At 40.9% G+C, this 144,179-nt stretch overlaps 1 protein-coding gene across 3 annotated transcripts; it reads left to right on the top strand.

Moving 5' to 3' along the window:
• The first annotated feature begins 25,000 nt into the window (after positions 1–25,000).
• efna5b (ephrin-A5b) lies at positions 25,001–110,989 on the top strand. 3 transcript variants are annotated; one of them, XM_034118071.1, is made up of 6 exons: positions 25,001–25,754; positions 25,882–26,137; positions 94,494–94,786; positions 106,935–107,000; positions 107,383–107,463; positions 108,968–110,989. In XM_034118071.1, the coding sequence occupies exons 2-6, from the start codon at positions 26,013–26,015 to the stop codon at positions 109,093–109,095; spliced, it is 693 nt and encodes a 230-aa protein (XP_033973962.1). In that variant the 5' UTR covers positions 25,001–25,754; positions 25,882–26,012; the 3' UTR covers positions 109,096–110,989. The 3 variants fall into 3 exon arrangements, with proteins under 3 accessions (XP_033973962.1, XP_033973961.1, XP_033973963.1); XM_034118070.1 differs by having other exon boundaries at positions 25,001–26,137; XM_034118072.1 differs by lacking the exon at positions 107,383–107,463 and having other exon boundaries at positions 25,001–26,137.
• The last annotated feature ends 33,190 nt before the right edge of the window (positions 110,990–144,179 follow it).

Here is a 144,179-nt window from a genome sequence, read left to right as displayed (position 1 = left end):
TTACACTAAATAACTACTGAACTGGGAATAGATAACACATGTGATTGACAAGAAGATGAAACGGCTCATTCTCAGGCGTCAAAATGACAATATTTCAATGTAACACTCTTCTAAAGGAGATCATCATTGAAGAACAGAACTAACAGCTATCACTTTAAAGGACCTGTGTCAAATAAAATCTTACACTTATAATGTATTGTCACCCGCCCACAGGGAGGAGAGGAAGAGGACATTTGTGTGACCATTCTCATGTTTCTGATTGGCAAGTGTTATCCCTCAGGCTTAGTTTGGAATTGTGAGGGTGTTACAACCGTCAAGATACCTAAGTGGGTTTCATACAGTTGATTTTGAGACAGCTCTATTACTAACGTGTCATATTTTTTTGAACCTGTCTGAGTCTGTGAGAGGATGGCGGTGACAGAGATGAATTTGGGTCCCAAATGGTTGGCTAACTTTTTATAGGGCTTCTACAAACACATCCCATTGATTTCAGTCTCTTACTTCTTTAATCAAATGTTTCACCCCTTAAATGAAAACTCAATTGTTGATTATTCACTCCCAATGTCAGTCTAAAATCCCAATAAGGTCACACATAACCAAACACAGAGCAAATAGCCCCTGTAGTGAAGTCTAATTGCATTGTTCTAAAAGCTGCTTCCCACAATGTTAGGATGAAATACTGTGTATACCCCCAAACACATATGTACTGAACACTGTCAGGAGGTTACCTGCAGGGTGGCTGAGCAATTTAAATGCACTGCATGAGCTTTTGGAATTATTTATTTTATTTTAAATATATAATATTTTCCATGGTTGTTAGGGTCACATAATACATCTAAATGTTGTGACCATGTACACTTATAGGCTGCATAAATGGGCTGTATATAAAGTATTGATGATATGGACTGAATGCAAGGTTTATAATAGAGAACATTACACTAATCAAACATGGAGGCTACAATTCCTTCTTCTTTTGGAGAAGTACTATTAATATTCTTTTATTTTTAGTTTATTTTTGTAGTGTACCTTTTTCCTTGTTTGGACAGAGTACAGTTTAGAAATGTGGGAAGAAGAGAGAGGTATGAAATACAATACAAAGGCTGTAATCCAACCCTGGACACTTTGGTTAAATGGCATCAGCTGCTACCATACCGCGCCGTGAACTCTTCCTCTCAACGTCTTCCGGTCCTATAGCCAAACGTAAGTACTTCTGAGGCCTCCTAAGGTCAGCGAGTAAAAGGTTCTGGCAGATAGGGTATGTCAGTGTCATCATGCTAATAAGTAAATACACAATCTGTTTGATCTCAAATCAGGGTCAGAGGTTTCAGCTGAGGTTAAGTTTAAGAGGTCAGTAGGTTACAATCGTTATTTTTTTGCTTCAGCTCACAGACATTCATCCATTCATTGGATTGGGCTCACAAGGGGGTCAGGTCATGCATGTTATTTTACAAAAAAAGTAGCTGGGGGAGATAAAACAGCACAACCAGACAACCTAGAGTTTTCAGGATGTCTTATAGGTCTAAAGAAAACTGCACAATGGATCCATCTCTCTTTAACACAGCATGTGTCCACATCTAACATGACAGGACAGGAAGCAATGGTATTTATGCCAATCAATGATATTTTTATCGACCAGGGAGAATAGCCTTGTCAATGCACTCCCTCTGATTAACTAACCTCCTCATTAATAGTATGGGCTATTGACTAAGAGCATCAGAGTGCTTGTCATAAGGGCCATAAATGGGGAGAGGGGACTGTAGAACATTGATCCTTGTCTCTTGGACACTTGGGTGCAGTTAACAATACGATAATAAAATCCTTAATGAATACTACTGAACACAAGGCAGGGATAGCCAGCTTTAAACTCTTTGTATCATAGGAAAACACATTTGCAGGCTGACTTGTATTTACTTTAGAGGCCTGTGTAATAAGCAGACAGATGTGTTGTATCAGAGCGTAGACTGGAGGTATTGCGCACTAATGTCACTCTACAGCTGATCACCCTCTCTGATTTTTTAAAACTCTTTAGCACCAGCTGCTTTTTGACAAGAAGGTTTTGTGCAGTTAAATAATTTGTCGAAATCCCAGCTACTCAAACCATTTAAATCTGTTTTCAATTAAATAAGCAATGGTATCCAACAGTTTTAGCTTGTGGTCAGACTTAAGGCAGAGAGCACAGATGTGTTGTTTTTGTTACGAGACAGAAGAACTCCTCAATCATGTATTTATCCTTTAACATATACATGTTTCACTCCTGTCTGTATGTGTCTGACATCAGAATAAGACAATTATTTAAAAAAACAAAACACACATTGAACCACACTACTACTACTTATGTGCAACAAGCTCTACATTCTTATCTGGCATTACTAAAAACCTTTTCAAGACAGAGGATTAGAAAATCTGAGACCTATCAATTAACGGCTTGCCTCATTAAGTATGACTTTATATTCCGGATAAGATTAGTTCCACTAAAATAACTTGTAATTTCTTGGATCTGTGCAGTCAGATGATAAATGCAGGAATGCACAACTGAACATTGTCAAAGGCAGAAAATACACGCAAAGAACAAGCGCTGATAATGCCATTTTGTGAGGATAGTAAGCATTTAATGACCAAAAAAATACAATAATGTGTATCTTCAAAGCCAGGAATGTGGCCTGGCAGTCCTCGTATAACCACATCAGGCTGTACATTTGGCCTACAAGTGGCACTGTATTTGCTTAAATGGATACTTTAATGCTAGAAAGAATCTAGGAAATGAAATGGGCTAAGACTTCAATCAAGTTTGGCTGAAATAATAAATTACCACACGCTACTAATCTAACTGCCGAATTTCCGAGTTTGACAAGCTTGATGCATGAACTCTCACCTTGTGTTCACTTCACAGATAAACCACCTTCCTTGTGACTGACTTTTTGCTGTTCGGTATATTTCACTGGCATGTAAAAACGTGCTTTTAATCCAATAGAATATCTGGATAAAGTTGGCTCAGCTCATAGCACTTAGCAGCCAAATTGCTACATCAGCTTAGTTTAATTTAAAAAATATTTATTGTTGTTGAGTTCACATCTGAATACATGCTTATGATATTTACTGTAAGGCTGTGATATTTCTTCTGCCGTGGCGTGAAATCAATATCTTCTAAATAAACCTGAGTGGCGTCTCAGCCCAGGCGACTATTTGTTACGACGTCGTTCAGTCGGGCCTGCGAGTGTTTAAAAGGTCTGATGGATAGTCATTCATCCAGACATTTTAGACAGCCACCAACTTGCTGATATGAAATAGCGTCTGAATAGCTTGTTATCGACTGTTATGGTGTTTTATCATTTATTTTGATAAGTGAAATCAAATTTTGGACGCTGGCCAGGCTGCCATTACCCATTGAGCTATAGTGGAGTGGGCCATGTACGTAGGATTGTGTGGGTATGTCTGTGTGTATGAATGTGAAAGAGAGAAAAAAGGTGGCATTAATGTCCATTTGTTTTCTTTCTGCTTTGGTGGATAAATACTGGGAGCCTGGGACAAGGCACAGAGGACAAGGAGGGCCAGCCTGGATCCCTTAAAGATGTTATTAATGGCCATCTGCACACACACACAACACACACACACACACACACACACACACACACACACACACACACACACACACACACACACACACACACACACACACACACACACACACACACACACACACACACACACACACACACACACACACACCCTGTTTGCAATGCATAACTCAGTAGTAAGCCTCTTTCTGTGTTCTGTCACAAGAGATGGTGAGCAGAAAGCAGAACAGGGTGACTTTATAATCCCTGCTGTATTTATACTCCACCCTGCTGACTTCTGCTCTTCCCACTCATCTTTGTTCCTTTTTCCCCCTTTCCATTCCTTCATAATTTCTCCTCACCCATCTCCTATATCCGCATATCTGATCGTATCTGGCTTTAAATATTCAACCCTCTTCCCATCCCGTCTTTCACAATCTGTTTTGTTTTTGTAATTATTCGATCCACGTTCCTACAACTTTCCCCATCTCCTCTTGTTTTCATCCGGTTTTCACAGGGGCTCTCGTTCTTGTTTTTCATTCCATCTCCTCTTAATTCTTCATCTCTTAAAAGTTATAGGGGAAGCAAGAGCAGAGAGCTAATATGCTTGACCTCTTTCCTGTGCTCTGTCTGGTAGGTTTCTCAATAAACCAAATACTTCTGCTCGGTTTTTTTTATATCTTTTTTCTAGTCAGTGTTTTTTTCACTTCTCCTTTGTGGCTTTTTACACTTAAAGGTCCCCTATTATGCTATTTGTAGGCATATATTATGGGTCTCAGATATATAAATATATATAAAAAACATTTCTATGATGTGTTTTGCTCAAAATACCAAACAGATCATGAATTTCAGACATCCCTCAAATACCTCTATTTCAGCCCTGTTATGGCGCATTTCCACTACAGCGCGGAGCTCGCTTTAAGCGTGCCGTGTCGTGCCGTGCCCGTTTTTGGTTGTGCTTCCACTAGGTCTAGTTACGGCCCGGCCCGGCCCGGGGCCACTTTTTCACCGCCGACCGTGTAGTGGAAATGCACCATTAGAGAACTGCTGATTCGGGGTCCTGAGCTTGAAAAAAAAAAAAAGAGGAGGCAGAGCTTGTGCCTGCTCAGAATTCTAAGGAGATACAGCTAAATGCTGCCGTGATTAAATGCCATATCATGTTCCAAACCACATCAAGGATTATTTCTGAAACAGTATGGAACTCAAATGCTTTTTCTCTCACGGGTTTACCACAAGGTGAGTTCCTTTTTTTATTTCCTGCTTTTTTACACACACTCTTTCTATTACAGGTTAGCTCTGAGTGTTAGTGATGCTTGCTAATGTAAACAAAGACCATATTACGTCCAAAACATGTCGGGCATTGTTTCTGATAGCAACGTTTCTGATAGTGCCGTGGGTCCAAATTTCCGATATTACGTCATATCGGACGCAAATCTGGATCAGCTCCATTGTTCCCCCGTTTTTAGAGATTTGGGTACGGAGGAAAAGAAAGAGGGTTTTGTTGTCTGACACTTTGTGAGTTCCCTGACACACCAGGGACACATATTTATACAAGACATCAAAAAGTGCATTTTGCATGATAGGTCCCCTTTAAGACATCCATGCAATACTGTATGTTTGTGTGTAAGCAGTGATCACACAAACACAAACATACACACACACACACACACACACACACACACACACACACACACACACACTTCAAGAGTGAAAGACAATAAAAGAGGACACCTACAGAGCGAGCAGTCCCAGCAGGAGCGTCTGTGAAGGTGGAGAGAGGTCTCTTAGACTGTTCTGTGCCATTTTCCAACTGCAGAGGTCTTCCAAAGTTTTAGGGATAAGGAAGAAGAAACCGAGGGCAACCAGATATCAATGTAAAGAACACCATTAAAGGAAAACAGTCCAACACATTGCTACTCATACAGTTTGTGTCTCCTTTAAAAACACATTTCTTTACTTTTAAAGGTATGCAGGCCTCACCATCTCCCATGTCACTGCCTCTTTAGTGTTTTTTCACACCATGCTTAGTGTTGCTCCACTCTGGACCAATCACAGCAGACAACAGTGTAAATCAATGCTTCTGAACTGACGTGCTGAGGCACAGCAGTTTCTCCAGGCTAGGATAAGGTGTACCCTAAAAATCAATGGCTAAGAAAAGTGTTGGAAGATACATTTATACCTTTTCTGAGGGCAATATTATATATACACTTTTCTCTACCTTTGAATGTTGCTCTTTATAAATATGTATTTGTTGCATCAGTCCCTTTGGAAATGAGTTACATACTGCAAATATTATTGCACAAACATTTCAAAAAACATTAAAGCAGTCAAAGACGAACTTTTGCTCAGAATCAACAAGAATATGTCAGGATGTCTATTTGGTCTTTCCCCCTCTCTCTTGTGAACGCGCCTAATTTATTTATTTTGGCTTCATATATCAGTACTTGTGATAAACCACTGTTGATATATATATATAGTGTTTTAGTTTAGAATCTGGGCCCAAGTCTTAATCTCCAAAGTGTGACTGGACTAAAAGATGGCCTTCGTGATTTTACGCTTGCATGAATGTAACACAATCTGTTTTTATAGCTACCACCATTGTAGCCTGTTAATAAAAAAAAGCAAGTTTAACAAATGTAACTAATTCCTTCTGTTAGTGCTTAATGATATGCTTTAAAAGTTGGTAAACAGCAAAGGGCTTTTGTTACATTCAGAACATTTGAGGATATGATCACAATGTTAAACTGATGTGCTGGATCTGACACCACAGCCTTTTTGGTTACAGCCATAATACTTTAGGTTTGAGTGCACATTAGTATTTAACATAAACCCTGCTTTAGTCAACTGGCTCAGTCTTTTTAATGTACCCACTGCTGTGTGTCATAATTCATCAACAAGTTGATATGCTGGTATTGGTGTGAAAGAGCAATATGCAATATGCACCACTGGCAAGAGACACATTACTCTTTGTCCTTTATCATTTTTTATGATCTCATTTTCTGCCTTATTGATTTCTCATCTTGCTCCCTCTCTTACAGTCTCTCACAGTCTTCCTCCCTCTCTAATGCCACACAGAGGCACAGACAACTTAGACAACTTGTAAAACCAGATAAGGAGGTTGAAAGCACATCTCACTTTGACATATATAGGGTCATTTTTACAACCAGTATATACAATCTTTGCCCTTTAACTTTTTTTCTTTCTTTCATCTCCTCACACGCTCGCAAATTGGATGGCAACTTTTACATGTGGAGCTTGACATCAAGAGGTCACGGGGGTCAATCATAGCAATTGGCATATGTGTGTGTGAATGTGAAGTCTAAGGTATTTAAAGCTAGACATGCTGCTGTCATAAATATATCAGAAGACACGAATGCCCTGTGAATCCTAGAACAACCCTCTAAACACAGTCAGAGATTTTATTGGACACTCCTCTGTCCTGCACTTTCTCACATCTAAGTGTGTCCGAGGGAGAGGAGGGAGGGAGGGAGGGAGGGAGGTTTAGACTTTTGCAGAGTAATGGGGGAACAGGCACTTAAGCTTGGGCATAGGCATTGTAAGGGGCGCGGCTTTCTCTCGTTAACTTGAATAAAACACTCCCCCAGTCAATGCCTGAGGCTGTAAAACTGCATCTAACACTCTCCAGCTCCACTCCAGCTGTATAGGTCCAAACGTTGTCTCTAAAAACACACACACCCTGATTATTTATTCTCATACTGCAGTTATTTCCAAAGTGTGGTCCAAGCATGACCCTTTTGCAGGTTAAGCCCATTTCAAATAGTGCTTTATTGTACCATGTTGAATCATGACAGCAATTTTAATTGGGAATGATGTATGTGTACAGATATGTGAGAAAATAAACAAGCCCTGTGATATCATCGAGCCAGATCAGCCTTTAGCCATGAGGAGGGAAGGAGAGGAAATGATTGGGGAAGGTGGATTAGGAGGACAAATAAAAGAGGTATGTAAATAAATAAGGGTATGGAGAGAAAAAAGAGGGTGTAGAGAAGGAATGGAGGAGACGTGGGGTTGTTTCACACCGTACTCTAAAATAAATCCCTTTATAAAAGTAAAGAAGGGTCTGTACTCAACCAGGTTTTCCTAAATCATTTATTTATTATCTTGACAATCGTAAGCCTGACATTCCTCAAACACTCCCATTAAAGACCTACGCGCCAATATCCTCTATCATGTTACAGTCCAGCTGATTCATTAGAATATATGACAGCTCCACCCTCTCCCAGATGTTGAAGTATATCATCAACATGTTCAAGCGCCTCCTCCTCCTCCTCCTCCTCCTCAGCTTAATTGAAACTGAATAAATATATTTTCCTCCAAGTTAATCCAATGAGATTTAAGAGATTAATCTTGTAAATCAGGAGGATACTGTGCTACTAAATCTTAATCATGCTGCCAACACAAACACAACTGGTGAGGACATCTGCAGCATCTAGCTAATCATGGCTGAGGATGGTGGTTACTGAAGACTGCACTCATCACATCTTTACTACTGATTTAAGGAGATATAGAACCAAAACACTTTCGAGTTGTCAATGTTGATGTGAAGAGGGTCTAACTGATGTGTGGCTGAAACGTTGTTACTTAAAATGTTGCTAAATAAATAATTAGAAGGGAAAATTAAGGGGGAAGATTGGAGGAAAGGAAAAACACTGTATTCTCAGCATGCCCATATTAATGAATGTGAACCACCTAAGGCTACTTAATGCTTAAACAGATGTTAATCACTTAATCAGATAAGAATATGAGCTTTATGAAGTCTAATATATGGAGACTCACAAGTTCACATGCAGACGTGCTGAGTGATGCAGCGGGGATGGCTGATTAATAAGTTGGGATGCGATGCAATCTCCATCTTTATTAAGATGTTGAAAGACACAAGACATTAAGCCACACACACCTGCACACACACACACACACACACACACACACACACACACACACACACACACACACACACACACACACACACACACACACACCCACACACAGTAGGGCCTGACACAGGGAATTTGCTTTATGAATGACCACACACTAATAGCAAAATGAGGTTGTAGGATTTAAGAGCTGTGACAACATAATGAGACACAAGGACAAAACAATCGTGAATAAATATTCAGACACATACCTTTAAATAGCACTGAGTGAATTTCAAAAGGTGGTGTGTGAGGTATTGTGGAGCATGATGGAATAAGATGAAGGGAAGGATTGTTTTTGGACCAAGAATATTGAACAAAATGAGCGCAGATGGAGGAGGCAGATGGTTTCATTTGTGATGGGCAGCCCAGGGCTGCCATGGTGCTTGATGGGTAATGGATATTACTCCATGGAGCCCAAGGCCCTTCCGGAGGATTGTGGCACGATGTCAGTTACCTGCTGATAGAGGACCAGTTTAGCATGTGATCCTTTAATTGTCCAGGTTAGGATTCAGTGAGAGTAATTTGATCCTTCTTCTGTGAATGAAGAAGCGGGGGGGGGGGGGGGGGGGGGGGACTGCCAACCTGCATTGGACAACTTAGGTCTGCTTGAATAATGTGTACAAAACATCAAATTTATATTTTCTTTTATTTAACTATATACTCAATTGTGGATACCTTCATTCATGGGACTGAGTATCTAACTATCTTTATGTCTTGCAATGTTTCATTTATTTCTAGCCATTGACTAAATGTGGAAAACATGTGGGTCACACTGGGTAAACGTCTCATTTTCCAGTCATGTATAAATGCTATCAGAATGTTCTGCGAGTTAAATATGGGTAAAAGAGATGGGAAAACTTAAGCAGTAACAGGAAACATAAGGAAATAACTGCACACAGCAGCACTGGCCAAGAAAAACAAGCTACATCAGAACACTACAATACTTGGATAAATGGGAAAAATGAGCCGACAGATGTGGACAAGATAAGGTCAGGCAGATTACATTTTCACTGCCTCTTGAAACTGCAATTAAGTAGGTATGGAGAAATTGTATTAGTATCTTATTTTAAAAGTCCAAGTGGCACCAGGCTACTTGAATTCTTTAATCGAAAGTGCAAATAATCTCTTGGATGCAAGAAGTATCTAAAACCATACATCTCTTCTACAAATGCCACAACGGGACAGAAAAAGCATACCCGTAGATACACTCAAAAGGAGGTGATTGTGTATTCAAGGCGAGGTTGGAATTATCTTCATCCTAAAATACCCAGGATTACCATGCCACATCTGTTGGCCATTCACTGGCTGCATATGTTCTAATCATGATGTGAAGAGTAATTACCATTATGGAGCTTTGTGAACGTGTGAAGCAAAGACAGCAGGGGTACAATTTTTTTTAATAATGCTTCACATTCCAGAGGGGCAGTTGAAAGACTTAAGAGTGACAGATCTTTGGAAATGTCATCCACAAAATGTCTCAGGATGCCTAGATAATAGGAAACAGAAGGAATGTGAGTGAGTTTCTGTATTTGACTTTTTGTGTGAGAAAGATCACTTGTGTCTGCATGGGGATTGTTTAGAATATACACATTTTTTATTATTCATGTGCATGTAGGCTTGTTTGTGGTATCTGTGTGGGTGCAGGTGTATGCGCTGTACATGAGGATGTGCAGGTGTTAGGGTGAAAGGTTAATGGGCGGCAGGAGCTCAGTCTAGTTGGACCTTTGGCTGGAGAGGAGCCAGTTTATCACCTGGTACAAGGTATCCTTGAGTAAGGCAGCGGAACCCCCTGGCGCCGGAAAATCAAGCTCCTTTCCATAAAAAAGTGCATGTGTATATATGTCCTTAGAAAGTGTGTCAGAGTGTGTGTGTGTGTGTGTGTGTGTGTGTGTGTGTGTGTGTGTGTGTGTGTGTGTGTGTGTGTGTGTGTGTGTATTAACGCACCAACAAAGTGTGTGTTTTTTGCTGTATTATTACATGTTTGTTTGTCCACTTTTATGGTATCACATACCAAATTAAAGCACTAAATACTCTATATGTCCTGCTCTGAAGTACTCTCAAACTACCTCCTCTTTCCTCTCCTCTTCTCTCCTCTCCTCTTCTGTCCTCTCCACCTTTCTCCTCCCATAGACAGCCAGGCAATTTGCCTTAATCCATATTGACTGCTCTTCCATGACCTCACTCCATAAGGTCCAGGACGGAGGATTTACTCTGAGACAGGCAATCTAAACAACCAGATTTAACTTATTTCCCTCAGTATGAATGTGTATGTGTGTGCTTACAAAAGGGAGACAGAGGTAGATGTAGGTAGGTATATGTAGAAAATATGGCAGAGCAGCCTATGTGTATGTGAGTAAAGCTTTTCACTATCAGTGTCTGACATGATGAATGGGACAAAGATGTAAAGTCAGAGATAAAGCGAAGCCCCAGTGGCTCCCTGGGAGCCCCACAGCCAAGCCATAAAAGTCTTCTCTCTTTTCACAAGCAATCGTTAGCGCCATATACGCAGGCCTGTCTATACAACCACGCACATATATTTTAACAGCAGGTTTAATTGTGCAACAGAGTTGGGAGGAGCTGTTATAATGTTGGCTACATGCAGCAACACATCCACCCAAAAAAACCTAAACACAGTTAGAGGATGACTGGAAATCGTTAGGTGAAAGTGTTTTCTTGCTCAATGACTAATTGTCTTGCCTACAGACAGACTCTCATCAGTGTAGATTTTGTCTTTGTTCATGCAGATGTGTGTATGTGCATGCATTTGGCATTTGCTCATGTTCACGTTTGGGCATTTTTAGGGGGGGTTGGCTGAGTGTATGTAAATACGTGTGTGTACGTGCAGATTGTGAGTGGGTTTGCGCTCGGAGTATTTCATGTGTATAAGTTGTACCGCCAGCTGGGTCAATTTCTATCTCTTTGCTTAATGAACGGTTTGCCTCTGGCTCCACTGTGCAGAGAGCTCCGATCTGTCTGCTCCTGCAGCTTCTGCACTAGCTGCACAGTGCACACAAAAACAATATATTTCTCTGACGTGCATACATATCCCAACAGGTTCACAGAAACAAGGAAGATAAAAAGAAAACAACAGAAATAGCAACGCATCTCTATAGAATTGCATGCACACAACAACATAAAAACAATAAAAATAAGACACTTGACTGTAACCTAAACCCTTGCATTTTTGGCATGTATTTTAGGGAAGGTGTTTCGTGTTCGTCTGTTTCATGGTTGCCCAAACCTTAGTAACTCAAGCAAAAACATGGTGGCATTGCAAAATAAGTTATGAAAAACTGACATTTAATGGCATTTCTAAGGACTTAGATCACATCCTTCCCCAAGACTATGTTTTTCCATTTAATGACCCTCCTTCATTGTCTAACTTTTTGCCACTATTTGTTCGCCTGCCAAAGCATTGACTGGGTCCCCCCTCCACTCCCCCATCGCCATCCATCTCTCCTCAATCTGTCCTCTCCTATTCATCCATAGCCCTGAGATGCGGATGCAGCCCTTGTTGGTGTGTTGGTGTATTCTGCACTTGTAGGCAGGCATCTGATTCACCATGACTGCAGAAAGCACCGGAGATCCAATTCAGAGTGGTGTTCTTTTTCCCATGCAGTGTTATTAAGATGCATATGTTTAATTTATGATCAGAGACTTTCAAAGGGGATCTCTTGTCTCAGAATCAACCTTATATATTGCCTCATTCTCTGTCTCTCTCCATTTTCTTATCCCCTTTATCTATCTAGGGCTGTCATACCTACATGGTAGACCTTCAAAGAGAGTATACCCACATGCACGCTAACACACACACACACACACACACACACACACACACACACACACACACACACACACACACACACACACACACACACACACACACACACACACACACACACACACATTCCTGTACAGCAAGCACTTGTGAACTGAACAGTCACACAAGAATTGCAGGACCCTCAGAGCACCAGGAGGAAAATCCCCAGCTGAATCCAGTTAATACCAGAAAAAACAACATTAGACGTTGCGTGTCTGATGTGCTATTGTTTTGCAGACAGAGAGAGCCTATCTGAAATATATCCTGTGTCAAGTCTGTAATAGAACAGGCGATAAATCTCCCGGAGGTTTGTCAGACTAAGATCGGTCTAAATGGGCCATGGAATTGCAAAAGAAGGGCTGACAATGTGTAAAACAACCAATAACCCTTTGGAATAGATAGTGTTAATATTGGAGCTGGGGGTTAGTGCTAAGCAATAATGAAAAAGTATGTTCTTTAATAAAAATGTGTCATGAAAAACATAGTGAAACTAAAATGCAATTATAAAACAGGTTGTTTCTTTGCCTTCCCAAATGTGATGTTTTTCTATATTGACAGGATGTCACAATTATTTGTTCTGTTCTTTTGAAATAAATAAATAAATAATACATAATCATTTAGTTAATAACTTAATGTGAAGCACCTGAAGAAAATCTTTAAGCTGATAGGGACAAAGAGGATTGGGTCACAAAATGCAGTAAAGCTGAACACTAAAAACATTTCTTAGTGTAGTCACAGCCAGATGTTGACTTTTGTAAATGAAAATGTTTTTTTTTAAACATTCTCTATGGTTTCTGGCAATAAAACCAGTCCATGTACATGGCAAAGTGACGGAACTAAAGTGAATAGTGACCCCATTACTGGATCATATATGTTCCGGTAAATAACCAATTACTCAGCATGTGTACCTTCGCCACGAAAGTTAAAAATTCATTGTGTGATTTGCATAATTAATTGGCTCGTTCCCTGGGTAAGGCAGTTAAAAGTCTCTCTCTTTCTCTCTTACTTATTTTCCATTGCCCTCCCACTCTACATCCCTCGCTCTCTTTCCTACCTCACTCCTTCACCACAGGGCCTCCAGGCCAGCAACAGTGTACAAATCCATAGGAGAGCTGTCATTGCTGCCCATGTTCCTGCCTCACCAGTGGCAGGTGGTCCCTTGTCCTGCCTGGGGCAAGGAAGTGAAAGAGAGAGGCAGAAAGAAAGAACAAGAGAGAGAGAGAGAGAGAGAGGCCAGTGAGACATTGCTACAGGTGAGAAAGTGAACATACTTCATGGGTGGCAGACAGTGAGCAAATCAAGACAGGCCTGTTCTCATTTATCTCTGAAAATGCTTCATCCGTCTCCTTTCATCTCCGCATTTCCTTAAGATGTGAGAGTGATTGACATGAGGGGCCGTCTGTTTTGTTTCAGTGAGGCTGACACATGCCAGAGGATCGAGTGATGTGGGACATTTTTACTTACCATATAGTTAGTGTATTCCAAGTTACATATCTGCCTTGAGGCAAACACTGAGTGATACAAAAATGTTTGCTATTCGGTCCTGCATGAACATGTAAACTACATGAAAAACTTGTGTTAGGAAATGTTCCGTCTGAACTGTGACAATGTAATGTTTCACGGACCTCAACATTATTATTGTAATTTTTCTTGTTGATCATAAGAGACAAGTGTAATAAAAGTAATTTAATGTGTCCCTGTCCCTGTCCAAGACATTACCTTTTCATCTGGATTCTTTGATGGAGATTTAAAATATCCTGTGTCCAATTGACCTATAAAGAGTTTCTGATGGACACCAGATGTGTTTCAGGATGTGTTTATGGACGCATGTTATCCTTCATATGCATGCAGAATTTGGCAGTGCAAACTGTTAGTGTCATTTTAGATTTTCTTGAATTTTGTTTCATAAGTCTTTGCTCTCATTCCTTTCTGTTTCTGGTAGAATGATTAGGTCCCATGCAAAGAAAAACAAGTTTAAAAACAAAAAGACGCTGATCTGTGCATTATCAGTCAGACACCACTGAGTTTCTCTTACACAGTGCTCTCACACTGGTCCACCCGTGGAGATGGTGTTGTTTGAGTAGGCAGAGAGAAATGTAAAGATTAAAAAAAGAGAGGGACTCCACTGGAGGTTGACAATTAACATAAACTGTTGATAACTGTTTCTGTAGTAACACTTGTAAATGCCGTTAACTGTTAAAGGAGTCATTAGGGCAAAAAAGGGAAAGATTATTTTTTGTTTTTGGTGGTATAGGATTTAACTAAATAATCAACTTGGATTCTCACTCTTAAACAGTTGGAAGTAAGACGAGTGCTGTATGCTTGGTGGCTCATCAGTGGGCTTTTTCTAAAATGTCTAAAACCCTTTAATCATAACTTGAATATCTGATTTTTTTATTATTTTTGTTACAATCTCTTTACACTTTTTCTCATTCCAAGGATTAACTGAACAACAAATTAATTCACAGCACACTTTGAGCAACTGTTTATGATGCAAATGGTTTGGTTAGAAAGTTGCTGATTGGCACAATGGCCCCTTAGGCAAGAGCATCCATCGGAGAGGCGGGTGAAAGACCCTTCTCTATCTGATAGATCTCTCTCCCCCTTCGCTATGCTAAAACATCTCAGTGGAGGCCCGGCCTGCTTGGCCTCTCTGTCAGCAAATGTCACTGCTAATTATGACAGTCTCCTTGTTCTCTAACAAGTCAGCGTTGCCTCTGTTAGGTCTGTTTGACTGGGTCCTGCAGATGAATTGGGCTCCAACGACCCCTGTGCTCTAAGGGGGTGCTGTACGAAGGTAATTGCTCCAATATCCTGAGCTGCAGGGAAACATAGTGCTGACAAGTTGGTATTAGTCAAACATGTCGGTTCAGAGGGCGGCTCTGTGTTCCAGTGGCCCGCTGGCCAGCAGGTGTGAGGGTCGGGTTGTAATACTGATACTTATCACACAGGGATGGTTGGGTGTTGTAATGGGAATTATGTTTTATGTGCCTTACTCCCCTCTGGGAGTGAATGTTGCGCAAAGTTCTAAAACTGTCAGCAATCCCAAATCAAAAATACTCCTTAAAGTCAATGTTCACCAACAAATAATCCTAATATCTCCCTTTCCGTATGATTTGCCTTAACATGCAGGGACTTCAGATGTCTTGATCCCACTGAGACTTCTGCAAATGCAGTGGAGGTGAATACAGATGAATACTGTATCAAAGATTTACAAAAAATATCAATAATAATGTGTTTTTGGTATCTTTACTCAAAAACCTGTTAGATAATGCCAATGATAATTTATTTGGTAGACTGACACTTTGCAAGATGCTCTGCTTGAGTATAACAATCTGTATGTTCCACTGGAACTTCTAATATGAGAAGTAACATGAGGCCAAATCTATTATTACATCAAAATGGAATTTACATAATTTTCCATGTGTTTGGGAGGTGCTGATCCAAACTGAACCCATCCCTGTCTTGGATTGCACTCAGATTTTCTGGAAGTAATTGTTGTGATTGAAGTTACATCAGGGGAAACTGGAGTGACCTCACATTTCCCTGGATCCATTCATCGGACAGGGCGCTGAATGATGACCTCATATTTCATTAAGAACTGAGGAGAAAATGTATGACATCACAACACAGGTGTGTTGGGCGTCACACCTGATAAAGAAAGTCGTATGACACTGTGTTAAAATATGTGAGCGCAATTGTCATATTTGCTCATAATGCTGTATCTTCATTATTCTAAACAGCGTGCCACACCAAATAATGTGATTTCTCACTTTCTTATCAGATGTGATCGCGCCAAACATTTTCCCTGAGGAAAAACACATACTGAACGTTTCCACCCCATAATTTCCAGAGGCTGTATTTTCATGTCTCTGTGTCTATCATTATGAGTGTGAGAATGTGAGCCCTTCTTCTTCTGCATGTGTTTAAGTGTGCAGAAGAATTCAAACACAAATCTGTGAGGAGCATCCTCATAATGACTTTGCATGAGCAAGTGTGGAAATCAGATGCCAGTGTTCCCTCAGCTCTTATGTGTCCTTCAATACTTCCATTAAAGAGAAGACAAATTAAAAACATGAGGGGGAAATGGTCTATCTCAGTGACAGTGATATTTGGTGAGGCAGGATTACTGTGGCATCATTCTTACATTCATACAGAATGTATGACTGACACAATACTGCCAAGATTCACTAAGAAATATAAATTCAATTTAATGAATTTGCTTTAGTGTGAAGTTTGTAATAAAACCTCTGGAAAAGGCACCATATATAAAAATGGAGCGCTAGACACATTCCTGCAAATGCAATGTGCATAACAAATACTCATAAATACAGCAGGGTAAATCTCTTTGTCAACAGCATGTCAGTGGTACTCTCTGTGTCAATTTTATTTCTCATTATCAGGTATTCCTGTTGGAAGAAGATTATCTTAATTTGATCAGCGTCATAAGCGCTATTGCAAGCTCAGATCTTAGCTTATCCTTTTATGTGCGGAATTACAAATGGCCCGATTAGAAAACTTTTCATAATGGCGATGAGAATTAGCAGGCTAAGCATACACTAATGCTATTGTACCCTCATCAATGATGTATAGCTGAGCTCTTCAACGGTGGCCTTTTCCACAGAGCAAGAGAGAGAAGGGAAGACAGAAGCCGAGAAAGTACAGTTTGAAAAGAAAATCAACTGGTATTAATAAGAGATTAATATTCTTTGGCTTGAAGTGACACACGGCACTATTATTCTGCTCCTTTGCTTTGAACAAGTCTGGCTATTAGCTTTGTCCAGGGCCTATGAATCTATATTTCCTTTCGTCAGAAGAGTCATAAAGGGACAGTGGAACATCAATTTCTTCCTGAGACTTCAAAGAGAGACGTGAGGCCCTGTACAACCGAATGACTGCTGTACTGCACACTAGCCAGGGATATCAAAGGCTTTTTTACATTCATTGCTATAATGAAAGAGCAGTGAGAGTACAAAAGAGGACTCAATAGTTGCCCACCCTCTCTCCTCCCAGCTTTTTGGTCCTGATTGTATGTAAGTATTACTCTGAGTTGAGCATAGCCTCTCCAAATTGAGGCTCTTATTGCAGAAGCCTGCTGAAGCACCATTCACATTAGGGAAGGGACAATGTGCTCCTAATATCTATATCAGCGGTGTCCTGTCTTAATTCACTTTTATTACATCCATTCATAATGCTCTCATAATGATGAGATGGATCCCAGCCAAGAGATTTCCACAGTGTCACCTTTATTATCGCACACTGTGATTTGTCATTTGCTCCTCTACAGGTCCCTGTAATGAGGATAAGTTAGACTTCTCTGAATTAGATCTAAGGATAAAATACCACCATGCAATTTACTCTTTACCATTAACCCGGCTTTTGCCCAGTCGAAGTAATGCACTTACTGTAAGGGTAATAAATGGAAAGAGGTGGTTTTTGGTTTCAAACAACAACAACAACAAGTAACCCAATACAGTTGTTGGTAATATAACCTTGAAATTGTGAGCACACACACACACACACACACACACACACACACACACACACACACACACACACACACACACACACACACACACACACACACACACACACACACACACACACACACACACACACACACACACACACACACACACACACACACACACACACACACACACACACAGAGGAGTGTACACAGCCATAAATACATAGTGTGTATGTTGATTGCATGTGCGCAGGCCCGGTAAGGTGAAGTTGGGACACACACAGCCCACAGCTGATATCGTTGTGATAAAATGTCATAATATATCAAGCATAGATATTAAGAAACAAACTGTTTTGTTGCAGGCTAAATAAACATTTCAACGGGGGCAGGCTGCTGTTTGTGGTTTTTGTGAGTGTGAGTGTTCATTTAACTGTGGACAGAAAGGGTGAAAAAAAAAAACAGCTTTAGAGAAGGCTGCTGAAAAACTGGGTGTAGGTCAGAACATAAAACAACTGTTTTCACACTAGCTAGGCTGATAACATCCAGCTGAAGAAGGAAGAATGTTCTTATTAATTCTTTATCAGCTGATGGTATGTCCCTAACCCCTGGAGAAACACGCCTGTGTGGACATTCTCATTCATCCAGGGAAGTAAAACTGCTTTTTGGAATATTTACTTTGTGATGCAAGATAAGACTGAAGATTTTAAAAGCAAAAACTCTCTGAGACATCTATGATTGATCTTAAATACACAAGTATGTGGTATGTATGTCCATAGAGGCTCCCACATACATTACACACATGCGCTCTTGCTCTCTATACTTGAGAGGATTTATAGTGGTAATTCCCATAGTGGGCGCGAAGAAATTCTGTATAATTTAAGAAGGGAAATTATTTACAGAAATAGACATTTTACGAAACATCACTTAACCTTTTGCAGAGCATTTGATGAGAAATGTATACTATGTTAAAATGTATTACTGCTACTACTAAATATTTGTAACAGCGATGGGGGAAATGTAGATGCAGCAGCCTGATACTCCAATGAACTTCATTACATTTTAGTTTAATGTTTGTCTTTCTGTCCTCATTACTGGAGCATATTGAATAAAGAAGAGATCACTCGTTAACATCAGAGAAAGAAGAGTAGGGATTGGATAAAGTGCTACCCTGGAGACAATCACCTCCTAGACATATTCTGTCCAGCAAACAAGACCTACTGGATCATCGGGGGAACAGTTTGGGTTGATATTATTGAAAGAAATATGCTTCTCCAATGTAAACTACCCTGGCTTTAAGTCCTTTAAGAATGAATAAAATGGTCTTTATCGTTCTGTCCCTGTGAGGTATAGCATATAGTATAACCACACAAGAACAAATGCACACATACAAACACTCTCTTCATGTTTCTCTCTATTTATCTCAGGGATGCCATCACCACTGTAGGCTCTTTCTATCACATGAATACAAGGACCTTGGCTGTCCCTATTGAAAATCTGATTCTCCATTGAATAGGAAGCCCTTGTCCTTACATCGCTCTGTCTACGGCACTGATAGTGTACTAATGGCAACATCAGTCCCCATCTGGTGTCCATCATTTGGATTCAGGGCAGGGCCCGTCCCAGCAGATACATCCGATTAGTCCCTCTCATCGATTTGTGCTGGCTCGTCATGACTTAGTCAACCCAAGGTGTCTCTTCTATGACATGATGTCTCCCTGTGATTTAGTTTGCCAACGCTCTAAGTGCATTGAGTGTGACAATAAAATCTTTAATCTAATATGCATCCTAAAGAGGGAGGCGGTGGAGAATTAAGAGCGAGTGAAGGAGCGAGACGGAGAAGCAAAGTAATGTTTTCGATGAGCTGTGATGTAATGAGAAAGGTTTGTGTCAAGTTTATGAGTACACAGGATGCAGGAAATCTGGAATGCTTTTTGATCCTGACTAATGAATGTGTGATTTCAGGTGTAAAATGTGCCATTTAATGGTTTGCCAAACTCGTCTTCTTCAAATTATGAATATCAACAGGTAACAGTGCTTATTTATAACTCGATAAATTGGAGCCTATCTAAAGGAGAAGTATGATTATTATCCTCTCAAATGACCATGGAAATTTCAAATTTGTGCTCTGAAGAGGTAAAATCCTATTCTCTCTTTATATGTAACCCAGCTAAATCTGCGCTCAAAGTCTGAAGCATACGATAGAGTAAATTAGGTTATATCTCTCACAGGCTCCGCCCTCTACTGAACTCTATGGGTACTACCTTATCATGCAAGCATTCACCTACTGAGATTTCTATAGACGAAGCCGGCCCCGGGGCAGGCCTACCTGAATGCGTGCACAAGCCCACCGTATATAAGGCGGCCACGCCTCCCGTTCCCGTCATCCTTTTCTCTTCAGCGAGCGAGCAACAACTGAAGCAGAGAAAGTAAGACGTTTGAAGAAGAAAGAGTCTCTAATCGCCACTTCTAGAGACCCGGGCCTGTCCTTCGTGCCCTGGCTTAAATGGCGGGCGCCGTTCCCCACCACCTCTGCTTCGAGTGTTTGGGGGACCAGGATATGGCCGAGGCGGTGCCATTCATGTATGGAAAGCCCAAAGTGCCATAATACACGCGTATATTTCGCCCGTTTTTTTTTGTAAAAACGGTCGTATATACGCGCGAATCTCCGCGAAAATACTGGCGAATATACGCACGTATTATGGCACTTTTGGCTTTCCATATTCACGTTCGCCATCCCAGCGGGACGGATGGCTCCGTTTGCCGTTGTCGGGCCCTTCCGCCTTATATATGGTGGGCTTGTGCACGCATTCAGGTAGGCCCGCCACGGGGCCGGCTACGTCTATAGAAATCTCAGTAGGTGAATGCTTGCATGATAAGGTAGTACCCATAGAGTCCAGTAGAGGGCGGAGCCTGTGTTTATATAACAAGGGTTACCATACGTAACCCCTTGTTACGGGGCACAATGCATAGACAGTGCTCTAAGTAATTCTAACTGACAACTATCCCATTGCCTGGGCTTATGACAGAGCATCATATGTATGGATATGTGAGCTGTATATCAATGAGATTTGGTGCTACACTGTATGAATAGATCATTACATGGATCTCCAGTACACTGTTCAATCTGCTGTATCCCAATGCTGCTTTGAGTCTCAGTAAACACACATACCATTGGGGAAATGCTATACTACGCAGCAGGCACTTGCACACATAGACATCAAAGTGGGCTTGAGCCCCTGCCCTTTTTCTTCCTCCAGAGAAAGTGCCCTTTTTCCCCCTTTTTTTATTTTTTATAAATGAATATATATCTACTGCTGTTTGCGCACAGTTTCCCTTTCCAAAAATATATTGATTGAATACAAAATATCAGGTTGGGAGATTAGACTGTGAAGTTCCGTAGCTCTCCCTCCCTCCCTCCCTCCACGTCTCCTGCACAGCGGTGCGGACATCGGCAGTCCCTTCAGACAGACAGGTAGCAGCACCTCCCACTTTACTCTCCCATGTTATGCCGGCTTTTCTTGGCTTATTTTGAAGGTGACTGGTGATGATGAACAAATTACTAAACTGCCAGTGCCTCAAGTTTACAGCTAATTAGCTAAAAGACAATAACAAATATAGTTAACTAAGGTAGGCTACTAGCTAATGGATAAGTTAGCTCAAGGTTTAGCTAAGACAATTTATCATGGGCATACAGGCTAATGTACTGTACTTAAGGGGAGACACTTAAAGTGAATACGGTTAAATCGTGTATCTAATAACGTCATCACAATCGCCACATTGATATGCAAATTAGGCTTTAACTAGGCCTAATTAAAATGCGCTAATTTGCATGCAGTTACCAAGGCATTGCAGGGGAAAAGGATAAAACTAAAAAACATATCACCTCACAACTTTCCCAGATAGTTACTTACGTCAAGTCAGTATTTTCCCCGGAAATGTTATGTTTAAAGATAGGGTATGTAAGTTTGAGAAACCGGCTCGAGATACACTTTTTGTTATATTCCATGGAATGCTCTTAACATCCCGATAGCAATGAATATCTTAAGTGCTTTGACAAAAAATCCATTAAAAAAATTCGACCAATCATTTTAGCCGGCCCGGCTAAAATAACTGGATGGCCTACCTGCCTGTCAGCCTTTCATCTGTGCACAAACTTATCTCGTGCCCTCATTGGTCATGTGCGCGTTCGTGTGTGTTGGAGGAGGGGCTCTGTAAGGAAGTGGCAGATTTTCTCCGGTCGTGTATTTTCTAATTCTAGCGATCTCGAGCCGGTTTCTCAAATTTACATTCCCCACCTTTAAATGCAGATTATCTTTAAATCTATAGATGAATTCAGACATGGTAGTAAAACGAACACCATTTATATGGGTTTTTTGGAAGTGCATACAGTGGTAATGTACTGTAAAACCGGAGGATTACTTTATAGAAACTTGATGATGAGGGAGGTTGATTTTAAAGGTGTCTTGAGAGCTGACTTAATGTTTCCGTTTATGGTATTAAAGCAAGCCATTACACCTGTGTGGTGACACTTTATCGACACTCAGTGATTAAAGTTTGCATGTCTTTTGATGTAAGGACATCTCATTAACAAATTAGTGACAATTGCGACTAATGGATACAATATAATTATCTCAATTTAAAAATAATTGATGAGATTTATTTTAATGAATGCTTTGCCCAACAGTATGACATGTTTTGGCCGCTGATATTTTCAAGATGATTTGTTGAAAGGATATTTTTTGCTTTTCATATCCGTAATTGCCTGTTGGCATGCCTGACCTGCCGTGTTGACACCAGTCATACCTAGCTGCATTTTCACATCTTTTTAATGAGACTGTGCAATTATGTGGACTATAATTGTGCTGTTGGCAAAATAACCTTAACATAAAAAAAAAGTATGAACCACCCAGCAGGTCTGTCAGAAACCAGCTTTCCCATCTCACCCTGCTGTGACCCTGGCTGTGTGAGCGCACAGATTACAGTGTGTGAGAGGAGTAAAATCTCAGGTTTACAGCCAGACACTTGTCATTTTGGCCAGAATAACTTCTATATATCAAATTGAAGCTCTTGATAAAACCAGTTATCCTGTATCAAAACGTAATATCCAGAATCACGACCAAAATGTAATTGGACAATAAAAAGTTGAAGAGGATTTTTGAGATGGAAAGATGAGGCTCTGTTGTACAATTCAAAAGTACTATGTGTGCCTTAAATGTGAATGTACAAAAAGAGCTGAGGAGATATAAGAGACAGACAAACAGAGAGGAGAAATAAGTGTGTGTCAATGCAAGAAAAGTTTATTTAGAAAAACACATCACCTGATCACTGATAGCCCATGATAGTATTGTTTGCCTCTTTCCTATATCAATACAAAAAAAAGAAGCTTTTTGGAAATAGAGTGTCAAGCCATCTTCTGGCCCATGTGGAAGGGGAGAGTGAGAAAACAGGCCTGCATGAGAAGTAATCAACGCAACCCACTATGATAGTGACAGCGGGTTAAGAGAAGGGAATGGGAAAGAAAGCTCTGTTTCTATGCCAGAGAAAATGAAAGCAGCTGGGGGTATGTGCTGTGCGCTCTAGCCAGCCATATATGCTTGTTATCAAGTGTGTTTTTTATGTGTGAGTGTGTGTGTGTGTGAAAGAGTAGGAGATGGGACACAGCAGGAGAGGAATGCGGTCATGGCTGTAAAGTGGGTGTGAAAACAGCCATGTTCACTGACCTCCAAACTGACCTCCCCACCCCTCCTCCCCTGGCAGTTGATAGTGTCCTGTGTGTGTGAGTGTGTGTATGTGTGCGCATTGCATAAAATGTTCGAGAAAATGTGTGCGTACGTGGTAATACTTGCCGGAGTTTGTGTGGTGGTCATGCTGTTTGTGTGTGTGTGGTTGTAGCATGAGTATATGTTGTGATAGCTGTAAGTGAATGACCCTGAGTTTACTATAGTCCAAGGGAGGAGGTCAAGAGGATTATCTTAAAATCTGCCCTTTTACCCCTTCCTCACTCCTTCTGTGTAACCTCTGCTTTTCCTCTCGTCCTGTATCCTTAATGGCAAACAGCACCTGTTGCCACACACACACACACACACACACACACACACACACACACACACACACACACACACACACACACACACACACACACACACACACACTCACACACAATAAATACCTGGACAGATACAGAACATTTTTTAACTTGCCATTAGGGCAGGTCCGTATAAATGTGCCCAAAACGTCCTTCACATTGTATCGTATTAATTCAAGTCACAGTTATTTCCGCTAGGGATTTCCCAGGCCTACTTCTCATTTTCTCAACTTTAATAAATCCTGCTTGTGAGCACTTGTCCGATTTTAGGCGACGACAGACACGGTTCCCCTGGTGCACCCGAACTTGGATTTGTCCCCGGCTGGAGTCAGCTATCCCGCCTGCTCGCCACTGCGGGGCGTCGGGGTGGTGCCTTGAACCCTTTCAGCTCCCCGCAACAGGCTGTCACATCTACCGGAGCGAAGCCTGCATAACCGTCATCTCCCAGCATTACGCCATCACACAGAAGGCTGTGAGGCACCAGCACCCTCCGCCTCTCGGTCTCTTATAAACTATAAACATGTGGGATATAAATATGACCTTTGGGGATTTTAATTCCTCACCATTTATCATGGATAAAACATTTTCTTTTTTGAAAAAAATCTTTGAAAATCTTGGAAAAAATCCTTTTGAATTATTAATATTGTGTGTGGGATGCTTTATCGTTGAGGAATTGACAATCAATATCGTTGGAACGACGAAGAGCCATTTTCAATGTCTGTACAATATATATATACGTATGTATATACAATATGTATATTATTAACGTCCAGTTTCTAATAATCTCATGCCTCTTCCTAGTAATTAAAAAAGCACACTTGAACTGAGTTCAATTGAACAGAGAGCGTAACTGGAGTCCACGGTCTTCTGTGCTCCGCTGCGTCCGTTTGCATGTAATTAAATAGCGCCCTGCGCACTTATCGGTCGCATCTGACAGTGGAGTTTCCAAAAGCTGTCCCTGTCCAGTGCACCTCTTCCCCCGTCCCCTTCCAGCTCTACCTCTCCGTAATTGAATTAGCTCGGTTTTAGGCGGGGGCTGGGCTTTGTTCAAGTGACGCCCATTCAAATAATTTCAAACCAATGGGACTATCCCCCGCTCCGCCGTAACCAAACCCACTCTCAGTCGGCGTCTGGAGCTGCCTGCCTTTGCCCTCACCTTCCTGCTTGTCCCGGCGTCTTAAACCCAAACGCAAAAAGAGGAAGACTACACAGCACGCACATGGGAAAAAGCTATATTTGTTTTTCACCTGCACGTCGCACGATGGCTTATATATGAGGAGGACACTTTGGGATGCGGACATAAACACGCGTCTCCACGGAGAGAAGCGCATGAGAAAATACAACGCTGTCCGTCCTCTCTCCGACACCGAGAAGGACTCCTCCCCACCTCGGTAGTGACACCTCCGGTAAATCGCCGAAAAAAAGACAAGTGACTTTTTTTAGGACCGAGCCTAACATTACCATTGATCTGCCAGTGATTGACTGTATGGCTTTTAAAAGTTGCATGGAGAACATGGACATATGACGTGCGCCACACGGCGTCATTGGACACACATAGGAGCCTCTCTCTCTTTTCTTCATCACATCTTGGAGTGACTAATCCCCTGCGCTTTGGGTTGGGAGTAAGCAGAAGTGTGCAGCAGTTGTCATTTGCCCTGACACAGGCTACATCCAGTAGCTCCCTGCAAAAGGGGAACGTCACCACACCACTGAAGACACAGCCTGTTGTGCTGCGCATTTGTGTGTGCTGATCTCACTGTTTGTGCATTATTGGGAGATTTATTTTGATAGCCCACCACGGACTTGTCAGAGCTGACATCCTGTTTGACATAAAGACTGTCATTCACCCGGACCCTCGACCCGCATCAGAGATACGGCACAGTGACACGTAGGTTTTGTAACTTTACATTTCAAAAAGCCTGAAAAAGTGTCATCTCAAGTGCCCCCTTGAATGATCACATTCTCGATTTTCCCTTTGCCTTTTCTACGTGGTGCGCATTTGTACTTTGTTTTAGCATTCACCAACAGCGCCAGCAACACATGTGAATGAGACTCATCACCTGTCCCGGTTGAAGCGCCCCGTACAACTCGACTGACTGACCGACCGACACTGAAGAGGAATACGTGCCGAAGTTCCGCTGTAGTGATGCTGCAAATGGAACTGGTCATCTTCTTCTGCCTGGTGCTGTTGACGTGTGTATTAAGCCAGGAGCCCAGTTCCAAAGTGGTGGCGGACCGCTATGCCGTCTTCTGGAACCGGACCAACGCCAAGTAAGTGCCCTCACCCGGCAGGTTTTCCGCGGAGAGTCGGCGATGTTCCGTCTCCTCGCATCTGCATGAACCACGGGGTTCTCATGTTTGCTAGACCTCATCTGTGTTTATTCTCCGCAGTGGGGGCATACTGCCAGTAGCTGTATAGGTACATGCTATAGCTAAGGATAGGAGAAAAATAGTGTAAAAGTATACTGTTCCTTATTCTAGTACGTGGCGGCTCGTTATCAGCGCGTCCCTCAGGGTAATATAGAATACACTCGTTCGTATAAGGCCTGGAAATAACATTCATCGCCTGGTGTTGCACCCGCTGTCAATATTTACAAAAGTATATTCACCGAATTAATTTGAGTTATTAGCTTTAGCGTCGTGTTCAGAGCTGTACAATTACCCTGGAGCTTTATCTTGTGTTGTTTCTCTGTCCGGCGGACCCAGGCCGGGCACTTTTTTACACATCGGAGTCATTAGAAACTGAATTTAACTCGTTTTAAAACAAGGCTAAACAACACATAATCAGCACAAAGTTAATTAAATATGGCAATTCATTAACTCATTTCAGACTATTTAGGTATACTGCTTGTTTCAGAAAACTTAAAATCTGTAGGCCAAACGTCTCAGACCCGTGTAGAGGACAGCTTCTGTAATTCTGTGTTTTCTTAGTTCATGTGGCTTCATCAAACTACTGATAGTAAATGTAGTCAGAATATAATGTCAATATTGAAAAACTACTTCACGAAATTCAGTAAAATTGCAATAATGACATTGTTTTTATAAAGCAGTCCCAGAACAACTAATGGTTCTTAAAGGAGTGTTTTATGAATATTATAAAAGCACCATGGCCTACAAATTACACGAAATTACAAACTCGTCTTTGGGTAGGCTGAAGGCACAGTGGAATATTATGAGGATTTTCTTTTTACTAACTATTAGTCATATAAATAGTTCTTGAATCACTTTTTATGGGACCATTTTTTTCTTTGAGCAACATTTTATTCATTTTAGTAAAGTTCAGAAGAGAATATAATCGTTTTGGTGCAGCATTTTTATGGTTGATCAAGGACATTTTGAAGACACTATTATAAAGTAAAAAATTAAAATGGAATATAATTCTGGATCATAAAACCCACTGAAGCTTAAGTTAAACTGTGAGAGGGTTTTATTCCACTAAGTGTAGTCTTGAAACCATATAGACTTTACAATTATAAGCTTTCACTCTGTGTACAAGTGGGCAGCTTCATGAATCTGAAATTAAAGTTTTCCTAAATTAAGCTTCACACATTCATATTTCATTTAGCATTTTGTTACTAATTCATTTCCAGAGACACACACAAGTCATATCCTGACCTATTGTGTCAAAAAACACCAAAATACCAATCATTTAAATATTCTTACTTTTTACAGAAATAAAAGTGCATCCCTTTTACTTTTTATTTGTATGAATAAAAAGTGTGCGCTGAACTTTTTTAGTACAATCTCAGCACTGTTCGTAGTGAAGTGGGGATTTGACATGCTGTGGACTTAGACGGGCCACTCAAGAGGACGTTAAGAGTTGAAATAAAAGTTCCTCAGTTCCTCTGCTAGGACAGGCTGGAGTCCGCCTCAGTGTTTAGTGAACATGTTTGTCGCAGCGGCATTACCTTCTCAAAGTCCCTGATAGAGTCAGACTGTTCAGCCTTGTCCCCGGTTTATTAAGTCTAAACACTGCTGCTGGAGGTTACAAAGATCTTTCACTCAACTGCCAACAGCACTTAGTATTTGTTGAATAAAATCCTCAGCTTAGCCTCCAAGTGTGCACAAAGCCATTAATAGCACATGCTGAATTTGTTGCACAACTATTTATATTCAGTTGGAAGTTTCGGAAAACATGATTTATTGCTTGAAGCAATTAGTGGTCAGAGGTACAAACGGAGGGCTGACTGTAAGCCCTCTCCTGAAGTTGGGGCCAGTGTAGCGGGGTGCGTAGATTCTCGGCCTGATATACCGTACACCATGACTGCTGTGGTTCAGGTCTTTATTCTGGCTTACCCCGGCTGTTTATTTATAGACCACTTTCTTCAATAGAGGCAAACACAATTTTGCGTTTAATTTAGATTCCGGCTGTTGATAGACACACTTTCATTAGACACTACATTTTTCTTTAAACAAAAAAGTTTTGACTCGACCGGCTGCTCACTTGATATCTTCCAGATGTGCTGACAAGTTTTCTCAGCTTCAATGAAGGAAAAAAGGGTAGTAAGAAAAAAAAGGGAAATGTTAGTAAATCTGTTAATCTCAGATATGACAAACTAACACTAGAAGAGAGAGTAGAGCAAACATCAACTTTGTGATTCACTTGGCTGCATGCACGTTGTGTCTCTTACTCTCTTTGCGTCCCAAGTCAAATCTGAGAAACAGATCGTTTCCTGAGCCTCATCCATTTCTGAAGCCCTGACTGCCCGAGGAAAGGAAACAGGTTTTCACAGAGGCTGTAGTGCTGCTAACACCAGTCACTCCGTTCTACTTACTCTAAATAGACTTTGTTTGACTCTCACCCCTGCAGTCCTGAGGCAGGAAGCCAGGAAAGTAACACAACAGCAGGGAGGAGACGGAGAGAGTGAGAGATAGCAAACTTGTCTTATTGATGACTCAGTTAATACATATTGAGTCCCTTTCCTCATGCATTACTGTAAGGAGCTGGTGTGGCACTGCAACGTAACTTGCCCACGTCTGCCTTTGTTCTTAGGCTTCACAGTCACTCCGAAAGTTGGGCTGCTCCAAGTATTTACTGTGTTAACGCCCCAATGCACGCACACAGGCACATTGTCATAGTTTGTCATTCATTATTTATAAATACTAATGGCATAGCGTTTTATTTCTAGTTTGACTGGCTCATTACATTCTTTCTCGTTGGTATCTAAACACAGTTCGGAGATCATTTTACTACTGCCAGCAAAAGCCATTTGTCGCCCTTCAATTTTCTGCATCTTTCACAACTGCAGCTTCGGCAGGCTTTACAATTGCTTTAGCTAGAATATCCATCAAGCTAAAGCTGTTGTTTTAGTTTAGGTTTTGTCACAAAAATCAGTTTTCTTTGAAACCATTATGCTAAGTCGGATATTTTACATCAGTGCTTGCAATACGTTATGCACTGCTTACTAACTTAATCACCTGAAATTCAGAGAGAGAAATTAAAACCTAATTATGAAAATAGTTACTAATGCAGCTTTACTCACAAACTTTGTTTTCCTATATTTAATTTAAATAAAAAAATCATTTTTAATTATAGAATTTAAATTGCAAAATGATTGAAGAAAGTAAGCTTAACCAGACAAAAGTAGTTGATTGAGTCAATGGTAGACAGAACCCACTGGTGAAGCCACTTTTACAGCTTTAGATCATCAGTAGCATTGAACGGGGAAGTCTGCCTTTAAACCTTTTGTAGCAACATTGTTTTTGCAGGTAAGACCTTCTTTTATTGGTTTTTCCAGTGGTCAGAATTACAAGCAAACTGGTAGATTAGTGTTGAATATTTTGTTTACTCAGTGTATCGTAATTTGCGTTAGCGGTGCAACGCTTCTGTTGCTGGGTCATTTGGGTCCGGGGCTGAGGGGATTTCCATTTTGTCCTATTGGCTTCAGTCCACTGTTTTGTCACAACTTTAGCATGAGACCAGAAACTATATTCATTTTAGGTTTTGCCCATCAAAAAAAGTTATTTTGAGGGAAACTTTAGAGAAGTCCTGGACTTCTAGAAGTTTTTATCAGTCCTTATTCCTACAGCTTGAAACTATTTAAAGTGCATGGACATTTCTCCGTGGATCCTGCCCTCTGCTTTCTCAATGACTCTTCGCCTTTGAGTATGTATTCTACTATGTGGGGGCAGCTAGTTTCTCTAATGATGTCTCAGCTGTAATGCCAAGAGATGGTCCTTCCTTTTCTCCTCTTCTGCCCTTACTTTTTCCCATATCCCGCGTTGCCTCTTCTTCCATGTGGCCTCTCAGCGCTCAGCCTCTCCCGGTCTCTTTCTCCCTCCCTCCCTCTTTCTTTCTGTCTGTCTCTCTTTGCCGGGCGCAGAAAATGAATGAATACAATTAAATACTTCGGGAGTCCCTCCACGGTTGATGGTGGAGAAAGACGCGCAGAGGTCAGGCAGACTCAGAGAGGATCTCAGGGAGGGGTCACACACATATACCGAATAACGACACGGAATAACGACACGGAATAACGACACGGAAAGTTGGTTCTTTGAATGACAAACTAGTAACTAGAACTCTCCTTGAAGTGCAGAGTGTTATTAACATTTACAGTCCAGTGCGGTTGTGGTCATGCTAATCGCTCAATGTAATTTGTATTTTAGTGCATCATTTGTAGCTCATCAAACAGCCTGGAAAACATTTTTCTAACGTGCTGCCTTTCGTTGTATTTTTTACGTTTTTATTCTTACAATGTACTGTAACTGGAGGCCTACGTACTCTATTTGTATCGCTGGTATCAATGGCAACTTTCCTTTGTTGCAGTTATGTCTGGCTCAGCTTTGTCTGTGCATGTGAATGTTTTTTTGATTTAGTGTGTGTGTGTGTGTGGGTGTGTGGATGCGTGCATGTGCATGCAACGTACTAAATGAGCCATGAGGTCATATAGGGCTTGTTTCCTCTCCTTCAGACTTCAGATACCAGAATAATTACATCTTTCTCCCTTGGTCTTCTCATTACCTGTCACACACCATTGGGACATGAATAGCGTCAATCTGTGCTTGCCTGTGTCTGTACGCGGGAGCGAATGCTGACTCTAACAAAGGCTTGTATGCGTGGTGGTGGAAAGGTAGTCAATATACCCATCTGTCTCTAACAGATATGGAAATGATATATTAAATGAACACTTTTTGATAATTACATTTCTGAAACCTGGGATTTTTAAGATCAAGTTTAAGTTGCCTTTGTGGGTCGTTTTGGACCGCATGCTAGGTTTTCCTGTCCCCCTTTGCCTCGCTCGGAGCTGTGTCTTACTCATTCCTCTCTTCTGCTCTAACTCTCCTTCTCTCTCTCCGTCTCTCTGTCTGAGGGCTGATTAGTTCTTGTTAATGACCCCTTGCTCTGTCATTCTTTCATGCCCGTGGCATTGGCAAGCACCGGCACCAACTGAGCTGCGGGGACAGCGAGTGTAGGGGACACAAAGAGAGCGAGGCAGAGGATGCAGAAATTAAACACAGGTCCTAACGGAAAACCAGCAAACTGTAATGATGGTGTTGTGCAATGTAATACTTCTATTAGGTCTAAATTGGCACTCTGTGTTTTCTCACCAGACCTGTAAATGCACTTTCCATTTAAATGAGACTTTTTCTACTTACTAGAAAATGAGACCAGCAGGCAGTAGTCAATGCTTAGTAAATGTGCTTGGCAGAGCAGCTGTTCTTTAGGGCGGTGGAAGAGGGGGAGGACTCTTGGTCATGACCCTTGTGGAGGTGCTCTGCGGCGGACAGAAGCAGCCCTGTCGCCGGGGGTGACTGGTGGTCAGGCTGTAGTTGTGGATTCGCTAATAATATCGAAGTAAAGGCAGACTACAACTAAATGGGAAATTACATTACCAATATCTTCTATTTTTCCTGTTTATTTATATATTGTTTATATATATTTCAAATATTGTTTATTTATATACTGTATATATATTGTATTTGTACTTAATATATTTATTATATGTAAAATCATTTTGTTCTTTAAAAGTGTTTTTCCATTAGTTTGTTTTGAAATAAATAAATACAGTCAAAAATCGCATTTTTCTAAAATACGCCTTTTGCTTACTTTAAAACATTTGATAATCTTTTTTGACCTTCATCTTGGTGATTTATTTGGCTTTTCACAACTTCAAAAAACCTGTTTGTTCATAATAAAATAAATATTACTCATAGGCATAGCCCAAGGTTAAGGGTGTTGGAAGTCAGAACGTTTAGTTATCCACTAAAGAGCGGACAGGATCTCTTTTACTGACATAAATGAACAATATTGAATGGCATCTTAACTTCTGTAGCACATGTTTCCCTTCCTTGCCTGGAGAGCCAGATTTTAATGCCCAGGTTTTTGTTTTCAGAGTAATCACTCCAAGGTCAGATAGAGTGCTGAAACACGGCTATCAGCTGAGCGATCTGTCTTTTAGCCCTCATTCAACCCGTAGCTTTCAGGGGAACGCTCTGTGTAACTCTACTTGGAAACAATAAAGTATTAACCAGCTTATGCAACACCCACATGTGCAAAGCTCTATACGAGACTTATATTCTGCCATGAGAGTTGTAAAAATAACGTTTCCAATTTTTGCTCATTGGTGCTACTGTACTAAATGCATGTGTTTGTTTATTCAGCGGCTAATTCTTTTTTTCTTCTGACCTTGCTCTGACTGTCAGTTTCACTCACAATTCTTGAGTTATGGAACGTTTTTACCTCCCTAACTGTTTCTGTATTTTCTTGTATTTTCTTTGTGCAGCTGTGGGAAACATATCTGGCAGTCCAAAGTTGTATGTTTACCACGTACTACGTATATTTGTAGTTGATATGAACAGAGAAAAAGGAAAAAAATGTTTTTTTTAGGTCCGGTTCATAGGATTCAATATCAGTGAAGCTAAAGTTTAATTTGAAGACAAATGAAGGAGCCATTTGCATGAATACAGGATTGCTTCAGGTCCATTAGAGGTTGCAACGCAGGCCAACGAATCTCGCTATCGTGTATTGTAAGTCTTCGCTTTTGGCTGAAAATGGCGCTAGCACATCCTTCTTCAGCCCCTCTTCTCTCCTCTGTAAGATGGAGGCTTGTAAGCAGCTGTTACTGTAGTTACACTTGGTTGATCCATCACCCCTGACCAGAAAGGGGCGCTACTGAGAGAGGTCTGATACCCCTTTGTGCCCTCTGCTCTCAGCCTTAAGTATTTCAAGTGCACAGTTGGGATTGAAAGCTAAATACATATGCTTGATTTAAACCAGCTCTTTCTGCCTTGGCTGATTTGACTTCGTTAAACTGATTTAATGTCAAAGTCATATTATATTTACAGTGACTACATCAGCACGTAAAGGCCAAAACGATGGGTTTCAACATTTTTCCCAAACTGTCACCGTTCACTATTCAACTGGAAAATGTGACAGGAACGATTGAGACTGTTCAGTTTTTTGCCAGACACATTTTCCACAGATAATTCCTTTCATGGTAGGCTGGCTTCGGACCTTACACTGCCGTTTTCCTTATTTAACTTGGGGGGCTGCGGGGGAGTGACTGGATGTTTTTCTAGCTGGGCAGCAGTGTGAAGAATAGATCCCAGAAGAGAACACATCTCCAGCTTGTGAATAAAGACCTAATTGACGGGTTGTAGCCAGTTGTAAATGACTCATGAGGTAATTCTTCTTTACAGACAGACTGAGAAACTCTCAGAGGGACTGTACAATTGAGTGATCGGCTTCCCCTTTGGAATTGAGACAATACTTGGTTTATTTCCAAAATGTTATATCCCCAAATATAATTTTAGAAGTCATAAAGTGCTACTTTGAGCCACAGATGAAGTTAACACCTCCTCACCTGTATGTGGTGAGTACCATTGGATTGCTTGAAAGGCTTCTTGTGTTTTTGTTCGATGTTTCTTTGTTTGCGTTGGCAAAGTCATTAAAAGGTGAATGGAGCAATTAATTTCCTGGCCTTGTTTTTAATATGAACACCTCTTTGTAAAGTTCCCACTGCGGCTACAATTTTCCACTGACATAAATATAAATAAACAAACAATGTTGCTTTCACTTTGTTCAGTCTACCGTTGAGGCGAGACGTGCCAATAATAAGCTAGCTGCTTTAGCCTGTTTGAATTGACAGTAGAGGAAAATACTAGCAGCCAATGCCCCCCCAATGCTGGGCCGTGAGACTGAAAGGCGGCCATTGTTCTGCTCTCTCTGTCCACTCCACATAGCCTGGGCTGAGAGACATGCATGCGCTTTAAACGGAGTAAGAAAAAAAGGGAGGGCAAAGGAGAGGAGTGAGGGAGAATGATGTGAATGGCTCGGGGGAAAGGGAGAGTGCACACAGCTGAAGTTGTACTATGCTTTCGGACAGAAAAAGGGAGGAGAGGAGTAAAATGTGAGCGCCAGACACGAGGGGAGAGGCATGAAGTTGCCAGGAGTGACACATTGTGTGGAAAAGAAAAGGTGGCAGTTTCCCTCATTTCCAACTAGCCTTATCCATCCTCCCTCATCTGCCTGCTCCAAACCATCTAGCTCATCAGCCCCCCCCCCCCTTGTCTGTCCTTGCCAAGGTTTAAAGATGCATGTGGCTTGCTGACTCTCAGTCTGTCTCTCTGTCTCCCTGGTGGGGACCGTGGTTGGTTGGTTGCTGCTGGTCCTCTAGGGGACAGACTCTGGGTCTTTACCCTGAGGAGGTGTCGTCTTTGCGGTCCGGGTTTAGTGACACTGGGGCTATTTTCTACAGAGACAGGATTAAGCCTGCTCAGGTTTAGACCCCTGCTTTGTTTCCTGTGACACTGAAGACTCCCACACACAGGGCTGTGTTTACTTGGGGGTTGGTGCTGTGGCACTAACTTGCATCTTGGTCTTAACTACTGTGACACATGACGCACTGTGCCCTTGAAAGTGCATTTACCACCGAAATGCATGTATCACAGTCGTAATGCCAGGGTGTGTGTAATGTAGCGGCTTAATGGAGGGTTTCATTCCAAAATGCTGTATATCTGCTGTGCAGACAATTGGTGCAATAAGAATGAGCTGTTTTTGTCCTCAGCAGTAGATTTACTTTGCAAGCGAAGGTCATACAATGATTGGTCCTTTTCATTGTGATGAATAATGTGTATAAATATATGCATGATTCAAATTCAAATGGTAAATATCTCATTTTGTTACAAATCTCTTATTTTTTGTCTCGGACTAAGCTCGTCTTTCTAGCCGCATCGGTTTGAAGGCTCAGGGTCTAAAAAGGCTAAGTGGGATTTTGACCAAAAATAAAACGCTAAGATCCCATCATACTTTATATTATGTCCTGGATCTAACAGATGCTTGTATGATCTTGAGCTCTAAGAAAAGTTTGAAATCAAGCAGATAATAAATCATGTTTAAAAATGTATAACACAGAACTGAATCTGACATCTTCAGATGAATCAGGGTTTGATGCTAAGACGAACGAGGGCTTTGTGTTTGTGGGTATTCCTGTGCCTATGTCTTGTGTATTTGCTGGCAACTTGTGCGCATACTTATTGATGCAAAACAGTAAGTGTGCGTGTGCGTGCGCTGTTATCCTGAGTCGACCTCTGCATCGAGGCCTGCTTTAATGAAGCAGCAGAAACGCACACCGTCACTATAGCAGAGCGTAGCACTATTCTTGACCCAGTTCTCTGAGCCGGTTCCTCTGAAAGTGTGCATTTTCGGTCTTTGTTTATGTGTGGTGGATGGTATTCCTGTGTCAAACTGTACCGTGTGTGTATTTTTTCCCTGAAGGGAAAACCATTGATCCCCGGAATGTGTGATAAATCCCATCTTCACCCTCTCCTCTCATCTGAGCCCAGCTTTCACTGGTCTGGCTTACTCCAAACATTATCCCAGAAAACCAAATATGATACCCTAAAGAACATAGACGAACACACATACACACACACACACACACACACACACACACACACACACACACACACACACACACACACACACACACACACACACACACACACACACACGGTAGATACATACACTGTTAAAAAGGGCAGTTCATTATATCTTTAAGGAGGTTCAAGTTGCAGGAGATGTGGTATTTATTCTGCTTGTTTATTTTCTTCCTCTAAATCAGCGAGCAGCAAGCCACGCAGTGCAGCAGCCTTTGAACTGCGGCCTATCCCATGACTGCAGCCCTGGGTATTAACCCAGAGCCACTGAGAGGCTTAAAAAGCCATCAGCTCATTGTCCGGAGACACAAAACCCCCTTCCTCTAAAATCCACCCCCCAAACTTCTCTTCTTTTTCCCTCCTTCCATCCTTTCTTTAGAATGCTTTGAGCTGGCCTCTGCTGGCATTCATATTAATCAGTTTTAAGGGTCTAATGAGATAAGTGAGACTTAAGGGGAGTCCCCAAAGTGGCCTAAGCCCTCCGGATAAACAGAGGTGATGAGCGCTGCCTATGGCCACATCCTCAGTAGTGTTTTTTTTCTCTAGTATAGTCATGCATACAAAAGTTTTTAATGTCCTTAATCTCACTGTTGAGCTTTGAAAACTGAAACTTAACTTAAGCAGATGCATTGAAGAGAAAGTCATCACCATGCTTTGTAAATGGCCATGTGATGATGAAATGCTTTCATGATTTTGGTTTGGTTCTGGGCTTTTTTACATGTTGAGCAGTATTGCATCTGTCAATTTGACCAACATCAGGTCTTTTCCTCAACTCCCCTCTTTGTTATAATTCCCCTCCCTCCCACCCGCTCATGCCCTCTGTTCCTCACCCGCCAAGTATCCCTGGAATATAGGCCAGTTGGGTTCCTCCCGCTCTTTTGCTCTTCTTGCCATATTGTCCTAATTCTTTTTCCCATCCTCCCTCCCTTCCTCCCCCCTGTCTCAGAGATTACAGATCTTTAACTGCACTGTCCATATCCTTGCCCCTGGGGACCTGCTGAGGTGACCCAGCATGCCCACTGTCAGCATTTAGTTCAATGTTGTGGCTGCAGCACTGACTGACAGTCACCAACACTCTCTTTCTCATTCCTTGTTTTTCTTTTAATCTTTTTTTAAAACATGCACCAGCCTAACCCCTCCCTTCTGCTACTTAAGATCTCACCCCCAAGCCAGAAAAACAAGAGCTGCAGTGTCTGGGTCTGATGAAACATGGCAGTCACAAAGGGGTTAATTTACTTGAGAGAAATCATTAAAAAAATGTGTCCCGCACGTTTGGGCTGTTGTGTGACACAGAGTCCGTTTTAACTATATCAGTTGAACTAGTGGAGTAGCTGTGAGGCGGGACCGTCCTCAGAGAGTTCAGTTTCACCTGCTGTTCTGTTGCTCAGGGCTGCGGGACTCCACGACCGGAGACATTCCAGCCAGGATTAGAGCGTGCATGGCAAACGGAAGCACAAATAAGAGGGGAGTGAAGGGGCTTTTCTCAGAAATGACATAGCATTATGTCTGGCTGTTTTAAAGTTAATACATTTTACAACATTGTGTGCGCAATGTCCTTTCATGTTGTAGTTCCTAAAAGTATTTTGCCATTGAAGCACAGTTGAAAAAAATCCGAACACATTAGGGATTTATTACAAACTTTTAAAACATAATTTTCTGATCAAATTAAATTGTTAAATATTTTTTATATAAAACAAAAATTTACAAAATGATTACAAGAAATAGCAGTTGTATGTTATAAATATAAATAAATGTGTTTGGAGAAGTTCTTAAAATTGTGTTACCCTTTTTTAAAATATTTTATTTATATAAAACACTTTACTTAATCAGATCTTACAGGAAAATTGAATTGAATACAAAACAACAACATCTGTACAGTTTTATATTTTACCATACCGTAACACAATTGTTTGTCACTGTGAAAAGTTTTTTGAGATTGAATGATGGCTACGTTCAGATTTATGTTTTTTTTTTGTTTTTTATTCGAATAGATATTAATCAATTCATATTTTTGATGGATTTGTTAATTTCCAAATGTTTTCCACAATTTTGGCTTGATGAAATATGTATTACTGTTTGCGACCTCGAAGAAGAGTAGAACTTGCAAACTATTGTACGGGACCAAAAGTTAGATGTGTATTGATCATTCTTGTCATGGAAGGCTGTCTGCTTGTCTGGTCTGTAAAACCTGAACCTAAATCAATCAACATTGGCTGTTTTGACATTTATTTTACGTGTGTATTCTCTCTTGTCTGGGCTCAGGATTTAGATTTTATATGTATTTGTTTGTTCAAAACCTTTTTTGTCTCTAAAAAGAGGAATAACAAGTATTACAATTAATGTATTCAAACAGGCTCCCTGGATTCCCTGTTTTCTTGTTAACAGATTGACAGGTTCCTGACAGTGTCAGACTTTTCAATCTGAGCGACATCAGGTTCACGTCTGCTTTAATAATTCAGTTCAGCCACATTTTAATGTCCTCTCCGGCTCTCCAGCCTCTCTTCTCTCTGGGATGTAGAGAGCTGTCCTTACATTAAGACCAGGTCAGATTGCGTCTGCCGTTGTACATTAGCAGCACAGCCTTCCTGCCGTATCACTGTTAAGAGGAACATGGCACGAAGATGGCTGAATTATTCACACTCATAATCGGGCTTTATGTCCTGCTGCCAAGCCTGGCCCCACTGTTATTCTAGTGCATAATTGATAGTGCTCAGAAGTGGAAAAGTTAGAATAGCAGAAGTAATGCAAAGCGAAAGTGTAGTTAGGCAGTTCAAGGGAAGAGGGGGATTGGTTGGGTAGTGAGGGGGTTAAAGGGATGGAGGTGGGCCCCTATAGGAGTTTTTACACCATGCTTGTGTTAGCCTTTACGGGGCTTTGGTCCAGCTAGCGTGAGGATCGCGTGTGTAGGCCAGCCAGACTAGTCTGGGGGGGGGGGGGGGGGAGGTTGGGGGATAAGAGCGGGATAAGAGGGGGATGAAAAGAGGTGGGAGGGAGAGGAGATGGGGATCCAGAGTAACAAGGCCTGACGCTGAGCTGGCCCAGAATGTGGTCTGTTTCTCCCCCAAAGTTACTCTCAGGCTCCGCTGTGGGCAAATGTGTATTTTGAAATAGAATTGAATCTGATTTCGGATTTTTTTCGTCTTTTATATTATTGGGGAGGAGTAATCACAACTGCTGTATTCGCACAGTCAATACGTACAGGTTTGGTTTTCCGTTGGACCTAATCCAGCACGTTTTTTCATTAGCTGCTTGCTCAGGCAGGTAAGAGAGGCATAGACATCACATTACAACCATATGATACACTGATCAATAAGAAGCAACCTCCAGAGGAAAGTATAGTGATTGGCTCTGCTACAATAGTAAAGAGAGGCAATCTATTTGGAAATTGACTGAGACGACTGTTTCAATATATTTCAAGACAATACTCCACACGAAGTCTGTCTATTCCATGTTTTATTTTAAAGTAACCTGCCATTGCATACTATTACTAATTATTCAAAGGATTTATTTCCACATTATATCATAGAGTTAGATATTCATATGATTTTTTATTTCTGTCAGAAATTGTTTTTATTTTTACTCCTTAATCCTCCCGTCGAGCCAATTCTGCGAGCTCCCTCAATTGAAAGTTTGAACACCCTTCCAAGGAAGTTTGAATGTCTCAGGTGAAGGTGTTAACACGGCCCCAGGTGTAGTCTATTTAACACCTCTCTGACCCTTCACAAAGCCTTACTAACTGCTGCCTAGCTCTGCCTTTTGTGTTCCATAACAAAGCCCTTTAGCTTCTAATAACACCACAGCACCGCCAGTGTCAAGAGAAACCTGAGATAAGGTCCACATCAGAGACTTGGTGGGAACTGTTTAATCCGCTTCTCGAAACCAAACCAACACACTACAGGCAGGGATCATGTTTGGCAAAGTGGCCTGCTTTGATGGAGGGATCGGATGGTGCGAGTAGGAGGAATGAGGATGACGGAAAATAGAAAGGCGGTAGGCTTTCTACGGAGCTGTGAAGGGAGAACATCTGGAGAATAATACAGGGTGTTGTACACTACACAGTGTGCACTAATTCTAACTCACACCAACACACACATAAGCGGTTATTTTTATGATAATTCCTTGATTCTGCTGATTGATTAATTCGGCAAGTTCTCCTCCAATCACAAAAAAAGGAATTTATTTATTTGATTTCTTACGTTTTTACAGGTAATCAAATGTTTTGTCTGCAGCCAGTAACAAATATATACACAAATAAATAGAGAGTGGCCTTTTCTATTTCACTGAAATTGAAAGGGATATTTCCGTTCCCTATGATTCTCTTTATTTTCTATAACACACTTGCTAGTAGCACAGCTGAACACACCGTTATGATTTAAACGAAGGCTCTACATCTAAGCTATATTTCTTTGATCCAACATCACTTTTGCAATATATTATAAAGTATCTTTCACAGGAGTCTCTACAATGTGGCCGTAAAACCGTCGAGTGGAAACATTAGCAGCGATATGTCTCAGAAACTCATAAAAGCAATTTACGAGTGCACTTAAGGCCCATACACCTACTGGAGCCATTCTATAAAGATGCAGACAGAGATTGCACCAAACTCTCGCCAATTACCCACATTTAAAAGTAATAAATGTGGATCGATAAGTGATAGAGGGCCCGTTAATTGTGGACTTACCCAGTTATTTCCAATTGAGACTCTCCTTATCAAACAAAAAATGCAGCATTTACAAGCTTACCATTGATTTGTTTTATTGTTTTCTTCCTACAGGCTAAATGCTGCATTGAGCTGTTTGTGCAGTAGTCCTCTGAAATGAATGTTTCTATCTTTTGTATTTCTTAAATTCTTTAGAGACTTGCCTTTGTCTTATTAAAAGAGAATTATTCTTTTTTCCCCGACTAAATCTGTTTTCGATATCCCAAATGAGAAAGAATTTTAATTACAAGAAACATAAAAAATGAACACAATATTAAGTAAACAACGTTGCAGCTCTGGTGCATAACAAAATGGTGTCGGCCCTGGGTGAAATACGTTCTTTCTCAACCCGCAGTAGGACCTATGAACAGGCCTTGAGCTGATATTCTTATTTATTTACAGCTTGGCTCTCCATGCCAGTGCTGCAATGCTATCTGCATTTGCAGGTTTGACTTACACCCCTTTGTGTCTCACTGTGAAGTTAATTGAGGGAATGTTCCCACCACAGTACTGGGACTCTCTCTCGTCTACATGCCGACTCACTTTACAAAGAACTACAGTTTCACTTTTAATTTTAGTTGACAATTTCTGACACAAAACTGATGAGACTGTGTCTAATAAATCATTCCTCTGTGACCTTTTGGGTACTCCGTCTGAAACAAGCCCTCCTCATCACACCCCCAGCCCCCCCATCACCATTAATGTAGTGTCATCAATATGATATAATGGCTAATTACCGTGTCAGTAATTAGATTGTACAGCAGTTAGATGTGTCATCATCCTATTCTACCATTAATTGCTTCACTAATGGTTGCTTTTGCATATTTACATGTAACTATGCAATGATTCTACATGGCTTTTTATATATTAACATACAGCAGCAATATAATCAAAATATATTTCTCCCATTGCAATATTGTGATGTTGCAATTTTAGACCTAATTAGTGTATTATAAAAAAAAGGCTAATCAGGAAATGCCACTGCTAATGCCCATGGATGGCATTTTGTTTAAATACCCACATGGCTGATTGGTGGATGAGCTACTGTCCTTTTGATGCATTTGTCTGAACGTGTGTTTCTTATGTGCTGTTTTTTAAAAGCGAGCTAGTTAATTAAATGTCAGAGCGAAGCTCAGATTAGCCATATGTTTATTTGCTCTCGGAGCATGATGTATGATCATTTGAGAAAATGCAATTGATTTCTGATTGATGTGTTATTATTTTCTTGTTATGGCTTATCATATGGATTTATGTATAAACACTTCCATTATTAGAACATGAGTTGTTTATATCTCTGTGGTTATTTTATTTTGTCCATTTGTGTCCTTGTAAGCCACAGAGAAAACATTGCGTTTGTCTGTACTGATCTCTCAGTGGAATTGTACTTTATTGGGTCTGTTGTGCAAATGTTTAACTTCCACATATCTGGACACGGAATAATTCCTCTCCTTCTGGCTTTGTTTTTTCTGTGTCTCTATTGGTCTTTTAATTGTGAATTTTTCCAGTGTTTTACAGCCTAGTAATGATTTTATAGCAGGCTGTTTTATACCGGTGTCCAAACCTGCAGCCTGGGGGAGATTTAGTGTGTTGCCGCTGTTGGGTAGTGAGCTCTAATTGGAAGGTCAGGGGGACGTGTTTCAGAGTAGCAGGAGATCACCCGCATACTGCAGATTTAAAGGTTATCCAAACCCACCCGCAGACATAAAGATGTGATTTTCCTGTTATTATATTAACCATCTGGATAGAGAATACAGCATGACAAACTCATTTAAAAATTGAATAAAAAACGGGTTAAAAGCGTAATTTATATTTCACTGTAAAAAAGATTTGCCCTTTAAAAAAAAGAAGTAAGATGAAAATAATTTAATTGATTACATGATTTGTATTAAATACGATCACACTTGTATCTCATGCTCAAAGGGTATTTATATTTGATAGGTACATACTGTGCTATTTTGATAATATCAGACGCAAGTGGAATAGTCGTCTTGGTCGCTTTGACACCAGGAAGATTTTTTCCATCCAGCCATGGCGTCTCTCTTAGGAACAGCTGCCTCTGGTCCTGCATGGCATGCCAGAAGTTAACCACACTGTAGGCTTGGCTGCAAGGCTGAGACGTCTGTGTGCTTGACTCTCTGTGTGTCTGAGGGGCTCCATTTCTGCATTTCGTGCCACATTTCGTGTCTATCGCCAGCCCTTCTCTCACGCTTGCCTGGTCCTGTGTCGTTGATGGGGTTTGGGTGGAGGGTGGAGTGAGGAAGGCGTGGGGAGGAGGAGGAGGAGGAGGAGGGTGGCGGCTGGAAGATAAGTGGTCGATGTCTGGTTTATGCTGTCGATGTAGGCTGGGATAGGCTGGGTCACGTGATGGGCCCGCAAAAAGATCTCCCTGGGTGATTCTTGGCACGCAATGTTTTGAACTCTACACACAGCTCGTAGACAGGCTAATACAGCACATTCACGCAGTAAATAAAATATGATAATATACGTTAGCTGTGCGTGCATCTTGTGCACCTGTCTGTATCCGTGTCTATTAGTGTGTGTTGCTGTATTTTGCTGTGGGATTTCCACAGTGTATGTACGCGTTTGCTTCCAAAGCTCAGTGCCTTTCCACCCACCCTTAGCAATTATGTTATTGACAACAGAAGGAAAGGTGAAGGTTCTGCAGACAAAGAGGCAGAATGTGCTGACCAGAGCATCCAGCGACAAAAGGAGCCAGGCATGTGGGCTGAGGCGAGGGTGCAGAGAAAGTAGACACACCACCAACAGCCCGGCTCAAATGAACTGGCTTCGGTTTGCTGACCAACACTCCTATTTTATTTCATACCTTTTTCTCCTTTTATTCCTCTATACTCTCTTTCAGTCTGCCATTAAAGCAGGGGAGAATTGATTTTCTCACCCCACCCCCCTTTCTTTTATTTAATACCCCTCTGCCATTGCCTACCCCTCACAGTCCAAATCAATACTGTATCTGCATGTACATTGGGATACAATACATGCCTATTCTTAAGCCTGCCTCCTCTTGTTCTTCACCCTCTTTACCTATTTCTCCTCCTATTGTGCACTCTGTTGCTGTCTTTCCACCACCTTCTCCTCTCATCTATTTGCTCTCTACACCCACCTTGATAATTTCCTCATGTTTACGTGCCTCCTCTCTTTCCTCACTACCTCCCTTTCATCGATGCTAAGATGTAATGCTTGTTTGGAAAATGAAGAGACTGAAAATGCATTTACAGTGACCCTCTTTCCCTCCACCTTCTCCTCAAAAGGGCTTGTAATGACAGTCTGAATGCCTGTATGTGGGTGTGTTGTGTGTGTAAGTAATGAGAGTGATATCGCTTCTTATGGGGTCAGTGCGAGGGAACATGCACAGCAGAGCAGGACACTCACTTTTATAACCCCTTACCCTGCCCTGATATTGTGCGTGGGTGTAAGTGCATGTGCATTTAAGTGTGTGTGTGCCTGTGTGTGTGAGTAGGTTACACTATATATGCAGAGCTGACTGCAGTCTTCCAGCTTTAACCTTCTCTTTGTCCCCAGTCAAGCTACATCCTGAGAGAGAACAGTACCAGGCGAGCTCATGTAAGCCCAAACACACACGGAGTCTTTACAGTAAAGCATTCAGGGAGAAGAACTGACACACAGTCGGAAACACACTGACACTTTTTCTCCAGCCCTGTCTCTCTTCCTCTCCGACTTGACTACTTGACTGTATTCAGCGATTCTGTGGAGCAGCGTTGAGAGCTGTCAGGCCCAGGGTGGAGCTCCCATGCTGGGCTAGCTGTTTTCTCCAGTTCCCCTCTCTGATGACAAATGACCTGTGTCTCTAGATCAGACACTGGGAGCTGCTGTGGAGGCGGGGTGAGGGAGGGTTTAATAGTGTAAAGTGCCCGGTTATATGGACTGAATTTAAAATAGGTACTTGTGGAAGACAGAGAGATAGAATGACCCATATCTGTGAAAAAATGGACACTTTAAAGCGATGAGAACCTGATTCACCTTTCTGTTCATTCAGTCACCTTTGCTTTGTATTACAAAATGCAATGTGCCTATTCGATCCATGAATCATGTAGTTAAAGCATGAGCTTGTCAGGTGAACAGGCATTTAGTTCCAGCATTTAGTGTACCGTACACACAATTAAATAGACACACAGAATGAAGCTCATCGCAGCACAGTACTTAGAGAACATTCCCCGAAGATTGAATCCACTGTTGCAATTTCTACAGAGTCTTTTGGCTAAACAAAGAATACAATAGGTTCCCGTTAGACATTTGGCTCAAGGAAAAATAACTTCAAAATTGTCATGGTGGTTTTGCAGAGTAATTTAGTCCCATTAGAATAGCAGCCGATTGAAGCTGCTATTATTTCTGTGTATTACTGAGTAAATGGCCTCTGATTCACTGCTTGTCACAGGACAGGGCGGCCCAAGGGGGGCCAGTGTGACTAACAGTTCCTCTTTGTTCACACCAAGGTTTTCATCAGGCCTTCAAGACCTCCATTTTTTAAACAAGAATGCCTAATTCATCCCACATGGTTCCTTCTCTCACTTTCTTTCCATTTTTCATTTATTTTCACATTCATGCACACACATTACAGAATACCTGCGCACATCCACAGCCTCAGCAGTCGTGTACATGCACACACACAGACAGACACACAGTTACATGCGTACGCAAGCACACACCTTCACCCTCGACTCCTGCTTGGCTGTACCTTTCTAGTCAGTCAGTCAATGTTGGATCTTGCTGATTCAGACAGCTGTCACAGCAGCATCAGCACTGCGGGCTACGCCAGACAGACACCATGCAAAGCCACGTAGACACTAACGTCCTGTGTGTGTGTGAGAGCCTGTCTGTGTTTGTTTGTATGTGTGTGCATGTGTCTGAGCATGCATCAGAGGTTTAAGTTTAAATATATATATAATATATGATGTAAATGTAATTTTCAATTTATTTCACAAAGTCAGACAGGGTGGCCTTGCAGTAAGAGAGTTGGTGCAGTTGAAGATTTGACAGTCAGTTTTTAGCTTTGAATGCTCTTGATGTTGTGCCCAAAAAATAGTTGTTCATTCAAATTTGGCCAGGATAAAATGTCATCTAAAGGCCTCATTTTGTGATAGAGTAAATATGACATACGTTCTTTTTTTAGTGTTTTTTATTCTGAAGAAATTCCACTTTAGGATTTGACTCTACTAGGATTCAGCCCAAACTATGTCAAATCCAACCCAAATGTTCTAATAAAGAATACAGTTGTAACTAGCCATGCAAATGTTTTCATTTGTAGTCAATTACATATCCTTTGAGACAGTCATTAAGAGAAGGAGAGACACGATAATCTAAAAACAGATTAAAACAAAACAAAATGCCAAAAAATGCCAAAAAATAATTTCAATTTGCATGTCCATAAAATCATACTGTGCATTAATGAGTGAGTGATTTACTGAGTGTTTATCCTCCTGAGACCCAGAAAAAAAAGGTTTCAAATGTCCTTATTTTTTTTGATCAGACAAGTCTTTAGGGTGGTATAAACATAATGACTAACAAAAACTAAAAAAATATATTTTTATTTTTGTTTTATTGTGTGTCCTTTGTAGAGGACATCGGGTGTTAGTTATGCGAAGCATATATACAAACAACATTAACGTACAAGTACATTTAGACAACATTAGAGCACAAAAACTCAATGCAACAAATATTGAGCCCTCATTTGTAGAACTCCATCCTTTTTTGAAATGCAGAGATACATCTGACACTTGAGGCACTTGATGCATGTTTTCCCACTGCATCCGTCTGCCATGAACCCTACAGAAACCCACGTGTTAGTTTTGGCCCACAGTGGACTCCATTTGTGTTGTGTAAAATGGGGGAAATAAAAAGTTAGCAAATCCCCATGTCCTCCTCAGAGGACATTCATAAACATTTAGTTTTAGGTCAAATAATTATTACATTGCTCTGAAACTCACTACACTAACTCCTAAGATGTTCCCTTACTATAATTAATTAAAATATTGAACTCACAACACTGGTAATTACAAAATTACAAACTTACCATTTCTCTTTCTATAAATAGTGCTTGTGTTGATGGACGCCATTTTGAAATACAATGAAATTATCTTTTTCAAAGCCACACCCCCACATATGTCATATGTTTGAAAAGCCCAGGATGTCCTCTGTGGAGTACAATTGGACTTAATGCTGTGGCATGTATAACCTCAAAGTAATGGACCAAAACCCAATGTGCTCCACAGAGGACAAAAATGAATGGGTGGGTCTCTGGAGTTTTCAAATGTTTAAATACACGAGTCATGTATTATTGTGCATGTTGTTAGCAAGACCACTCACTGGTGGTTGATTACTGCTTGAGCACCACTTAGGGTCCTTAGCTCCCGCTGTGCCCTGAGGGGGGGGGGGGTGCCCTCCATAGATTAGACACCATCTGGTAGCTGGCACCTGACAAACGCATAGCCCACACATCTTCTGCACACGCAAACACATAGACAACTCTACACAAATCTGTTGCACAGTTCACTATTTTCCAAATCTTCTTTCTTTTAAACTTTCCTCACTGTCACTTTCCTCCTTTCACTTTTTTGGTATGATGTTTCATGACTCTGTTTAGTAGTTTAGTCTTCCATCTCTAAACTTTACCTTTCCATGTAGCCATACTGTACTTTTAGTTGCCATCATTTTTGTTCCTTACCTCTCCATCCTCATATCATTTATCCTCAACTCTTACATTCCTTGCTTCTTAAATACCCCCCCCCCCCCCCCTCCCTCCTGTCTGCTGGGGGGTTTTGGGTGTGAAAGACTTTCATTAATGAGATGCCCCCTCTCCTGCTGGGAGTAATCATCTATGAAAGAGGACACATTAATGTTGCCAAAGCTAACACTGTGTGCACTGTTCGTGTGTGTGTGTGTCACCGTCTGAGTGGCCCATGATGCCAACATGGCCCACTTTGTTTCCCCCAGCACCCCCTCCTCACACACTCACCAAATTCTTCCTCAAGGTCACAGTCACTCCATACCATACGCTGTGTCTTTGTGTCTGTGTTTGTGTGTGTGTGTGTTAGGGGTGTAACGGTTCACATAATTCACGGTTCGGTACGTACCTCGGTTTGGGGGTCACGGTTCGGTACGGGTTCGGTACAACAAGAAAAAGCAAAAAAAAGTCCCAAATGCATAATTCCAGGTTTGTTGTTATTTATTTTTGAACAGTAGTGCAAGTTTCAGTATAAAAATAAGGAACTCTAACATTTTGAATAATTAACTGTATTACACAGTTAAAAACAAACCACAAACAGTACCACACACACTCAGATGGCCATATTATCTATAATGGCTGATGTCAAACAAAAAAGAATGTCTTGAAAATATTACATCATAAATAATAAGAAAGTGTTTCAAGAGCGCATAGCCGTTGAAATATATATGCCAATAGCTTCCGTTATTTATTTTGGTCTGATCGGCTTTCATGTCTATTGGCTTCTTAAAAACAGCGGGGATAAGCTGTTGAACTGCTGTTGTCTTTTGCCGGGCTCCGGTGATTGGCAAATCTGGGTGATGCCTTCTGATATGATTTAGCATGTTTGGCGTGTGTTACCATTAGCATACCGCACCAACGCCGACACAACGCCGGCACACCGTCCTCGTCCGATCCACCACTCGCACTCCATCGTTGTTGTAGTCCACAGGGAATTCGAAATGTTCCCACACAGCTGATTTAAAAGAAGCAGGTGGGTCTTCTAGCTCCTGTGTGTTATCTGAAATCGCCATACTAACTTTTCTTCTTCTTGTATTTTGTTCGTTTTGTTGTGTTTTCTTCTTGTTCTTCATTTGTTGTTTAAGGGCGGCTGGCAAACAGCTTTTAGGCGCAATACCGCCCCCTGGATTATAGTATAATGGATATTGCCCTGAGTGACAGACTTTTTTCCCACTCGTAAAAAGAAGGCGTATTCGTCGTGTGACTGCATGTGCCGAACCGTGACGTCCGAACCGTGACGTCCGAACCGTGACGGTTCGGGACGAATACGGATACCGTTACACCCCTAGTGTGTGTAGATCTCTGTTGCTGATCCCATGACTCTTGCTTTTGTGTACCTTTATGAGTAGGGCTCATACTCTGCTGAATCACAGGCATATTTCTCAAATCCTATTTTTGAAATTGGCGTATAATCCGCAGACCAATTTCACAGGAATTGATGCTGAACTTTAATATATGTGTGCTAACTTGGGGAAGTATGCTTATGTCAGCAGTGCGTGTAAAAGCTCTATTTTTGTCTCAGTGTTGTTGGGGTTTTGCCTGTGTATGTGTTTGTGGGAATGTGTATGGCATCTCTGTGTTTCATCCTGCCTCCTGGGGTTCAATGCTCTCTGGCTATTCTGAAGGTCATAGATGACACCGTGGGAGAGGGGTCAGTCATCACTGCCATCCCTCCATCTCTTTCTCTCTTTCATGTATTCTCATCTCTCTCTTGTGTGGCTCTTGGTATGTGGACTTTATTAAATTTTCCTCCGGGTGGGTGATGGAGAAGACAGGAGGGGATCAGGGGAGTCATTCCCCTCTTTGCTGCTTTCATCTGTCTTTCCTCTTTCCTTCCTGCAAGGGGACTGTGGCCGTAGGGTCCACGCGGTGAAAAGGTAGCCCAGGAACCTCTGCCCTCTTTGGGCACTGTGTTTCAGGACAGCTCCCTGATTCCATCTGGAGGTCAGCCAGTGGAAAAGAGATAAAAAGAGATATCTCCTTTCACATATTACACGCTGCACTCTCCTTAAGGTCTTGAGTCTGACAGAAAGGTAAAAACTTTGTTCTGCAGTTCTGCTCTTCTCGTCAATCTTCCTCAATCAATAGAAATTAAGAAATGTGCCTTGCAGCAGCAAAATAAGATCCAGCCAGGAATTGCTTTGCAAATTCAGTTAGTTGGATGGTGAGCTCTTCCTTTAATGAAAGGGTCAACAGATCCTGTTCTGCAAATGCACACACATTCTGAAACACAATGAGGTAGGCTGGAGACAGGAGAACGAGAGCATGACGTGTGTGTACATGTATTAATACATACAGTATATACTTGTTTTTCTTGTCTTCTTGATGAGGTGTGGTAGGTTAAGTAATATAATAATTTCAGTACTATGGTCTGTTGAAGAAGTTATTTAATGCACTCATTATCTACTGTGAAATAACATTATAATCCTTGTGGTCAGACCATCAGGTTTCTGTGTGTGTGTGTGTGTGTGTGTGTGTGTGTGTGTGTGTGTGTGTGTGTGTGTGTGTGTGTGTGTGTGTGTGTGTGTGTGTGTGTGTGTGTGTGTGTGTGTGTGTGTGTGTGTGTGTGTGTGTGTGTGTGTGTGTGTGTGTGTGTGTGTGTGTGTGTGTGTGTGTGTGTGTGTGTGTGTGTGTGTGTGTGTGTGTGTGTGTGTGTGTGTGTGTGTGTGTGTGTGTGTGTGTGTGTGTGTTTTTGGTTACACAATTGAGGGAGTCAGAGTCCAAGAGACTTTTAGGGATTAAAGAGGGAAAGCAGTAAGATGAAATGTATTTGAATATTATGCATATACACTGAAATGGAAGCCTGTGAAGCTCGAATAATTTGAATATGAAGATTCATTTAGTTGAAAACTAGTTTCAGTGCAATCTTTTATATGTGTATATACAGTAGTGCATAGCTGTTATGAATCCAAGACATAGGAAGCAGTTTAACGTCTTTTTCATAGTTTTCTTTTTCATTCGTTCAGTTCTTCAGCTGCTCAGTTGTTGTGCTGCTGTGTTGTTTTCATTTGCTGAACCGTTATGAATCATATTATGCTCTGCCCTGGGGCTTCCTGGCTCACACTGTCTTTGTTACAGCAGGGGAATCAAATGAGGTAATTGATTGCTTAAAATGATCCTTTTCCCCTTTTGTTCGCTGCTTACGCTGTCTGTGCACTGTATCTGAAGCTTGTTTATCAGCAGAGATAATTCACCCATATTCTCCATGGGAATAAATATTTAATTTGAGTAAATGTCATAGGCTAATGATTTAAAATAAGGTAAATATGGCTACTATATTACATGCCATTCTGTAGTTTTGATAAACCACGGAGGTATAGTTGTGTGTATAGAAGTTCACTTAGAATTATCACAAATAAAAAACAAACAAGTGCATCCTGTGATGTATTATTCCCATCCTGCTGACCTTAATGATGGCCTGTAGGTCATTTGAAGGGAAATAGAAGATGGATATTCAAACACACAGAGGACACTTCTTCATATGCAAAGTTTCGTCCACTGTTTTGTATAATGTATTTTTTATGCAACTGACTGTGAGTAAAACCCGCATATATTTGCATGATCATGTAAAGATCGTCGTAACAACAACACATATCAATTCTTTAATGTAGAGAAACTGTGTTGGAACAGTCAGTGTGATTGCACCCAGTGGGTAATTTGTTCCCAGTTCAAAAATTCCCAAAGGGGATTGTGATAGGTAAATTATTGCTTTTCCTCTTGTTTTACTCTAAACTCTGCAGCCAACAGAGCGGGATTAATACATTGTGTTAACAAGAGGGATGCCAGCCTCCTTTTATCCATCCTCCATGTGTGCCCCTCTTTGCTTCCACCCCTGTCACCCTGCTGATTATACCTGACAGGTTCTCCTTCTCGTCGTCAGAGATGACTAAGTGTTTCTCCTGGGCTCCCAGAGTCTCATCCCTCATCCACGGTTGGCCCCGATCACAGGAAGAGCAGATATGAGTCCAGGGGGGAGATCAGTCACGACTCTCCTTTCTACCTGGAAGTCATTTTTCAGCCCCTGGATAGTCAAGTGTGCGGCATCTCTTAGTGGTACATGTGATTTATCCACATGTACCACGTTGGTGGTGGTCACTGTGGCAATAGAAGCAGCCAGACTCACAATTTTCACCCATTTTTTCTGCTAGCGCCACTCTTAATCAGCAGGGATGATAATGCAGACACTCGTGGTCGAACACTGGTGGAGTTTTTAGTTTTAAAATCAATGGAGAAGTCCAATTTTGCTTATGTGTTTGTGTGAAAAAGAAAGACATAACGTTGCTATTCTTTTGATTATTTCTAGAATTTGTAGTTTGAAGAAGCGTTATGTGAAATAATAATGAAGCCTCATTTGAGACCGAGGGATGAAAATTAAAACACCAACTTGCCCCTGTTTCTTACCAGCACCTTAAGGCAATGATTGTATAAGAGTATTAAATATAATCATGTTCTATTTGTATCTGCACCACTGCATTCCCCTTCTTTGCACCGTAATACGAGGAAAGGCTCAGTCACATAATTTAACACAACACTAGGCTAATATAAGACATTGTAGTCAGCAAAGACAGACATTTAGCAGTACAGTATTAGACAGGATTAGGATGATTCAGTGTAGAAAGGAGGCGCCGCAGAAGACAGCTTTAGCCACACGTTTCACTCGGTGTCATTTAATACTGCTCCACGGCTGAGCCAAAATTAATTCACTCATGATGACTTCTGCTCCTTTCATTTTCTTTATTTATATATTTACCTTCATTGCATTTGTTCCCCTGTCTCATTTTTGCAATCCTCTCAGTTTTAATGGATTTCTTTAATTCCAGCCTTTTTCTCCAATGTGGCAGCAATCAGAATACCACCAATTTGCAAGAAAATTAGTCCATTTTATCCTTGTAATTATTGACATTAGGGGAGGATGAGGGTGTGTTAGAAACACTCACACATGCCAATTACTGGTTTCTTTGAAGCCTGCTGAAGCTTGCTCTGTCAACAGGTTCTCCGAGATACCATGACAGGATTTATTATCTAGGCAGTTTACTTCATCTCAAATAGTTTGCACGCGCATTGAGTTAAACAGGGACCACATTGCACAACTGATCAGGATTATAAAACAAATTCTCATTATCTAGACCCAAAATGTTGAAACATGCCATAATTCATGATGGAAATGTTCCTCATTCAACACTCCAAAAGTCATATTTGTTGTCAGGGATTTGTGGGAATGAAGCGATGTGAGGCCTGACAGGGGTGAAGGGGTTCATGTTTGAGCCTAATCTACCTCAAATCTAGCATCGTGTGAAGAAATGCTGAGATCAGGCCATGACTGGAGGTTAAGTCAAGTCCCCCGTGTAAACCTACAACATTCTTCAAGCCCTAAGAGTGTATTGCATTTGTTCCTCCGGCAGTCTGTGTGTGTGTGCGTGTGTATGTGTGTCCGTGTGCATTTTCACACTTCTCCCATATCAACTTATATTTCCACTGTGTGGCGTAGCATGGGGAGCAGGGGTCCCTGAGGGCTCTGGGTTTATGCTAAGACCATTATAAAGGATCGTGATGGCCGACGATAGTGTGAGAATGTGTTTATGTATGTCTGCATAAGGCGCCAACAGGCCTCTCCCTCAGGGTGGGATTTAATTCCAAATGGACGTGTGAGGACGGGCACAGTAAAAAAAAAGTGTTTGTATGGGGGGTAGAGGGTCAATAGATGCAGTGTGTAAAATGGTTATTGTAGACTAATCAGTGTGGTGACCTGAGCTGGAGTTTATATTGAGGAGCTTGACCTTTACTGTTGGCGGGAGATGAGGAGTGCCCTCCATCCCTTGGACTGTTGCTTTATGCTAGATTTCTTTCAATGCCATGGTGCTTCACACCCGCGCACACACACACACACACATGAATAGCAAAATGAAAACACTCTGAGTCGTCAGTCCTGCACCACGGTTTGAACCCATTAATGCTACAAAAACATAAAAATAAGTGTATTTGTTTATTTAAAATATCCGATAATAAAACATCCTCTGCTGTAGCTGAAACTAGGAACAGGCTGGACGGCTCTTTAGAATGCAGGAACAAAAATAATAGCTGGGTGTTCTAAGCAAGCCATTGTTCTTTAAAAGAAAGACACATTATTCACTCTCCCTCACCTGTTGTTTAATTTGCATTTGGGAAATCTGCCCAGTCATACCTTCCCATGCCTAGGGGAAATAGCGATGTGCTTTGATCACAGAGACAACCGGTTTTCTAGCAACTGCTTCACTTATCCTTTTCCCCACCTTGCCTTCTTCCTTTTATTTCTGACTCAGTTATTCTCTGACTTCATAACCTCCCATGAGCTCTTCCTTACCCTCACCTCTTAAATCCTCCCAGTAGTATTAAATGTGTGTTTATCCCTCCAGCCTGCCCACCCCCCATGTCTCCAGTTCCCTAAGGAAACATCCAAAGCACAGAGCCCCAGGTAGGGAGCCCTAGGCTGGGCTTGTAGCTGCTGTGGGAGCCCTCACAGGGATTTGCAGGCTCTAGAGACCCTGTACTCTCTGCACAAGGTCTGGTATGGCACCACAGAGAGATTTATGAGGACAGCGAGCAAAGAAAGGTAAGGTAGACGGAGGAAATAAGATTCAGAAAATCCGAATAAGTGCTTTTGTGCACATTTCTGACCATACATATTTGTATTTTGTGGTATTTTCTACTAGACAAGAACATACATTGCCTTAAACTCCTCCTTCACATAAACTTTTGCTACCCATTTGTATAAATGAGAGAGAACAATTGGTCACAGTGGTTTCAGAGGCCTCTGCTTTGTACAGGGATAAGATGAGGTCCCATGCAAAGAACAAAGCTGGATAATTGACCCCCTTCAGTTTCGCTAGCGCGACTCATGTGTCCTGTTGGACACAGGCTGTGTCCTGTGCACACATGTGTCCACATGAATGCACTGACATGCATAATCACACACACACATGCATAATCACACACACACACGCATTCAAACAGGCATTCAAACAGGCAGAAATGCAAACAAAATGTCTGGTACTGTTCCATGCCGGTTTCACTTTGATTGCCCTAAAATAGTGCGTGAGTCAATGTAAGCTATGTGCATTTTCTCACTCGATGCCTTCATGGTGCATTTTCACTGATCTGTCAAGTGCCTTTCAGTAGCTGCACATTTACACCCTGTAATCTCTTCCGCTTTGTTAAACAGCCTTGTAGTAAACTATCAGCTTTGATGGACAACTTTACAATAGGGAGGCTTTTCTCTTTCCTCTCCATGAATGGGGCATTCTTGGGGCATAATGATAGACTGCACCTAACTGTAAGAGAACAATAACAAATATTAAACATTAGAGTTTAAGTATAACTTGAAGCTTCAATTTTTTTTCTTTTGAATCTCCCGTGTTTTCTCATTCTCTCTTTGTATGTACAACATATTAATTGTTATCATCATTCTCTAATATTAGGATTTTTTACTCAAGTCACCATTTCAACCCCTTTACGATGAAAATAACAGACCAGATATTACTGAGGGGAAAAAAATATCAAACAGACATATTTAATATTTAGCACAGTGGAAAAGATTCTCATGAGGGCTTTCAACCTTTTAATCACACATTGAATTGATTTGTTTGTGAGCGAAATAACAAAAAAAAGCATCTAACATAATTGGCTTGAATCCGTGGCCCTGCTTATGAAGCTCTTTCTTTTTGTGCTTGTGTGTGTGTCTCTGTTATTGAGCTTGTGCTTTGTGCGGGTCAGTCACATCAGTCATTCTCAGATGGCCAGAGTAGCAATATACTGTATGCTAATTGTTTGCTGCTTAATATGCTACATCAATCAGGACTAATTACATTGTTTCAGCACTAGGCCTTGTTGCAGCAAATGAGACTGTGTGTGAGAGAGAGGGATACAAACACAGAGACACTTGATAAGTGGAGCACAGATGCAAATGTGCAGTGTATAAAAACGTAGTGTCTATCCCCTCTTTGTGCAGTTCAAGTTTCAGGGGAATTCCCACATTAAGATAATTCAACTTTATATAAATATAACTTTCTATTTTAATGTGATTATACCTGATTGTATGTTTTTAACCTTAAATGCACTACCTTTTAACTGAGCAGGAGCTTTCATAACATGCAGGAAAACAAATGCGCGGCACAAATATTAAAATGTATAGCTCGATTTTCCTTCCTGTTAATCGCCTTTTATGATTGATTACCTTAAGGAATTTATTTGAATGGGTTCCCCTCACACAGTAAAAGCAGCTCTCGTTATGCTGAATTATTGTCAGATATTTTGAGGTGCTAATCTTTGCAAATATTATTCCTCTTGTTAAAGAAACTTTAAATGATACACACATGCACCGCCTTACTCTAACATACACACACACGTTTGAAACTTCTTGACTGTAGTATGTGACCTCCTGGTCGTTGCTAAGTGCCTGGGATGGGGGCCCTCTGGCTTGTGAGGCTTTTTAATGGACTCCTAGACAGTCCATTTCTATTGTGTGTGGAGAACAACTCTGGTGAATGCAGCAAATTAATCACATTTGGACCCAGATTGGCTGCCACTTTTCAGAGTGAGCCCCCTTGCTAAGGTGCAACTAGAAGGAGTTGAGGGGTCAGACAAGCACAAAACGGGGGGCTGAGAGAAGAACAGGGGGAACTCTTTAGTTTAACCCGCAGCTGAAAGACGAACAAGGCTGTCATTTTGTATTCTAGCATGGCCTCTTTCGTGCTCCTGCTGGCATTCCTGTTGCATTTGTAGAAGTGGGTCCACGGGTCTTTGTGAGTGTGTGTGAGTGTGTGTTTGCGTGCGTGTAGGCAGAGACAGAGATCGTTCTAGCTGTTTTGTTGTGGCAAAGGTCAGCTTGTAGTGCCAGCTGGAGAGAGGCCTGTGAGGCCCACTAGATAGGCAGACTTCAGGGGGGGGGGGGGGGGGGGGGGGGGGGGGGGAAGGAGGGCGAGAGAATGAATGAAAGGTGGGGGCGGCGGCAGCAGCGGGTTGGAGTGGGTTTCAGGAAATGATGCAAAGGGCAGCATAGATTTACTATCTGATTGTGTAATGTTTACTTCGTCACGTAAAACATAAAAAGCAGTTTTCAGATAAGAAAAACAACATCGGATAGTTTGTTTCAGATGTTAACAGAGGCCGAATGAGGGAGTCGTGGGAAGGAGGGTGGGCTGGGGAGATGAATCGCAAATAGTTTAATGGGCAAGCGAGGTGAAAGCATGGAGAAGAGAAGAAAAAAAAAGCAGCAAGAAGAACCCCTTGCTCGCCACGGCCCCTGTTCAGTATGCATCCCCACTGTTGGGATGATAGTGGGGGCAGAAGAAGGCCATTGTTCCTCTCGGATCTTCTTATGCATTGCAAAGAGAGATGGATGGAAGAGAGGAAGAGAAGAAGGCAGGACACAGAAAGAGGGTTAGGGTTTGGGGCTGACCTGTGACCCACCTTGACCCGCAGACACCCGCCACAACCGGGGCTTTTGTCTGAGGATTGGGCTTACTGTGACCTCCTCCATGTAAAATCGAACCCTTAGAATCCACCCTTCCCCCTTGGACCCACTCGATTGTGACAAGGTCAGGGTTCAATCACTGTAAGGGGCCCGGGGCAGTGAAATAGAACTGGGAAGCAGAATAGTGCATATGTTTTTGTGTGAATTTGTGTGTGCGTGTGTGCCTGGATATGTGTTTATATGCGTATGTGTGCAGTTGTTAAAAATCTGTGGTCATGTAATGTAATAAGGGGGTGGGTTTAAAAGAATGGCTCTCCCAGGATTTTAGGGTGGTTAAACTAATGCCAGCTTTATGTTCATTTCAACACCCATTCAGTCCGTTTCTACGTGCGTGTGTGTGTAGATTTCTGTAGGGACTCATTATCATTTGTCCTTGGGTATCAGTGTACTGTATGGTGACAGTGAAACTAATTTAAATGTGTTTACCATTATTGAGGTAGAACTTATAAGGCTCATATGAATCTTGAATTAAGAGAAATGACTGAAGTATTGTACTTTAATGACCCTAATGCTTTTACTGGCATCAACTGTTGCTGTATCCAAGCTAATCAGACACACACTTTTACACAATGTGTCCTTTATTTCTTTATCTCTTTATACCCCATATTCTCTGTTTAGTCTTTCATCATTGGTATATCATAGTCTATATTTATTGGAGAGCCCATATACTACTGTGAAATCACAGGAGCCTGACTGTTTCCATGTGTTGGGTTTTATTGCCGTTTTCCTGCCTCAGTAATGTGTATTTTATCAACTCAGCATGTGGATATTGATGTTTGAGCGAAAAGTAACGTTTTCCCTTTTTGAATTCCCTGCCAAACCCTCCATGACACAGTTGGTGCTCGAGATTTAGGAATATGTTCTAGGACACATTTAAGTCCAGTATAATATAAAATCATAAACACTAGTTCTCTCTCTCTCTCTCTCTCACACACACACACGCACGCACGCACGCACGCACGCACACACACCACATTCACACTTCAAATAATAGGCTTTTGGGATCAAATAAATCACCACAAGATCACACACACCCGACTTTTTGGCAAAGCCTCCACCAATTTAAATGAATTTTATAGACCTGGCCAGTAACTAGAAAACATATATTAACATTTTCCTCTATATTTCAAGGTTGTCGAATGAAGGGGGGCATAAGGGACATAGCTGGTCAAACTTTTTGACTGATGCTTTTTGTATGTAATGGAGCATTCAAAGCTATAGCTAGTGGGAGGGAGAGCGGTAAAGAAAGAGTGAGAAGAGCTAAATGTGGAAAACATGGATGCTGGCAGAAAAGCAGGCAGTGGAGCATTGGGAGATCAACAAAGGGATGGCTTGACATGGCTCTGTCAAACCAGTGTAATTACTAAACACCCCAAATTACATACCCTCATTTAGTTGTACCCTATCATTTACCACTATCCACATAGCGCTCTTTTTACTCCTACTCACTGTCCCGCTCATTCATGCTTTCTCTTTTTCCCCTCCTTCTCTGCTTCTCTCTCATTTTTTCTCCATTATGTCTCTCCATTTCTCTACCTGTGGTTCTCCTGAGGTCCTAAGTGTAATATTGCATCCCTTTAAGGGTCTCGGGTCTCATAAATGTCATTTCGAAGAACGTTACAATGTTGTTTTGGGGAAGGGGGAGATACACTCGTTAAGACACACGTTGTTGCTATTTTTCCATGTTGAAAGGATGTATGAACGTGACCTTTGGCATTACCAGAACCTTGTACTCCGTGTTACTAAAGACTATACAGTAGTAACCAAGAGTGATAGGGGCAGAGGCCTCATATAGCAACCAACATCATTTGTCTGTCCAAGATACACTGAGAGGCGATGCATGTTAAATTCAAACTCACTGCGGGTGAGAAGCCTTGTTGTGAGAACATTTATTTACATTAGCCTTCTGACAGTAAGTGAAACATCATTTCCATAAACTCAGCCCTCCCCATTACCACAGGCAAAATGAAGTCGACCATATGTTTAGAAACCAGGAGCGAGACTCAGGGTTAGAGTGCCCACTGTGTACATATGTGGGCTTCTTTGTGTACACCCAATTGTGTGTATGCACATGCTTTTGTATGTACTTGACATATTTTTAAGTGTCTTAATGTGCATATGTGGTAATGGGTGTATGCTAGTTTTAATCTCCATTGAGTATCCTTATTACAGACTTGCTAGTTTGCTTGAATTGGCACTGAAAGTGGCACAGGCCAACACCAGACAAGTAGCAAAGCCCCTGCCACAGACTAAATACCAGGGTTAAAATGCCTGTATCCAGTGTCCCCCTTTGTCTTCCACAATACACTCGGAGGTTTCCTGTTTAGCTTTCAGTGTGTACCTTTGTGATTGAATACAGAGCGCTGCCTTGCTGAAGTGTCTCATTGTGTTTGGGAAAGTATAAAGCACTTATGAACCAGTCGTGTTCCAACATTTTGTGACTGTTTGCTTGACTTGAGACCTTGTGGATCTACCAGGCTGTCGGGGCTCTCTGTGCCATATCTCTGCTCTGGCAGCACACTGATGATGTCATAAACCTACTCCAGCCACTCTACATCATTGCTGACATTTACACGCTTGACAGGACTTGGAATGGGCCGATCACCTCACATCAAGGAAGGGATTCCATTACTGCTCTCGTAACTCATATCTCACACACACACATACACACATTGTCTACCACTTATTCCCAAAAGGTGGACTTGAGCTAGAGGACACCTATTGTGCATGTCTGAGGGAGTGTGTATCATTCCCAATGAGGACATTTGGGGTTTTCAGGGTCGAGGAGTGTGTGCTCAGTTGGTCTCCGTGGTGATAATCTCAAGGCGCGGCCTCTGATTTATTGTCCCATCAATGGCCACGGAAACCATCAGTAGAGCGATGCAGATGAGCGGAGAGGTAACGAGATGAAAAACGACAAGAGCAACGAAGAAGTGAAAGAGAAGGGGCCTTGATCAATAAGAGAGAGTGGTGTCCATTTGGGTAATGGACAGAGGATCATAAGTGGACAGGGTCAGAAGCAGTTTCATTATCCACTCTATCCTGATCGCCGTCTTGTGGCCGTGTGCATCTGTCCGTGCCCTCGCAGGTATATGTATGAGCGTGCAGCTTCGAACGAGTGTGCATGCTGTAAGCGTTTGCGTGGGGGTCTCAGGAACACACTGATGTACGGACAGGTTGCGAATCAGCTCCATTATCTCACCCATCAGCTCTTTTTTCTCCTCTCGGCCGTGTTAAGTGAATTAGAACTGAAAAAGAAGAGGCTGATTAGACAGCCAGTGTGAGAAGCTGACACGACTTTAAAGAGAGCATTAAATGGGTGTTTATCAGACGTCCACAAAATAATAACCATAACACTCTTTATCCACCCGTCAGATTCCATTACCTCACTTGAACCTTCACATTTTCATCATACTCTCCACTTAGAATTCTGAACTTCCTTTCTTTTCTGTGTGCTTGTGGTTTGTTCAGGCGCACAAGAGCATTTGCGTGTGTTTTGATGCAGGTTAAGTTTCGAAGTCACCTCCTAGAACCCCATCTCTCTGCAGCATTCACTATCTGATCCCACCTTTTGCAGCAATGCTTTGATGTGTATTTGCATTGTGAATGTCTGCCAGGTGCTCTTTTTCCTCCCCTCTGTACTTACTATATTCGCTCTCTCCTTTGTTCCCGTATGCAATTTTTCAGAAACCTTCCCCTTGTATATCTGACTATATCTACCTTTTCTTGGTCTTTCTACATGTCTTCCTAGCCTTTTCTTTCTGTTTTCAATTCTTCTATTACCTCCCTCCTTTTCCCCCCTGCCTCTGAGCTGAAAATGGATGGATGAGGTCATAGAGAGCTGTCAACACTGTGATCATATGGCTGCTACCGGCTCTGCTCACAGCTGAGGATGCGCTTTCAATGGCAACTCTGTGTTTCATAATCTCAGGCGAATCACAGGCTCAGGAGAAAATTGGGAGATTTAAATAAGGCTGATATTAGCTGAACAAAAATGTGAGGTCTTACACAAAGAAACACTGGACCGATCGCAGGAACCCCCAGTTTTGCCCCACTCTCAGATAACTGGTGTGTTTGGTCACATTTTGTCTGACTATAGGGTGGCGTACCTTTTCAACACATGCTGAGACATCAGAGGAACAGAGCCTGCGAGAAGGTGTTGATTTGATCCCACATCCACACCCCCCAATACACACACACAGAAATACACATTCTTTATCTGCTGAGGGATTTCCCTTTCAACCCAGGAGGAATGTAGTTAATGATTTTCAGACACAGATAGGATCTAACTTGTCTCATGTACACTATTCAGGTAAGATGTTATTAGTCTTCCCTTTTTGTGTTTGTATTTGTATGCATGTCAGTGTCTTGCTTGCATTTATTCACTTTTTTCTCAAAATAAACGTTTTAGTTTAACATTAATTAATTGTAACAAATATATAATATGTAAACAACTCAGAGACATTCACAAACCTGAGCCCAGACTTATTCTGCCAGGTCAATGGATATTGGCCAGGGTCCAATACCCCACTGGGGCTTTGTTTCTTCCTCAAACATCTTCTCCTGTAGCTTGCCTTTAGTCAATGAAACTTTGTATTGGGAACAAACACTCAAGTCATGCACACCTATCAGCAGAAAAAACAATTGAACTCTGCAGTTTAAGCAGGCGATGTGCTGAATCTGTCAGCTTTACATGTGTCCCTGTGGTTCTAACTTGACATACAGTGCTGTTGTTGCTGATATGCCGAGGACTGTCTCCGCCACACGAGCTTCCTCTAGTCCATTTCCTAATGAAACACTATACTTGCCGTGACAAGGCTTGTCTCTGGAAGTTATGTAATCCATAAGTCAATAATAAGTGTTTGCTGCGTTGTCTTCTATTACCCCCAGGCAGTGAGTTAAATCTTTAGCGTGTTGCTGGATTAATGCATCCAGTACTCTAGACATCTGAGTCTGTATCCTTTAGTATAACTATGTACAATTCTTCTTGACAATACTGTGGATTTAAATAGAAACTGGCACAGAGAGAACATACGTAGGAGCAGTTTCACACCTCTCACTTTTTTAAGTCACAGGTCAACATTTACTTTCACAACCAGTAGCTAACAATCTGACAGTTTGCTGCCAAGTTGTTGGTTTGTTTGTACCTCTGTGTGAGATATGTATGGAGAAAGAACAAGTGATGGAGCCTAATTGCACATAAACATAGCCTTTAGGTGTTCAAACAAACAAGCCTTCGCTAATGATGGTTAATCCTAGTAAGATACTAAAACTCTTTGTGTCACCTTCGGGTTCATGTAGAGCGGCCCCGGGCAACTGTTGTTTAAACAGGGACAGCGTAGGCTAATGGCTAACAGCATGTGGGGGTTGTGGATGAGGTGCATCTGCTTTTTAACGTCCCCCCTTTCTACTAAACTCTCCACACAAACACACAATCTCTATGTCTAGATGGTTATAAATGGCAGGGTGTGTTATGCCTGCAAGCTGTCATTAGGAAGCCATTAGGAGGATGCAGGGGACGAACAAAACGAAACGGAACAGAACGGCGTAGGAAACATGCGACCGAGATCATCTTGTTTTAGCCACACTGTATCCTCCTCTTTTCCTCCTTCATCCTCCCACCCTGTAGCAGACTATACAGTAGGTGCTTGGCTAATGGCTACCACACCTCCCTTCAACTGCCCCCGGCCCCCCTGGCGCTGCTGTCAGACAGAAAAATATACAAGGAGGAGGGCCTGTTGGTGACGGGAGGGGAGTGGAGACAGATGAGTATTGAAATCTGGAGGAGCAAATGGATACTGATATTGGACAGTGGGGAGAGAGGAATCATCAGGTTAAAGAAAAGAGAGTATAGGACATTGGGGAAGAATAATGACAAATCGAGAGTGCTTTACCCCCTCTTCCTGTTCTCTTAATTTTTCTGCAAAAAAACTCTCATAGAGCTGTCCCTTACTGGCTCTGAGTTGATCCGTCTCTCTGACCCCTCTCTTTTTTTAGATTCCAGATAGTGAAGATAAAAAATGTAAGGGCAATAAACAGATACAGTAAGTCAGAGTAAAAAGAGATGAAAAGAGACAGAACCTAAGTAAGAGCGAGAGAATGAGAAAGAGTACAAGAGAGAGCGCATGAGAAAGAGAGGGGGAGAGAAAGAGAGAGTAAGAGAGTACATAAAACCCGTGAATAGCTGCTTGAAGCATGGACACAGGGTCTCCTAGCAACCTGGGACCATTTATGCATTTCTTCTCACTTTGTTTGATTTCCTTTTAAAGACTGAAAGGGGAAATACACTTTGATTTGGAAAAGGGATTTAGTGCTGTTTTTTAGAAGGCTGGGCTATAGGGGGAATTAGATGATCTGCAGAGATAGAGAGGATTAGAAGTGCATAGCATACAGAAAAAAGGGATTTACAGGAAAGAAATGAGAATAAGTGATGAAAAGGGTTGGCCCGAAACCAGGACACAAGGACACACCCGGTTATGAGAGAGGAGTTGGACCTGTCTTGGGATGATGTGAGAGCTGAGGCAGAGCAAAGGAATGTAGGCCAGACTGTAAACCAGAACAGTCATCTTAAAGGAAGGGGCGAGGAGAAAAGGGTGGAGGTAGAATGACAGCGAGAAATGTCAGCTGATGATCTTTGTGCGATTCAATCGAGTTTAAATATCCAGACACTTTCAGGCCACTGGTAGCAGATCACAATGACCAGGGGCGAAAGAGGTGGATGGGTCAGACTCCAATAACGTTGCAAAGAGGTAGAGTGGGAAAAGGCGGATGTGAGGGTAAAGGTGAGAGAGGGTGAGGGGTGAGAGGAAGGCAGGCAGGAATAAGACAAATGGGAATAACTCCCTTTTTTGCATTTCCCCCTATCAACCACACCACTGCTCCAAAACAACCAAGGATAAATCCGTTCGCAGCCAAAACAAATGTGTGTTTGTCTTCCGATTGATTTGCCATGTTGACAAATCCACTGTGTCCAGCAAGGAAAATAGGGATAAAAGCTGTGCGTGCATGTGCATTTGTCCACAGTTTTGTTTTAGTTGCATGCCTCTAGCATTTGCATTTAACGGCATGTGAACATGCAGACGTGTTACATTTTGTCTTTCGTTATAAAAGCAGTTTTTTGTAATACAAACTGTTTGTGAGGGGAAGTCATCTAGGACACCACAAGCCCAGAGATCAGAGGAAAACCATCTGTATATATGAGTAAGCTTATGCCTAATCGCGTTGTGTGTTTAAGTATTCATCTCATTCAGCATGAGGGAATAGTGTAGACAAGTAAAGGACCGTTTCCAGGAGGAACAAAGGATAATAGGATCAGCAATATATAGTAAACAACAGTTATTAAACTTAGAGTGAGTCAAAAATTACAAGGCAAATACTGCTCACTATAAATACCACTTTATATCAATGACACCCCGAGTCATTGCTAAACATTGTCATGTGTTGAGGAAAATGGTGAACACATTTGGCATAGAACAGAAGCACACAGGAAGAGAAGGAAGGGGATCAAAGAAGGAGAGATTAGATCATATCTCAAAATTGACTTGGTGGTGCCAGCCTTGACTTAAGATAATTAACATCCCTACCTACAGATAGATAGAAACACATTTGGGAGATGGATGTGAGGAAGCCAAATGAATGATAGTCACTGGTGTGCGCGTTTGTGTGTGTACGCTTACCTATATATAACTGTTTGATTGAAAGCCACTTGTCAAAGAGGAGGAAATAAATACAAATGACAACGCTACCACTTGTTTGTCATTTGTAGACAGAGACAAGATAAGTCAGTAGGATAATTATAAAAAATAGTCCTATTGATAAAGTTAACGACAATATAGATACCTGCACATGCACAGACATTCCCAGTTGTGGCTCTAGTACTTTGTTCACACCGTCTAAGCGTACACACACGGAATCTGTCTCCAGATCTTCAAATATTGTTTTTAGTAGATAAAGAGATAGTATTACCTAACTTTGCCAACTCTCCTCACCTAATTAAACACTGTATATGCAACATGCTGCCACACACATACTGTTGTGGTCAGCCTTGTCATGGCACCAGGTAGATAATTCACACAAGTCAGAGTGATAATGTGCTGCTGTGTTGGTGTCTCAGGGTTAGATGGAGCCAGCCGGAGACAGAAAAAAACGAAAGATGAGAGCAGGGTGCATTCCTGCGTAATAGCCAGCAAGACTGCCAGCCCTTGTTCTTGTTTACAGTAAACACCCTCATGCCAATCATGCTATCTATCTTTCCCTCTCGGTACTGTGACTCCAGCATGTTGCCCTGGGCAAGTTTCAAAGTTTGCGTAGGAGCTTGCACTTACACGCAGGATCTTTTTTCAAAGCATGCAGGCACTTCTAAGTTGCATTTTTAAAGACAACACAACGTGTATACTCACTCACATAACAACCTGGATTATTTCCATTTTAATTCCATACTTTATACTTTATTTATTGTACTCGCATTGTGGTGCGAGGCTTTTGAAGCCTGAGCAGGAACAAGGAAGGACTTGTGTTTGGAAGATACATGACAGTGATGCATACATGCCGCAATCCTTGCCAGCAGTAAGTCACCTAATCAGAGGCCCTGAGGACATAACCGTCTATCTACCTGTTCTGCCATGTATCAAAGTTTTTACCTGTCTTCCACTTCTATTGTGTGTATTTGGATATGTTCAAGGTGTTAGTGTGCTTGTCCTGGAACTGTGAGACAGTTCCCTGACAGGCAAACCAGGCAAGCTGGAGGGCATGGCATGGAGAGGATGCATTGTTTGACCAGGTGTGTATAGAGGTGTGTTATTGTGAGAGAGAAGAATAAGGAGTGAGAAAGGAACAGACGGGAAAGAACACAATTAAAGATGAGTGTGACAGATTTGTCGGTTAGCAGCTCTTTAGGCACCAGGGTGGTGGTTGATCCTACATGATGATGAACCTTGATGGATCAACACGAGGCCCATTGGCTGCTTGGGGCGCCTCTCACCAGTGCTGACTGAAGGGAGGGGAAACAGCCGCCGGCTACAAGTCGACACAGCCAAGATGGAGAGAGGACACTTGGGGTATTTGTTTATTTATTTCCTCCCATATGCTGTATCCTCTGCAATGCTACAGTGAGTCAGCTCAATGAGGCATAAGGTGAATGCTCCATCAACTCTCTGAGGAAGGGCGGGCATTTCTGCCTCAAGAGCAGCTTACTCAAACTTCCAGCATAGAAAGTGGACCAGTGGAGAGTTTTGGATGGGAACAAAGCTATTTTGGCATTTCACATTAGGCCAGTGGGCTTGTGTTTTCTTTCTTGAACCCACTGTCCAGTGTTCTTCTCTCTCCACAATGCAGAGCTGAGATTGAAAAAAAGCAGAAGCAATAGTGTGTGTGCCTCATTGATCGTATTTCACACTATTCCAACCTAACGGGCAGTACACATGAACCAGAGCTAAATTGTGGTGTGCAGCACAGTTTACTTCTATGTACATGTGCATTTTCTTTGAAGTTGGCTGTGTGACTATTTTTATTTCACCCCAACGCGCTCACACACTCTTTTCTGTCAGGCTGCGTGTGGCCCTGAAAGAGAGAGAGTCCTCTAATGCCTACAACTTGAGAAGCTGTAGCAATGCCATCTCATTAACAAATGCCCTTGTTTGTGTTTGTTTACACCATATGGAGAGTTTGGAGCTAGAAGGGTAAAAGAAGGAGTTGATTCATTTTACATCCCAAATACTTTTGACCTTCTCATTGAAATGTAATTTGAAAACGTAGCTCTTATTAGTGCTGCTAGGTTCACTGGTTCACATTAGTATGTACAGCAAAGGCCAAGGGAAGGGTTGCAAAGGGAGAAGGATCAGACACATACATACACTCACACCTGGAGGCTGGCATTATGGGTATTTACCTAAGCACAGTGCTCAAGGACAAGGACAGGTGGCTTTCAGTACATCTGGGTCCAGATTTGTGTAGTTTAATATTTTAAATGTATTAGTTTATTTACTCAAAAAATGTTTTAGACAAATATACAAATCATGTCAATGCCTAAAATAAAAAAAAACTAAAGCATATAAGACACTTTCTTTGAACCCATGGTCTACATAATATGGGTAGTAGGCAAGGACCGTTTGAAAACTTTCTCTGCTATAAACTGAAAAATACGATTCTATTGCTTAACAGCAATCTTTCCTATTCACAAAAGTGGTCATTATTATGTATTTTTTATACGGAATTGATCTTCTGACAGCGTAGCTCATGAACGTAATGCTTGTTGACAGCTGACTCTTGAATCTTTGATGTTGATGCTTGCTGCAAGCAAAGGCAACACACTAAATTAATCCAATAAGCATTATTCTGTGCTTATCTCAGAAGTTTTCATTTGATAATGAAAAAAACGTGGATGTTTCATCACAACGTTTTTGCTTTTTGAGGATTTTTAAATATTGTACTCCCTTTGTTGACCATCAACTGTGACAGTTATCTTTCACATGTTGCCTGCTGCACTTTATTATTCACACCACTTTTATACCATCCATCATCATCTACTGAATTTAAGACAATAATGCTCATTTTCTTTCCCTCACAAATCTGTAATTTGATTTAGAGATATAATAAATGCTAGCCATGGAAAAAGGCAATCCCTGCTTGTAAAGACAGAACACAAACATACAGTATGTATCGTGGAGGCAACAGAACTCTGAGTTCATGAAGCAGCAAATAGCCTCTTTAGAAACACTTGTAACTTGAGTTGTGACAAGACAAAATGAATTCTCAATGCCTAAATCAAATTAGTCTGTGTCCAATCACAATCTGATACAGAAATAAACACCAATTTGAAGAGAATATATAAATAAGAAATGGACAATGAAGGAGTCATCTTACACAGCCGAGGCACGAGAGTAAGTGCTTTGTTACATGTTTGCATAGCACTTCAGTATTTTTATCTGTAAGTAAAGTGTGTGTGTGTGTGTGTGTGTGTGTGTGTGTGTGTGTGTGTGTGTGTGTGTGTGTGTGTGTGTGTGTGTGTGTGTGTGTGTGTGTGTGTGTGTGTGTGTGTGTGTGTGTGTGTGTGTGTGTGTGTGTGTGTGTGTGTGTGTGTGTGCACCTGAGAGGTAGAGAGTGCTTATGAGCGTGAGCGTTTACATATGTGTATCTAATTAACAGTAATTTCATTTAGCAAGCAGTTAGATGGGCGGTGCAATCAGGCGGCCCATTTCAAAACTCTATCCCCCCTAGGTCACACACACACACACACACACACACACACACACACACACACACACACACACACACACACACACACACACACACACACACACACACACACACACACACACACACACACACAGTGGCTCTGTGACTCCAAACGCATACAGAATAAATGTCTCCTGGCTATTATCTAGCTATCTAATTATTCCTTTTTTCATTAAATGGGTAAATCAGATTCTAATTAGCTAAGCTGTCATTCAGTGGCCGGGGAGCTAGAGATGGTGAACACGTATCGGACCATATTACTGTGTGTGTGTGTGTGTGTGTGTGTGTGTGTGTGTGTGTGTGTGTGTGTGTGTGTGTGTGTGTGTGTGTGTGTGTGTGTGTGTGTGTGTGTGATGTGTGTGTGTGTGTGGTGTGTGTGTGTGTGTGTGTGTGTGTGTGTGTGTGTGTGTGGTGTGTGTGTGTGTGTGTGTGTGTGTGTGTGTGTGTGTGTGGTGTGTGTGTGTGTGTGTGTGTGTGTGTGTGTGTGTGTGTGTGTGTGTGTGTGTGTGTGTGTGTCTGATAGCATATGCTCTCTTCCCTGTCCCTAGGGCAGGAAGTAGAGGTCCTGGTAATTACTTTTGTTGCACCATGCAGTAAAGAGCAGGAAGGAAGCCAGCAAGAACCAATCAGGTGTTGGACCTCTCATTAAAGCTTTGTCAGATGTATCAATATGTACAGATGGGCAGGTAAACATAACTATTCTTACAATACATATTATACTATCTCACAATCTTTATTCAGGAAAAACAATGCTAAATCTAAATCCAGTTTTAACCCTGCATCAAATGCAACACTTTCTAAATGATAGTCTACCCCAATTTGCTCTGCTTTGTAGTAATTGTTTTAATAATGGGGGAAGGAGCCATTAAGATAAATAAAGCATAGGAGAGGAACCTGTAACATTTACCATGGCTCCTTTGACTAATGGCCCTCAGGCGACTGACTGCTGTAGGAGGACACCTTCCTCCCATCCCTGTCCAGCAGGACCGCTGTAACTTCTCTCACTCTGCATCCCACTCACAGTGGGAACACCGTTTACTAGGCTTTGGCCATTACAGGCATGTGTTTGCACGAACGTGAGTGTGATTGTGATGCTGCTGCTTAGCATTTTCATGTGTGACATTGTTCCCTGTCTGATTGGATGCAGCACTGCTGTTTGTCCAAATTCCTTTCAAATTAGTTGAATTGATGACTATCTCCCCCAGATAAGATAAACATCAACTCATCAACAATGAGGCTGCCAAAATGTCCCATCACCAAACATCGTGTAGCATGTCAATGTCCCTCACTACTGATTCTGATTCTAACCCTAACCCAGGCCCCCTCTCTCTGGGGAACCACTAAAGGTTTGTTTGGGAGGCTTTGAAATGTGCAGGACCTTTGCATTTGGCTCCTTGTTTTGTGCCAGTCTGGTGTTTATAAGTTTTAATTGCAATGGGAAAAATAAAGAGAGAGGTCCTTTGCTGTTTCAATGCGTGCGTATGCGTGTGTCCCATGTGTTCAAACGTGGATGTGACCGTATTTGTAAGTACTGGTGGGAATTTGGATTTGGTTTAAAATGGGAACAAAAACATTCCTGCATAATGTTTAGTTCTGAGAATTACCACTCAACGCTCTCTCTCACAAACACACACATACACACTTTAGATCAAATGGGGCAGTAGGTGGCAGGAAGTGTGTGTGGTTTAATGGCCTTTTTAAGTTTAGCCATTTCAGATACATAGATATAATGTGTCTTATCCTTAGCTTAAAAAACAACAAATTCAGTCGTGGTTTCAATCACTCAAAATAAATAATTCATGTTATGAATGTCATGCTTATATATTTCGCAATAAGGTTCATGAGGTTATTCTCTCACACCCTCACAAATGACCCCTTGCAAACTTTACATTTGTACCGCACAGAAAACTGAATCATTCATTGACCGATACACAGATTGTGTTCAGATAGCAACACCTTTACCTTGGACACCACTCTAAATACTGCTGCTGTGTCCATTTGAATACAGGACAATTTAGCAGTGGAATAAAAAAGAGGCTTTTATTCAAAGCCTCTAGGGAAGAGAGGAATTAAAATGAAATACAGGATTTGTTGAAGACCGCAGTGGTGATTGAAAAAAATGCTCTATAGAAAAAATGATTGAATGATGATGTTAACAGTTGGAATTTATATTTTAAGATATTCGTTCACTTGTTCAAAGCAACTAATAACGGAACCCTAATGATATTTTTTCCATTTAAACTAATTGAGAGAACTGATGGGGGATGAATCATTGTCAACCAATCAAAATAAAATGTCCCCAGTCCCTGTTGCTCACTTCTCACACAGATGACATCACCACTCAGAAGGTCATATTTTATGCATAAAAAGATGTGTGCGTGTGTGTTGTATTTATAAATCTGTAGCTCATGAGTCATTAAATGGCAAATACGATATGGAGAATATAACAAGAGTGGTGTAGCTTTATCTTTTACATGTTTTAAAATTCATTATCCTTGATCACTTTCTGAAAAATACCTTCCGACAAAAAAGAAGAAAGTTCACTCTCCCCCCCCCCCCTGCTTATTCCTCTGTCTCTCCCTTCTTTTTATCTCTGTTCTGTGTGGGTGTTCTCACCACATCTGGGCGCCGTTCGAAAGTACACTGTTATTTCAGCAATTAGGCTTAAAAATAAATACAATACATACAGTTTACGCTTTCCAGTTTCCATATACAAATACCCAGGCACACGCGCAAACGCTCGTTATGCAGGTCACACACACACACACGCACACATAATGACAGTGGCTGTTTATGTTTGTCATCCATTTTTCATGGCCAATTAGGTGAAATGTAGAGCATGTCTCACTGAAACCCCAGCTATGGTAGGAAATCTCCGGCTTTAGAGGATGCACACAGAGGCTTAGAGATGAGCTGTGAGTGTAGTAGATCAGGGTGCAGCACAATTATTATGTATGCATGATTCTGTGCATCCCTCAGGAACAGTTATTTGTGTAAGTTGTGTACGTGTGCAGACAAGTGTGTCTTTTTGGGACGTTACACAGACCTTTGCAGGGTACAGTCAAGTTTCGTCAGTTTAGGACTCGCACATCAATCACAGCGGATTGCCTGACACCTTTCCTACCCACACTGCTCTACTCCCTGCCTGCGGTCTCTGACTGATAAGCGGGTGCTAGAAAAACAACACACACTCTTGCCTTTAGCAAACAGAAATACAAGAGTCCTCTCTCTCACACAAAAACACACATTTTCATCCCCTCCTTGGCTTATTTTATTTTTTCTTTGTTTTTCTCTCTCTAACTCAATATTGTTTCTGCCCACTCACTGAATCTGTCTATTTTCATACATACCACCTCTCGTGGCTTGTGTGTGTGTATATGTGTGTGAATCCGTACTTATGTGCTCTGGTCTAGTTGTGTATGTATTTCAGTGATTGTTGTGTCTCTTCGCGGTGGCCCATACCCACTGGGCTCACTATCAGGCTGATCAAATGCTCAGCGTTCTGTCTGCCTGATCACACAGGCAGACAGCGGATCCTCGATGATAGGAGCTCCAGATTACAGTCTGCTCTGGACCAGCGACCACCACAGCCCTGAGGCTCTGCACAGCTGGGACTGACACACTGATGGATTGATGGACATGTGGTGAATAGTAAAGAATGTGGATTGGAAAACAATATAAATGTGCGCCGTGATATACCGTAGATGTTTACCTTGGTTCACTTGATGTTTTTACTGAGATGTTGCCTCAGTATGGATTGCTAAAGGATTAGTCATCATTGTCCTGCACAAGAGATTCATTTTTATTTTTTTAATAAACATGTAGGAGGGCTGGAGAAGGAATGGAAGCTCAACCTTCTGGAAATGATGAAGAGGAATTAGTGATCATAACAAATGATATAGCAGTTATTCTCTTTGCAGTTATACCATATATATCTCTTTGTTGTTACTTCAGGCATTTCAACTCCAGGCCTTTCCTTTGTTTTCTTTCAGATTATTCTCTTCCCCCCTATATGTTCATGAAATGGTATCATAAAGCCTTGGCACATGCGCCATAGGCCTCCTTACCTAATTTATAACACCTAGAGTGGAATGTTATGTCTGTGCCCACAAACGTGTTTGTGTTTTTCCCAAATGGGCTTTGCATTATCAAAAAATGAAAACCATGGCTACTTTTCTTTGTTGTGGATAAGTCCTTATTTAAGTGGACTTATCATGGTTTCCTCCAGATAGAAGCTGGCACATGCATGAGCAAATGCAGTATTCAAGTTGTAATAGGCAAAAAGAGGAGTCATGAGAATGAGAGGTACTGTAAGGAAACCAGCACCATGAACATTGCTGGTCTTCTCATCAACAGTCTGCATTATGCTAATTGGATGTTTATAGCATATGATCAAAAGCCTAATTTCTTTATTAAAGGCTGAAGTGTGAGCTGACTTATCATCTTAGCAGGGACAAAAATGAAAAGAAAATTACAGAACTGCTGAGAGATATCAAATACTACAATAATGTGAACCACCTGCTATGCTCTGCCAGGCCCTGTGTTGGAAACAAGGGCAATCATATCGTAATATCCCTGCACGGCATGTCGTCTACAGTAACTTGAATCATGTTCTTTAAAAAAAATATGGGCTTACACACACACACACACATCCACACCTGTAGACTGTGCATGCTATTGTTTCTGACTGGGCTCAGTAGACCAATAACAGCAGCCCATGGGACCAGCTACATTTGGAAGACCACACAGTGTGGGATATGTGTCAGCATTGTAATTCTCTGTGTCTGTTTGTGAGTTTTTTGTGAGACTGCACCCTGCCTTTTCTTGATTAATGGAGTGTGAAGGGATTATGCTGATTCAGTTCATAACTGGGGCACAGTGACATAGTCATTACACAGGTGAGTGTGAGTGTGTGTGTCCTTGCATGGCAGGTTTTTTCACACACACAGGCAGGTGAATGGAGATGGCGGAGCAGTGAAAACGTCCCAGTCCCTTTGTCCTCTGTGCCAAAGGCAAACATGGCAGAGAGCTCTCTCTAATCCCCTCTTATAGCCTTATCTAAACAACACCTGAGAGCAAAGGAGAAGGGAGGAGAAAGGGTGCGTAGGAGAGGTGTGAACAGAAAGAGAAAGAGAAGAGTAATGCGGAAAGTAAAATGGATAGAAGGAGAATGTGTACCGGAAGATGGAGTACAATGACATGCTCATATGCAAGGATATGATATATTTAAGTTGTGAAGATTTGAAAGGGATAAGATAGTTGGTTAGGGATAAAGTGACCAATAACAGAAGAATACATGGTGTAGGAAGACTAATTGAAAGCTTAGTTATGGTTACACTGTATGGTATCAGGGATGTGAAAGCGTTTCAAATGTCAATTCTGACTGGGGTCTGTCTAAAATCTGAAAAAACATATACTGTGGCAACGTTGGCCTCATAAAAGCATTATATGGTACTCATGATGTTAAAATGAAATGTCGATCCCAACATACCTTTATGATATACTGGGAGCTTGTTATATAAAGCCCATCTTAAGTATTCTGTTAGATTAAATATATACTGTATATCATATTGAAAACAAACACAAAATTGTATGTCATTGACAGTGCTAGCATCTTTATAGATGTCCACTACTTTACAGTCTTATCATATATAGTTTCTGTTTTTACTTACCCACAACTGGGACATAGAAACACTTGCCATCAGTGCTGCCAAGCACAAAGATGGGAACAGAGAACAGAACAGGTTTTCCTCTTGTGAATCAACAGAATACAACAATGTGAGTCAGTGTTTTGAAACAGATGAGCACTGAATACTGGAAAAACATTGCTGGATTTCTTGCCAATTTCTTGAACCAGTTATGTGCAACATTTCCTTTTGTTTGAGAGATGCTATGATGTGGGATTTTCACGGCTGCTCTGAAAAAAGCAGTCATGTTTGCTTAAACAGAGGGTACAGTGTGGAAATCTGTGACAGCATTATTGATGTTTCAAGCCTGATCTAAATGAGTATGTTGGGCTTTACTGTAGTTTTCCCTTTCAATGTGCTATCCTGCTCCCTCCTGTCACAGACACAACAAGCGAATAGATGATCACATTGTAGGCTGCTGGAAGCTAGAGAGGAGCAGAGGATGGATAGAATGGCAAGGAAGGCATAAGATTAGATTGATGACGCAGTTGGTTGTGTTTGTAGAACACAAAGGATATTTGTGTGTGTGTGTGACAGACAGACAGACAGACAGACAGACAGACAGACAGACAGACAGACAGACAGACAGACAGACAGACAGACAGACAGACAGACAGACAGACAGACACCCACCCACTCTCACAACCACTAGGTGTGTTTATGTGGAATCCAATAAAGATTGTCCCAGCTGTTTGTCTGTCCTCTCTCCAAGTCCCCACACCAATATTCACACATATTCTTTATTCCTCCAGAGTCTTAACATTTCTGGTAAAAGGCTTCCAAGAGTTATGTGTGTCTCTTGGGCCTTAAGTCCCATGTGACAACATTCCGCCAGGATTTGTTTTTTAAAATAATATTCCCATCCCTAGCTTCAAGCTGCTAGCAAATGGGCCAATGCTTGATTTATGTGTTTGGTGAGGGAGGAAATGGAGAAAGATCACGCCTCAACCAAGAAAATATATGCTTTTTTAACAAGCATGTGAACCCACAGACTGCATGTTTTTATATGCCAGCATGTGTCTCTGACACCAGAGCAGTAGGCGCACTAGAAGATTAGTTAAAGTGTAGGCAACCAGGTCTTGCCTTCAGATGCAACATGTCACACTAGGTTCTTGGCCAAAGGCATATCTCCATAACTTGTCATTTGCATGTTTATGTGCATTTAGTGTATTTTCTTTGTGTTGGTGCGTGTACATGAACGTGGGTGGGTGTGTGTGTGTGTGTGTGCGCATGATGAAGTGCCAGGCAACGAGTTGATTGGCCATATGTCTGCACAAATGAGCTCTTTATTTAATAAGGCCGGTGAACTAAATTGTCATTACTGTCAACATTTAACTGTGGTCCTCCCTGCCAGATGGCTTTTGGTAATATATCACAGTGATGAGCCTTCTCAGATTACTCATTACATGATGAATCCATCTCAGATTAGAGAACGGTTCAGTTTGCTTACAGTTGGATTACCTTTAAGTACTCTTCAGATGTATCTTCTCTTAGTCTAACATGACTCTTCAATCTGTGATCATACGGTTTCTTAATCATTTTTAAATCAAGCCATTGAACAGTTTAAACAACACTTTACTTTACTTACACATATCAGTTGTTTTTATTCAATGTTAAACCTTAATTACAATCACTAAAATGTATGAAAGGTATTTGTACAATTTGTTCCATCCTGGCTTTAGAAGGTGAAACAAGGGGTGCAATTGTCTTAATCCTGCATTCACTAAGTTGTTTCTGAGGACAACTTCGATCACATTAAGAGGAGTCATTTCTGTCTTGATATTGCAGCTCATTCTAATGCTGGCAATACAGGAGTGCCGATGAAAATGTCAGACATGTTTGTTAATGATAGGGGATGTCCCAGACGGGGTCAGGAGCTTTAGAAGGCAATTACACCGGCTCGTCTGTCCTATAGCAGTGTCTAGCTGCCACTTACACAAGGGGACAGACATTTAGTGGACACTGATGCAAGTGCACTGATTAGTAATACTTATATAGTGTGTTCTCAAACACTGTAAGGATAGAGGCATATACTGGAAGATGCAGGATGTGTGTGTGAATGTATGTATGCTGTATTACTGAATCAGTCTAGACTTTGTTGTTTCTGTTCAAAATGACAAACAAGACCCAGTTTGACTTTTCTCTCTTTTTCTTTTGTACATCTGTGTTCTGTCTTTGCTGCCCTGTGCGATGCATCCAATACTTTGAATACATGGTTATGCCAGGAAAGCCTTTTTTGATGGGACAGAACTGAAAGTAAGAAGATAAAAGACTCAAACTCTGCTTCCTGACTTCCTGTCATGTCAATAGTTACCACTCTGCCAGAAGCATTTATTCTAAGATATTTGTCTTGGATCAATGCAAGGATTTAAAAAATATATATCACAAGAAAATATAGCAAAGGAAGGAAAAGTCACATCTAAGAAAACACGTCAGAGTCATAATAATACTACAGATTAGAAGTCAGTTGTGTCTGAAGTGGAGACGTGCTGTGGGTTTGGCAGTTGTAATACATCGTTTTGAGAAACACTCAAAAAAGAGACACACGTGCTTGCTCGCTGTGGAAGTAGTTTGGGCAATTTAACCATTCAATTCAAGAAATAACGTATTTTCTGATGGTCAGCTCATTTCTATTTATTGGTCTCATGTGAAAAGTATCTTCACAGTTTCAATTCATTTTAAGCATTTGAAAAAATTGGGAACATTTGTCTTTTTTTCAGTTTTTGTCAGATTTTCTTGTCTCTCTCGCTGTCTCTCCATGATGGGGGTTAAGTGTTCAGGTTAATTGCAGCCCTTAGTGGAGCCCCTGCTGCAGCTCAAAAGGACCGTTTTACACCATCCTTAATGCCCTTTATCCTTTCTCTTTCACCATCATCTGTCCTCTATTGTTTCAAAGCAAACCTTTGGGAAATACAGTGGGCCACTTCACATCTCTGTAGGGGCCTGTCTCTCTCTCTCGCAACAGGTCATTTTCACTCTGCTGTGAGGTATATCAGTCTTTTAAATCTGGTAAATATTGGAAACAAAAGAAAAGGTATATTACTGTAGTTCCCCAGGACCTTGAATGTGAGCATGGGAGTAAACTCTTCATAGCTTACTGTAAAATGATGGAGGTGCAACACCAAACAACAGCCCATTCTTTCTCTCCTCGATGTCTCCGTCTCTTGTTTCTTGCCTCTCATCCGTCATCCCTCCCGTCCTGCCAAAAGACAGCCAGGAGGCAGGGAATAGGAGCGTGGTAATAACAGGGAGGGAAGAAAGGAAGGAAGGATGGAAAGAGAGACTGAGAGAGAGGAAAGGGGAAGCAGTGTGTAATGGCGCAATAGAGGGGAGTTGAGGAAAGTACAGAGCGATGTTTTTCTTCACCTGTACAGCGTGGACATTCACAGAGCTCAGGGTAGTTTAGAACCTTTTTAAATATTTAATTTTGGTGTAAAAAGAAAATTATATATAATTCATATCCATTTCTTATATGATATTGATAGAGTTTTGTTTTGATCCACTTTTATGGTGCAACACATTTGGTATACCTGTATTTGTCTCGGTTTAATCGACTGTATAGAGCCAGTCGTCTCTTGGTCATGCTGAACCAACAGCAACAAGTGCTGTGAAAAGGTTTGTTTCCAAATTAAATTGCCTGGGGATTAATGTTTTAATCCAAAATCAAGTCTATTATTTTGACTTTTATCATTTCTTCAGATATAGTTGATTTCTGCAACAGATCCAACGACATATCTGGCTCTGTCTTTAATGCTTTTAGTCTTTTGTTCATATATCTGAAGTGCGCTTCTGAAAAGATGAACTGTAGATTTATTGGCAGACTGCACTGCATACTTTCTCTATCTCTCTCTCTCTCTCTCTCTCCCTCTCTCTCTCTCTCTCTCTCTCCGTCAGTATGTGCTCACTGTCATTCTTCTTCCCTTTCCGTTGGTCTTTATTTGCCTTTGTTTTCTACTCCATCTCCGCACTGAGTTCCTCTCCCCCTTTCTCCTCTCTAATTCTATTCATGAGAGGCGCACACTCCATCATTCTGTCTTCCTATATCTCTGTCTGCCCTTCATTTTCTCCACACCTTTCTGCACCACAGCAAGATGGAGGGAGGGAGGGAGGGAGAAAGAAAGAAAAAGAAGGAGGGGGGGGGGAGATGGTCAGATTAGGTGACAGTGATAAGCGATCGATCTCAAGGCCCCTCCCTCACCTACACTCTATTCTTCTCTTTACACTCTCCTCCTCTTCCCTCTCTTCTTTCTCTCTAACCTTTGTTCCCTTCAAACTGACAAGGGTTTATTAAGGATCCACTTTGTGTGTATAAGTGCATGTGTGTGTGTGTGTGTGTGTGTGTGTGTGTGTGTGTGTGTGTGTGTGTGTGTGTGTGTGTGTGTGTGTGTGTGTGTGTGTGTGTGTGTGTGTGTGTGTGTGTATGTGTGTGTGTGTGTGTGTGTGTGTGTGTGTGTGTGTGTGTGTGTGTGTGTGTGTGTGTGTGTGTGTCTAGGTGTGTATGTGTACACACACTTTTGCCTGTCTGCCTAGTTGATAAGTCATGAAGGATAGCTCCCTAAGGTGCCCCTAAAGAGCTTTTAGTGGCTTTCCATCTCACACACACACACACACACACACACACACACACACACACACACACACACACACACACACATGCGTACACACAAACACACATAGGCCTTATTAGAGTTTTTCACAAGCACAATGCACTTTGTTAGTGATTGTGGGACTGTCCTTCATGCATGTTGGTTCATGTCTGTATGTTTTTTCTGCACTCTGGCCCTTTTCTGCTTTCCAATATCGGAACACCACAGGGACCGTCGTCCATCCACCCCCTCCCCTGTCACACCCACCTCCCATCATCCCCTGTGTCTCAGAATGTGCCCGCCGCAGCATATTGCCCTAACGAGGTTGTCTATTGATCAAGTGATGCTCTTTGTTCTGGATGCCTAAATGGACCTTCAGCCACTCTCACCAAGCCTTTAAGGGAGCGGTTATGGCTTCGGTCTGATTACAATAGAAGCACTTAAAATGCTCAACACCTGATGTTTTATGCAAGAGCACGCTTCGCTTCAGACGCGTATGTCTGACATATAACAGCATTCCCTAAGTGTATGCTTTTCTGCACGCTTTTTGGAACGATGCTCATTGGTGGTTGGCCATCAGTTTGTTTTCAATATGAGAGAGTATTTGTTTAGTGTGTAGACGCTGATGATGAAAATTCGAGCGGCTCAATTGGATGTCGGTATATAAACACAATTTTGGTTGAATCACTCAGTCCATTGACTCTCAGTTCATTTGAAATAATTATTTATACAGTGTATGCATGATATTTTGGTTCTCATTTGCATTTGTGTATATGTGTGCACGCTTAAATGTGCATGCTTTCCAGTGTGCCAGTTTAATTTAGGACCAACTGACTGTGACTGCGGAAATATTACCCACAATCCCTTTCCCCAAATCCCAGTTTACCCTTCCTTTACCACCTCCATCACCTACCAACCGCTGTGGCGTTCTCCCAATAAATAAGCTTTTCCAGCCAATCATTTCCTTTGCTGTTTATTCATGATGCCTCCACTTCAAATATTTCACCTTTCATCAGGAAATATATTGAGTCTGGGCTGATGAATAATGAAAGTATCTTTGACGTTGTGTGTCGGTGTGTATGATTGTGCACGTGTGTGTGTGCGTGCGTGTGTTAAATACGATCTGTACCGTCAGTCGTTGAGTTTTACAGCAAATCTAGACTTTTGTAACATTTTGTGAAACACTGATTGTTTCTGGTATTGCTTTGATCTATTGTCATCTGTCAAATTTGCTTGAATGAGATGTGCTAGAGCTGTCTGTATTGTAACAGATGTCTTTTCTCTCTGCCTCTCTCTCTCTTTCTCTTTCTCATATGTTAGTGTTTTACATAAGCATAATACAAAGGCTGATATTAAACCAACTCCCACGTAAGCCTCAGACTGTTCTGAACTGAGATGGTGAAGTAGATAGCAAATTATGATTTCTATTCTACTTCTCTCATAATCTCTTTCCCATTACTTCTTTCTTCTGTTGCCTTTTGACATTCTTTCATAATAATATTACTTCTGCTCACACCCATGATATTCTTTGAAATATTATTGTTTTCATGACAGAAAGAGTCTTAAAGTCTTAGATCATGTCATTTTTATTTTGCTTATCTTGATCTGTCTTTTGCTCACCAGCCAAATATCTGCCTGATGTTTCATTTTCCTTTAACAGAAACAGAAGTATTTATGGGAATTCACTTTTTTTTTATCTCATTGCTTGAAAAGTCTGTAATTTTTCAGAGAAAAAACAAGGATGAGATACATCTGGATCTGTTAACAGCTGTGTAATGTCAGAAAGTGTAAAACATGCAGGTAGGGATTAGTGTATGACATGATTTGTGTTTGAATTGATCCCTAACACCTGTGGGAGGTTTCAGCCAACCCTACTGAGCCCACACAGCTAACATGATATGGACAATCTCTCCGCACACACACACACACACACACACACACACAGCTGACTAATGCTTCAACTGGGACATCTCACCCAGGCATCTGTGTGAGTGTGTGTGTGTGTCCGTGATGAAGGGGCCCCTGCTGTGCCCTGATGGGGACATCAATACCAGGCGTTTTAGGCTTTCGACACACAGGCATCAGAGTGTGCAGAGAGAGTGCAGCAGGTGGAGTGAGACAGGCACAAAATGGAGGAAAGGCAGAAGGGATAATATTGGACAGACTGGTTATTTTGTGTTAATGTAAACATTGCTGCAATTAACTTGTGCAGAGGTTGAAAAATACATTTGAAATTATATGAAATCATTGCAGCTCTACACTAATAAAGATGTTTGTAATAAAACACCACATGCCGTATAACATATTGTCCTAGTTTTGGTCGTTAAATAATTAGGGCTCTCTTTTATAATACTGAGAAATAGTCATATTATGTTATGAGGTCTTACAGTACCCAGCAGTGGTATGTGTGAACGTGCAGTATGCTGTGTTGAGGCCGGAGGCCCTGACAGCCAGCTCAGGTCAGAGGATGAGATGAAGGAGACAGCTGTGAGGAGTGTATGTTCAGGGATGGATGGACGCAAGGATGGAAGGCATTCTCCAACTGCTCTAACTTTAGACCACACATGTCGGTAAACCTCCCAAAACCTGTCCACAGCGTGTCACCACTTGCTCCCATAAAACCCCCTTTGTGAGTGTGTGTTGGTTTCTGGAAGCGTATATTGGGGAGCCTTTCTCTGTTTGCCCAGACTAACTAGATGGCATAAATAAACCACACAGAGAGGCCAAATGATTTGCTAGTGTAACAAATTCCGTCTCTGCTCCAAATGTCTTCTTTCCAGAAGCGTATTCTTTCAATTTCCTGCTCTGCCAGGCAAGTTCAAAAGTTCATGATCTCACAGTTGGACGTGTGAACAGAGTGTAGCTTGTGCCCACCAAGACCTGACCTACAGACCTTGTTTCAGTGCCAAAAGCTTCTGTGTCTATACACACGGGAAACTTAACTAGGCCAATTAGCTAGAATGCACAACTAGTTTTGCTTCAACAAGAATCAATCAGAATCTCTATTATCAGAGGGAAGGCTTTGTGTGTGTGTGAATATATTTGCTTAAGTGGAAAGATGAGGTTTTAAATTGTGTGCGCATGAAGGTAATACATGTTACGTATATCTTTCTTTACCAATTGAATGGTTTGGATTAGGAATATTTATGTTTTGAAACAAGTATTGTCATATAGACCCCCAAAGTTATTCAAACAAATGCACTCTCACACACACATATGTGCAGTAAGGTTACCTTACACACATGAAACGTGTTTGATATACGAATGGCCTGCGGCTCGCTCTCCAGGACAGCAGAACAAAGGCCCGCTGACCGTCTTTTAGCCGGTTTGACGTGACACAAAGCTCAGTTAAACTGACAGAGTTCCTGCTCCGTCAAACTGGGCCTTTTAAACAGGGCTGAGTTTGGATCAAAGACAAGGACAGAACTGACTGCTTCCACTTTGCACAGTTTGATCGGCTGCTCTTTCCAGAGAGAAACACACTTAGTCTCTTCAGAGGGAAACAGAAAAGCACATTTCAACATTTTGCAAAGTATTCATAAGCACGTTCCAGCCCAACAAATGAAAGAGACCTTGTTAATTTGTTATATTTTCACCTGGGGGTCATTCACGCTGGTGAGGTTATCAGATCGCTGTGATGCCGCTTTGAAAAAAAAAATCTGCTAAACACAACATAAATTGTATAGAAATGTACATATAGACTGCAACCCATTTTAATCACCACAGAAACTTAATGGACACACAATGTCCTTAATAAAGCATTTGTTCATGCTTTAAAACATATTGCTTCTTTAATCATTTGCTGCTTTCCTGGTTTTTACCATTTACACAACATGTGCTGGCTGTCTGTACAACTGAACAAGGTCTCTCTGCAATAAGTACAAACTAAAATGTAGCCTTACCAAGGCCTTGTGATGTTAGCCATTTAAAATACAAGGATAACTGCAAACTGGCCCTGAACTGTACAGTTTAACTTCTAGGGATTTATGTGTGGAGATGTATGTCATGTCCATGTATGAATTCATATATGTAGTATGGGTGTGTGAGTGTGTGCTCATGTCTTTATTAAATACTGACCTTTGCTGCCCTATATAACGCAGACATTGCCTACATAAGACACAAACCACAAGTACCCGACACACTGCTTAACCCCCTGCCTGGGACCTTGACAGCTTCTCCACAGGAGGCTGACCCTCAAGGTCCTGGAAAATGCTTTGTTCATACCAAACACACACATGCACACACACAAACACGGTGCATTAATAGAGACTTACATTCTGGCCACACATGCATATACAATGTATACGTTAAAGGACCATATAGCTTTTAAACAGGCATGAGGAATTAGCAGAGAGGCCCATGTGACCGCCCCCCATGGACAAAAACACTGTTGAGCCCCCTGAAGTTACAGCTACTGCTCCGTCCTCCTGACCAGCTCTAGATGTATCTTTCCGACACACACGCATGCAATAACAGATATATGTAAAGAGTTTCTACTTTTATCAAACAATGATTTCCTAATCTCACTGATCACAGTTTCTGAAATATCAAGATTTGCTGAATTTCTCAGCTTTACATTTTTACCAATTGCATATTTTTTGGACAATTATTTTAAACACAAGAAGACCTGTGAACACTTCACCTTGTGTTTTATAATTATTCAAAGGCAGATAGATTAACTGTAAATAGTTGAAACCATTCAACAACAAACACAGACTAAGCATGGGATGTGTTTCATGTATTCATATATTCTTGTTTCACAGCTCAGCAAATGCTTTAAACAAATCTTTCCCGTGTCTAGAAACAGCATTCCCTTGATGGAAAACATTGCCGTTGTCGCCTTGTGCCGAGACTGGTTATGAAGGGGTTCCATCATATCTCCATTACCATCTGCTTTTAAAACACTCTGCCTTTTACAATCAGCAGATGCTCTGGAAATTACCTCCTCTTTCCCTCCACTGCCACATCAACCACATCCCTTGTCTGCCAGATCTGCAGTTCAATAACACTGAGGATGTTGGGGGATTTCAATTGTTCTTAAAAGTTCTGATGGAACTTGAACATGTTATCTTCCTGGAAAGAAGACAGGGCCATGCAATCTGATTCGCTGTTATAGATTTCCCTGTTAAGATAAAAGTCTGTATAAGCCCTTTGTAAAACCCTAGTTTTAAACTTGATAAACTTCCAGGGTGATAGTTATCAGGGTCTATTGCTGTTTTTTGTTATCTTATGAATGCGTCAACACTGTCCCTTAAGGCTGTATTGTGCTGTGACTGCTGTCTAGACAAGGCAAAACATGACATGTTGGTAGGACATGTAGTAACATTACATGAGCTGTTGGCAAAAGTGTGCTTTCATTACAATGAAATAATACACTTTTATTACGAGTGTGCCTGGGAATAAAATAATAAAAACGCTGGCAGAGTTCTCTCTGTTGAGCAACAACAAGGGCGAGTTAATCATACTTTTCTGAATTAGGCTGGGTAGAGTTTAAATCATGGGCTGTTTTCCTCTTATTTAAGATGCCAATGAGGAGCTGAATTTCACTTCACAGCCCACTTGTATTGCCCTAGGACAGTCATTAGTGTAAAAATTAATGGTTGATGTATCATCTCGTAATGCGAACAAGCTTAATCCATTAAATGAAATACTTGGTAATTTTTACAAGCTAGACAAGCATGGGAGAACCAGAGGAGGAAAGATAAAAACTTATAGTGGAAGTTGTAAAAAAATCAACGAAGAGCAAATGTGTGATCTCATCCCGCATTGCCATATAGTTTTAACTTATCCAGAAAAAAAGACTAAAAAGTCTGGTTTTGATTAAATCAGAATCATGTAATATGAAACTATCGTGGAGCAAACAAAACTGAAATCTAGGAAAGATCCTGGAAACATGAGTCAAGCAAGGGAGGGAGGAAGACAGTGCTAACCAATGGACAGTTTACATCGGGAAGATTCCCAGCTGCACTTGCTGACCTCCTTATAGGCAGCCATACAGTGTACAGTTCAATCACTACATTTTAGAGGCAGCTTGCCAGCAGTCCATGTACTTATACATTTACCAAATGGAGTTATTTTTCATAAAAATAAATAATCTTCATTCTAATCTTCAATAATGTCAAACCAACTTACATTACATTTTTACTGTAATAAAACTTTTAGACACAAATGTAAACATGTTTTTGTAAATTAATCTCTTATGAATCCCTTCTCAAAAGGCAACACATATTTAGTCTCAGCTTCAGTCTAGATTGGATTCTAGATCAATGCGCAAATCAATAGTAAATCAGACGTTTTCAGTAGCTTGATGACAAGACATTTGAAAGGTGAAAAGGGATTTGAAGGTTTGTAAGCCGTAGAGTTGACTTACTTTAAAAGTGCCATTGGCCAAAGAAGGAGGAGACCTATGTGGTTTTCACATGACAACAGTGATGTATTGAGAGGCACAACTATAGCTACAATCTGTCAGTAAAGCAATTACGTCCCACAGATAAACACATGACAGTTACCATTTGGCTTTCCATGTCTCCCTTTAAATGCTACATACCTTACTCAGCTTCAATCTGCTGCAATCACAGAGCCTGACACACTCACACACTCACACACACACACACACACACACACACACACACACACACACACACACACACACACACACACACACATACACACACACACACACAGCCACACAGCCACACACACACACAGTAACACATTCAGTACAGCAGTATACATTCAGTGGTTTGTGAACTGTGAAAGGGGCGAGGGTTTTATGAAAGTGGTGGCATTATAACACCCAGACACAGCTCCATAGCAACCTATACCTTGAAGGTCAGTGCGTGTTTGCCTGTGTGCATTTAGTGTATGGATATATATACGGGGGTGTCAGCGTGGGTCAGTTTGTGCATGTGTGTGTTACCGGCTGTGATGCTGGACTTAATGATCAGTACAACGGTGCAGGCTTACTGAGATGAAACAAACAGGACACATAAACGTTTGTTTGTCCTCTTTTCATCCTTGATCTTCACCCACATATTCACCCTTTAATGTCCCTACCATTTCTTGCAGCTTTCAAACCTTCATACTTGCCTTTCGTCTTTACCCTCCTCCTACATTGGATCTCTCTTGCTTCTCCCACATGGTTTTTGCCCTTTTTGCCAGTTTTCTTACTCATTTCACTCCTCCATCCATCATTTGATCTTTTGTCTTTAGAGACAGAGTGTGTATGTTTGTGAGTGTGTGTGTGGGAGGGGGGGGGTAGTTACATACAGTATAGCAACAACACAGGAAAAGTGCACTGACAAGTGGACCACAGGAGGCGGATAAAGTGAAAAGAAGGTAGGGGAGAGAGGAATATGCGTAATAGTCTTTTATACCACAGATATGACTCAAGTCCTGAACATGCTGTCTTTTTTTAGCCTAATGGAAAGTGGGTTACTGAATGTGAATAAACAAAAAAGGTTTCATTTTATAAACCTCTTTATCGAGCCGCTGTGCTCGTTGTCCAGTTAAAAGTGTTAATTAAATTCTGGAATTGGATTTAAATTTGGAGAGTACGAGTTTTTGGACTTGCATTGTTTCCTGACTACAGTGATCGTCTTGGTGTGTGAGAGAAATCCAGCCTCATAACGTTCTATTTAAGGTCTACAGCAGGGACATTACTGTATGTATTGCACCTACGCTTTGTATTGTGAGTACAATGCACTTCTAAATACAGTAGTATGAGAAAAAGGAATGGAAAAAGCTGCATATTTTTCTTCCATTCAATTCTTCCAATCCAGTGACTGCTAAAAAACGTAATCTCTATTCATGATCACATCATTATGCCACCATACTGTAGTTTTATTCTGTTGTAACACATGGATGTTACCTAACTTATCAAAGTGAGTTAGTTGTGTCACTTATACTTATCGAAGCAATAATTGCTGCCGACTCGTGGCAACCTTTTTCAGTCCATGTGAGGTGTTTGTGATTATCTGACTTCCTAGAACATATTCTCCACTAGCTAGCTACAGAGCTGAGTGCAGTTAACAAGAGGGAACAACACACCAAGGTCATTTTCTCTCTCCCTCACATTGGGAAGACATGTTACACGACTCACAATGTTTCATTGCTGCTGTTCTGTTTCAGCTGCCAAATGCCCTGTCACTATAAAACAATGACTTATGATTAATGGCAAACACGTCTCCCATTCAATGATGTATAGCTATTAATTGACACTAACTGCCCATGTGTGACCGTGCATAAACTCACGTGGGTGTACGGGCATGCACACACCCACTGTGGTCCTGGTAAACATGTCAAAGCGTACAGTATTTACTAAGGGATTGAAGTGGGTTTGGGGCAGCAATGATTCAGGAGAATGGCCCCAGGGTCTGACAGGATGTTGTGGGTTGTGTCATTTTTCCCTCACTCCCTTGGTGACGAGCAGAGACATAAAGAAATCCTTTTACACACAGGGAGATATACAGAGACCCACATACACACCCAGCCATTCACTCACATATATAGCCTACACACATCAGTGTTTTACACCCATAAAAATGGTTGTTTGGCAGAGCAGTGAGTAGATGAGCTCAGAGGAAGTATCTGTCCTTTTTTTTTCTTCCTCTTCTCTGTTTTGGACTTGAGCTGCAGCATGCTAATGCAGACTACATCAAACACTCACTGGAGCCGGCATATCGCTGTATCACTCAGCACCAAGAGCAGAACAAGAACTTGTCTGTCACTGCTCTTAATTCATTGTCTCCCTGGGGCAAAATGAGCGCTGACAGACATAAATGGCAGAAATGAATATCGTAAGATCACAGTCAAGGGTGGCGGTGAGAGAAAGTGGGGTGAGAAGAGTGAGGGAGGAGAGGGGGGGGGGGGGCGAGGGAAGGAGAGATGTTGAAGATGGACAGAAACAGAGGGGAGAAGTGTAGGAGAAATGGTCTAGATGGGAGGTCGAATGAATGCATGTGAGAAAGAGAGATGAAGGAATGCATGGGTACGTCCCTGTGTCCCTCACTGCTGACAGTCAGTATATTATACTGGGCTGACCACCTGCTCTGAGCCTGCACTGCACCCTCCATAAAGCTACAGCAGATGGACACAGTAAAATGCACCATGACCAGCAGCTAAGCATTCATACGAGTGTTAATGTGCGTGTGTGTTCCTCCAGCAGATATCCCGTCAAATATATATTCAAATATGCCGTATAATATCTCAGCCCTCCAACATGTCCAGGAGGAAATTCCAGTAATATGTGATACTCTATAGGTCTGATGTCTCCGTGTCTTCCTACATCCCCTCCCTGTGCTGTAAGCCTATCAGCCAGTTAGCCAGCCAGGAATGCTGCTGTCAACTCGTATAACAAGCAACGCTCTCACATGTTCTTCCTCTGACTTCACTGCTCTCTGCTTAGCCGTGTCTCTACCTCAATACTAGTATTTTGAGGGTTGCATTTCTTCTTGTCACAGTATCATGTTCTTCAACCATATCAAAGTAGAGCAAAAATATTTTAGATTTTAGTGGATAAAAGCAGCTTTTTCATTCCTATTGGCACTACTACTATTGTGCATTTTAGGAAATTCAGTTAGGAAATTGAGGTTGTGAAGTTATTATCACACATAGACTGCAAACAATATAGGTGACCTCCTCATTCTTTGTTTTACGACCCATATGTTATCCTTTAAATCCACCTCTCCCCTTCTGTGACATTGAATCTTTTTTTGAGAGGTTTTGTATTCTAGTTACAGCCAAAGTTGATGCCGCCTGGTTGTGTGATTGTTAGACTGGTAGAGAAATGGTCTGTTGTGCATTATGAGCTGGAATAGGAGTCTCCCGGGGGTTGGCATTGTCATTTCTTGCTATTCTCTCGAACAAAATTAGAAAAAAATGCTTTCCATCTCCAGATCCAAAAGAAAAGAAAATTGCTGCTGAGATGGTGGTCTGCTGAGAAATTTAATTTTACAGTCAAGATGATTGGAGTGGAAATATTGGATGCAGTTATCTGTTCCTCACCCCTCTCTTGGCTCTTTCATTACACTTCTTTGCCATCAGTGATAACAAGGTGAATACCTCTCTGGATAGAAGGCCAAGTCCGTTTCTGGCTGCTGTTAACAATCAATCGCAGAAGTGTCTCCTTTCCCTCTGCCTCCCTCTGTCTTTCAATTATTTCTCTCTGCTCGCCATTCTCTTTCATCCGCTGACACACAACCAATCATCTGTAATTAGACAACTGCACAAACTAAATCGAGAAGTGTTTGCGATGTGCGTTTGTGTCATAAGTGTTGAAAGGTTCTGAAAAGGCCTTTACATGCGAGTTGAGGTTCAGTCAGAGTTCATCTTCTCTTGGCTAAACATATTTTCCCTCCGGACCAAAATCAACAAATGATCTTTCATTTGAGGAACATGCACACACAGACGCACACATGCACACACACGTAAACATTCACACTCAACAGGATATCACTATTTTGCCTTTTAAGGTCCCAGTGCATTTGCAGTTTGTAGGTGACTGTGATTTGATTTATCAGGCAAAGGAACATTGCCGGAGGATATTGAATTGAAAATATATCAGATGTATGAATTTCAACAGGGAAGGGTGAAATAATGTAAATAGATCTGATTTGGGGTCAAGAGCGGTACTGGGCCAAGCAAAAAACTCAGGCAAGTGAAAATAGGTAAGAGAAGTTGAGTGGATCTTTTATACTCAGGTAGAGGAGGCTTTGACTTTGTAATGCAAGCAGCTGTCAGCAGTGTGGGAGCGCTATGTTCTTGATGTTCCTGTCAAAGTAGTTTGTTAAGGCTTGGCTTTTTTGCTTTATAACTCACCATCTTTATAGTATTTTGTCACCGTGTATTCATCAATTATCCTTCCTTATAGTCAAAATGTGGTCAGTTAGACATTTTTTGGTGTAACAACAATGACAACATCTCACAATGTGCCCTGAGGTTAAGCCTTGAGAAGATGTTATACTGTGTAACAATTTATTTCTCAACAACATAGGAGACCAAAGACAAGCATTTTTTTTAAATGAGGATGTTTAAGAGTATCTTCTCCCATAATAAACAAGAACAATTATTTCATACATAATCTTTATAAACTTAATGTGTGTGGGATCACTCTCTGATTCTCCTGGGTGACACTTTTGAGCTATAATACTGCACTGCTCACTTCAGAGCTGTGCGATACTATGGCAGCACACTGTAAGGCACTTTCTATTGAATCTCACTTATTCAACTGGCTAGATGACTCCGATTGCTCCCTGCCTTAGCTTTCCCCTGAGCTCTTGCTCACCTCCTTTTCTCTGTCTTTCTCTTTTACTCAGGTTAGCTATCTCTCCCTGTCCTTCTTGCTTTCTATCTGCAGTCACCGGTGCACAGCTCAAAGAGGTGGCTGATGGGAGTTCATTGGGTACAGTGTGTGTGTGTGTGCGCAGAGCCAGTGCGTGAAAGTGTGTTTGTCTCTCCGTGAGTGTGTGTGTGGCAACACAGCGATGTCACTGGGCTGTGTAATTGAAATGGAAATGAGCCAATCAGCGACTGCAGTGGTGTGCCACCTTACCCAGCATTCACTTCACTGTTGCAGCTCTCACAAACTCTCTGTTTGTGACTCTGTGTTTGCTTGGTCTCTGTGTACTGTGTGTGTGTGTGTGTGTGTGTGTGTGTGTGTGTGTGTGTGTGTGTGTGTGTGTGTGTGTGTGTGTGTGTGTGTGTGTGTGTGTGTGTGTGTGTGTGTGTGTGTGTGTGTGTGTGTGTGTGTGTGTGTGTGTGTGTGTGTGTGGTGTGTGTGTGTGTGTGTGTGTGTGTGTGTGTGTGTGTGTGTGTGTTTGTGCTGACAATACTTGGACCTTCAGTTTCAGCCCCTGAGGGCCTGAGGAGGTGGTGTGAAAATGTAATCAGTTGGTAATAAAGATTATGTGGCACTCTCTCACTCACACAAACATATGCAGCCACCCTCGGTGTCCAGCTGATTTCTCTGGCTTTGTGTTGTGACCACAGCTCCCTAGGACAGCTGTGGCATAACAAAGGCATGCAATTATCTCCATTTGACAATTAGCCTACCATCCAACTTTGCTCCTTAATTACCTATTTTACTGCTGGAAGCCTCCGCTGCCACTCTCAGCTGCAACTCTTTACTCACAAGAATGTAAAAGAGTGTTGCTCTCATGATGTTGCTATTAGTATGTCGTAAAAGAGGGAGTGATTGTGGTGGTTGGGTGGAGTGCGTACATGTGTATGGCATTGAGAGGAGGAGCGAAGGCAACTCAGCGTTAACTCCATCTGGACAATTTCTTATGTGATCTGTAGCAGCTTTTAGCTTTCGTCCTAGGAACATTCATAGAAACAAACATGTGAGCCATTTTTGTAAGCACTTTTGAGTGTGCCACCATAAAATATTCTTTTGTTTTCTTATAACATATCATAATTAAAACACCTAAAAAAGGGATCCTGCTTTAACGTCAACTTTGATTGGCCTGTTGTGATGGTTGAACAATACTGCCCCCTTTAAATGAACACAGGGCATCTGTATCAAAGCTCAACTGCCAGAAATGAAAGTTTAATATTTATTTAACATTTCATGACATAATAATGAAAAATATAGTTTTGATAATAAATATTATTTTGAAGCAAACAATATATCGCTGACACAAACGAACAATATATACTAATAAAGGACTGGCTAATCTAAAGCCAGTTGAGTAGCACTTGAAATGTTTTGGCTATATGAAACCTGATGTACTTATATGATTCTGTTTTCTTCTAGTTTGTATCTTCCTGGTCGAATGCACTATTGTAAGTCGCTTTGGATAAAAGCGTCAGCTAAATGCAATGTAATGTAACAAAACAGCAAATATTGATGCAACTTTAATTTACATGTGTCCTTTGTGCCCACTGGATTAGTTGATCCTGCAGTCTCTTTGCAATTACTCTCTTCTATTGACTGCAGTGTTACTGAACTGTCTCTTCTGCTAAAATGTCACTCTTTAAGATTTTCACAGAGTACAGCCTTGATTTACATTCCATTGGTGAAACCTCTTGGTACTCCTGTGTCCTTTACAGAGGCTGATATATGTTTGAACAACACATGTCCATTCCCAGTGAGGAAAGGCTTCCTCTTCCTCCCAAACAGTGGGGAATGTTTATAGAACAGCAGCAGCCGATTAAAGCTGCCATCGCTATAAACAACACACCAGCCGCATCTAAAACTCCCACATTAGTCCCTTGATAACCTGGTTTTATAAGGACAACAAACACAGCTTTTTACAAAATACAGGACGTTTTCAGGAGGACTTCTTGGTGATAATCCGGCACTGAAAGGATGTGGAGAAAAGTGTACATCTTGAACTGCAAACACGTTTATGTCATACACACAATTAAAGTCAATCTTTTTTTAATGATAAATGCCTCTTTGAACAACTCCTGCAGATACTTGGATCCACTGGGAACCTGGCAATACTATCTGCATTATTCAGTTCTGTTGCCTCTTTTTGTATTCCCTCACCTTCTTTTGGAACCAGGTCCCTTTCTCTCTCTCTCCCTCCCTGTCTGTTTCTCACCCTCACGCTCTTTCTCACTCGGTGCCATTAGCAGCTTTTGGCTGTCTCACTGCTGTTCATGTGCCAATGTGCCAGGGAGCTCACTGAGCTGATAACACAGACCTAATGTATGTACGTGGGTGTGTGTATGTGTGCATGTGGAAGTGTGTGCTAGTTGTGTGTGTGTTGCCTGTGTGTGTGTGAGACAGTGAGTGTGTCACATGTTACAAATGCCTGTCCTGTCCCTTTTATGTGCTCACTCACCCAAACATCCTCTGCTTCATTTGCAGTCAGGGCCACGAGCCACTATTCTGACTGCTGAGGCAGGGAGAGAAGGGCAGCTGAAACATTACACACACACACACACACACACACACACACACACACACACACACACACACACACACACACACACACACACACACACACACACACACACACACACACACACACACACACACACACACACACACACACACACACACACACACACACACACACACACACACACACACACACACACTGCGTGAGCGGATGGGAGGATGTGACCATTAAGTCAGTGACATTTTAAAGCAGGGAGATGCATGGCTCTTCCTGGACCTCCACAGACATGTTTTAAATGAGATGTTACAGATGAGCTGCTCCCTGCCTTGCTTGTAAACACTCTCACACTGGTATTTACCCTACACGGGTAAACACAGAAAGGCTACATTTCATGCTAGCTTATGGTCACATACACAAACATGCACATAAATAAATACACAAGAGCAGAACGGGCAGACACACATGATCACATAAATGAGAAATGGCTTTGATTCCATTTCTCGCATGATTGTTACATTAATCATCCCAAATAACAGAAAAAAATAAGTGACAAGTGAAGGCGCCTAAAAGCAGATTCTGCACAAATTGCTATTTGATCTTCCAAACAAGTGGTCTGGTTTGCATTGTGATCATAATTATGTGGGTATAGATGTACTGCAGATGCAAGTAAAGGCAGTGTTTTTAGTTTACATAAAGCGATTTAGAAAATGAATTCTATAGAACCAGAAGTCAAACATCACATTGAGCTAACTAAACTAGCTATAGTTTTAAATGGAGAAAGCAAATAAATATACTATAGGCTGCTATACAATTTGTACAGCTTACTACACCCACCATACTGTCATTGTCAGAAAGAAAAACAACTTTTCCAGGAAAAACAATGTAGGAAACCTCAGGAAGATGGAGAAATAATAGATGAGGGATCTTTTTTCCAGAATGTACAGTCATACAATACATGCCGTGTGTAACAAATAGACCAACATTGTAAAATTACAGTATGGTGAATTAGGATGACAAAATGAAAGATAAAAACTGTCAAATAACTTCCTGGTGCCACCAAACAGATTTGACCTAAGACCCATAACCTCCTCCCCACCATAGAGATGTGGAAAAAAGGACAACACAATCACACAAAGAATGGATGGCAAGAGAAAGAGGTCACACTTCTGCGTGTGTACTGCTTTAGTTAATCCTGAGGCCCGAGAGTCCTCAGGATACAATTATTTTAGCCTGTTATATGCTCTGCCCCTTGTGTGGAGCTTTAAGAGCCCTTCTTATAGACATCAGTGGCACTTTTCAATTAAAAGTTTGGTCAAAACTCTTGTCAGGTTGTGCTCTTACAGCACTTAAGACTGAGTCTCAATTATGAACCACACCATCTAGCCTCTGGGTGAAGCAGTGGCACCAGCTGTGTGTGTGTGTACTTTTTCAACTTTGTGAGTCACATCATCACCTTTTGGGGCACTTCAAGTGTGTGTGTGCTAAATTAAGGACATCTTTAGCAAGCTTACAGGTGTTTAGTGCTTTTCTGTCAGGCCCCCTGTGACCCCATGGTTAGGGTCATACCATCCCAAACCCCACGAGAAACCTTTTTGTTAAACAGAGAGAAGTGTGTGTGTGTGTGTGTGTGTGTGTGTGTGTGTGTGTGTGTGTGTGTGTGTGTGTGTGTGTGTGTGTGTGTGTGTGTGTGTGTGTGTGTGTGTGTGTGTGTGTGTGTGTGTGTGTGTGTGTGTGTGTGTGTGTGTGCTGTGTGTGTGTGTGTGTGTGTGTGTGTGTGTGTGTGTGTGTGTGTGTGTGTGTGTGTAGATGCAACTTGTCACAGTGTGTGGCCTTCTGATGAATCTGCCTGTACGTATTGAAGCCCTCTGACCCTGTGTGGCCCGTTCTAGATCATTGCAGTTGTAAAGATGCCTCACCGCACAGCCCTCAGGGACAGCCAGGCTCTGTATTTTTCCTCTCCTGACATTTACTGTCTGGGCCATCCTGTATCTCCGTGATCATTCTGGCTTGCTGTCTGTTTAGTTTTTTGTGGAAAAAGTACTAAAGAAAAAGTGTCTTTTTCTTTCAAGAGACGTTAAACTATTTTCTTGAAAGCATGTTTTTTCAGACATGGATGCGTTGGGAACACAGATATGTGCATGTGTGAGTAAATATATGTTGCAATGACTGATTTATAGATAAACCAACCCACACAAATGTATTGGAGCCAGAAGATGAGAGAGCTGAGGCTTGTAAATGTCCACACAGCATTGAAAGAATGCAGAGAGATCACACCTGCATTCTCTGCATATGTTCTGAATTTAAACAGCCTTTTATCTGTGATTATTGAAGCAATGTTGATGCATCAATACACAGACGTATTAGGATTATAAGATTTGTCTTAATAACAATAGATATAAAAATGAACCTTTTCCTCCTTTTTAACCATCAGGTTCCATCGTGGAGACTACCACATCGACGTATGCATAAATGACTACCTGGATGTGTACTGCCCTCACTATGAAGACTCGGTGCCTGAAGAGCGGACAGAGCGCTACATCCTCTACATGGTTAACTACGATGGCTACAGCACATGCGACCAAACCGCCAAGGGCTACAAACGCTGGGAGTGCAACAGGCCGCACTCCCCCAACGGGCCGCTCAAGTTCTCAGAGAAGTTCCAGCTCTTCACTCCGTTCTCCTTGGGCTTTGAGTTCAGACCGGGCAGAGAATACTACTACATATGTGAGTCTCCATCATGATGGCTTTTTGAATAGAATACTGTTTACACTGAGGGGTAACAAAGGGTAAACAACTAAATGTTTATTTAGGCTTTTCCTTTAATTCTCACCCTTCTGAGTACATTTAGGCCCCGGCTCCACGAGGACGGAAACTGGTTGAATCCGCATATTTCTCATGCGTATAGCCCTCTAAGCTCCACGACGCCGTAAGGGAAACGTAGAAAACAGACCCCGCAAACGACAACGGGTCCAAAGGTGGATAGATCTGGGAACTGAGCGCTCTGGGGGGTCCAACGGGGCCGTGGAGTCGCCTATACGGTCATTCGTTTTCATAGCCCCGCCTCTCCCCCGCGGGGTTGCTATCGTGCTCCAGTCGCTACTGACCATGCTACAGTTCTTTGTGCAACATCTACAGGAGCTCCTCCTTGAATTCAGATTATTTATCTTTATCTCGATATGGACATAAACGCGAGTGAAGTCTAATCTGACAGGACGGAGACACGCAGCTCCTGCCGCTGTGATGCAGCGGGAGCAAAACACACACTTCAAGTCAGATCATCACCCTTAGCTATTTTAATTACCTCTCAAACTACCTAAACTAGTTATAAATATGTTCATTTTTACTGTCGGGTCACTCATTACAGGATCAGCTGCTGCATGAGACAGACACTGACGCTGTCAGAAGAGAGGAAAAAGAGATGTATTTGATGATTATATATCATTATATCGTCGTTATTAATTTGTTTTAAAGCTCAATAAATAACAATGAAGACCTTTGACCGGCACTTTTATAATTTTTTCCGGAAGATTTAAACTTTAACACACGCTGACCGGCGAAAAACTCTGCCCGGTTCTGTCGGCCCCCACCGCGGAGAATACACAGAAGTGCAGCCATGACAACCATTCTTCTTCGCTGCTTTTGTGGAGGAAGTTACAGCGCCACGTACAGGTTCGGCATATGTACTGCAGCTTTTCCAGCGTTTGGATGTAAACGGAGCCGTCTCGTGGAGCTTGACACAATCCGGTGTATATTGCGTGGGGACGGAAGGTTTTTTGCGGTTGCATTTGCGTTACTCCGATGCGTTTTGCCGTATTTGTCCTCGTGGAGCCGGGGCCTAACAATAGTATCATTGTCTGCAGTGATAATCTCAATGTTATTTTCATATTAGATGTTTAATTATGTTGTGCATGTTTCCAAAAGCTACACAAATCCCGACATGCATTAAAAGAAAAATATGAACCTAAAAAACTTAAATTGACATGAATTACAAACTCAGATGACCCCTTTCTGACCTTATGTTTTTCCTTTAATACAACAAAGCCTGAGAGATATAGTTACACGCTTTCCCTAACCCATGTTTTCACAACTTCACCACAGAGCTTTGAGAGTGGCATTACAGTGATCCTAGTAGGTGCTTTCATGCTGTGCTTTTATCCAAGCTTTTCACTCTGCTCTCATCGCTCATGGAGAACTCTTCCCTAAAATGGCAATGGAATTCACGGGGGAGTTAAATTGAGACAGTTTGAAAGTTATACCTCACTTCCCCTGCTACACAATACTGTATCCCACAATAAATACTGCCGTCCTCTCTGCATTATGTTATGCTCTTATTCAACTTGCGTTAGATATTAAGTTGTCTGCTTCTAGGCATAGAAACTGAGCCTAACGGAGTTCATCTGAAGTTGAAGCCCCTGGGAAATTAGGTTTTATCAAAGCAAGGTGATAGAGTGGAATGGAGTTGAGTTGTCCTCCCCTCACAGGCTATACGGAGGAGTTACTGTCACTAGGTGCCGTTTCTGCCACTCGCTCAAAACACATTTGTCACAGGGACACGCTGATAATACAAAACAGGAAGCATGGTTATGTTCTCCTATCGGTGGCACGAGTGCAACATTATGCAGTGTAATGCATGTCTGCGTCTGTTGAAGGACTTTGTGGGCCAATGTATGAGAAAAACTATAAATTCCTTCTCAGAAGGGGTGTCAGTTTTGACAGTTAATGTCTTCCTGCTAAATGTTGCAGGTTGTGCTTCTTGTATGTGTTTATCTGTAAAGTTTGGCATGAGGTGTTAATGCATCTCTAGGTGGCTGTCAAAGTCTTTGTGTTTTCTCCTTCTCTCTGAGACAGCGTTGAAAGAGTCGAGAGCGTTGCTGAGCCGAGCTCTACACACTGATGTCTGTTTTTTAAATTGGCACCTTTTTATGAAGCAGTTAACCTGACAGCCAGCCAACACTTCTGTCCTTTTCTCATTTCATGCGTTTCCCCGCCTTTTTCCCTCTCCCTCTTCTTGCTCTGTTACACTTCAGAGTTAGAGACTGAGTAGAAAAACAAAAAGCTCCTCCCTAAAGTTTTTTACGTTTTTTCTGTGGTGAAAGGTGTTTTCTCCGTTAAGCTTGTCTACAAAACAAATAGCCTGAGATCTTCTTTCAGAGGCCTTTCAACTCTAGGTGTTTGGCCATTTGTCTGATAAAAATTACACAGATTTTGCATTGACATACTAAATGAGATGAGGAAAAAATGGAAGTCTTGGAAGTTGTGAGCGTAGATTGGGGTTAGCGAAGGGTTATACAATTCATCCACTCCTTCAAGTCTGTATTTCTAACATATATTTTTTCCATTTCTGTTGAGAGATGCTTGTCCTAAGGGCTAGATTAAATTACACTGCGACCGACAGGGCTCCCATGGAACACATCCATTCTGCTGGTGCACGCCATATTGGTTTAGAGGCCCGCGGCTTCATTGGCTATTGAATGATTCTAGCGTATAGCCTCTCTGGCTACTGTTACGGATATTAAAGTCATCTACCATGAAGTGGTCTGACATGTGATTTCCCACTGCCAATGTGTCCGGCCTGGATGTCCATAAGTAGCATGGGAGATGCTGCTGATGGATTGGACCGTTTCTTTAGTGGACAGAATGTGGAAGTCAAGGAGGAAGATTGAGAGGGAGGTAGTTGCATTACTTACACCTGCCAATTTATCTGCAACATCTGTTTCCATCACTACCATAATCATCATCATCATCATCATCATCTTCATCATCGGGAAGTCTTCCTCATGCCCCAGAAGTAGAAACATAAAAAACCTTCCAGCTTGCATCGGGTTACATCATTTTAATTATCCTTTAATCTTACAAATGTAATAAATACAACGTTCTGATTCAGCTACGAGTAAACATGTTGCAAAGTTCGGTCAAAACACGGAATTAGTTAAGTGAGTATACAGGCTTTTAAAAGTATTCATACCACTCTCAATTTGAATTGAAATGAAAACATGTTAAGTTTAATACTTTTTAGGACCTACAACGTAGGGGAATCAAATGTATTTGATGGCTTGCTTGCTTTTGTGCACAACCTGAATTGACCCATGTTTGTTACCCAGGTATCATTAAATATTCATCTTATCAGCTTCCACTGGGCATAGAAATGTTCAAGTACCCAAGGCTAAATGTCTAAATAATGAATCTCCAACAGCAATTAGTGGGTGATTACTTTCATTATTGAATGTTTATGAAACACATTACTTTCTATTGACACAAGGTCTCTTATAAGTTACATTTCAAAATACATCACACCACAAACAGAGCCTATGACTAGCTTCAACAAAGACTTTCTCTTTAAAACGTATGATGTTAAGTGCAGCTCAGCACAACACACAGTGGTCAGTATTTGCCCTTGAAGCCCGTTTGCCTACATTGTGTGAATGCAAAGTGTAGCGTAGCTAACAGGGGAAAATGTTATGCATCATTACCCGCTGAAAGTGGCTATACTTTACACCTGCACTAAACAGAAATGTCAATGTGTCCCGAGGCAGAGGCCACTATCCATGAGCACATAAGGCAGAGGTTAGCAATAGTTAACTTCCAACGGCCCCATCCACTTGAGACATAACAGTATATCATCTAGGGAAATACATTAAATGCATTTTCTCTCTGGTTTCATAGCACTGCAGTGGAAGGATAGTCCTAATGAAGAAAGAATAGTTATTCATAATCAATATTACACTGATTCCACTCAAGTATCCATTCAGATTAACCATGTTTACTACACACAGCATATATATGTATATATATATATATATAAACTGTATACTTACTGAACAGGGCTCATACACAGAGTCATAAAATTAATCTTTTCCTCATTTCGAATAACTTTCTGTAGCCAAATGACCTGAGGGAATGGGGGATGAAAAATCCGCCCTCAGTGACATGATTGATTAGCGTTCTTGTTTGTAGATGAAAATTAAGCTGTCAAATCATATTCCTGCAGTGAAAATTCCCGTTAATGGTGTTTTCGCCCTATGAGTTTGATGCGGGTCGAGGGTTGATTTGTTGTATCTCTGATAAGATTATAGAGAGGAGACAGGGTTCTGCTGTCATCTGCTTCAACAACAGAAACAGCTTAATCAACGGCAGCAGGACGGAGGGAATTTACTCGAATGGAGGTCATAATTCTTCATTTCTGTTAGTGTCAGCCTTTCCTCTCTGGCAGGTAATTGAAGACAAGCTGGAGTCAGTCAGGAGCCTGATCTTTGTGGAGACAACACTCAGCTGTGTTTTTTTTCTGCTATCCAAAACAACACATGACAGAGAGCAAAATACCTATCATAGAAATATATTAAACATGTCAAATGTACCAGACTTAGGAAGATACAGAGGGTAATGTAATGATGGCCACTATGCAACAATTGAGCAAAATACAGTATTACTGTAGAAATGTGTTACAGCCTCTGTGACTGACACAAGGGATAAGCAGACAGTAACAGCACTTCTTGGGTCAGAGATCACAGTGCATTCATGGTTTAAGTGAACCCATCTCGCAGAATGCTGATGCACGCACGTTAGTCTAATATGGACACAATCCACAATCTCCTATTTGAGTGATTTTAATCTGAAAAGGGCAGCAATCCAATATCAGTTGCAGCACACTGCAAGAGATGAGTGAGCCGAGTTATGGTGTTTTAGGCGTGTAAGATGGGTGGCAGATAGGAAAGCACTTGATGCGATCATGCAGTGGCAGATTGTAGGCAGAACAGATGTCGTTTTCTTGTGGTTTGACTCATTCGCTTTCAAGGACTGGTGATGCTTCTCTTCGAAAGCACCATAAAAAATTGTTTGCGTCTTAAATGTGGATCCATTTATTTATAAAGATATTTATTTGGATGTAAAATAAGGATATTTTAGAACCCTTTAGAGAGCTTAGGGGAGCCTGTGGCTGATATCAAATGAACATTTGTTTAATGGTAAAACACAAAATCCAGAGGTGGGCGATGATTCTATCCGTGTTAAATTACAAAGAGAAAAATATTTGGTGAGGCTTCAATCACTCTGTAGATGCCCATAGGCCAATATGCAAAATGCAACATAAGACTAGAGTTGATCATAAATACCAGGCAAGAAAAACCTTCTTATATCCAAAAGGCTTTTTCAAAAAACCTCACTTCAACTTTACTGGACTGCTACTTGCACACAGAGAGCTCAAACCGATTCTCTGTGACATAGCTGTCATCTGATAGTTCGTAAATCCTGTGAAACGCCTTTCTCCTTCAAAAGTAGAAAGGAGTACAGATCGTGTAGCAGGCGGTAGCAGGAGCAGGAAAAGCTTTAATGGATAAATGAAATAAAGGCAGGGGACGGTGTATTCACTCTGTGTTTTGTTGTAGAGCTATGGGAGGTCTGCTAATAATGACAAAGGGCCGGTGCTGTTCCATTTGGTGGTACAGGGAGGGAGCATGTATATGGACACCATCATAACTCAGCCCTCTCATACATTCACATAAAAAATCAACCCTGTCACCAGGATTCAGAAATGATCTGACAAAACGGAGTAATGTGACAAAAAGCTACACACACATACTTGCATGGATACACATGCACTGATGGACAATATGCATACACACGCATGAACAGACATACAAAAAGCCACGCAGATGCACCCAGTCTGGAATGCATTATTATAATCCTGATAGATGGATAGACATTCCACCAACTCAGCCTCCCCTGGTTACAACATCATTTCTTGTCCCCCCTTTCATCGCATCTCTCTCCTTTAATTCTACGATGGTATTACAAAACTATTTCTCCCTGTGTGTCTTTTGCACCAGATTTTTGCACTTCCTTTCAAGGACATATGCATGCTAGACATGTAAAGGAGGGTGACAAAAGAAAGGGAGAACCCTGCATGTCCGTCACGCAGGTGCTTCCATAAATGTCGCAATGGGGTCAATGCGTGGCACGTTGGAGTATACATATTTTGTGATTTACATGAAAAGATTTAACCCAAGTAAACCTCAGCACTGCCCTTTAGAACCATAATTAAAACAAAAAAGTATGACATATTATTTGGAAGAACGCTAGGTTTTTTCATCCTTCAAGTTGTAATCACAAGACTTGTGAAACCAAGTTACAGTGTGTTAAAGCTTTTCTGGCTTATAGTGGCCTTACTATGACACTTTATTTTGACAAGTCTTAAATGTGTCATCAATCTGAATATGAACATTCAACACACATTAAAACATTTTAAGGCAGCTGGGTCTACTGGCTCCAATAACATACAAATACATAGTTTACGGTCTGGTTATTACATGCTCATTGGTGTTTCAAGAGTTCCTTTTTAAAATAAAGTGAAAACAGTCAACCAGCCAGATAAATCATTTGCCAGAGTTGGCTAATAATAGTCTATGAGCTAAGTCATGTTGCACTTGTTGACAGCTCAGTGAAAGCAAGGAAGGAGACAAAAGTCTCTAATCAAGTTACTTTGAGTTTGAACGCCAATAAAGTAGTCATCACTTTGTCTGCTGAGAAACAGAAACTGAAAGGCTGTTAGAAAGCCAAGGCATCAGATGAGAAGTAGGGCAGGCGAGGGCACATGGTTCCTCTCAGCCTAATGTTGTTCATGCTTCTAACAGCCGTCTTCAGGAACTCATTATGGTTCCCTTTATCAAAGCCAAGGACATTTTATCCTTAGCCATTAAACCATTAACACGTACACTGAAATATTAACCCAGTCCATTGGTCGTCATGTTGAATTGGTTATTCCCCATTTATTCATTCTTCCCCGAATACACACATTTGTGCTAATACACACACACAGTTTTTTTTTCTCCTTTAATCAGTGGATGTATAATCTGCTATAATAATAATATTATGATTCTATGGGACACACTGAGTGCAGTAATGAAACCATATTATATACAGGTATTAATTATTGTGTGGCTGCTTTAAAAAGCCAAACCCCCTTTAGATTAAAAAAGCACATTATTGTTGGGTGTGAAGACATGAATGAGCTGATTCAAAGGTTAACTGACTCTAGTTGCTTTGCATTTTCAAGTGATTTGTTAGATTATTATTTTATCTTTAACAAAATAATGACACTTGATGTAGAATTAAATAATAGCAGATGCAAATGATTTTGTCCCCACACTCTGCGAGGAAAGTAGTGCATTGTTTAATTAGGCCTTATCGATTTCAACTCACTTTTCCATCTCGACTCATTGCTCTTTCCCCATGTTTCTCTCACTCTTTTCCTCATTGCTTGTAACCTCTTCACCTCGGAGTAAGCGGCATGAGAAATGACTTTGGTTCCTTTTTGGCGGAGGTTGTAAGATGCAAGGAAAGAGCAAAAGGCCAGATATCACCGGGGGGGACAGTTTATGTTCCCTCGGCTGTATGAATCTAAGTCCTCCTCTTTCACTGCTCCTCCCAGCTTCCTCCTTCCCTCCTATTGTGTGTTCGCTGTGGTAGCATCTGGTTAATGAGCCTCTTCAGTGGATAGTCTCCTCCATCTTCTTACACGCGCACATTTTGTGTGGGCATACAACCACACATACAGTTTGTATTCTTTCCCTCGTTCCACGATGTCTTGGTAAGAATGTGTGCTAACTGGTTGAATGTGGAAAGGACTTTTTGTGAAGGACATTCAGTCATTTCGAGTACGTCTGAAAAGAATTTAAATTCACATGAACTGCACTGTATGTGTGTGCGATTGTAGGCATTAAAGAAATTACTTTGGACAGTGTAGAAGTTAATATTACCTATTGAAGGGGTCATACACATATTTTCTCTCTATTTCTCTGTCTAAAACTCCCACTATTCTCTTATATTCAAGGTTTTTTCTGGGTGTTTTTTATTTAACATTGTCCTTGTTGACTGATTCCACAACCTGAGAGCGAAGGAGACTCTAATGAATCCCGGCAGTGATTTCTGTACACAGAATGGAAGAGATGTGTTCTGGCTGCAAACTGTCTAATTAAATGGTTGGAGACGAGGGTAGATGGCACAAATGTTCTGAAAAGGAGCTTTGCATGTGTTTATGTTTTGTCAATGTGTGTCCGCTCTCTTGGACACCGGTTTAAGTAAACTCAGACTCCTGGACCTAAAATCCACATGAGTAATCTCAGTGAATCAAAGACAAGGCCAGCGGCTTTTTTTTCAGAGAGCTGGCAGAATTAGCTCGCTAGGAATGCTCAGCGCTGGACACAACTTTGCAGGGCATTCTGTTTAACCCGCCCCATCCTAACAAATAAGCAGGGATCAAAGGATTAGAGCACCATTATTAAAACCAGCTGGAGGCCTGTTGCCGACTAGAAGCATGCTAACATGATGCTAATAATTTGGCATTTTCACATCATGGGATACATGACTTTAGAGAGCTGGGGTTCTTCGCTGAGAAATACTTTTATATCAAAAGTTAAGCGTTGGTTGTCACAGTATGTTATCAGATTTGTGGAGATTTGGCGTCTCAATGGATTGATTCTTAAACATAGTTGTCAAAAGAAGGAACTTTAAACTTTTACTCTACAAATGATTGTAAACCACTCACACAATGCTTACTAGTCTGCAATATTGCATTGAGCATTCTGGTTGTGGTGATTCCATCAAATGAGCACATCTTGGTTAACTGATTGAATGTAAAAGTCTAGCAAAAAAAGCTTTTACTTGTAGTTTCGCAGTGTTCTTTTACAGCCGAGCCATTGCACCTCCTAAATGATGGTTCAGAATTCAATATCCTGCCATGATATCATCTACTGCATTTAGCCAGCGTAAACTTTGCTTTAGATTCCCATCCCGACAGACACATGTTTTATGTCCTCATGTCTGGAATGTGCTGTTGAATCTTTCATTGAAAGGCAACGGAAATGTGTTTTCCAGATAACATTACAGTTGCAATAAAACTTGGCTTGGGCTGTGATTGAAACAATACTGTGCCTAAGCCGCACTGAGCCCACCTGTTTGTTCTGCCGTAATTGGATTCTGCTTCATTCCATTTGCCTTAATGCTGATGCATAATGCAGTGTACTGAGGGGACCAGCCATTACTAGCCAGGGGACATGGCTTGGAGGAGTAACCCGACCTCGCCCCCCCCCGCCTTCCTCCCCCTCCGGTCTCTGGGACATCTTTTCAGGGCCTCTGTCCTTCAAAGCAGCCACTTGCTCAGGCTGGATGGATTGATGGTTGAGGCTGCTTGCCTGATGGGAACCAGAATAGTAGGTGTTGATGTTACAGCCTGCAAGAACAATAAGCTGGCCCTCAGCAGCATGTTAATCCAAAATAAACAGGCGCTGTCGCGGACAGTTTGGTCCCGGGTGCAGGGATCCTCATCAAACACACCAGTATGAAGAGCTGTTAGCAAGAAAGGAATGTAGAGCCAAACCTTAATCTTTCCTTTGTAGTCTAAAATGTACAGCAACGCACATCAGTTATCTGCAGCATGCCAACACAATGGCAACATCCAAGTTCAGTTGAATTGATTTAGTTGATTTTTCACCAAGGAGTTTAAGCCTTATACTTTTCCTGCAAATGATCAAGGAATGAATTCCAGTGTAAATATGAATTTACAATTGGTGAAAGGTAGTTTTATAACACAATCTTGATATTTGTTCACTCGCACATTTTGTTCATTGTTCTCTGTGTGTAGGAGGTGGATAGCGTGATATAGCCACATCTCTAAACATCACAACAGCTTCACCCACTGTCATCATGACAGAGACTCCCATATGCTTCTTGCCATTTTTATCGGGGCCATACTTCTGTAATGATCAGCTGCGTTTGCTAAGTGGCTGGTGTCGATGGCTGCGACTCAGCTCTGCGACTCAGCTCTGCCTGCCACAATGATGAAGATAAGACATCTGGAGATGTATGTCTATGTGTGTGCTTGCCCATTGTGTGCACACATTAAATATGGGTGAATTAAGTTGTGGTGGAAGGAGAAGTGGAGCAATAAGAAGAGTGACATAAATTGTGTGGGTACTGGTGTGTATACATGACTGAGTGGGTGAGCGGCTGTGGTCAAGGTTCATTAGTGTGTCATCGGCTGCCTCCACACCGAAATAATAAGGCCCCCTTTCTCTACTGCCTTCACTTTCTTCCCTCTCTGCATCTGCTGAATATGAACTGAGCTGTGAAAAAGGGCGTCTGATCTTGAGTCACCTAGCTTACACACTGACACATAACTAAGAAATAGCCGATGAAGCGACAACATTAAAATGTAACGGCGAGGTTGTGAGGGATAGAGAGAGAGCTTGATGAGCTGTAAAGAAGGTTCCGCACAGAGGAAGTTATTGAAAGAGTACGCAAAATGCATTTAATTAAAAACTGGCATCTTGATCTCAGGTTAAATCGGGTGTACAGACCATGCAAGAAAGGATTTGATTTCCATCTTTTCTTACCCTTTTCCAAAGTTATTAGTCAATAATTATCTTAATGAACATAAGGCTTCAGAGACGGCCTTAACATAAAATATATGCTGGAACATTGATTGCAGCAATGTCTACAAACATGTTTGAATGTAAAACATTCTGCAGACAGAGAGAAAGAGATCAGAGTATTGTACATAAATACTGTTATTTAAGAGGACGTTGAACAACACACAGGTAGACATTCAAATCTGCATCTTGTATGCATGGGCATATGTATGTGCACGCATTGGTAGCTGTGTGCTGTAAAATATGATGAAGCCGAGTCAGTTGAGCTTTGATGAATGGATATGGCCACGCTGACAGACGAGAAGAGAGGGTGACACAGCTGGGAGAGAGGGGAAGGAAAGGAGGGGTAAGGTAAAGGTTCACTAGAGAGGAGTTGACAGATCCCAAATGGTAGCCTTTGGAAATGCTTGGCTTCATTGCATCAGCTGTGGAATGATCCACAGAAGACATAAAATGATGCCCGAAAGACATATAAGTGGACACTTCACCATTTCTCTGGAGATGAGGGGATAATGGAAATGAAAACTAGTTACCAATAAATAGCGTTAATATATCCCAATAATGGGACATATGGTGCATTAGGTCCTGACATGAGACAACAGCATACATTTTTTAAATACTGTACTTCCTGCTGTCATGACGGATGCACACATTGCACAGCCCCCATGCTCTAGCTGACATGTGTTTGACCCCTATTCTGTCTACAGGAGACAGCACCTGGTGCCTCAACACAACACCATTAGTGGTCAAATACACACACAAACATACACACAAGAACACACACAAAACTCTCTTGCACACGCTCTCCGCATGAGATATTTTTAGAAGATGTGATACAACCACTATGGTAGCTAACACTCAGAGATTCACACCCGATGGGCTTGACAGGAAGGGATCCATTTCCTGACAGCAACCACAAACCATCCGCGCATGCAGGACATATACTGTATCCTCGGTGTGTGAACTTTGTGTCGCTAGAAGAGCTTTGAGGTTGTTATTGATGGAAAAATACATATAGTAAACATGCGACGTGTTGGCACAACATGATATCTTTCGAACATTGTTTAAAGGATGCAAATGTACTTGATCCTTTTTAAGATGCTGCCAGTTGTTCTAAAACGCTTCAATTAAACTGTGGACGCAGCACTCAGGTTTCCCAAGAGACATTTGCCTAACACATCTGCAAATACTTTCTGGCTATAATTGTACAAGAACCATGACTAACCCTACAAAATCCTTTTAAGAGTCAACATTAAGCATCCATTTTTTTTTTTTCTGAATAGATTACCTCAGTCTACAGGGAAGAAAGTAGTCCTTATTAAACATCTATTCATGCAGAGCTTTTTCTAAAGGGGAAAACACAGTCAGAAATATGTAAAGTACACATGTGATGCTACATTTAGTCTTTTATTAACATCCTCTTTATATTTGTCTCTTGTTTTGTTTTTCAGCCTCCACCATTGCTGAGAACGGGAGGAAAACATGCCTGAAGCTCAAAGTTTTCGTCCGACCATCAAGTACGTTTTTGCATCCAACACAAGGCTTTGTAATCGAGCTGGTTGAAGTACACATTTGGATTGAAAATCAAAACAGTTTATGTCTACTTCTCTGGTTACCTCACTTCCTCCTCAATCACCTTGTGCTCACTGTCCAACATATCCCTTTCATTTATCACAAAAACTTCCCCACCAAGAAAAAGTTTTCTTTAACATGAAAAGGTTGATATATAATCACATTAAATGAAATCCAGGTCACTTCATACCTCATCTGAATGTTGCCATGAGCTTTGTTGCTTGGGATGTTTAATTTCAGTGCTGAGTGGGGGGGGGCTTCAAATGTCACTAACCTATTTGGCATAAACCTCTAATGATCTCTCATTCTCCCTATTTTCTGTTATAGCCAGCTGTGTGAAAACTATAGGCGTACATGACCGCGTTTTTGACGTAAACGACAAACTAGACAATACATTAGAACCACGAGGTTAGTATGGCTTCCTGCTTTTTTGATTCTCTTCAGTATGACCTCCATACATCTGTACATGTGTCTCCTGCTCTGTGTTCTGTTCTGCCGTTTCCTGGAAGCTGAGGTGTCCTTCCACTTCTTGCCTGATGCTTCTCCAGATGTTGTGCCTTGTTACTATTGCTTGTATATTGTATTGATGGACTATGATGCATGGTGATATATATTTTGAAATACACTGACTAGTGTTTATAATGAATTTCAAACATATTGCTTTCATGAATGTGTTACTTTAAATGTGAGGTTTTTTCATAGAAGTGCATGTCTCACATTTTTACACTGTTTTCAAACCTTTTCACTAACCCTAAATGTCATTTCCAACTGCATGTTGTACTCCATAACATAACTTGTGTTTTTCTTCTGACCCAATACATAAGTAATGTAGGTGCTTTAAACAATCTGACCGGTGTAAACAAATAATAATTTAATGATATGTTCATACACATATATTTATGAAACATCCAAAGCATTGCCATTTTTTATTTTCTGTTTCGCTCCTCACTGAGTTGCTGTTTGCTCTGTAGCACAGCATTGATTATTTTCAGTGCTCAGAACGCTGAGGGGTTTTATGTCTTCTTCATACATGAGTCTAGCCCAGTCACTGAACTGAAACACATCACCCACATGCTGACGTCTCATTCCCAGCAGGACCTCACCCAAAGATCAGAAAAAGCCCCGCTGGGAATATATAACAGCCTGTCCAACATATGACATTTAAAAAAAGACTGTTTATGAATATGAAATCATTATTTTAAAGTATTCCAATCTGAAATTGGAGGTTTACTATGACGTTCAAAGTGTATAAATGGGACACACACATCCACAAGGCCAGATCCTAGGACATTGATGACGCCCATCTTCCTCTCGTCCTGCCTGATGTTCTATCTACCTGCTTCTTTCAGGGCTGCCTCACGCCTTGCATGCTTCTTTTGGCTCATTCCTCTAAAACGCTCTCTAAAGAAGGGAATTTAAAGCATTCAACCATCATATACTGTTGCCATGTCCCTCCACACTGAACAAACAACAAACACACACACATTTATATAATGATGTAACTGCCCGGGTCCTCTTTCCTGTCTATCTATCCTTTGCTGTGCATGGTTCAGCTGCTCCCCATGGTGCAGAGGGCACACACTGATGCCAAGCAGACACGAGGCACCTCACCTGGGAATTTAATTCAAAATGATTTGAAGCATGAAATAGCAACCCAAGTTCATAAGGCAACTCAGACTTCATTGCAACAACTTCATAAAGTTTAATAAACATGAGCCCAAACATCTCCCACATAATGCACGAAGTCTCCACAATTGGTATTCATTTTCAAATATAGCTCACAGCTTTGTATGGCACACTTAAAACATATGGAAGTTCATTAATTGTATATTGTTGTCTTTTGTCTGTGATGCAATGAAGCAACATTGTTCAATGAATAACAACCGCCTTGGTCCTTTTTCCTGTTCTTTAGACGATACCAGCCATGAACCGGCTGAGCCTTCCAAAAGTGACGAAACGAATGCTGCAACGCACCTGCAGAAAACAAGTCCAGTCCTGGCTTTGTTGCTGGTCGGCCTATCAGCACTCTTCACTTTATAGCGCTCCCCTCTGTCCCCGGAGGGCATTTACACCTAGCGTGGCCTGAATCTGCCCGAGGCTGCAGGGAAGGGGCGGGATTTGGGTGGAGTGTGTTTGCTTGATTGGGCATCAGAGCAGGCTTCTCAAAGAACCCTCTATTTTTTTTCAGAAATATATTTAAGTGGTCTTTCTCCGTCTGTGAGTGAACAAAAGTTGATTTTGGAAGTGGGAGAGACAGTTCCCCTCTCAAACCTTCAACTGAGATGCCAAATCCCTTTTTTGACACTTAGTGATTCTTATTTTCCAGTGACTTTTGACATCCCTTTACATCATGTTTATGTCATTGCAGCACTGATGTTTAGCCACACACACATAAACAGCACATACACAGAAACATGTTTCGAGAGTCAAATACAAACTACACAACTACACTAACAATCAATAGAAGTAGGGTTTTTTACACTTGTAAACAGTAGCAGCAGTACACAGTAGGAATGTAGAGCATCTAGGTTTTAGAAAGAACTGTACATACACAAAATAAATTGTCCCGAGACCTCTGAAAAGCCTTTCAGAAAATAGTTTTGAATAAGTTCTTTGGGTTCATATGAAGCCGATTTTGGCTCCTCCATTTTACAATGAAGTAAAGTTCAAAGCTGAAAGATGAAGATGTTGGAAAAAAGGAGCAATGCTTTTAAGCCAAGGTCAGATTTGAAACCACAGCACTGAGAGATACATACATGGCATGCACCTGAGCCCGCCAATCTTCAGACTGTCTCGGATTGAAGTTGAGCCCAATTTTCTTAGGAATACAAAGTGTGTGTGTAAAGGTGGATAAGCTGCTTAGAGCAAGTGAGTGTAAAATCTTTTGAAACACGAGGCATTCTTTCCTCATCCCTCTTTGTGTAGAGTTTGCCAGTCCGCTCAATAAAACACCTCTGGTTCACCACAACTCACAAAACAGCTAAATTGAAACTTTCTCACCAGACACTTTGTAGACTGCTATCAAGCTCGAGGATCAATATCTTTTGAAAGTTGATCACACAATTTCACGGCCACAGTCACAGTCATTGAATGCAATGTTTACTGAGCAGGACTGCAATTGTTCTCTCCGTTCCATTTGAGTATTAATCAATATTAACACTCCCATAAACATTTGCATTTACACCTTTTTTTATCGGATATTGATTGTTTAAGTGATTGTTTAAAAAATGATTCACAGCTAAATTGGAGACTTTCAAACTATTAAATTATTTTTGCCAATGGTGTCTTCAAACATTATATTCAGTGGAGACACTGTACACTTTTTAATGTATTTTTGTACTGTCTGACAGCCCCCTCAATTAGAAAAACAGATGTCATGGGAAACATTTTGAAAATACATTTAAATTCACAGTACCATAGCTTTTTCACTGTCACTTAAACCACAGCTTTGACTCGTTCTTATTAAATGTTAGTTAGTTCACATTTAGTTTATTGCAGTTTTTAGAACAGCTTTTACAGGCCTGATGCATAGCTCATTAGTTGAAAACACGTAGCGTTAATAGAAAAACTTTCCATTTAATTCAAAGCAATGCCAGCTCTTTTTTTAGACGGGCCAGGTTTATGTTAGCACTTACATAAAAAAAAAATGTCTGTGTAGTAATGACATTCAGCATCCTTCAGCTCCCACAGATACACATGGTATGCAAGCATCATGAAAGCTATCGTCTTTTCTTTTAAAGGAATGGACCGTGTTTCTTTGTTTTCAAGAAATGTGGGGGGATAGAGAAACTAATTCCTTTCTTTTGGAGACAAGTTTTAGTTTGAGAATAGGGCACCAATTGGTTAACACTAGAACCGCCAATCGGGTCAATTTGACCCAGAGCTGTTTTTTATTGTATGTAACTTTTTTTCAATAAAATATTAAAGTCTCCCAGTCCGTGACTTTTCCTGAAAGTGTGTTATGTAGCACCCTATGTTGTTAAAAATTGTCAATGTGAAGTCAGATTGAAGAAATCGCCCAAATTGCCATTTATACCTATTTCCGCCCAGCGGGTCATATTGACCCCACCCCTTTTCATATAAACATGACGTGTTGCTATAGCAACGCCTTTTGTCTACTGCGGTTCCTTATAGATTGAGAGATAGATTGAGAGAGAGAGATAGATGGATAGATATATTGATAGATAGTTATAGATAGAGAGAGAGATAGAGACAGTCTGTAGTGAAGGAGTGCGCTCCCGCTCACGGGAGACTGCTCGCGCTGCGCTCCGCAGCAAACAGCTGTGGGGCGAGTTGAAAGTACGTTATGCTGGCCGGGGTGTCTAAATAATGCTTCCGGGCCAGCGGTCCATTTTAATGTCGAGCCCTGTGACATATGAAAAGCTGAGAGTCCACAGATTCTATTGGTATACGTTTCATCCCTGTGCGATCAAAACTCACTGTTCAATAAAAGAACATTTTACCTTGAAAATCAATGCATTCTAATGGCGGGTCAATTTGACCCAGGTGGCGGTTTTAGGTATACAAAAACCTCTGGCGGTTCTAGTGTTAAGAAAGATAGATAGAGAGAAACAGAGCAAGAAAAGGAGCATGTCCACCTTCAGCTCCTAATGTTACAGGTTTAAGTGACTCTTTAATGAGGTTCAAAATGACAGGCATGTGGACCCCATGTTGTGGCAAGGGGAGTTATTCCTGGTATTAAAAATAGATGGTGGAAGGCTTGGGGGGTCTCAGGAGGGGGGTGTAGATTTCCATCGTGGGGGGTTTGAAAGCACCAATGACCTTGCAGTTGAGAGAATTGGTTAGTTAAGGAAACAGAGAGACAAACACACAGGGAGTCAGAAAGACATGGGAGAGAGCCGAAGGCGGTGTGACTACAGTGCCTAAAAAAACACGACAAGACAAAACAACTTAAATTCCATGCAACACTACTGAAAAAACACCTGACTCAATGACAAACTTATTGTTTAGTATCACGCTATCTCAGAAGGCATGCACCGTTATGTTTTTGCTTTATTTTCCATTTTTGTAGCGGCCTTTTTTCATTTATTTTTCCCGAAAGACTGCCTTTGCCTTTTACCATTTGTTTTTACGCTATGGTAACAATGCTATTACAGCAGAATAGCAGCTCAGCTATGGGGAGTAATAGGAGACGAGGCCATCTAATGAGGTACTAATTTTCAGGAGAACACCACAGGGAATGAGCACCGCATAAGATACAAAATGGACGCTTGTCAGCAGATTAACACTAGACTTTTATCAGAAACCAGCTTCAATTGTACTCTCTTATAGTTACCGATACTACTATTTGTCATTATTGCTATTATTACCATGGTTTATTCTGTACACACCTTAACATGGGAAATGAGGATCAACTTATAAACTGGATACTGTGTATCCTGAGGTAGTCAACCATAAAACAAGTAGTGTTAGGTTAGTATCTGTTTTGTACCTTTCTGGAGGACAAAAAAATTAGATCATTGTTAAACTGTATAATTATTATTATTGTTATGATGATGATTATGACTATTATTATTAGGAAAACTTGATGTAAATAGTGTTTGATATTAAAGTATTAATTTGGTTCTTATGTCTTTTCTAAAAAATGAATACGGTATTATCTCTGGGTTTTGCGGAGTGTATACTGTACTCAAACAATGCATTGTGTGCTTTGACCCTCAATGCCTAATGAAACTTTGAGCTAATATGAAGTGGAAACCTGTGGGAGCTGTACACCATGTACAAAAGGTTGGCTCACCTGTTACATGTTTCAAACCAGTCACCAACCTTCACATCTCTTCATAAGGATCCTGCCTTGGAAAGACACACTTTGGACTTAACGGACGGCTTATTTGTACTTTTTTGCCTTCAGTGTTTGAAAGCATGTTAGTCAGCTTAAAGATCTGCCAGGAGTGGACGGTCTGCTTTTTATTGGAAGGATCTCACCAGTTTCATTATGTGGCATGCGCATGAACTTGATGACATAAAAAAAAAATATATCAAAAAAGTTTTTTAAAGAAAGTATTATTTTGCTCTTGTTTTCCTTTTTCTTTAAGACGTGTTAGATTTTTGGATCACTTTCATGTTGTGTGTTTTTGCATCCCCATTTGAGTGATGTCATTTAAACTGTAGTGACAGATGACAAATGTACATAACACAAACCATTGTTGTGAAGTTACAGTAGGGGACAGTCATTTTGTAGTTCAAAAGCAAGTTTTTCATTTATCCTAAAGCTGACTCTCTCCATACCCATCTATTGAATTCATCCTATGTAGTTGCAGTCTGTCTCTCCTGACTATTCATCTTCTTTCTGCTCTCCCAAGAGGAGGCGTTCTGGGAGTGTATACGTGTGGACGTTTTTCAGTGTGAAAAAAACGTGTGAGACATTTGAGTTTGTGTGTGTGCGTGTCTCATTTGCTGTTGCCGCAGTGAATGGGAAGCGGCAACCCTCTTTGGCAACGAAGAGTGTTTCCCATGCCTTAGCCCTCCAGCCTCTGCCCTGGCAGTCTCGTCTGTGTACAGACGCTTTCTGCCATTGTGCTTTTACACAGGACGGCTGCTGGCGTCCAAGAGACTACAACAGGGCCCTTCACTTTCTCTCCCTTTCTAACAACCCTGAATCACTCCTCCCTACAGTAGACGTTAGTCCTGGGCACAGTTCAAGGATTAGTTCACCCCCTGCACCAAATCCTTAACTGGATTGTTAGCGGGGTAATGCCTATCATCGATCCAGGTTCTGTGCCTGCAGGGCAAAGCCTCTCTTTTCATCAGCTCCCTTTTTGCCAATGAGCTCTTGTTCATTTTGTGAGCCTGTCCTGTCCCATTCTTGTGCTTGTATGAACCCCACCACACCACCTTCTCCTGCTCCCTCACCTTTAAACCTCGCTTCCACTTTGCCATCAGTGGGGAATATTTCCAACCTGCTCTTTTACAGTATATAGACAACAACGAAAAATTTGACAAAAAATTATCTGTATTTGTATATACACGTGTCTGAGCAACTATGAGTAATACAATAAAACAGAAATAAATTGCTTTGATCATTGTGTTACTCTTTTTTGTCTTTTTGAACCTTTAACAGAGAAATGAAATTACAACTGCCATATTTTACTGTGATGGTTGTCCTAGCCCTGTAATCAAAATAACTGTTAAATCTGCCACTGCATATGGCACATGGTGGTCATATGCATTGTGCATTGGTGCCAATGCATATGGCACATGTATACTGCAATACAGATTCCAACTGTAACTAACACAGCAAATAAACATATACCTCTGACTTGGGTATAATCATGTCTAATCATGTACCAAATTGGATGCACCATTACCATAACCATGCACACTCACACACACACTCCCGTTTATACGCATCTCACCCTCCATGCCCCTGCCTAGTTGTTTACTCTGGGGAATCACACCCTCTAAAGACAGACTGAGAGGAACACCATCCATCAGGATCAGAATAAGACCTTAAACCTCCTTTCACTTCACTCGGGCACTAATGAGGACACCTAATAACCTTCTGCTGGACCCCATCAGCGCCATTTAGCTTCACCCTCCATTATCTCTGGTAATTAGACTCAGAGCCAGCCAGCCCTGAGGACCAAAGGGGGGGGGTCGTGATAGGCCAATTGAAGCCATTTTATAAAGATTTCACTTAATAATATACAAACATTGTCCGTCATATGGGAGGTACATATACTGTAGAAGAAGAATTTGATAAATAACATCAAGAACGCTCAGATTCCTGAAGTATATTGTTTGAAAGGTAAAGAGTACATCGTGTTTGTCATACAATCATCAGTATGAAATCCTTTACAATTTCATCCTTCTCATCCAGGGTTTGTACTTTTTTAAGCATATGCAAGAACACACTTCACATGATGAGCCAATTAGTGTCAAGTCGTTCTGCCTGCTGTTATTACCAAAGGAATGATCTGCAGATGCAGGTGTGTGTGTGTCTATGAAGACCAATAAAGACAAATCACTGCGCCTGATCATTAAATTGAAGGTAATGATAGCTTCATGTGAAGATGTGTCCCAGATGTACTATAAAGCTATGAACATAATCAAGGTCTGTGACCACCATTGTGTGAGAAGAGGGCACTGGGATGAGACTGACACCATGTCCCTCATGAGATGGCAACATGGATGTGCACATAACCTGTGCCTGTGGTTCTGTTCCTCTTTCTGCCAGTGCAGCTTTCAGATACAGATGTGCTATTTTAAAACATAACAACGCACCTGAGCCTGTCTTGAAGAGGCCACTTTAGTAAAAGGCTTCTGAAGGCATTATTCTCAAAGTCAGCTGCTTATTGGTTTTATGTGAACAATCAGTTTGATTGACAGCTTTGAATGATGTCTTCAGTTAATCGCTCCAGTGGTGTGAAAAGGTCATAAATCACCCAATTATGTTGCCCCGCTTTATGAATAGATATTTTTGGGGGAATATTTAAAATGCCTCCGAGGCATATCAACTTAGTCAACCCCGTATTTATTGAGAGGGAGTTAGGGGGAGGCTGCTTGTGCCACAAATAACTGATAAGCTGAATACATTTCCAGAGTCTCAGTCACACTGAGGAATGTCACAGTGTTAGAGACTTGGAAGTTAATTCAAGGTCAGGATTTATGGTTTATGACAGCTTTAACATGTTTCCAGAACAAGTTAAGTAAGAAAAATATAAATAACTGTAGAAATAAAAAAATAAAAAAAGATTCTGTGTAGAGAAGATAAATAAAACAGCCATCAACACAGTGTTTTACAGCAGAGTTATCAGCACAAAACATTGATTTCAAACATCTTGTCTATCTAAAAACAGGCACAATGTGTCTTTCCACTCAGCTATGGTAAATCAATACCCATCAAAATAAAATAAGGTATAAGTCATTTGTATCAGTCAGTACCAGGGAGAAAACAGAGTCACAGATCTTTATCTTCAACGATGCATGAATGATTTGCAGAATTTCAAATAATAAACCGTATCAACAAGTGTCTGAGGGTCTCAATACTAGAAAGCAACATCTTGAAATGCTTTTGTAACAAAGATGTTGAGGCAAAGGTCTGCAGTAGGTTTTATTTATGTTTCTACATCAATTATCAGCCTACGATGCCCAAGGCTTCTCTCCGTATGTCTTTTAATATTACAAAGAAGGTTACCCTCAGCTTAGGTGGAGGTCACTGCAACGTGTTTCACGCAGGTCATTTTATTTGACTGATGCCTCTCACATGTTGACCTTCAGGGCTGAGAGATGAGGGTCTGCAGCCACTCCAAAGGAGGATTACGGGAAGATGTGACGCCACTACAAAATATGAACTTCAAGGGAAATGAGACCAAGATTGAAAGAGGTGATACTGGAGGGTCATGACTGAGACTGAGGATCACATGTTTCGGTCTGTAATGTTTTATGGATGAAGTTGATATGTCTGGTATTGTAAACATATTTTTAAACTTGAAAAAATGGGAAAAGGGTCCCAGTGAGATGTGAACTACAGGACAGATTGTTAACAGCGTTTCATGTAGGCGGTCAGATGCTATGAAGCGCTCTGAAAACAGCAGGTTTCACACAGTGTTTCACACAGTGTTTCACACAGTGTTTCACACCCCGGCTGAAGTGTTACAGTAAGTATTCACACTTGGATACAAATGAAGATTTCTTCATTTGAAGTGACAACTAATTTCACAAGGAGAGAAGTAACATAAATTGGCTTATTTGCTTTGAAACAAATTAAGACACAAAAGTAAATTAGATTGTCAACTGTTAAATGGTCGTCAAATGTCTCACTGTCAGTAAGTGTAGATCTTCAAATAACATCTATATAAAAATGTTTGTACACTTACGAAGCTTCAATGGAACATCAGAAGTGCACTAAGCTGCATCAAGTTATTTTACAGAAATGGAATTAAATGAACCCATTTTTCTGCCAATCAGAGTCAGAATAATTTGATGCACATATATCTGCTTTCTCCTTCACAGTCACAAAATAGACAAGTTACATTTGAGGCGTGCTGCAGTGTGATTTGAGCATGACAGTCTGGCAGCTTTGCCAGGGGGGAGCGGGCCTTGGTTCTCCAGATCCGAGCAGCCCGTTGCACTCAGAGTGAGTGTGCCATTGAAATAGAGTATTTCCTGCCAGTGCCCATTGAATGAATGAGGCAAAAGCGATGACAGGGATATTACACAGACATGCCAACACTAGATCATAGAAAGTCTTTGCCCGGGGTCATAAATTAGATTCTAATGATTTTGTCATGCTGTTAAAACAATAACTTTCCAACCCAGTCTCCTTTTCTTGCCTCCATAACCTTTGATTTATGCTTTTAATTCTTTGATGGCAAGAAATAGTCTGACACTTGTGCCATTATAATGTTGATGCGATGAAATATCGTCACAATTCATTTTCTTTTTCTGGTTTAATTAGTTTACTTTAAAATGCCATCCATCATTACTACTGTGGATGAAATGTGGAGAGCACTGAGAGCAGGGAGCCTTGGCCATGAGACGATGTCTTACAGCTGACTTCCTGGGAAATAAACGCTGGCTGCATTATTCATGAAGCTCGCCATAACTTTAATCTGATTCTTGATTCAAGACTTTCTTTCTCTGACAATATTTCAAGTCAGTCTTTTGCAATTTCCATGAAGGCGTCATCTCTGCAAATCTGTCTTTGGTTGGATTATCGCTCCTTCTCTTGATAGCATCATATTGTATTTCAAATGAGGATGAAGATCAGCAATCAGCTCCAGTTAGTGTTCCAATATCTCAATTATCTAGCTATAAATATTGACCATACAGCCTGTAAGAAGCAGGTTAAACAGATCTGACACTTGCAATATCAGTTCCAGTGTAAAGGTACAGGACATTTGGTCTACAGTTTAAGTAACGTTCATACATTTGATCATAGATTAAAAACCATACTACTGGAATTTTAAAAGCTAAAGATTTATTTCAGAACCTTCATTAAATCATTTCACTCCTTTGTTTCATAAAAGATTGAATAATTGCTAACAGTATGATGATAAACATAAAACGATATGCAAGTGTCAGTGCTGTATTGTTTCTTGTATATTGTTTCCATTATAAATATAGAAAGAATAAATGCACATGACTCTTAACTTGTTTTACTTTAAGCATTCTAAAGCCCTTTATACATGTACTGTAACTGTAATGTTTATTTTGCACTATAGAATAGTCAATTGAGAAAATACTTGTTGTGAAGGATTACACAAATAGGCTTTATCATATGTTTTCATGTATGACGTATGTGTATGTATATAATGACCTATACAAACAATAAATTGGACAAGAATATGTTGACATCACCAGCCCTACTGTCCAAGTTGTATTGTTTTATTTGCATCAACCATGATATCAATGGACAAAATACAAATATTTTTGGTTCTGAAGTTATAAAAACATGAGGTTTCTCATACTGAGTATAAAGTAATTCAAACTATCACTGCATTTCTACCCAGAAGATAAATGACTACCTTTAATGTGTATTTGTAATGTTGTCAGTTGCACTTTTAGGCTGAATACAGCAAACATCTGTTGCGTAGCATTTATGCATAAGGTCATGAAGTAAAAATGGCAGTGCTGTTATATTCATATTCAAGAGCACTTTCACCCAAATAACCTAGTTAGTACAAATGTTATTTCACAGACCAGCAAGAGCTGTTAGGCTTTAGAGTGAAAGAACTGCATAGCCCGTCAAATGAATGCACTGCAAAGCAAGCATTGGAAAAACAAATCGAAATTAATCAAATTGAAACACAATGCCTCAAAATAAGTGATAAAATAATTCTGTATAATTAAAGAACTATGGACAGAATACGTACATGAGGACACATTAACTAACAAATGACGTGTGAAACATTAAAATCGACCTTAATTCAACATGAATAATTCATTTTTAAATGTTACTTTTTATATAATCATCTCATATTTCCAACACCTGGACCTGTAATGACAAATAAGTTTAGTAATACTGTCCAATTTATGCATTGGGAATCATATTCTTAGTGGAGCTAATTAAACGTCATTATCCTGAAGTAGGACTGAATAACATTAATTAAGGGGAAAGGCAGAGCTAATTGTGAGAGTTCTACAATACGGTTGTTTTAATGCACCATGGAAATGCATTCATTAATCTCAAACTGGCAGAGTAAACACAGTATGGAAAAAATGCAGCTTTCTCTAAACTCAGTATTCTCAGTAAAAGCCTGAGGCTATGTCAATAATTAAAAAGATCATGAAAATGACCTTTCTAACTTTCGTTCCTCGCTGATGTCCTCTATTACTATTTCACCTACACAAACACACACACACACACACACACACACACACACACACACACACACACACACACACACACACACACACACACACACACACACACACACACACACACACACACACACACACACACACACACACACACACACACACACACACACACACACACACACACACATGCATATACTCTCTTTTGCACACACACACAATAAAGTACACACACATTTGATTGCTGACAATAAATTCTCTAATGTCAGCCCCTAATTCCTATTCCATGATAAGAAGCTGTATTAACTTGGTCAAGTTATAGATCATTATACAAAATATCACATGGAACTTATTATAACTAACAAAATGTGAAGGTTGACGGACTATTTTATGTCATTAATCACAATTACACCACCTCAGTCATGATGGTTTGAGTCATCATGAAGACAAACAAATACAATAAGCTTCCTTCCTCTGCTTTAGGCTCTAACAACCGCAAGTCTTCATTGAAGTCGGATCCTTACATGACTGGCACCTTTGCTGACCCCTGACTTTTAGTGTGGATGCTGAGGATCAATCCTAAATGTCACAGGTCACAAGGTCAACATTCAAATATGGTCGGCTTTAGATCCTGTCTGTGAAGTACATGAGTTGTCCCAGGTGATGTGCTGTCACACTCACCATTTCCCATGCTTTGGGAGTAGGCATACAGCATAAATACATACAAATATGTTGTATTTAGTTAGTGACCTTAACACTTAAAGAAAGTCTGTTAGAATAGTAAAGTCCTTCAGCAGCAGTAGGGATGTTTAGTATGCACATAAAATGCATTTCTACCATTGAATGCATGATGAAAAACGATATATTTGTATGTATTCCACTTTCAATGCAGTAGGTACTTGTAGTATACAAGCTGAATACAAAAATATGAATTCATATTTTATGACTGAAAGCTTGCCGTGTTATATCTCCCAGAGTGGTGTGCAAGATAGATCAAGGGTGCATGCACTAGTGCAATATTTTAAGCCATTTAAATGTATTGCTGCCCATTTCTCATAGTGTTGAAGATATCTTTCTTCACTCATAAGGTGAGGCTGATGAAACCAATGGCAAGGGCCTCGTGGTTCTACAACAGATTTAAGAAAGTTAAAAGTCTCTAAGGACTTCTAAAAATATGCTTTAAAGCTACCATAATAACCATGTAATTAATGAGGAAAAACTGTTGTTTTCAAGGGTTTCTGTCCTGCTGTTGTGAGATTTAATTATCAGCATTTTACATCTGGACGCTTTTGCAAGCCTCCTTGCAGGTTGTTGAAACAGAGCAATTATCACATCACACTACATTATTTAGTTAACTGAAAGCCATACTCATGTCAAGACGTGTGTGTACTGTAGATGCAAAAGCAAACAGGGCTGTATTTTAAAATGCCTGGATTGCATTTATGTATGAATTTGTTTGTCTAGAAATTATGATTAAATCCCGAAATATTCATTAGAGAGTAACTTGGAGAGAAAGAAAAAGAGAGAGGGAGAGAGAGAGCACAGAAAGACAGAGGACAGATGAACAGATGTTATCTGACAGGTGCGGTAGGCCCCTCTTGGTGTGTGGGCAGCAGATATGACAGGGATTTTGCATACGCTATGAGAGCTAATGCTGTGCACTTCAGTACCTGTCATGACTCTAACCTTATGGTCGGATACGAAAGTTTGGGACGGGTATAGGAGGATTAGTCATGTCCATGTTTCACATTGTTGATGTAATGTGATCGCATCGCCAAGAGGGCCAAAACCTGAGCAACTTTGACCGAGACTGTTTGCAGTGTGAAAACAATAAATACGAATTGACAGGATGTGTTGTATTTTCCATATTTGACATTAAGAGATGCATTTGCTTTTGATGAGGGTGCTCTGTAATGGCACTTTTTTAGATGTCCTCTTTTTACGTAGGCTCATGACCCATGTGACTGTAATCATGCAGATTTTATATGTTTGGATTTGGCAACATCACAAAAGTCTCTTTTGCAGCTGGAGCTGCATTTTATTTTGTTTAACCTAGAGCTCTCCTCCTCCATTAGCCTTTCAATAGAGTGGCTAGATTTGGGGTAATTATTGAAAATAGAACAATGACTAGCAAATGCCCAGATTTATAGTTCTTTTTAGCTCTTGGTGTGGGTGTTGTCCCTCTACTGTCTGGTTATAAATATGCCAGGCAGGCAGGCCCGTTGGGGGGGTGGTGACCAAAAGCATCAGGGTCAAGGACAAAGGAGGCCCACTAGATACAGAAAATTAAATTAGGTAACCCACCTGGAATGTAGCTGTTGAGTGAAGTGTGTGTGCACGCTTTTGTTTGTATTACATTTTGTGCACTTGAAACCTGTGTGTGTTTAAGCTTTAGAGTGAGTGGTGGAGAATGTTTTGGGATGGTTGTGGGTTTGGTGGGTAGGTGGATTATGACAGAGCAGGGGTTTGCAGTGTGATATGCTGTAAGCAGGCAGGTGGGCACCTCTTAGGTAGGCTTAGTTACTAATTCCAGATAAAAGCAGAGTAAACTGTGATAATGTGAGGCTAAAACCACAAACCCATGCCAGTATCTGAGGGTGTAGTACAGTATGCAAAGATCAGAGACATGATATTGCCAGGATAAATCCCCATAGACTCTGCCCAGCAACTTAACAGACAATAATATTTGAGTTGTATTCATCCTTTATTTATATAATAATAATTGCGTTAAAGTAAAAAAATAAACCAAAATGAAAATAAAACCCATTGGACTTGTGGGTAGCAGCACAAATGTATGCACAGTTGCATTAACCTGAGCTTTCCTTGGGTCAAATGTGTTCTCTATAATTTCTTGAAACATTTTGTGAAGAGTTATGCAATGTTACTTATTGTATGGAAAATTGAGGTAGTTATGATAAATATACAGTTAGAATTGAGTCATGTTTATAATGAGGTTTTGATTTCCATTTAAGCCCATACATTACTGATGTATAAGTGGAAACTTTATTCTTCACTTATGTTGATTGTATGCTTGCCTGTAGATTATCTTTACTGTTTATATATTCTAATGACCTAAATGACTAAAGGACTCTCTATGTTACACTAGCAATTAAGTAGAATTAATGAGATGGAAGTGTACCAATTATATGCAGTCTCCATTTTTACACAAATTGCTACCAAATTACAGAGTGCTTTCTAGGAAATGTTCAGGAAATGACGGACCTGTAATATTAATTGCTACAAAGCAGAAAGATGAGGTGAAATGAAGGCAGTGGTTTTCATAACATTGTAGAAAACATGAAGTAAATTACCTATAATTATAAATAGAGGGAATGCAACAGACTCAAACATATTGTCCCCTCTGCCCTACAATATTTATTATACAATTCCTATCATTGGACAACAGCTATGCAGGGCTACTGTTTTTGTTTTATTCGAGATTAACACAGTAACAGAGGTAACAGTTTTTTATTGTAAATCACTTTCTGGCCAATATCGCATCACATAATAGTAATATATGAAAAGGCTGTTTCTCACACAAATGTATCACTCACGTCTATCGCTTACACCAGACACAAAACAATCCAATAACCATACTTCTAAGATGTCCAGCGCCTGGTACTGTAGTTAAATTGAGTTGTTGTGGCCCTCCGTGTTCAGCGAAATTGAACAAGCTTAGTGTCATTGTATGATCTGTGTGTTCTGCAGAGGGCGGTGTAATGTGCATTATATGAGGGAGTAAACATTCTGGCCTGGCTTTGGTCAACTTGACCAGCTCTGAGCTGAGGTTATCAAACTGCTATTACAAACAACATGTCAGCGATTAAATATAATCAGCAGCGAAGTGTCATGATAATAACAATTATAACAGTCAGGCAACATCTATAATAAAGCTTGATTTGCATCGGGTACACATAAATACACTATGATTAACTGTGGCAGTTCATGCTACTTGCCCTGCTGTATGGCGCTAAAGCTAAGGAATGACGTCAACAGGCTCTCAATGATATCATCTGGCTTTGGTCCCTGAGGGCGGATGACTTATATTTACTTCTTCCTCTAAATAATGCTCATTCCCTCAATTATAATAGTCTTATTGATTTTCCCTTATTTCAACCTCCACACAGCAATGCTCATTTACTTTATTATATATCTCGGATGTGAGATAATAAAATATATATATATTTGGTGTCACTTTAATTGCATAACAAATTGCTAACTTCTTGCTACCTCTGACTGTAAAAGTGAAAATCTATATGCCACATTGAAACCTTTGTGAACTACTGATGCATAACAGAAAAGGCTCAATGCTCTCATTTCTAATTTGTTTTGTTTCTGAAAGATTATTCAGTGGATACAAATAGATTTGTGATGACACAGTGTAATAACCATGAATAATACCCATATGTCGAAGGCAAAGTGCCCTTAGATGTTATTTCTCCCTAAACACCATTAAAGCTGTTTAGTTTAAGGGCTGTCTGTGAACCTACTGTCTCGACTGTATTGATCAGACTAACATAACGGGACTGCATTTATTAGCTTAGATTTTCTTTATTACAGACAACCATTTAATATTGCCAAATCTATAAACATGAATATGGGGATGAAGGGAACGTGGGTAGAAGACGGTAAAACAGGAGACAGGAGAGAAATGTTGTGTGTGTATGTATACGGCCTCCTACATGACGATATCTTTACCATAGTCTGCATGAGCAGACATCGTGACTAAGTTCTAGGTCACCTGGGAAGGATCGAAAGTATCATGTCAAAGCCTGACAAAAACAAAAAAAGAAAACCTCCCTGGATGTCACCGCAGCGCTGTGGCACATATCATACACACGCCAGCCTTTGAGATAAATGGACTACTGTGAATTTTTATTGGGTTACATTAAAAAGCCAGAATCGCAGTTCATCTTGGAACCAAAGCGACCATGGAAAGTCTCAATGAAGTGTTTAAACACATGTTCTGGGCTGAACCTGGGAGAGCTGACTGCGTGGGGTATAATCACAAACAGTCAAGTCTTAAAAAACCTAATCCTGGAAGGATTATAGAAATAATCAGTTTATGTGCACCATTACTAAATGCATATGTAAAGAAATAAAGTCACATAAAGTGTTTTATGTTGGGCCTAACAGCCAATAAGCATTTTAATCTCTTCCTCCAGATAATGGTGTTTTCAGTTCATTTATTTCTACCTTGGCCACTTAGAACCATACAACCCTGCAGTCTTAAAATAATGCTCATTAAGTATGCAGCATTTCCTGTGAAACAAATGGAGAGAGTCTCTGGATAGAGATTGAGGGCCTAACTAAACTAAGCAGACCAGAGACATCCAAAGAGAAAAAGGGATGCATTTGAAGGTCTTTTAAGGATAGTGAAAAATCTAATCCTTTATTTTTAAACTATCTTTACTAAGGGAGCTACTTTATTGGGTGGTGAGTAGAGAAATTCATTATTCACTAATCCATTAACTACAATCTTTAATTGAAGTTCACAGGTTGCATGGAGCCCAACAGTATCACATTGAATAAAGGCTGAACATTATTTTGAACACACAGTTAGTCAGGCACTAAAGTTATGTGATGAGGTGAAGAACATGTAACTCAGCACACAGAGGGGGAATTCGATTCAGAAAGGATGGATTGCTGCCACTGATAGCTCCATGAATTGCGCAATATTGGCAACCGCTATCCGCCCCATCTCAAGGTAGATTCACAAAAGACATTGTGTTTATGATTAAATCGCAAACATGCCCAGAACGTTTTGTAGCTTGTGCTTCAGTAAACATCAACTCTAAAAACGCAAAAGATTGCACTGTACGTGCATGTGGCTGTAATCTTTGTGAACTGGACTGTTGTTGCAGTAAGGCTCATTTGTATAAAAGAGACCAATTTTACGTAATTTAGATATGTGAAAATACCACAGGAGCACCAAGAAGTTATTTTCTATGCAGCCCAGTAAGTGGTGTATTACACCCTTTGAGAATTTGTCAGACATTAAGCCATTAGCCATTTAGCCCCCTTGCTGCACAAAAGTAACATGATACTGTATTCACATTCAAAAGCAAACTCTTCAGCTACAGTTTTTGGAGAAGAATCACAGAAATCCAGTCAGTTCAAACTGTCTATCAGCCCCTTAAGTCTGTGTTTTTTTACGTTATAATACTTGTATATTTGTGCAAGTTTTTGTAACGCATTGGCATGAGCTGTGATTTGAGTGTAAACAAAACAAACATAGTTTACCAATCTGGCACCAAACAATGCACGTGAGCATCAACCTCCTCCTGCCCAAAACCCTTTACACAAACTATAAGAAATCAATAAAAGCAAAACCAGGCTGCTGCTGGGTTTGGATGCGTGAGCGAGATTAAAATCTCTTCTTTAGAGGGATGCTATCGCTGTAATGCCTATAATAACCAATGTAGATACAGCCAGAGAGAATTGCACCACTATAGCACACTAATTGTGCTCACTTGAACATAACAGTGTGGAAAATAAGCATAAAATATCAGATTCAAAACACAAATCTGATTTTCTTCGCTTTACATGATTACATGGCAATGGGAAAATTAGTTTTACAGCATGTTGCTTTGAATTGCCATTTGATTTAATGAAAATGATGATATTCATCCCCTCTCATTTCATTTATTTTCAGTTCAGGAGTTGTGTGACTGCATGGTTATGTATACAGGTACATAGTAAATCAGCCATTGGTCATTATCTGGTTATGGTTTTGTCTGAGTTTAGCTTCACACTTTTCATTTCTTCTTCGAGATCAAAATGTTCCAATAACCTTGTATGAGCATTGTTTGTACCATATTCAAAACCAAAATTGAAATGACTGAGATGTTTAACCCAGTCTTTGACCAAGCCACGACATATAACTGACCTGAGTTGTACAAGCCGCAACAACTTAAATCCCCCCTACATCAATTGTTGAGTCCAGACCAGATCTTTCCCCACATATAAAGTTCCTTTGGTTAGTCAAACAATGGGAAAATACCTGTAGCTTTAGCACCAGAGGTTGTTCATAAGTTAAGACAACCATTCCCGTAGAGGCAGTAAAACTCTTGATCCAACATTCCGACAGAAGGTCAGTTTAAACCCTGTCGCTAAATCTACAAAAGAAAGATCAGAAAAACAAATCTCTTGGCAATCAAGTATTAACAGTGAGCAGACAAGAAAGATTCAAAGATGTAAAGACACTCATACACACGCATATGTAGCCTTATAAACACATCCAGAAATATACACGTAAAATGTGCACATGTGTTTCCCGCAACCGACACTTCATCATCTTAGATTATCAGGGTGGTCAAACACGATGGAAACTCTCTCTGTAGTGCGCTTGCTTTAAAACCAGTCTTTGTGTGTGTGTGTGTGTGTGTGTGTGTGTGTGTGTGTGTGTGTGTGTGTGTGTGTGTGTGTGTGTGTGTGTGTGTGTGTGTGTGTGTGTGTGTGTGTGTGTGTGTGTGTGTGTGTGTGTGTGTGTGTGTGTGTGTGTGCATGTGTGTGAGATATACTAGCTAGGCCCAATCTTCTATGTCATTCAGAAGGAAAGTGATGTGTCTATATGTGGATAATAAGCTCCTTTGGGGGAGAACTCTCTCCCACTGTAGACCACAAACCAGTCTTTTACTTCAGATGATACACTTCATCCAGGGAACTTTTTTTTTTCCTTCTCCTGATCTCATTTACATTCCTCTTGTATTGTTTTGTGACTTTATATTTGGTGTATCTGTTGCCATGGCAGTAATGTGGGTCCTATTAGAACACACTCGTATGCTTGAATCTACTTTCCGTATAATCGTAAAAACCTTTCAGAGCCTGAATCAAGCTTTAGTCCAAGCACCGCACGCTCCTCCCGCCAACTAAAAACCTAGGCCTGGCTATAAAAGCATATACGGCCTCCTTCTGCTTCAAAATGTCTTTGATTTTCCTCCTCGCTTGAACCACTTCAACTGCTTTCAGGCCAGTTCTCTTAGAGCCCTGTTAAGTACCAGTAATTGAGGTGTGTAGAGTTTTTTAGGCTTGAGGTACCACTCAAGCCCCTCAACTTTCTTCCAGTCCCCTCTCCAAACAGGCACACACGCATGCACACATGCATCAACATTTGAACCCGCACTCTCTCCCTTCTGGGCATTTCATGGCTTTATTTTATTCAATTGTTGTGATTTTCCCCTCACTCTCTTGTGGCCATGCCATGCACAGAGCCAGCAGCTCATCTCAAGGTCGCAGAGCAAAGCTTTTGTTGTGAATTCCCTCCCAGTGTGTGATGCTGTCTCTTTCCCTTCAGCCAGTGTCTCCTTCAAAAACAAATCCAATAAATTATATACTGAGTGTAAAAACTGGTACTGAACAGGTAGTGTTTTATCCCTCCAAAAATACCTAGACAGGGTCAATATAATTAATTACGATTCATGTCCATCTTCATGAACTGATTCATCCCTCTTTCTTTTAAACCAAAAGGAAATATGCGTGGAATTCCACAGTCATGAACGAAATTGGAGGTTTTCTCTTCCTTTCTCAGAATGAGGTCACATAATCCCAGTCCAGAAGAAATTTGTGTTTTCTTGATTTTCTGGGACATTCACCTGGTGGTGCGCTCAGGGCCATAGAGTCACACACATTAGTATTACTGCATTAATACTTGCTTTTTATAGGGTCTGGTAGAACGAGATGGGATTTTGCAATCACAACACTGTGCTGAATATATCACCACAAAATGAGACCAGGTGGGGGAAAAGAGTTTCTTCTTGCTTGCTTTTTTCCTAACTGTAGATGCCCTAATTTATGAGTTCTTGTTCTTCCTCATATTTCATTTTGTAGTATAGTAAGTATAGCACCAAATATGGATTTTTTTTCTGTTTTGTTATTGGGATATTGGGTCTTCAGCTACAGATGGAGCCTCTTATTTTGGACCCCAGCATACAGCTTCCTGCCGACTGCCAGCCAGTTGCCAGCCAGTTGCCTGCCAAAGACCCTCGCACTTTAAACTGTCCAAAATAAGACGCTTCATCTGTAATCAATCAAAATATGACAATATCAATTATTGACAGTATATTTACTGTATGGTCTGTGTGAGATAAATTGCTTATCGTGATTTGTCCGCTCAGATGTATAATCCCTGTCTTGTGGTCGGAAAATCATTAATTGTGCTGTAGGGTAATAGATAACACACATCACTCACACGCATGTATGCACTCGAGTACGCACACATGCACGCACAAATAATAGCAAATTTGATTTCACATCCTGATTTCTAGTGATGGAAATGAATCAAATGACAGAGAAGTTATCACAGCTGTTGCACATGATTGATCACAGGTTTCTTTTTCATTCCTTATCAGTCTTTCTTTAAAGAACTTTACCAAATCTTAAAATTGATCATGTACAGGCATATTCTTCCATTTGCTCAAGTCATATCATTGTTAAACATATAACCAACGAGGTATTATACATTTATCAGTGGTACAAAGGGCGCCGACCTCAGTGTTAACTGATGTGATTGGCTGGAATAGTTTGCATTATCACTTTTCATTATGCCGCCCAAGCTAGATCTGCAACAGATTAGAAATAAATTAACTCCATTCATCACACAACTACTACTGTAGGTGCTGTGCGAAATAAATCAGTACTTATGTGGTGGATTAGCATTGTTGTGGAAGAATTGTTTTTTCCTCCCTTGGTTTGCATAAATATTGATAAGCATACTAAATATGATATACAAAAAAACATACTTTACTGCTGCTTGTAAGGTTAAATATGATTTATATTAAATATGAGGCAGTATATTTCTGATTTTAATCGTTTCAAATTGTTTTGGAAAAAAACCTTGAAAACTGGCACATTCGCAAGGCGGTCTTTATGAAAAAAAGAGCTCTACTGTCACATACATGTAGGAATGATGCATTAAATTGGTACTATATTATGCCCCGACTACCCTATGTTTTATCCAACAACCTTAACCCTGGTGTTTTGGCACAGTTTCTGTCCACAGCTGCAGTGCCCGGAGCCAGGTCAGGGTAGCAGACTAACAGGGAGAGGAGCTGGTTTGCACATCATTAGCTCAATGATCTCTTAGTGTCTGTCCTGCCAACTATAACAAGAGGCGCTGTGGTCTGTTCACTCTGGGCTGCCTCAACCCACAAGAGGAAAAGTCAAACTGAGGATGTTTATATATTCAATCATAAGGATATCATTCGATTATATCAATGCATTCATGTATTTAAATACATACTATACAGTATGTACTAAGATCAAAATTGAAACTGATATAAACAGACACATACCAGTATAACATATAAAAACTATAATTATAATAAAATGTAAAAGTTATTGGGGGTTTTGTTGACTTGCTTATGAGAAATGTTTTTCTAAACTGCAGCTGCCTCTGCTTTTTGAGGAGCACTGAGTGTTTCCTCGTACTGTATCTGGTTACAGACCTTGAAATTGTGCACTTAAAATGTCTCCTGTAACTAGCGCCCTGCTTCCATTATGGTGAACCCTGAGCTGTGTGCTTGTGTGGAGAAGGGCACAGGTGAAGCCATTGCCTCTCAATATCATGTGTGCAGTTAAAAAGAGGGCCCATTAGCTTTAATGAATACCATATTTTATCAATTAGACCCTATGTTACATATATATCCCTGTGTGTGTGTGTGTGTGTGTGTGTGTGTGTGTGTGCGTGTGTGTGCGTGTGTGTGTGTGTGTGTGTGTGTGTGTGTGTGTGTGTGTGTGTGTGTGCGCGTGCGTGCGTGCGTGCGTGCGTGCGTGCGTGCGTGTGTGTGTGTGTGTGTTTAATAGAAAAGGTAGGGGGAAGTTGCTCCATACACCACAGGAAGCAATCATGCTTGTGAGTGATAGGCAGGATGTGAAATCCACTCAAAGTTGCAGAAAATCTCCTTTTTTCACACAAATTGTAACAGCGGGGGGTTGAAGTTGCCTTAAAGTACGCGCCTTCCTCTCACCTCCTCCTTTGTTGTGTGAGTAAGTGCTCATTAGATAATGCGGTCCAGCGGTTCAGTATTGGTGTAATTGGCTGTTAGGCCATCCGCCCCTCCTCTTCTAAGCATTAATTTAATCACTGGTCTAGTGTAAGCCTATACCAACATTAATGGTTAAAGTAATTGTGTCAGTGTGCTCTCCCACAGACATTATCCATCCAAAGTCTGTCCTCAAACTGAAATTCCACCTTGAGACACAGTTAGTCAAGGCCATTGAACTCAAGCAAACACTTGTGGCTAATGGGAAATTATTCGGGCAATTACCACAGAGGTCACGGGGAAAATGATAATGGGAAAGAGAGTTGGAAAAAAACTTGATCATTTCATTAATTTATAAAGAAACTCATCGAATGTATATCAGACCTGACTGAGTGTGTAATGCCATCTTGATACAGTTCTAGGCAGAGAAAAAGTTCATAGTTGAAATACAGTGCACCAGTTAAAATAAGTTAGACTCTGTTTGTATAGCTGGATGTTTTTAGTGTTTATCACCATGTGTTTAACCCTGGGCCCCTCCTCTGTATGCCCTGCCGTCCTTCATAGCGTCACAGACCACTGGCAAGGAACTAAATAATAACATTTCACAGTTCCACTATGGGACGCCATCTAAAGCCAGAACGTCACATGATATCACTTTTGCCAAGCAGAAGGCTTGTGAGCGTGTTGAATAACTGTGTAAGTGTGCAGCTCCGTGTGAGAGCTATAGTGCATGTGGAATTGCATTCTCGTGTGCTTGAATGTCAGAGTAGGATATTAGGATGACTGATAGGCTATAACCTTCATCAGGTCTGTAAAGGTAAAAGATGTGTTTCCAAGGGAAGCCGACGTTCCAGTCAGATTTATGGAGGGATATGACATATCCCCTTTCTGACAAGGAGTGTTAAAAAGCGAAATGGGGATAGATGCTGAGACACAACATACCTCTAGGGTACAACAGCTGGAATCATAAACCTGAGTCTGCAGACAGGCATCCAAAGCCATACACTGAGACCAGTTACAATTAGAGGCTGGATAATATAGATTTAAGACATTAAATCAGTTCCATTTTGAAATAACTAAACACAATGGCACCACCATTAGCGTGTTTCTTATGTATAGTAAGAAAGTGCAAAACACTCATTGTCACACTTTTTTCAGCGAAGTTCACAGACTGCAAATGGTCCTGGAGGGTTCATAGAGAGAAAAATAAATAAAACGAGGCCACGTTTTATTAATTCGTGCGCACAAGATGTAATTCGTGGCCTCAATTTAAATAAAACGAGGCCACGCTTTATTAATTTGTGCGCACGATATACTTTCTCGTTCGCACGAGATACTTTCTTATGGTTAGACACATCGAACTGTCCGGTCGCCAGGGCGTTTGTGTGTGTATGTTTGTGTCTGTGTCTGTGTCTGTGTGTGTGTGTGTATGTGTGGGCATTTGTTTTCAGAAGATGTTATGATAGTGGCGTTCGTTCCGGTGCACTCCGACAGCATTTAGCACTAGCCTACATCGAGATTAAGATTAAACGAAGTTCTTTCACTTGGGAATACACATATGGAGTTTTTCAGTAAATTACTGTTCATGGTAATTTGAAAACAAATGCCGGTGTCGGACACACACATACACCGAACACACACACACACATCATGTAGCATTTCACGTTTCCATAGCAACAACAACTTCCTGTCAACAGCGTAAACTCGCCTTCAAAATGAAAGCATCTAAATAAAACAGGAAGTTAACCTAAATTACATTTAAGACATATACAACTGCAACGAAAGTAACAAAAACAATGTCATATCCTTTTCAGTTTCACAGAACACAAATTGGGTTATTTACACATCATGCGCCCTGGTGACCGGACATCTAAATAGCTAAACAAATAGCTCTACGCCTCTGACCGAAATGTCCCTAAAATGAAGTCTGAGTTTGAAATATATCTCAAATAATGTATGCACTGTCATTTCCCCACATAAACATAACAGTATGCAATGAAACGGTTGTCTCCTGTGCGCTCCACTTCCTACTTGGCGCACCGGTAACTTTCTCTTGCGCACAAATTAATATAGCGTGGCCTCGTTTTATTTAAATTGAGGCCACAAATTACATCTCGTGCGCACAAATTACATCTCATGCGCACGAATTAATAAAACGTGGCCTCGTTTTATTTATTTTTCTCTCTATGAACCCTCCAGGGCTCCGTACCTGACTGTTCCACCATTTACTTAACAGCAGAATAACAGAACATTGTTCATTGTTACTAAAACAATATAGTTGTTCAGAGGCTAAACATGATAGTTATTTGGATAGAAAACATGACGTTTAACCCTTGTCCAGTTTGTCAAGATAGGCAAACATGATCCTGTCCAGTTTGACTTCTCCAGCTCTGAAACATTGTCCCTAATCCACGTTTACATTTGAGTGGTCAGGGCATAAACATTTTCCCTGTCAAACTATTTCCTTCCCCTGAACCAGTCGGTAGTCATTTTGCAGCGACTGAAAGATTGAGATGCTTGTTATAATCATTCTGCACCCAAATCACATGTCTGAAATGGCTGCTGAGTGCCAGTGAAGGATGCCTTTCAACAGACAGGGGAATTTCCAGTTGCTAGAGGTGGAATAGTCCCTGGGAGGGAAATGGAGGGGATAGATGAGGGGAAGGAAAAGGCAGGAAGAGGGGATTCCAGAAATGGGCCAGTTGCTCAACCACCATGGGGAATCTGGTCTGGGTTGTGGCTCTCAACACATCCATCTTGACCTGAGGCATGCAAGAGATTGGTTTCCTTTAATAAGGCTCCAATGTCAAAACATCATAATGCGTGGAACACCACCAATGAAAGCCTTAAGATCCATAAACTAATATTTCAGCAGACAACATTTATTATTGCGTGCTGACAGGCAGACCTGGAGATATTGATCATTGAAACTTTTCCCGTTTCATGTGGGTTGACCGATTGTGTCCAAAAACAACTGAACAGATTCTGCTAAAGTGTTTTCTGATGAACAATAGTTTTGGAAAAATATACAAAGAATGTTGGTGCAACTCAAACTGTCCACCAGAATGTCCAAAATGTCCCACAAGAGAAAAACCACAGCAGTTTGAACATGAGCCAGGTTTGGCTGTAAACTGGGAAACAGGCTGAGAGTTTACATTGGTTCAATCTACTAGATTAGTAATGGCAAACATCCTCCAATGAGAACCATTGTTTTTTATGCTTGAATTGTTCATTTAATTAATTGCAGTCATCACGTTCTTTGCATACATAAAAAAACATAAAAACAACATAAACGTTTTTTCTTTTTGTATCTATGATTTATTATACCAAATGCTGTATGCTGCAGTTTTTCTTTGTGGCAGTCAAATAACATCACACTATGCAAGAAATGAATATTCCTTTTCCCCCTCCTTCCTGCACTCATATTTTTCCATAAATTGTCAAAGAGACCTGGATGCAAACCAGCTTCAAGGTCTGGAAATGAGTGTATTTTTACTGGCTCAGACAATGTCCAGAACATATTAGCCGTGTAGGAAATGTGCTGAATATTATGGGCTCCTCTACCCCGGGCCAAGAAAGACAGTTGGTGCAAACCCCAGACTGCTCCGCGGCTGCTATCTCTCAAAATGTCAAAGCTTTGGTCTGCTCTGTTCTGCTGTGGCTCGAGGTTGGACCGGGCATTGCAGGCGAGCTGACTGGCAAGCTTTCCAGTTTGCTGAGTCATAGTGGCAATTAAATGTGACCGGAGACTTTAGGGTCAACTGTGACACCCAGCCCAGTCAAAAGGAGGGCTGAGGACCAGGATCAAACCGTTGCCACTTCCATGTGTAAAAGAAACTGTCCCAGTTTCCTATTTAAATGCTAAAACAATGTCTATTGTTTGAGCAATATCAACATTGTGTGTGTATGTGCACACATGCCTACAGGAGCACCTCTTTTGGAGAAAAAAATTAAGTAATTCCAGATGTGAAATAACAACATTAGCCTGCCACAAACATTCAAAGTCTCCAAGTCTCATGAATTCAGAGTAAAGTTATTTATGATCCCATAAATGGGATTATTTTTGAAGTAATCCATTTTCATGAAGAAGAAAATGGAGCCAAGCCTTAATCACCAGACTTGCAACCTCTTAGCTGCACATTCCTCACATGCTGCGCAAATGAGCCCTAAAATGTGCTTGAAATGGTATTCTAACAGTTACACTAAGTTTCCTGGTCTGCAGCGTCATGTGGGACGGCAGCTAATGATCCAAAAGGGAGAACAAAATGAAAGCCAATTTGTAACATCTCATTATGCCCCTCATTCATTATTATAGTTCAGATAATTCATACTGTGTGGAGATATTTGCTCTGTTAACAAAAGAAAAGATATTAAAGTAATTGTCCTGTAGTTGTTGACAAGGCCTTCAACCACTTGCCTCAACCACAACATCTATATAGTGGAAGAGGGGATGCATCTCCCTGTGAGGAAGGAGAATAATAAATATAACTCATGTGAGCAGCCACAATAAAATCATACAGTTTGGTCTTGTAAGGTCATGTTAAAGAACATTATAACTCTTAAACTTGTCTCCTTGTAATCCATGACAGAGGGGGAGAAATAACATAAAGTGCTTTTGGCTACGAGCACTGTGCTGAAATTCGAACATCTAACATCCGTGCCTCCTGTGATTGGTCTGTGAACACTTGAAATCTCTGGAGACTATGGTAGGTGCAAAGTTCAGCTTCGACGCATGCCAAAGAAAGTAAACATGAGGCCAAGAAGTGTGTGGTGAAATCCAAATCCCACACCTCAAATCTGGATTCACTGACTTTACGAGATAGCTTTAATATGATGTACTGTATATGATAAATGTCACATCCTGTATTATTGAGTAACATCAACAGTGACCATTTTGGTTTCTCGCTTAATACAAGATATGATTTCTACATTAATATACAATGGGGAAAACGATAAATTACTGACTGATCCTTCTGATGACTTCATATGACTGAAACCATTTTGAGGGTGATAGAAAGTGTGAGAATGCAAGAGGAATGGAAACACAGCCAAATAGAGACTTATGGAAAATGGCTGTCTGTTGTTCTCCTTGATTTTTGGCTTGCAATACGATACTGTTTATATCATAGCAAAGAATTCTAAGTGATAGTGGCCAATCTTTGGCAGGCAGCTATTACAGATTGGCCAAGTCATCCAGCAGTAGTAACTACATGTGAATGTGTCAAAGGAGCACACAAACACACACACACACAAACTGTTGTTAGATGCTCTTTACCAGCACAGATATTCAGATTTAGCACTACAACCCCACATGTTGTTCTTGCTTCGTAACAGCAATAAATACGGCATCTCTTAATCCAATGACATTTCCAAGGGATCAGCGATGATTTCTTATGGGGATCTAAATGTGTTTCCAACCACAGTCATATAAGTGAACCCTTAGAGAGCTGACGCAGTAACACGGTGGCTGATTTATGGTCTGAACACAGAAAAATGAGTGAATGAATAAAGTGCTTTTCCCCATAGTGTAATATCCGACATGTTCCGCCAGATCCTCAGACCCAATATGGTTCTGCATGTGGCTTTTGCTGCAGACTGAACATGTTCTTGGCCTCCACGTGATAGGAAGCTCTCCTCTGAATGTTCTCTGCGTGCTTCAAAGATATGAGATTAGACAGCTGCATGTCACACTCATTGTCCTTCGTTAACAAGTCTAATTTGTGCCTCATTCTGTCTTCCAGCTCACCCAAAATCTCAGACAATCATTCTGGCCCCCACTGGGTTTGGGAAGAATCATCACGCTGGCATCCATATTTGCACCATCTGTGATGAAGAGAGCTGTGTGGTTATAGATCACTCACACACACTCCAACACACGCACATGCACAAACATGTATGCAAACACACAAATGCTTACATATACACAATCTTCTCTCTTTCCCTGTATCACACAACAGCTTCATGGCACACACACACACACTCACACACCTGCAACCCTATGTCGTAGTTGGTATAATCCACGTTCTTATCTAATCCCTAAATCCCTTGACTAATTTAGGCTTAAAACCACAACAAATGAGATGATAAGATTTTCTGATGAGCCTCACTGAGTGATTTGCTATACCAGCTTCGACTGCTGATTGTGAAACAGGCAGCTGATATATCATGATAACTGCAGGCTTGCAGTATTAAACAGCTGCTCAGACACCTTGCTTTAGCATTAGTGTGGTTATACTGACACAGATCGTAGAAGTTCCACCTCATATATCTCTCTCTGCTGTGCTGTTGCTAAACACCCAAAAGGATCTTCATGGAAAATCCTGTAGCACGTTGACAGGCGGGCTCCTACAATGAGTCCCACTGTATTTATTGCGCTAAAACCAATGACTATGTTATTAGGGATATTTGAAGGGAGTCAATGTTGATCCACTCCCTCACAGTGCAGTAAGAATGATTAAATGGTCCATTATAGGGCTGCATTATGGAACATATATGGATGTAAGTGTGTGCGTGTTTCAATAAAAGGAATGGAACAGATGATCACTGGTTGGATAATCCCAGTCACTGGCCATTGGTTATTCATTCCCACTAGGTTCCACTATTCACATATTTTGCTTCAGAAATAAAGAAAGATAAGCCATCTAACTGCTTACTGAACAAAGCCATAATGCAGGGGCACATTTAGCCGTGTTACAGCTTTCTCAAGCTGGTATCTGGAGAACGAGCTGGCATGGAGCTGAGTTACTCTACAGCTGCCTGGATCTGTTGGTGTTTAAGTGCGCTTCCCAGGCTGTTGGATATTGGTCTGTTCTCCTAGCACGACCATCACTGCCAACCTGTGTCAGTGAATCCCACCACAATGTTTGTACCCCCCATCACCAAACATGCAAACAATATCCCAAAACCTAAAAATAGAACTCTGTCACGATGCAGCCTCAACCCCACAGCTAAACCAAACCTTCTTTTGCATGGATCCTTTTTCTAAGTATAATGTTGTTTGTGACTTAATTACTTCATTACATGATGAGCAGGTCTCTTGCACGAGCGCTGTCACAATGCAAGCTATGGGATAATGTAATTTATATTGCCTGCATCCTTATGTAGGTATCAGTGGAGCAGTGTCTCAGTGGATGTTTTTTGAGATGTGCTCATAACACCCTGTGACAGATATTAAAGAAGGACTTAGACAAGCTCCTTTCTGCGGCTACCAACGTCTTATTTAGATCCATCTGATTGTCAGCCAGTTTCAACGTGAAAGCGTGACTGATAACAACCAACAATGCCCTTATTATAAGAACCCACAATCCACATATGCATGTGAGCCGGTGTCTTCTGCCCTTTGTGTGTTTCCCTGTGTTGTCTGTCTGCATCTGATACACACCCCCCTGAAGGGAGCTTTAAAAGCAACCTGAATATTAGTCCAGAGACACGGGTGTACGGTGGAAGATAAAGTTTTTACGAAACAGGGGAGCACGGGATGCGGATGGCCGAACCAAAGGCACGAAGATCGCAATCACAGAGGGCAAGCCGCAGAGGCGCAGAAAAAAGGGCCTCTCGAGACAAGAGGCCAAGAAGAGTAGACCAGAGTTTTTATTTATTTGAGTGTTAGCAGACAAACTTTGAGCCAGACCTTAACAGTGAGCAAAGTGTGTTTGCCAGGTTGTCACTCTGCTATAAAACAGCATTTTAGACGGAAAGATGAGAGGGGATATGAGATTTTACAGTACAGTGATTTAAAGTCTCACTCTACAGTACAGGTCCAAGAATTTACTCAAAAAAAGCAGGCAAGAAAGTGCGCCAGAGGCCTATGGTATTAATAAAAAAAGCTTTGTCTGATGTTTTTCTTTTTATGTTGACTTTTTTTCCTTTTGGCCCAAAAAAAGGGAAAACATGTGATTAAACAGACACGATATGTACCACTTTCTGCCTTTGATTGAATATTTGACTCTAGTGGTGCATTCGTTTTCTCTGTCAATTATGTAGCAACATGATTCATTGCTCCTTTTATCTTAGGTACACTTTCTTAGGCTTTGATTCTTACGCAAGAGATGTCAGGGCAGTTAATTGTCACCCTCAAGACGAGGAAGGGGAAACAGTCTCTGCTGGTATCAGGGAGTGATGCCAGGCTGTGAAGGGCTCTGCAACAATCAGGGTCAGGTCTAGGGCAAATACAGTAAATTGAGATAAATGGAAAAATTAGACAAAGACGTTCATTCATTTCCAGAGAAGTTCAGAGAGGGAAAATACAGGAAGGCTATTAGAAAATTAGAACAGGATGTGTCAACTCAAAGTGTCTGCACTGCCTTATTCACGTCTTAACTGGAAATTATCAAAGTGCAAGTGTTTTTTCTTTAGAAATATGATTTATGTCACCCTTTATATGCTAGAATGAGGGTACACATTAGCATTCTGACCTTGCCCTCCTCTGTACTCTGTGGGAGCAATTGCAGCTCAATTAAACCATAGCCATGCAGATACAAATTGTTCCAAATAGCCAGCGACCAATGGAGGCTGTCAGTTTAATAGGCAGCTTTTTGAAGTTGTCATGTAAGTTGCAGCATACAACCAAATGGCTTTAATGAAATATGCAAATTCGAATTATAAGCGATGTGGCATTATAATTAACCTTAATATTTTCAAAATGTTTAGAGGCAATTTGGTTGTGTGTGTGTGTGTGTGTGTGTGTGTGTGTGTGTGTGTGTGTGTGTGTGTGTGTGTGTGTGTGTGTGTGTGTGTGTGTGTGTGTGTGTGTTTGTGCGTGTGTGACGGGTATTAAGAACTTTAAGGATCATTGACTTGTTCCTGTCAGAGAAACCTTGTAAATGAAGAAGTGTTTTCACAAGATTGTCAATAAAGTTCAATGCATGATTGAATAAGCTGAACACGATCAACAAATATTTTTGTAAAAGAGAAAATTAGAAATAAAATACATCAGTTCGCCCGTCATCATGAAATGTGTTTAAGCAACACAATTTCACAGTTGCTCAGGCCTGATTTTAACCCAACCATGGATCAAAACAAATGGTCCATTTCATGAATGAATTCTACAACATACAGTATATATTAGAAGTTCTCCTCATGCATGCATACAAGCTTTCAAATACAAATAATAAATAGTTGAATCCTTTGGTGGGTTTATCTAAAGTCCAGCATATGAGAACATTTGTCAAAATCCAAATATTTCAATTTTTCTTGAGGCCAAATGACTGTGTATTACTTTTGATTGTGTTTGTTTTGTAATGTTATTGTAAGTATTGGTTGCTCAGCATCTGTGATTGACAGACCATTTATTGAGCAAGGAGCAGAAATAATAAGACTTTCTTTTCCCTGCTTTTTTCTGTAAACTGCTCAGAGCTGTGTTTGTGAATTGATTTCTTTGTATTGCCATGAGTGGAACAAAAAAAGAAAACTTGGTTTAAAAAACAACAATTTAAAAACAAAATGGATACATTGGATTTATCTTGCAATTACAACACAATAATTTGTTGTGTTACAAACTGTAATACTACTTTTCCTTTCTTTCTCCTCCTCCCTCCCTTCTCGTGTATGAACCCATCTGTTGGGATCAAGTTAGTATGTGATCATTCTTGTTTATGTGTACATACATATGCTTGTGGTTATCACTTGTGTGTTTCCTCATATAACTAAGACTTTGCAAGACATTTGGATAAAAACGGTGGTGCTGATGTGGCAGCTTGGAGAGACATGCTCAGAGGAGGTAACCACAGCAGACCTTCAGTCTTTGAGATGAATAGACGCTCAAAAACGATGCTAATGTTGAATATAATCCCATCTAATTCCATGCTCTCACCAGGGTTCTTGTTGTAAAGGATGTTCCTAATACACTAACAAAAAACAAAAAAACAGATGCTCAGCTTCAAATACTGTACACCTCTGCCTTTGAATGCCACTAAAGCTTGGGGCTGTATTTACCAGCAACTTAACAGAAGTCAGTGGCTAAAGCCGGACTGTGATTCACCCATCCCAAATTATTTCCCGGTACATTTTTTGTGACTCTTCCTCTCTGTGAGCTTCTCCACCGTCTGAGCATTCAGCTGCCATTTAGGCAGAAATATGACATCTGTTGCTCTAATGATTTGCAGATCATAAGTGGAAACGGCCAACATGAATCATGAAAATGCATTTTCCCATTTCCATTACGGAGAAGACTACATGCTCACAGGGAGATTTACACCATTATTGCTTTCTCATTCTCAGCCTCTTTCTGCTTCTTGCAACCTATGTCTGTTTTGTTGACCGTCTGCTGATCAACCCATTTATATTTATCATTCATTTATCATGTTTTTGAATTTCATATCTGCCGGTAAAAGCAAAGCAAACGTCTTGCATCATGCAGGCCATTGAGGGAAGTGAATGCCCGAAATACCTTGATGAGTCCCCGTGAGTTTTTCTGATGTTTCAATCGGTTTACTTTACAAATCCATCACAGGATCCTTTTAACTCCCAGAGGGATGCAAACTGAATTAATGTGAACTTACTGTGTGAGCTTAACATTTCTGCAGCTGCATGCTTGACTGTAGTTCTGATCAAGACTAACGCAATTATAGCCTTGCTGTTTGAAACACAAGACTTAAATCCTTGCAGCATAACACAAGGTTTTAATTTAAGAGTGTTTAGCTGCCCTGACTTGAGGGCATTTAAATGCTAAACAGCATCAAAAGAAAGCATGATGGGTTCTGCAACTGATTTTTACATGAACATCCCTCTAGCTCTGTGTCCTTCTACTAGAGTATAAACAGACTATTATTTAGTTTGTGTTGACTTTTTATTAGAATGCAAAGTAGATTCTGTCGACCTTGGATCCCCATGGCTCAGCTTTTAAACCTTGAAACATTTGCGACTGTTCCTGCCGTAAGAGCTCTCAGAAATGAATGGGCAAATTGTTTTGTATAATCAGTGGCTGGGCTGGGTTAGGAGATACATTGATTTGACAGTGCGTGCAGAGTCATAATGTTGGAGGTTTATCAAGGGGAGAAACCTGGCTCAGCTCCTGAGGATCGCCTGTGGCATATAAACCTGACCAGGAGTCAGACACTACACAATGCATTCCAAACCATGATGTCTCTTTATGTTTTCAATCTCACATCCGTCTAATTAGGATCATTCAAGGGAATTGCTCATGTTAGAATTTTAAATCAAAATATAATTTTCAATGCATTGCGTCATTCATGTACTGCATGTGAATGTGAGCTCATATTTTTATAATACTGTTTATTTATTTTTAAATCTCTTTCTTCTAACAACACTAACCCAGCAACAAATAACCGATATGACTTTTAGATATCACACTGCGGCTTCAGGTTGTCTTATGGTGACAGACAAAAGGTGACTTAAAAACAGTACAAAGGAAACAAATGTAAGAACTCATATCTTGCTTAGCCTCTGAGAAGCTATATGTAACTAATTTCCTGTCAGAGAAACTACATTTAGAAGTATGTTTAGTCGTACGATTTATGAAGTATGAGTATGAGTATGTCAAAACAGAAAGTTATACAGTTCATATTCAGAGATTTATTCTGGTTGTACGTGTTCAACTTTTTATACAGCTACTTAAGTTAAGACTATTTTTAACATATGACATTTGTTTAATTGGCTAAATGTATAGTGAGTTTAATTGAAAAACGGGCATATTGCATTAGTTTTACTCCAAAATACAGTAAATACAGTACTATCAAAATGTTACCATTGAACCAGTTTAAAAAGTGTTTTATCGGCTTTGAATACAATTCAACAATGATTACATAGAAGAAAACCGTTCTCTCAATGTGAGGAAAGTGATTCTTGACATCTTACAGTAACTACAACAATACATTGAGTGACCAGAAAAAAGAAATTCAAATCTGGTTATTATGCCAAGATAAAGACCAGTTTTGTATGATGTAATGAGTTCATTTATTATTGGTCATTTTTAAGACTGAGGTTTGTATTATGTAATATATAATACATATATTTTTAAATATTGTGATCATTTAATTTCAAAATATATTGGGGAAACTAAATGTAGGGTAAAATCATGAATACAAAAATACCAACGTCAAATACAACATCAGAACAAATAAAAAAAACTCATCTCAGCTTGCAGCTGTGAAATATAAGTTTGCCCTGTTGCCCTTGAAAAATGTTCAACATTAATCCTGAGAATTTGCTGAAAATATTGCAACATTTTCAGTGCTCTTCCCACACCTCATTGCTTGACTCTAGCTAAAATAAACTTTCTTCACTCAATCGAACATTTCTGGTCCCGCTTGGGTCCGAGTGAACCTTTGACTAGCTGGCCTCCTTCGGTCTTTGCCAGGAAATGACTATAGTTCAAGTGGAAGTGCTTAACAGCTGGTAGCTGCGATCCATAAACAGAAGATGGAGGCACTGATTGGAGCAGCACACTGTGCAACGTCAAGCTAAAGTTTCAGCCTTCTGCCTCAGAGTGTAAATCACAGCGCGCAGGGAAACAGAAGCCAGATGGTTACTCACCTCCCGGCTTTGTGAGTGTGCACATGTGACTGCATGTGTGTTTTTGTTCACATGTTTGAATGTGTTGGGCTTATAATGCATTTTCTGTCAACCTGTGTGGGTGTTAATCAAATATGTGTTTACTTATATGCAATATGCCTAACTTCTTGCTATTGCAGACACATATTAAAATGATGAAGAGAAAAATATAATCATTTTATAATGGACTATCTATCTCACCCTGGCACAAATAGAACACTGATTATGGAACAGCATGAGTTATATATTCCTCCATTTACCAAAACATGCTGATTGAAAGAAAAAGTTGACCAGAAAACTAGTATTTCTATTGTGGAGAGAGATATGGATGGTGCGATAAGAGTGTACAGTGTACAAGATTTTGTGTACTTTCAAATCTATTGAACATTTATATTTTTAGAACATCAAGTGAGAGTGAGGACATTTTTCTAAAGCTAGAGTCCTCACTTTGTGAAAAGGTTTTTCGAGCAACAAATCCATCACATTATATGATTATCCTACCAGTTTGTAATATCCTACCAGAATGATGTTTTCTGATCCGATGCCATTGGCAACCTCACTCATCATTATGTGTATTTGGTGCATTTCCAAACTGTTATTAATCATTACAAAAAATAAAAAAAATGTGTGTGATCTGACAAAGCTGCAATAAAGGTTTTGACAAAACAGCTTCTATTGGCAAAACATCCTAAACAACCCAAGATGAGGATGAACTCTGGTTACATGATTATGAGAGATTTGCACAAATTTGTTTATTTTGCCAGTATTTTGTCAGTTTAATCAATTACCTTAAAGATAAAAAAATGAAACTATGACAGCCCAATGTTAGTGTTTGGTTGAGTTCAAACACAATCTGGTTAATCTTGGTTGTGTTGTTATTGCGAGCTCATTATGGTCCATGACATTGCCGATGCACTCCTCTCTCTGCCCTGATGGGACTTTTAGTGAACTCTAACTGGTTGAGACAGACAATGTATTGGCCGTTCAGCAGAGGGGCCAGCCTGTCCAGTATTATGGGGTGTGAAAGGAAGAAATTAATATCGAAGGAGAGTGGCAAAGATAATGCTGGTGATGGAGGTTGGCTAGAAGCTGACAGGACAACCCATTGGAGGGGAAACAGACAACTGACAAGACTCCAGCCATCTGAGAGAGAGGGGCACAGACGAGAGGTAAGATCGATCAGCATGAGTCCAAAAATACGATCAATAGAAAGTCTGTTAAGTGGCTGGAGATGCAAACTCCCTTTCTGTTTGATATTCCCTGTGTTTAACACATCCTTTTCAATTAACTGAAACAAATTAAAACTGTGGACTTGTGTGTGAGAGAGAAAGACAGAGACAGAGAGAGAAA

The sequence above is a fragment of the Trematomus bernacchii genome, unplaced genomic scaffold (genome assembly GCF_902827165.1).
Source record: "Trematomus bernacchii unplaced genomic scaffold, fTreBer1.1, whole genome shotgun sequence".
Classification (NCBI taxonomy): Eukaryota; Metazoa; Chordata; class Actinopteri; order Perciformes; family Nototheniidae; genus Trematomus; species Trematomus bernacchii.
This window is presented reverse-complemented; position numbering and strand designations above follow the sequence as displayed.

Bases quoted from the DNA above. Each gene is read 5' to 3' on its own strand.
- efna5b (XM_034118071.1), top strand. From the start codon at position 26,013: ATGCTGCAAATGGAACTGGTCATCTTCTTCTGCCTGGTGCTGTTGACG. The intron at 26,138-94,493 runs GTAAGTGCCCTC...TTTAACCATCAG, and splicing joins TGGAACCGGACCAACGCCAA to GTTCCATCGTGGAGACTACC. The intron at 107,464-108,967 runs GTTAGTATGGCT...CCTGTTCTTTAG, and splicing joins CAATACATTAGAACCACGAG to ACGATACCAGCCATGAACCG.